Raw genomic sequence first — 144,179 nt, forward strand, 5'->3', positions numbered from 1 at the left:
AACTCGTACGCACTGGACGACCACGTAAGCTCTTCATTGAAACGTGGAGTGCTTCAGAGTAAGCGATGTATTTTCGAAACTAGGCTCTCCGTGTGGTTCTCACTTCGAGAAAAATGACATTTAAAAAACCACTCCGCGTAGGCACGCTCAACGTCAGGGGGCTAGGAGAGAGGCGAAAGCAATGCCAACTGAAACGGTTGCTAAATGAAAATGAAATCGACGTGCTAGCAATACAAGAAACGAAAATTGAAAGTGAGAACCGCACTGACAGCTTTGGTAAACAGTTTGGAAATATTTACAGTGTCTGCGTCAGCCATGCAGTAGGGGCTTCTGCGGGGTGTTGTGTTTTGTTGAAAAATTCAACGGATCTGAGTGTAGAAAACGTGATTTCCTGTGAGTCAGGAAGGCTTGTCTTGTGTGATTTTACGTTTGTAGATGTAGCGTTTCGTTTAATATGCGTTTATGCACCAAATAGAGTACGGGGCAGACTTGAATTTTTCCAATCAATCAGGGGGTACTTGGGGTGTGATAAAAACGTGTTGCTACTAGGAGATTTTAACTGCGTCTGCGCGAGTGAAGACAGAAGTGGTGGCACACCGTTAATAGACGAAAGTACGAAAGTGTTGGTAGAGCTCATTGAGGAATACGAGCTTATGGACGTCGGTCAGTTCGCCCCACCTTCTAAATGTCTACGTTTCACGCACTTTCAGGGATCAAGTCATGCGCGCCTCGACCGGGCATATGTGTCGTTGGAAGTGGCCGAGGAATGTAACTCGTATTCGGTAGAAAATGTTTCTTTCAGTGATCATTGCTTGGTTTCGTTCACGATTGGGAAGCGAAAAGAGAAAGCGAACAAGTTTAACTGGGATTTGTGGAAATTAAACGCAAGACTACTGAATGACCCTGTATTTTGCGATAAAGTGGATGTTAGTTCGATTGAACACTTGGAAGATTACGACACTGACTGGGGCACTAAGTGGGAGCTTTTTAAGCAAGAAGTTAAAATAGAAGCAGTAGAAAGAGCAAGCGTGCTAAAAAAGTTCGAAAGAAGAACAGTGGAAAAACTGCGCTGTAACTTGACACAGTTGCTGAAACTGGAAAGCGACTTGCCAGGTTTGTTTAAGGAAGATATCGCGGAGATAAAAAGTAAGCTGGAAGCAATAGACAAGATCAGGTTTGAAGGGGCGATTGTACGCGCACGTGCAGGAAGGTTTCTGGCCGGAGAGCAGCCAACAAGGCGGGCGTTTTGCGACGAAACGCGGTATGCCAGAAAGAGCGATATTGAGAGCTTAATGTATCGTGGTCGATTGACTGAAGATAAAACGTGCATACAAAATGCGTTTGTCGAGCATTACACCCAGCTGTTTGGTCCCAGCTCGCCCAGAATGGACGAGTTCGAAGAAACGTTTCTACCCCTGTTTCCACGGCTCGGTTCGGAAGTTATACGTACTTTAGAAGAACCGATATCATTTGCGGAAATAGAGAACGCAATAGCTGAATTACAAACTAGCAAAACACCGGGGCCAGACGGGCTAATAGCTGAGTTTTACAAGAAACACTGCGGGAAAATTTGCCCCTTTTTGTATGCTATATTTAAAGAGGCGTATGAGAGGCAATCCCTTCCGCCGTCATTTTCAAGGACACATACGGTGTTAATACCGAAATCCGAGGACATCGTAAAGCTGCAGTCAGTGTCAGGTTACACGCCAATAACACTGGCTAATGTTGATTACAAAATTTTAATCAAATTACTTGCGAAACGTTTGCGTTTGCAAACAGTAATCAACACCATAGTGGGGCCGCACCAGACGTGTGGTATCCGCGGGAGGAGCATTGTGACAAATGCTCACGTGGCGCGGAGCGTTTTACAGTGTTGCGAAGTGTTAGTCAGAAAAGTAGCAGTATTGCAAGTCGACTTCGAAAAGGCCTTTGTCCGGGTTTGTCACAAGATTCTATTCTGTGTTCTTAAACATGTAAACCTTGGTGAGGTGGTGATAAAAGGAGTTTCCATGGCCTATAGCAACTGCTTTACGCAGTTAATTATTAACAAAAGCGTCACTGAGCGAATTCCTGTTTTGTCTTCTGTTAGGCAGGGCTGTCCAATTAGCCCCCTTCTTTTTTCAATATTTCTTGAACCTTTCTGTCTGAAGATTCTGCATAGTCAGGACATTCATGGCTTTCAGTTGCACTCAAGTGAGGTGCGTCTTCTTGCATACGCAGATGATGTTGCTTTGTTTTGTGTTGACAAGAGAAGTGTGAGTAGTGCAGTAGCAGTCACCAAAGAATTCTGCTCCGTCACTGGCAGCTCGGTGAACTGGGAAAAGTGCACGGGTTTTTGGCACGGGGAATAGAGCTCGACGCCAGACGTATTTGAAAACGTATCGTGGACGGTCATACCATCGCGCTATCTCGGTGTGCCGCTGGACTGCTATGAGGACACCAATGCATACTGGCAGGAGGAGACAAAAAAATTCCGGGAAAAGCCAATAAAATGGGGAGGCAGGGCTTTGTCTATTTTTGCACGGGAAAGTGTATGCAATCTGTTCTTTCTCGCGAAACTATGGTACGTGATGCAGGTGCTGCACTGTTCACGATTGCACGTGCAAAAGATACATCGAGTGTGCGCTGTATTTGTGTGGGGATCCACGTGGGAGCGAATGAGCAGGATTTATCTTTTTCGTAGAGTTAAGGAAGGAGGGCTAGGTCTGTCACACATTTTTTTGCGGCAAATTGTGAATAGGTTTCTGTTTTTGAGGGACACCACAGACCCATTTCTCCGTACTTTCCTACAAGTGGCACTGGTGAAAGAGCTTCCCGAATACATTGTATCGTCAAGTGATGATGTTTGTTGTGTGGTAAAAGGATACCTGAAAGAAGTGGTGCTTGCTGTCAGATTTCTGGGTGCACGTTTTTCGTTTGAATATCTGTCAGCGGTTGAAAGGAAACCTTTAATCATGCACCTGAAAGAGATGCTGTTCCCTGTGCCGTTGTATCGGGCATTGTACAATCTGGGCTTTGGCCAGGATGTTCTTTGCCGTGTTAAGAAGATGGTTGTCCCGGCCTCAGTGAAGACATTCTTTTTTAAATTACATACAGAAACCCTCCCAGTAAAAACATGGATGGAAGGAAAAGGATTGTTTGTACCTTGGCCAATTAATTGCCTCCTCTGTCAGAAACCAGAGACAATAGAGCACGTCTTCATTGAGTGTTGGGACACCAACTTTTTTTGGGACGTCCTGCAGAGGACGTTAAAGAAAGACTTCCCACTCACAGCGCATGGTATCCGGTTTCTTTCAGTAGAAGCCCTAAATGGCTTACCATGTGACCTTGTCATGCTGTTAGGCCTGTACGCAATATGGCGAAGTCGAATGGCTGTAAGGCACTCCGATGTAGATGCGAAGACTGTGTCTCAGTATTTTGCAGAGAACGTTAAGTTACTCCACAAAGTGTACGAGATGCAATGTATAGAAACCGAGTGGCTGCATGATTTTGGGAACCTTGCAAGTTTTGGCGTTTTTAGCAGTTTTCCCCAGCCAAAGTTTGGCCGGTGGGTTTTAAACCGATAATAGTGTGTAAACCTAGAAAATGCAGGAAATAAAGAAAAAAAAAAGCTGTGGGGATAGCGTAATGGCGAACGCACCGCACCGGTTATGCGGAGATGTGGGTTCGAGTCCTGCTCCCGGAAAAACGGCGGATTTTTTTTCTCGACGTATATTTTCGCTTATTTATCAAAGAATCAAAGAAACATGACAAGCACACGTCATTCGGCCCTATTAAATATTTCGAAAAAAGCCGAATAGCACTGGCAATGATGACTGCAACCTTGATATGTATCTTTACCGAGTCCCTCGTCCCGTATCTCTCTGTTCTGCTATATATATATATATATATATATATATATATATATATATATATATATATATATATATATATGTGTGTGTGTGTGTGTGTGTGTGTGTGTGTGTGTGTGTGTGTGTGTGTGTGTGTGTGTGTGCAGGAAAACATTCAGCTCAGGCAACTTGTCCATAATCGGGGACTTCAACATCGCCTTGCTGCGAAGCGAGCGGTCAGCGGTTGAACAACACTTGAACGCCCTTTCCGAATTCGGTATTGAGCCTCTTATCTGGAACTCACAAGGGACGAGTTCCTAAAAGATATTCTCACGCGTACATGTATTTATTATGTCAACGGGCGAGCATCCGACCTTTCTTGTACGGCCGGGGCTGTAATTATGCAGAAATTAGCAGCTCACTACTGTGGGTCAAATTAGCAGCTCACTGTTGTGGGTCACTTAACCAAATCCAACTCTTTACAATCGGATCATACTCATACTCTCGCCATCTTAGATAAAAACGTTTGAGAAACAAATTGCTAGCTTTGACTGCAATTCTGTTATTCTAGATAATAACAATGCTACTGCATATGACAATTTCGTTCGCACGTTAGGCCAGATGAAGGAGGTGTGTAAGAAAACGGTAGTAATAAAAAACAACGCAGTACTGAACATCAAAGCCTGAGCTGAGCATCAGTGCCAAAACACATCTGGCGTTTTGGAACTGATGAAAGAAAAAATATACTTTGGGCAAGATTTCGCCGAGCCCCTGACAACATAGCGCTGCGCCACGAGTCCCGTAGGGTTACAAGTAGGGTGACCGCGCAGATTCGATTGTCAAAGACGCAATTCTTTAGGAACAGTTCAAAGCGTCTAGTCACAATATGACTAAAACTTGGTCCTTAGTAAATCAATTACGAAGTAACGAACGCCTGTCCACGAAAAGCACAATAAAACGCAACTTTGGTTCGCTACTTTCGACCTGGCCAACAAATTCAATGGATTGTTTTTATTGGAACAAAACGATCCAGTTCAGTGTGCAAAAAAACTAACAATATACTACCAAATCTTGTGTCATCGTCCGCATTTATCCCATTTTTGAGAGAGCCTGATCTCCTTTGCATAGTCAGCAATTTAAGCCCCAATAAATCATTAGGGCTTGATAACATACACATAGGTGATCTCTGCAGAAATATTGGGTATTTAAAATGGGTTATTTTGTTTATACTGAACAACATAATTGAACATTGCTCTTGTCCAGACAGTCTAAAGTGCGCACGCGTGGTTCCCCTCTATAAAAGCGGCAAAAAAGGACCTTTTAAACTACCGCCCTATTCAGTTGTATCTTGTTTTTCTCAAATTCTTGAAAAGCACATATTGGGTGCCATGACTTCCTTTGTAACAAAACATGAGTTACTGAGCGAACATCAATACGGGTTCATCTCCGCTGCGGGCATGCAGGTGTTGCTTAAAAAATTGTCTGATACCCGTCATAATAGCATAGATCAGAATGAGGTCTCGTTTGGGTTATTTTGTGATGTTAAGAAAGCGTTCAATACTGTGAACTATTGTATACGCTGTACTAAATTATACTGTTATGGGTTCCGCAGATCATTTCTATCTCTGCTGCAAAATTACCTTCGGGATCGTTCTTAAGTGGTGTCACTTGGATCGGCGCTGAGTGATAGTATCAGACTTAAGAGGGTTGTCCCGTGACGGTCTATCTTGTCACCTCTTTATTTTATTTGTATGTTAATGACTAAGCTACTGTTGTTAAAACTTCGAACATTTATCAATACGCTGATATCACCGTGCTGGTATCTGGCAACTCTGGTTATTCTCTCGCTCTCTGAAATCTTCAAAGCGAATGCCACAAGGGTAGCGGATTGATTCGAAGCAAATTTAATAACAATCAACCCTGTAAAAAGTCGGCTAGTTTGTTTCCGAAATCGACAGAAAGTGGTGCCGAACGACTGCTTCATTACAATAGACTCATCAAATTGTGCATCTTGTTCCTGTGCTCGTATTTTCTGTGTCGAGTCTGTTAAATACCTAGGTGTATATTTTGATGGGGATCTTTCGTGGAACACACACATGGCTCACATATGTAAAAAGCTTACAAATATTGCCTGTATGCTGTACAACTTAAAACTGTTTCTGCCTTTCTCCGATCAAAAAATACGGGCTCAAACTATGGGTTATAGTGTTCCTCGTTATGGCATGTGCTGTTTTTTAAACTGCTCCGCTAACTGGAGAAAGAGAGTTAACAGTATTTTAAAAACATAGTCAAGAGTAATTGTTTGCGTATCCCACTTCCCACTTCCCACTTCCCACTTCCCACTTCCCACTTTTACTCTAGTCAAGAGTAATTGTTTGCGTATCTTTTTTTTACCTTCCTATTCAGTTACCACTGTCAATGAGCGTTTTTTACAGAAGTGAAGGCCGTTGCTGCCGGGCGTAGACGCACAAGCCCACCTGTAGGCTTTCGTGGCCCCATTTTGCTTCTTTATGTACTCCTGGATAATAAACAATGATTGATATATATATATATATATATATATATATATATATATATATATATATATATGTAAGATCGACGCCACGTTGCAGACACATTCTAATTGGCTATACGCAGTATAATCGCGATTGTAGCCCAGATAAGGACCTTCTTAGGGCAGTTTCCCAAGAGCTACGTGCCATGAGGCTTACTGACCCTGAAGCAAAGGAAGCAAGGATGATTATGCTCGTCTTTGGACACAGTTAGGCTCTTCAGAACATTTGCAGAGCTACATAGCATAATCCGTTTACCGACTGCCCTGTCCATCAAAGCCGTTAAATTTTGCCGTTGGGCTCACCCTTTGATAGCGTACTCCCGTCATAAACATATTGTTTGATGGTGGGCTAACATGCTGTTGTTGCGTTGAAGACGCGCTTCAGAGCGAATATTTTGCTTACGCTGCTGAGGCGGCCTTTCAGTGTTTTCTTGGTTCCTTCTCTTGCTCCATTGCAGGCTATCAGAAGTCCTAGGCGACGTAATGTGTGTGCTAAGGCATAATTATACACTTGTATTGAAGTAGTCAGTCCTAAATAAAAGCCCAAGAAGGTAGCAGTTGCAGAAATTTGGCTTGGTGTGGGAAAGCCACAAGCACAGATTGTTGTAGATGTTATTATTTATTGGAGAATGGGACTTTCGATTGATTATGTTTATTTTCATTAACTAGCATTGTCAGTTACCCATGTTGCGGAGGGTCTTTCTACGGAGACATTTATGGTCGACACCAAGTTCTCTGGGTGTAGTTGCCCCTCATGATGTAAGTTAAAGTTTTTCCTCTTCCATGTAGTCCTTTGTCAGGGTTATCTAAACGTCCGACAGGAACTGCATTGCGTCCGGGTGTATCCCCTCTTCCCCTCTTCAGATCGTGTGCGAAAAAACCGTCGAAAATAACAGTTGCACTGAAGTTACAGAACTGCAAAACAAAAATGTATATGACAATCTTGAAACCATTATCCACTACTGAGGAGTATTTTGACTGCCCAAAAATATAGCATTTTACAGTAAAAGTCACAAAAAGTCACGTTGCGTAAAACACTGGTATAATTACGTCGTTAAAATACTATGAAAGACTTACGAAGAAACTAGGCGGAAACACTGATCATTTTATAGACTATATTGATAAAAACAACCGTAAGGTGCACCTCAAAGCACAATGCCGTTAGTGTTGCGTAGCCGGAAGAACAAGAAATAACAAATATTTATAGGTGCATTACGCAAGGTCTTCTAAAAAGCACTCATGGCTCAATAAAAAGTTTCATGCATTCCCTCTCAGGACTTCTACAATTCACCACAGGTGGTGTGGATGCTAGCCTCTGCTGCATATGTGACTACGAAAAAATATTGCCGCGAACCATGTACGCGTTTGTTGATTTATTGTTTGTTTTTACTGTTCGGCCGCACCAGGTTCTTTTATCTGTGTCCCACGGGAAGCGCCTGTTCCATTCTTTATTTTTATGCCGCACGGGCTATCTCATTCAGATAAGGAGACTGTTTCGCCCTAATGTCACTAGCGTACAATATTCTTCCTTGATCTACCATGTTCTCGATGTGAATCGACGGTTCAAGAACCACGCGTGCCTAAAGGTAAAAAATTACGCCCACCTTCCCTCGCGGGAACCCTGGTGTGATGCAACGCATCTCATGGGGGTTTCCATTGGAGTTTTCCATCGTGTTGATTACGCTTATAGCAGGGATTCTCACGTGAAGGGGAGGTGGGCGAACGGCCGTCGACTGAGACCGCCGGAGCGCGGCATGCCACTTTATATTCACAGCGCCCGAAGGAGAGGAGAGTGCGGAGAGAGAGAGTACTGCACATGCGCAGCGCGCGCAGCGCCAAGCGCAGCACCACCCACCGGCGCCTAGCAACGGAGTGAGAGCGCGCTGCGCCAATCCGCAGCAGTTTGGGAGAGAGCGTTCGCTATCGGAGAGAGGAGAGGAGGGGAGGCGCAGCTGTGCGGACAACGCCGGACAGACGCAGGAAGGACAGAGGGGCGATCATGAGATGCGTTGAATCTAAAAGCCTGCAGAGCAGACGCTGCGGTATTAGACTCACCAACGCTCGTTGGCGTACGTCACTTTGTTGACTCCTGCTTCGCCACCTGTATATTCTTTGAGTTTTTAGGGGAGCACAAGTTCGCTCCAATTAACCTATTTTCCCTGAGAGAACTGCGTCGTATTTGGCTTCGTGACAATATTTACATGACCTACAAAGATTGGCTGTAGTAATCATTACTAGGGCTTGCGCACTTATTTATTAAACTGCTGAGTGGCTAAAATGGTTACGTGGATTATCCGCTTAATAAAGCGTTCATACAAGCCTTGACTGGCATGTGCCTCAGTAAATGCTAGTTGATGAGTTTCGGGCAAATTCCCAATGTGATCTCTATTCACTTTTTATATTTATTTTTAAGAACGGCCTGGTGGCGTCACAGTGCAGAAGCCAAGAGGGCAGAGTCTCTAGCTGCCCGTGCTGGGTAAGAATCTCACACAGCGCATGTGGCATTGCGAAGGAACTAGCCGAGGGTTATGGTCAGAAAAGTATCAGCGACGCAGCCGAAACGCCCCAAGACCGATGCGGGCTCCAGCCGAGTTTTAGAGCGCAAGCTAAGCGCTTGTTTAATAGCCGCTTAAGCGTGAAAACTTGTAAGCGCCGCGTAGTAACCGAGCGAACGGCGGGGATACCGAAAACATGAGATACGGCGAGCAGAAAACAATAGGATGAATGTAGGCCCAAAGTGTAAGAGGTAGCCGTGTCAGGGCGGGATATTCTCGGCGGAGGCAGCACGATGCGAGATAACAATAGAGTAGCGTGTGGAGTCCTGCGTTCAACGATGACCTAATCTCTCCCCGGGACGAAGGAACTGCTGCGTCGTCCACTGCAGCTAAACGAGCTGCCACAGCCATAGTAATACCACCAAATCTAAAGAAAAAACTGCCGGGCAAGCCCGTGTGTTGAGCCAGATAAAACATGGGCGCCGACATGATGTCAGCTTACAGCGTTGCATACTGTTTTTATTCCTGCTAAATTTGCCGTCAGTACTGGGTATTCAACTGGCACCTTAGGAATGCCGTCATGGCAACCTCCATTCACTTCCATGGGTTAAAAGGTGGCGCAAATTTTCCTGAAGTAGGTAGCCAACTTTCTGCCAAGTTAACGCGTTAGATGCAGTGTTGGATTCTCTGATGGGTAGCTCAACGTAGAAGCTCGCGTACATCGTACACCCGGAAGTTCTTTTTCCGGATGCGTCAGCTGACAGTCTGTTCGCGCTCCGGTGGAGAGGTTTTGTGGCGAATATTATTTTGGACTGGACAATACTACCAAAAAATGCTTTGCAAGCTTTATACCTCGACTTTGTGGTTCTTATTGAATTTTTCTAAAGCAAAGCCTTCTACCTCTACCAGCCAACGGTTTGTTCGTGTCGTGCACGTCAAGAAACTCCAAACGCGGCTTGAGAGAGAAGGGCGGTTTCCACTCAGGGAGCACAGTCTAGATAGCGCGGCGAACGGGCGCTACTACCCAGCGTTCCCGCGCACACCGCCCGGCGCGTCGGCGGGACTGCTTTGTCGTCTGCTTGTGCGACGGTTGGTTTTGGCCATTTTTGGCGCACCATCACGTCCATTGCGCGGTTCTTCACACGGCTTGATTAACTTGTTTGACAGCACCTGCTGGGTAACCCTCACCCGGCAAACGTAAGCGGTCGCACGGCAAATGTACGCTAGGATTAGTTTGCAAGGCCGGGTAAACAAACTTTAAGGACCACATACAGACACTTGGCAGCTAGAGAAACGCTGCCTTTTGCGCACTGCTTGCCACGAATAGGACTCCGTTTTTTAAATTGCCGAATGCTAATACAGATTTGTTTTAAGATGTATTAAAAAGTCGAAAGGAGTAACTGAGTTTGATAAATAACGGATATAAAAGATCCCTCACTTTCTCAAAATTTGTTCAAACTTACTGAACTAACCAGTTTAAATTGGTATAAATGGCAATCAATAGGCTCTCTTGCCTAATTGGTAAGTTGTCCGGGCTTGTATCCCGTGGTAGGGTGGCCCCGAGCTAGCACATCAGGATGGCTAGGATCCGCTGTCTCACCCTTCGATAGACGCTAATCCCCGTTTTATTTCCGCCAGCTCACGGCAAGGCTACAGCGGCAGCATCCGCCGCTCCAGCCCAGACGTAGCTGACGCTGCGGCGTTTGGTACGCTGCCCCGCGAATTTCAGGTAACGACAGGCAGAATCTCTGGTTGCTTTCTTTGTAAAGCCACGTGTGTGAATTCAAGTGACGTTGCATGGGGTAATGCGGGTGTCATTTAAAGGTTAGCTTTACAACCACCTTCACAGCGTGCATTGGAAAAAATGTTTTCTTGATTTATGGTTTGCAAAGCTGAAAACCCGCCAATGACGAAAGAAAGCGTTGTTGTTCCAAACATTCTGATTCAGCAAACGCACATCGAGCATTACGCGTAAGCCTGTGCAATGCTACGATTCTAATGTGCTGGAAAGGAGTGCAACCGCTTATATTTTAAGCACCACTTCAAAATAGGTCTTGCATTAATTTCAAACAAGTACATCAGTCTGTTGGGGAAAGGCTTTCTTAAGATTAGGCCCAATACCTTTTCAGTATGCGTCTTCGAAATATAAATCCAAAATCTATGCACTGCATGCATGAATAACGCAGGTTTTTATGCTCGTTTTCAAACTAAAATCGGACCTGACAAACAGTTTTGAACAAAACAAGTAAGAATTTTTTGCGAAATGTAAGCTTAGCCTAGATGGTGCAACTTTGCATTTTTTTGCCGATAATAAAAGAAAAAACAAAAGAACACAACTCGTTGTTTTACACTGTTTTTATCGAGGTTAGGCAATGAAAGTTTGTGAGTAATGCAGTAAACGCTATTGCGCTTTATGCTAAACAAACTTGATTTTTTAGATAATATCAACGCCATTTCAGATCACAGCATTTGCAAAGTTTGCTTGTAGATGTGTCATATTCTGTAAGCTGACGAAATAGGAGGCGTCACGTCTCACAAGAAAGCGATACAATTTAGAAAGAAAGCAATATGACTGTGACAGACATAGATTTTGTACATACTACCTTAAATTATATATGTGGAAATTAACTATACAAATCCAACTCAGTGCCTGATTTCGAACTTACTAAGAGGTTTTAAAATCCCAGTTCGTGTTAATATATTGCAAAAGCCAATGGTTTCATTTTGTAGTGCTAGAAACACAACGGCACTTCAGTCCATAATTGAACTCGAATAAGGAAATCACTCATGCAGACTGTTTTGTTCGGGTCCAAAAAAGTATATACATTTTCAGAAATTTACAATATCTGCTTATTCAAGGATGGATGAGTGAACCCCGAAGCCAAATCGCCGGTGCTTTCTTCGTTTTCGATTCCGCTATGTTTAGGGAAGCCAACTACAGAGTTTTCTGGTGACCTCCCTGCCTTTCGCCTACTGTTTCTTCTTTTTTTTCAACTCTCACATTAAGTGGTTTAAGACTGCCTGTAAGCCCCACAAACGTCCCTAATGTTCTGATATAATTACTGGGGGCGAAATAAATTTGTTTCATAAGCATTGCCAAAAGGTATTCTGCTTTTTCCTCTACTGTGTTTTTTTGGTGTGCTTGTTCTCGCCACCAAAGAGTACTGCCCTGTTTCTGCTCTGTGTTTGAATAGTAATTAGTAATGCATACATGTTGGATTGTCCTTATGGGGCTCAGGTTGCAGAAATAACCTCTCATGGCTGGAACTAATCTGGTGGTATGATGAGAGGGCAATGCTTTCAATGCTAAATTTGTTTTTTTTTTCATTGTCGGAATTGCAATGCGCAATAAGTTGTGCGGAGTGAGGTACGGGGTACATAGGGGGTGATGGTATAATGATGCGTTATTGTTTATGATGAAAATAATAACACAGGAGAATTTCTCCTGAAAAGCCATCATCGGAGCCTTCTGTAATCACCCACAGCATTATCGGCAGTCCGCTCTGTTGATGAGCTTCATCACCCTTGTTGCTGTCTGCACGCTGTAATGGAGGCGTGGATATGTTGTAAAGGCATGGCATAATATATTTGTGGCCATCGGTTTGACGTTGGTTTGAATAAGAATGCCGTTATACACATATCAAACTGCGTGGCGGATGTGCTATTATTCTGTACTTCTGTCCGACGTATACACCTGAGGAGCATCTCCAAGAGATTTTTGTTGAAACTATACGTGCAGCTGCAGCTTTTGCAAATAGGAAATAAGATCTCAATGTATTGTTGGCTTTCTTATTGACTGACATGTGCAATTAATATTCACTCATTGAATACTGTACGTTAGTGAGTGATGATTGTCCCGTACAAAGCAACTCGATTCACTGCCTCTTTTTGTACCCCCTTCATGTAACTTCCTCCGCCTGCTATATTATGAGGATGAAAACATTAGCATGCTTAATTTCATATTTGAATACAGCAGCTACTGTATTAGCGAAATATTTTTCTATGCGATTCTACTTTTCAGTGCCCCTGTGTCCCTATTTTACAACCACGACTTTATCGTCTAAAACGATGTTGTACAAGTTTGTGTTCAAAAATAAATGAATCGGCCGGAAGGCTTTCTTCCGTTGAACCATCCTGCTGTATCATGCACTGCTTACTGTTAAGCCATTCTTTACAAGATGGCCGTTGTGGGTCGCAGATATTAAATTGACACACAAATTTACGTGCGAGGAGCCTATGCGCAATGTCTGCAGAAAAACCAGTATTCTTTTTTTTAAAATGCATATTAGGCATTAAGAAAAAAATTATTGAAAGCAAAGAGGCCTACAATGAAAAATTTTAATCTTCTGGTTGGCTCCTTTAATAACAAACTATACAATGCCCGGTAATTGTTTCATCATTCTATTGATGTAAAGTGCGTCTTCCTTCGGCTTCCGCAATAAAAGTTTTCGTTTTTGCATTGTGGCGCATGACATCAACCTAATTCTTTACACTATCACTGAGTTCAGGGGACCAAACTAGCCTTTGTTATGCTGGTTGTAGGTACGTGGGTGCAGCTTCCTTTGCTTATTGCCTGGTGTGGCTATTTTATTCTGGACAGAACGCACCGTATCTGTTCTCTAAAACATGTGTTCAGTCGAATACTGAGCTTACAAATTAAGGTAAAATTGTTGACAGAGCGTCACTTTGTAGCTTTGGCGGATATATTTCTTTGTTTAAAGCACGTTTGTTCCTATCCAAACAAGAAATATAACGAGCAGTAATGCGATGTTATAGACATACATCAACTACGACGTAACATAAACTCCATCTCATATCCCTTTTGGTGTTTTCGCCAGCTGATAATAATAATGAAGTTGGTCTTAAAAACAATTCTTACTTCAAGTGGCCAGCAGCTGAGATCGGTATAGGTAAAAAACCTAATGAATAGAGGTATGCTAATGTTATCGGGTTGCTTGTTTAATGCCCCAAGGAAGAAAACGTTGATAAGGCAACCGGGTTTTCCAAACTTTTCGCGTGCTGGTTCTTGATTTTTGGACTGGGAAAGGCTTGGAAAGCTTATTCACCACGGCAAATATGGCGTGTCCAGTAAGTTTGCCATCTTTACCCATACTTAGCTTTTTAACTTCGGTAGGAAGATAATGACAAGATCAAATTACTCACTTGATTACAAAGCCTAAGTCGCTGGAGTTTTGCAAGTTCGAACCTGTGACCGCAGTTGAGCGAGGGAATAAATAGAGATTATATATAGGTTAGTTAAGACAGCCTTTGCTCTAGTTATAATTGATCTAGAGAAGGTTGTGATTGCCTCAAAATAAAGTGAACGTATATTCTTCTGGTCCCATGATAGGTCTGCGGGCAAGTGCTGAATTGTTTCGTATTAAAAGGAATTCATGGTGATTCCTACAAATTCCAGCATTGAACCATTGTGGGAACACGTCTAACGAAAAGTTTTGTTTTAAGTGCACATCACTTTAGGGGCCCGCACTGTCGTCGTAGCTCGTTCGCTGTCGCATTCTCAAACCACTGCTCGGATCAGGCGGCACAGCGAAATAAAGGACCCAAGTAGAGCCCCATGGCATTACGCTGTAACGGACCTAGAGGTTTCTAAAAACAAGCAGTTTATATATTCATAACTATTAGAAACTGCTGGACCACTGGCGCTTGTCATACCCATCCTTGTCGTTTCGCCCAGAGAAAACTTCATGTACATTTGAGGCAAAATCTGTGTGTATAACCGACAGCTTCCGCGACAGTTTAGTTAGGAAGGCCCATTGTGTTAGTTTTTATAATAGCAAGCGATAAACATCGCCGCCAAAAACTACGCGTTCCAAACTGCGTTGTAAGGAACCGGTATGTGTTGGATCCCGCTTCCGCAGTGTTTCAGGCACAGGGCGCGGGGGAACTGCAAATGCGGTAAATTTGAATTGCATTGGACACACGTTCATTCGATTTACCAAAAGAGGAGTGAGACAGGCAGGCCGAGAGGACAATGGGTAGAAGCAGTGAGAGGACAACGGCGCCGCAGCCCAATATGGCGAATCACTGCTCGCACTTCCTACAGCTTTCACGTTTTGTGGATATTTTTTTGTTATATTACCTCGCACCCTTGATTTTTCTCCTTCTGGTACCGCAATCCCAGACGATGCGAATAGAAAAGCCAGTTTGGTGTGGGCCTTTTGAAACCACTACAAAGCGCTTTATTTTTTAAATGTGCCGCGATATTGGGGAAATATATGGTTTGACGCAGATTCATGGTCTTCAGGTGGCGTGAATTAACCACCTTTTATTGTCCTCCAGAACGGCACGCCATGATTGCCGACATCCAGCTTAAGCGCGTAAATTGTATTAGGAAAAACGTGAAAAAAAGTGTTCGAATTTATGAACTGCACTATGCCTAAGGATTGCTTTATGGAGCCTTCCCACAATAGTGTGGGGCTCGCGCAAGCCGCGAAACCAATTCTGGCCAGCACTGTGGCACTGTAGGACGAACTGGATGCGCACCGTGGAAGGACGTGCAATTAAATATTGCCGCCAACCATGTATGGGTTTGTTTATTTAGTTATTGTTTTTACTGCCGGCCCCCGCCCGGCTGTGTTATCTGCGTTCCAAGCAAAGCGCGTCTTCCATTCTTTATTTTTATGCCATACGGACTATCACATTCAGATAAGCAGACTGTTTCACCGTAACGTCGCTAGCCCAGAATGATCTTCTGTGATATACAATGTTCTGGATGTGAATCGACGGTTCCAGAAACACTTGCGCCGAAAGATAAAAGCCTGCAGAGCGGACGACGCAGAATTCGATTCGACGACAGTAGCCTGCGCAAGTCACTCTGTTGGCCGTTGCTTCGCCGCCTCTGTATTCTTTTGAGTTGTTAGGGGAACACTATTTCCCTCAAATAAACGTATTTTCCTTGAAGGCTACCGCGTCGTCTTTGGCCACGTGACATCTGGTGGAGGTGCGGGATACATGCACCCTACGCCCTCGTCAAGCCGACATCAAGTCCCACTCGTGCCAGCCGCCGACTGCAAGGTCTTGAGCCGGAGCTCGGACTGCTTCCGGATAAAGTGAAATAAGAAGATGTCGTCATCACCACCAGGATCAACGCAGGCACCATGACCAGCACTACCAATTGTGCTCTCGTTCTTCAACAGCCCCGGGAACCACCATCGTTCCGTGGATCCCCCGGAGAAGACCCAGAGGACTGGTTGGAGAAAGTGGAGCGCGTCCGCATCTTTAACAGGTGGAATGACGAAGAGACTTTCCGCCATGTTTTCTTTTATTTAGAAGATACGGCCCGAACGTGGTTTGAAAACCATAAAAGCTCCGTAACCGACTGGACGATCTTTAAGGGGGAGTTCCTCAAAACATTCGCCACCGTCGTGCGGAAAGAGGGAGCCGTCCTTTTGTTGAAAACTCGCACACAACACCCCAACAAAGGGCCCGTGATCTTTGTTGAGGAGATGAAGCAACTATTTCGCCGCGCGGACCCCGAAATGATGGAAGAAAAGAAGTTACGTTTCTTGATGCGTGGTGTCAAGGAGGATTTGTTTGCTGTACTTGTCCGCAACCCGCCGAAAACCATCGCAGAATTCGTGGCCGAAGCCAGCACGATTGAGAAGGCTCTCGAAAAGCATGCTAGGCAGTATGACCGGAACTTTGTTGGTGCGGACAATGGAAACTACGTCGACAACATGCGGATTCCGGCTGATAGCCTACGCGAGACCATCCGTGCAGTAGAGAGAGAGATGAGCTGCGGAAACCTTTCCCGACGACGCCGCAACCCCAAGTCGCTTGCCTAACTGACGTGATTCGGGAAGAAGTTCAAAACGCTTTGGGAACTTCTGTGCCATCCGAAGTACACTGCCAGCCCCAAGCTATGACGTACTCCGCGGCTGTTGATCGACCCTTCCCTGCTCCAACACGTCGTGAAGCCCTACCGCCGCCCACTGTCGCCCGCCCGACCCCCTGTAGTACGAAACCAGACGCTGAGAAAGACTGACGTATGGCGAACACCGGATAATCGTCCTCTTTGCTACCACTGTGGAGAGGCCGACCACATCTACCGTCACTGCCCATACAAGGGACTCGGACTTCGTGGTTTCTCCGTCAACGCACCACGCCCCCGACCCGGCCACCGCCCATCTGCGATTGAAGAATACCTGTCGAACACCAGCCGTGGGCCAGCCCGTTTTAACCGTTCACCGTCGCCCTACCCGTACCAGTCGCCGGACCACCGTAGTAGTGCTGACTTCGCACGTGGAAGGTCCCGCAGCCCACGCGGGGGAAACTAAAGGTAGCAACTTCCGGAGGTGAAGTTGCACAACGGCGGGACAACGAAAACCCTCCAACGACGCAACGATTCGCCGAAGACGGTGACTCACGACATACCCTAATCCCGACGACCCGACCTAACCCTGACGTGACTCCTGAACACGGAAATAGCCACAAGGCGCTATGCGTACCCGACCTGACCGAGCCTGCCCCTGAGAAGATGATGATAACGACGACGCACAGTGCTTGACCGTCAACACGCACAAGCCGAGATGCGACGCTCGACTAACCCGGAACTCAAGGAGGGTGGCGTCCGACGTCAAGGTGTCCATCGACGGCTTTGATGTAGTCACCCTTATAGACACTGGAGTCGACTACTCCGTAATGAGCGGATCATTCGCGTCTAAGCTGAAGAAAGTTACGACCATATGGGATGGTCTGCATATACGCACAGCAGGAGGCCATCCCGTAACACCAAGTGGAACGTGCACATCGCGCATCACCATTGATGGCACCACGTACCCTGCTGCGTTCGTAATTTTGCCTAACTGCTCCCGCGACGTAATTCTCGGAATGGATTTTTTGACGGACAACGGCGCAATAATTGATCTTTTGACCAAGTGGATAACTTTTTCCTCCCCGACGCCGCAGCCGAACCCCCAAGACCGTGCTGCTGTAAGGTTCGCCGACGATCACGTCACCCTGCCACCCCGCGCAAGCTTGATGATCGCCGTCTACTGTGAAGGTGCGGCTCCTGAAGTCGACGCTATCGTGGAGAGTGATCAAAGGTTCCTTATCGAAGGCGGTGTGTCTGCCACAAGAGGAACTGCGCGGTTTAAGAAACGCAAAACCGCCGTTTCGGTCACCCATTTCACCGAGGAGTACCAGCATTTAAACAAGGACGCGGCAATTGCGTTCCTAGTAGAAACGCAAGCAGGAAGAGACGTGATCGCAGTGGCCGACTTTGAACGCGCACCCCAGATACCTTCAGGCTTCCGCATCCCTTCGACGTGAATCCGGCACTACCGCAAGAAGAAAGAAACAAGTTATCGGCTTTGCTACGTCGCTACAGCGAGTGTTTTTCGTCGAACTCAAAGTGACGTCAGACACCTCTGGCGAAGCACCGGATAATAACCGAACATTGAGCCCGACCTACCCAACAGTCACCGTACCGCGTCTCTTCACACGAGCGCGAAGCCATCCGGACTCAAGTCGACGACATGCTCAGCGACAAAATTATACAGCCATTGAAAAGTCCGTAGGGTGCACCGGTCGTACTCGCTAAAAAAAAGACGGCACTTTAAGGTTCTGCTTTGACCAACGGTGACTGAACAAAATCACAAAAAGGGCGTGTACCCCCGCCACGAATCGAGGACGCCCTCGAACACCTCTGCCACGCGAAGAACTTCTCATCGATGGATCTGAATACCGGCTACTGGCAAATTGAAGTGGACGACAGAGGCTGAGAGAAGACTGCATTTATAACCCCGGACGGTCTATATGAGTTCAAGGTGATGCCTTTTGGGCTGTGCACGGCGCCAGAAACGTTTAAACTAGTCATGGACACTGTGCTAGCTAGCCTGAAGTGGCCCACCTGTGTCGTGTACCTTGACGACGTTGTGGTATTCGCCCGAAATTTCGACGATAACCTTACAAGATTGGAGTCTGTGCTCGAGGCTATTTGCACGTCGGGGTTAACGCTAAAGCCTGAAAAGTGCCGCTTCGCTTACGAGGAACTCAAGTTTTTGGGACACGTCGTGAACGCCGCGGGAGTCCTGCCTGACCCGGCGAAAACATCAGCCATAGCGAACTTCCGAAGACCGAAAGACAAAAAGGACGTGCGAAGATTTCTAGGACTATGGGCATACTACCCGCGCTTCGTCGCAAACTTCGCACGCATTGCAGAGCCACGCACGCGCCTGACAAAAGATAGCACCCCAATAGCATGGGAAAACGCTCAAGAAAGAGCATTTTGCAAGCTGCAACAACGCCTCCAAACCCGCCCGTGCTCGCTCATTTCGACGAAAACACCGAAACGGAAATGCACACCGATGCCAGCGATATAGCCGGGGGTGTCGTTCCCGTCCAAAAGCAAAGCGCTTGCGAAAAAGTAATCGCCTTTGCTAGCCGTGGTCTGTCGAAGGAGGAGAAAAATTACTCAGCCTCCAAGAAAGAGTGCCTCCCCACACAAAAATGCCTTATGGGCATCTATGAAAAAATGTATGGTGAGCTATGGCCGCCTATGGGTCCCTATGGTCACCCATAAAAGTGCATAAATTAGGCTATAGCCAGCTATTGAAGTTTTTATGCATCCTGCACTAAAGAATGTAAACCATACAATTCGCTTTAGACGACTATAGAACATCCTAGTGTGTTTAGTCTATAGAGTCACAACCATTCAGGCTACTGTAGCCAGCTAAAGAAAAATGTATGGCTTTAGTTCTATAGACCAGCAGCGACAACGCTCTTTTGGCTGGCTATAGACCATTCTTTAGCTTGAAGTCTACAGACTTGAAACCATTCAGCTGTCTTTTGCCAGCTATTGAAACGAGTTCGTGCTAAAGCTAAAGAGAGAAAGCCATAAAAGCTCATTTGGCTGGCTATAGGCCGTTGTTTAGCTCTAACTCTACAGACTCAAAACCATTCAGCTGTCTTTTGCCAGCTATTGAAAAGAATTCGTCCTAAAGCTAAAGAGAGAACGCCATAAAAGCTCATTTGGCTGGCTATAAGCTCTAATTCTACAGACTCAAAACCATTCAGCTGTATTTTGCCAGCTATTGAAAATAATTCGTCCTAAAGCTAAAGAGAGAAAGCCATAAAAGCTCATTTACCTGGATATAGGCCGTTGTCTAGCTCTACGTCTACATACTTGGAACCATTCAGCTGTCTTCTGCCAGCTATTGTAGACAATCTGCCCTAAACCTAAAGAGAGGCACCCATAAAATCTTCTGCAGCTGGCTACAGCGCAATATACAGTGTGTCCCAGCTATCATGCACCAAGATTTAAAAAAACAGCAATTGTGTTACTGGAAGAAAACCTAGTGCATAATGTTTACAGCACTGTGGAGAAGTGGACAGTATTTTTTCGCGCATGATACTTAACTAATTAATTGTAATAATTATCTAGCTCGAGAAGTGCTGTCCTAATCCCTGAAGTGTCAGTGAGGCACTTGTCGGTACCCACGAGGGGCATCTGACTGCGGTATTTTCAGCGACGAACTAACTGCGTACTCAATTATTCTGACCGACTAAAGAAAACCCGCGAAATATGAAAGAAACCACGTGAAGGCGCTTCCGCGCGCATTGTATAAAGCAGCGTGCCCAAATAAGCTGGTTGAAAGCAACTGCTTCCCCTGTCACCCGCCCGAAGACACAGCGCATCACCTTGATAATGGCATGCAAGGAAGGAGCAGCAACAGCAAGATTCTCGGGGTGCGCCTGGAGATAAAGCATAAACTGGGCCGTTTCTTTCTTGTGTTTATTTCGTTCTGGCTAACTCAGAGGCAGCCTGTTTGAGGGCATTGCTTTACTACGCGCGCTAATGCGAGCCGAGGCGCCGTTAGTCTTTTTTTTAATCTTGGTGCAAGATAGCTGGGACACCCTGTATAACTGTAAACCTTTAGACGTGTGACAATTAAGCAACATTTAGCCGGAATTAGGAAAGCGTTTGGCGCAGAATTTACAGGCCTGCATACATAAAAGCTTCCTTAGCTAACTACATAGTGACATAAGTCTCCAAGTCTCCAGCCGCTAATAAAAAAGTGTTAGCCTATAAAGGTATAATTCGAGCAACCATTAGATCCTATTCCGCTGGTTTCAATATGGCTTATGACGCGCAATTTATACACTCACGATTTACCTAGCTACATCTACAACACAGACTGAATAACGATGATGAGGTGCATCGGCCGGTTATATGAAAGTTTTTGTTCAATAACGTTAGGTACTTATTATACCAACAATACGGGAAAGTACAATTAAAGGCAGCTTCAGGCAGATTAATGCTCAACACGCTCAAATTCAGGTTGCAACTTTGGATACTGTGCGTCGGCAAAGCGTGCAAATGAACGTCGACTGAAAGATGTATAAGTTCACAGAATTCTTCCCCTGCGGCCCTTCGCTGCCGCGGTGAAGTAAAAAAGCGGGCTTCTATGAAAACGGCCTTCTTAGCCTTGAAGAAAATTGGAGACCTTTCGCGGCCCCCGGTACGGTACGTGCGGGCGCAGTCAGAAATATGGTGGCATCTGCGAACAACCGCATTCCTTCTCCTGGGGAGCCCACTTTGAAATTAGTTATTGAGAAAGGGGGAGAGCCACCCAAGCCGGACCGAAGGAGGCAGATAAAGGAAATTCTGGGTAGCGTTGAATAGGTAAAGGGGACCACGACCGGCTAGCCGGTCGTGGAAGGGGCACCCCTGCTTCCGGTTTTATTTTTGGTTGTTTGTTTAGCACACTGGTTTTGGCAATGGGTACCGATTGACACGGCTGAGGAGGGGCGCGTCGACGCTGTAGCGCGCGTCGACGCTGTAGCCTGGCCATGCGAAAAGAGGGTCAGGCGTTCCGTGCTGTGTTAGTATTCGTGCGCCCCGCAATTACAGTGACAGACAATTATCCCTGAGTACTGAGAACAATATAGTTTTTTAGGATGAAGAAAACAAAACGTTAAGCCATGTTGTATTTACCAAATAAAATAATTACTAGAAAACAAGTTAGAAAAAGGCCAAAAGATGGGCACGTATCTCCGCACTATTTGCTGGCGCGATGGACCTACATTTACCAGGATGTACTCCGTCAGCCACATCTCGTCTACTTGCTCATGTGCGCGGGCATGGCACGTGTTGCCTAATGCTGGAAATTTACGACTCGACGGCAATGTGTTTGTGTTGATGGTTTGACGCCAAGCAAATGTGCCGCTTTTCGCTGCCCGAAATTTCGGTGTTTACGGTGACAGTGTTACGATGAATTCAACATCAACTTGTCATGCGAAGTCATGCGAAAATGGATACCTGCGATACCGCGACAGGAATTTCATCGTACGCAAAACACCAGGGTGAGTGATCTTACGAACTGAAGAGGCTGCATTGTGCGAGAAATGCAGGACTTTTTTTGGTGTTCAAGAATACGTTTCCAAGCTACCCTGCACCACATGGCATTGCATGCAACGTACACAGACGTGAAGATTTCGCCGCGGTGATGAGACAAAGATATTATTTTTTCGCGAACCGAGAAAAGTTACAAGGCATTTATTGAACGGACTTGGAAAACGTTTTTTATTATGGCATTATGTGCGACCGTCTTCATTGTTTAGTTAAGACTGCATTTCCATTTTAGCCATCATACTTGCAACTTTGTGCATTGAGTACTGAGTGAAATGAACGACTTCTGAGTGTTCTCTTTTCTGTGGACTACCCAGCACCTGTAGGTATATGTGTCTCGTTGGGCGTTCGCGGAAAATGTGCCGCGTACTGTGGCTATCGCGCGAATGACGTAAGCGTGAGCCAGAGTGTTGGAATGCGTGTGCTGTGTGTTTCGATCGGCGTATGTGTACAACTGTTTACTGGCGGCGAAGTAGCGTAGATAGTAGCCCTTTATGTATTGAATGGGATGAATAAACCCGTTGGTTTTGCTTTCCTTGTTTGCCTGTGTTTAAGCCTTTTGTGAATGAAAACTGGCGACGTGTTTGCAATCGCAACCTTGCACTCCCCCTATATCGCAGAAATATTCACGGAGCATACATTACACAATGCAGATAGGCACACAACCTAAGTGCCACAGGAGAAGTTCTAGAGATCCGCAAGGCTATACGCCGGCATGGCAGCGTGTTACAATTTCTCAGCGGCTGCTGCTGTCGCTGTGTTTCAAGTAGTGGTGATTCTCTTCTGGCTGCAGCCCATGCAAAAATATCGTATGGTCGGCTATTGAAAACCCTTCTTATGGTTGTCTTTAGCTATTTGGCCCAATTACCTTTACACTTTTCTATGGCTGTCTTTAGCCATTGCTATGGGCATTCCTATGGGTGTCTTTAGATTCTTCTACGGCCCGAGCGATATCGAAAGAAGACCTAAAGAAAGCCATAGAACCGGCTATAGAAGAATCTAAAGACATCCATAGAAATGTCGATACGAGTAGCTAAAGACAACCATAGAACCGGCTATAGAAGAAGCTAAAAACAGCCATAGGAATGTCGATACGAATATCTAAAGACACCCATAGGAATGGCGATACGAATCGCTAAAGACAACCATAGAACCGGCTATAGAAGGAGCTTAAGACACCCATAGGAATGTCGATACGAATATCTAAAGACACCCATACGAATGACGATACGATTCGCTAAAGACACCCATAGAAACGTCTAAAGATTATTGGGCAAAATAGCTAAAGCCGACCATAAAAAGGATTTTCTATAGCCGACCATACAATATTTTTGTATGGGTCGCAATTATATGGGCCATTTCAAATTTTCGTCCATACCTGTATGGTAGACCGTTCAAGGTTGTGACAGACCACCATGCGCTGTGTTGGCTAACCGATTTCCCAGGCGGCACAGAAAATGTGCCCCAAGACCGGCCTGTCTATGGCCGCTTTCTGGCATGTCCGGCCAGCAACCAGGTTCTGGCAGCCACTGATCATGCGTTGAACGGCCACCATTCGGCAACCAGCGCTTCGGTATTTTTCCGTCCGCCCGTGTCCGGACGCACAACGGCAGCTAACCGGCTGCCAGATATTCAGTTCTCTTACGGCTGCCGATGTTGTGAAAGAGAACGGCCGAAGTACGGCCTTAGGGCATCCGTTTTTTCTTTGGGAAGTGGTAATCGGCCGAAGCACGGCAAGCGACCGGCCACAGAATATGCGCATTCTTACGGCAGTTGGTGTTCGAAAGGAGACCGGCCGGAGCGCGGCTGCCGTGCATTCGTTGTTTCAACGGTGAACCGCGCGTACGGCGGTAGAATATTCGTTTTCTTCGGGCAACCAGTGTTATGAAGGAAACCGTCCGACGTACGGCCCCAGAATATACGTTTTTCATTCGGTTAGCTGTCCTCGGCCGAATTACGGCAAGAGCATGGCCACAGAATATTTGGTAAGGTGTTCAAGAGGAGACCGGCCTACGTAAGGTATCTAATTATACGTCATTTTTTCGGCAGACGGCATACAGCCGAACAACGGCACGCGCCTGGGCGCCGAGAATTCATGCACAGACGTGTTTGGAAGGAGACCGACCGGTTTTTTCCTGCGGGGAGAAAAAGCCATTAGGGAGGCGAGCGACGGGGACGCGTCTTTCATCCGCTCCGTGTTTCTATGTTTTAAATGAACCAACATCGTTTGTCAAACAGTAATGAGTGTTCTCGCTGAACGGGCAAGGTGCAAGGGCTCACTAGACATTAGCAGGGAACCTTTTAGGCCATCGAAATGTCATTTATTGCCACAAGAAGACTGTGCCACACCGACGGGTGAGCTAAGCCTCGCCAGTCATCGCCGCTACCACGCCTATGCCGCCGGCTTCGTCGACGCACAAGCTCGAGGCTATTCGCCGCCTCAAGAAATGGAGAGCATTGGAGACATCGACCCGGAACAGATGTCCGCTCTGAGATGGAGATGGTTCACCAAAATAACTGGCCTTCAAGGGTGTCGAGCAAGCGGCCACCACGCAGGAGCTAAACCGCCACCATGTCAAGGACTCCCCACCAAAGAAAGGCAAGTGCGAGCAAAAGCGCAAGTTATTCTTCTTACAATTAAACTGCGACAAGCAATGTTGCACTATGTTGTTGGATATAAACGTAGAAGAGACTCGCTCGTGCATTAGTAGGATCAACTTCATGCCCTGCACTATGTTACTTCATGAGATTTTACGACTGCCTATTTAGAAAAAAAATTATTTTAAATTTGCGATAACAACAGAGCCTTGTCACCGACGAAGCCCAGCTGTTAATTTAGTTCCGATGTTTGAAAGTGAGCTTAGGTACTCTTGGGATCTGACTCATTTCGTTAAACATAATCGCCAGCATCCTAGAAAACACGGACTTTGTCAGGATTTTCTTGCTCAACGCAGATTGTTGAGTTCACGCACGATTTGGCTCTTGCAATAGATAAGATTAAAGTGGTTGACTGTATATTCTTGTACTGCAAAAAAGCAAATGATGGTGTTCCATATCACCTTCTGCGTAGTACATTTCATCCTATAAACTGAATGAATCGGTTTTTGCATTGTTATTACTATTGGCCCTATAGCTTTGTTGAAAAGTACTGCGGAGGTTACCGGACTATAGCGAATGAACGTGATTCCGTATACCTGCAGCTCTATTTGAACTTAATAACATTCTGGTGTGCTGATTCAGAAAAGTTTTTGGATGTTAAACAGTGTGTTAACTGTACCTTTACAAGAAAACCTCCATTCCAATTGAATACGCATACCGTAAATTATGCTGCTGTGACAAGGGCCGAGGAATATAAATACCTAGGAGTTAATTTAGGGAGCGGTTAGAGAATAAATAAGCAGGTTCACACCATAAAAGTTACGGCTGCATATGTTTTTGGCTTTCTGAGACGAAATTTCAGTGAACCTCCATCTAACTGAAAAGAACAACCGTATTTCACTCATGTGCGCTCAATCTTGGAGTACGCATGTGTTTTCGTGGATCCCTACACCAAAGAGGTGGTTGATACGCTCGAAAACATAGAGAATATGTCAGTGCGATTCGTATTAGGTAATTAGCACGCTCAACTTATCATGAGAGAAAGTAAAAGTAAACTGAAATGGCAGGACGTGAAAGATCGCAGACGAAACGATAGGTTGAACCTTTTTCGTAATATTTAACATTCCAAAACTGTAGTAGAAGGGGAGAAGTATGTCCAAGCGCCTTTCTACATATCGCAAAGTTGGACCGCTAGCTTAAAGCAAATGATTAACTTTCCTTTAAAGGTGACGCCTTGCGCGATTCATTTTATTTTACATAAATACTTCAGTCTAATTATCTTCCACGTATGATTGCATTAACTGTTTATATTGACGATTTTCAGCGCGCTTTGTAGAATTATTTTATTTTGTCTCATATTTAATGCTTAGTGTTATGTATCTCCCTTCTGTAATGCTTGCAAAGGCAAGCAGGCATCAAATAAATAAATAAATAAATAAATAACACAATGAATATTTAAATGAATAAAAATTAATAAATAAAAAAATAAATAAATAAATAAATAAATAAATAAATAATAAACAAACTTCCAGACGCGCAAGTTTGCCTCCGACGGGTTGAGAGCCCTACGCATTCAACCTTGACCAATAAAATATTTATTGCCCTATTCGTTGCAGTATGCAAGGTTTCCTGTATGCATGCTACCATTGATATGTTATTGTTTTGAAACAAATTATGTAACTCTAATTTTACGCCTTTCCTTGCGTGAACACAGATGGATACAACTGCAGCCACCTGAAGCAGGGCGTCATTCGCAACGCGTCTAGAAAGTTTTGAACGTAGTATGACATTAGAAGAAAATTAAGTACTTTTGGACTATTAAGTGGTGTGGACGTATACTCATGAAAACAAAAAAAAGATTGAAAGTGAAAGTACCTGTTCGCTCCTTCTTAGGATCAGCCTTGTGCAATATCACCAGAAAAGTTGATCGAGTAGAAAATGTCTTTGCAAGAAAAATGGGCAAAAACTGGATATACGTTTTTGTGAAGGAGTTATATTAAATGCTCCTGAGTGTTTTGTTGAGAACCAAAACGCTTCGTAAAGACATTCATGCCGGTTTTATATACATCAAAATTGGTCAAGCAACTGTTATAAAAATCGTTTATGCAGTCATAGCATGAAAGAGGTCCGGAATATTGCCCTAAAAGAAATTGGCTAAAAGCGGCGCAATTTATCTCTCTGAAATTCAACCACTAAAGTATGCGACCTCCGCCGGCCCCCCCCCCCACCCCCTCACCTTTCCCCGTTTATTACAGGTAAGCCGCCCCACAGAGGATATCACGACCTGGACAATACATATTCAAGCTCTACAAAGAACTGAATATTTTTTGTGTTCGGCAGTAAAAGAGGCACAGCTATTAAAGGAACGACAATTTGTGTGCACTGTTTAATAAATGAATTTTGCTGTCAACTGAGGCTGGTAATTAAGCAAGGCTGCGCTGAAAGCTTGACGGCTGGTGGTTGCGCGCGAGCTCATTTTGATGTTTCTGCATTTGACCAAAAAGGCTGGGTTTGTTCTGCTTCTGCACTGCGCGAATGAGTCATCTGCTTGCGCGACATGCAGTGACCGGCCTCAGTACAGTTAACGCGCTGTGGCTGAACTCCAATGCCCGTAGCACGGCCGTATTTCCGGTAGCTTTAGTCCGGCTGGAGTCCGACGACCGCATCTCGGCTGTCCTCCGGCGGCCGTACTTCGGCCGTACATGGGTGGCTTTCGAATGGCAGGAGCCCTACGGCTGGAATCTGGCCGTATGACCGTAAGCCGGTCGACTGGCCGACGGACACTGGCCGTTGGACAGCCATGGGAGTACGGCCGTATACGGCCAAAAGGCCCACATTTGGACATGGGCCGAACATGGCTGCCGGAAAACGGCTGGACAAAAAATCACCGGCCAAAGTACACCGGCCTGTTTTAAACCGAACAGTCCTGTGCTGCCTGCCGTCTTGGGTGGTGGAGCTTGCGAAGAACTGGGCGACGACCTAAAACCCGTTACAATCGTCTTCAAATCCGGCAGGAAACACTCCGACGCCGACTGCCTCTCCCGCGCCCCCGTCGACCCACCACCACAAGACTCCAATGAAGACAGCGCGTTCTTCGAAGTCGTTACGTAGGGCGACCTAGCCGCCTAGCAGCGTGCCTACCCCGACTTGCTGGTCAAGATCGACTACCTCGAAGGACGCAATGTCGCCGTGCCTAGGGCATTAACGAGGTACTTACAAGCATTCAGCCTCAAAACCTCCGTCCTCGTGAAGAATGTCAGCCCCGGAACGCAAAAGAATTATCTACTGATCATCCCCGCAGAGCTCCCTGACGAAATTTTGGAAGCGTGCCACGACGACCCGTCTTTCGGACATCTCGGCACAGCTCGCACCATTGCAAAAATCAAGGCGAAGTACATCTGGCCCCGCCTTACATCCCACGTCAACCGCTACGTTCGGAGTTGCCGTGACTGCCAGCGAAGGAAAACGCCGCCGACAAGACCCGCCGGCTTTCTGCACGAGATCGCCGTCCCGTCGAGGCCCTTTTAACAGATTGTAATGGACCTTGTAGGCCCGTTCCCTACGTCACAATCACAGAACAAGTTGATTGTTGTAGCGACAGACTATTAGACGCGCTACGCAGAGACCAACGCTCTTTCGAGGGGGACTGCACAAGAAGCCGGCCAGTTCTTTATAAACCAAGTTGTTCTGCGACATGGAGCCCCTGAAGTCCTACATGAACCGCGGAGCGGCCTTCACTGCGGAGCTTATGCAAGGAATCTTGCGCTACAGCAACACGGATCACCGAAGAACGACGGCATACCACCCCCAAACGAACGGACTAACGGAACGGCTGAACAAGACGATCGCGGATATGCTGTCAATGTACGTCGACGTTGAACATAAGACTTGGGACGAAGTGCTCCCGTATGTCACGTTTCGGTACAATACGGCTATCCAGGAAACTACCGAAATGACTCCGTTCGAGCTTGTCTGTAGAAGACTGCCAACTACGATGCTTGACGCCACGCTTCCGCATGTAGAAGACGACGACCTAAAACCCGACGTCGAAGGATACCTTCAGCGTGCGGAGGAGGCCCGCCAGCTCGCTCGAGTTCGTACAACGGACCAGCAGCTGGTGGATGCCGGGCGCTACAACCTCCGACGCCGAGACTTCGAATACCACCCAAGCGACCGTGTTTGGGATTGGACTCCCATCTGACGACGCGGACTCAGTTAGATGCTTCTGCGACGGTATTTGGGACCCTACCAGCTTCCAGGACGTGTCGGCCAACTTACCTACGAGGTGATCTCCGATGGTCATTCGGGAACATCACGACGACGCAGGCGGCCCGAAGTCGTCCACGTGGTTCGCTTGAAATGTTACTTTGCAAGATGACTGACTTTTTTTGTTGTTTGTTCCGACTGTGTTTTATTTTAGCATCGGGTCGATGCACTCTTACAGGGGGGTAATGCCACGAACCATGTATAAGTTTGTTTATTTATTGTTTGGTTTTACTGCCGCGCCACGCCCGGCTGGGTTATCTGCGTTCCAAGCAAATCGCACCTTCCATTCTATATTTTTATGTTGCACGGTCTATCATATTCATATAAGCAGACTGTTTCGCCCGTACGTCGCGAGCCCAGAATAATCTTCTGTGATCTACAATGTTCTGGATGTAAATCGACGGTTCCAGAAACACTTGCGCCGAAAGATAAAAGCCTGCAGAGCAGAAGCCGAGGCATTCGATTCAACGACACTCGCCTGCGCAAGTCACTCTGTTGACCGCTGCCTCGACGCCTCTGTGTTCTTTTGAATTGTTTGGGGAGCACAAGTTCGCTCCAATAAACTTATTTTCCTTGAAGGCAACCCCATCTTCTTTGGCCACGTGACAATAAGACGCGTGTGGTCCATCGCCAAGTCAGCAGTCGCGTAATCAATAAGCGCGTCGATTTACACGCACGAAAGTTCTTTCAGCACGAGACAGTCAAGATGCGGAGGCGAGTGCTCGTCTTTACTCCTAGTGCCGTCTGCGGAGGTTGTTTACTAATCTACTCCTCAAAACAACACCGGCAAAATGAATCTTTGCAGTTGCAACTCTTAATTTGCTCCGTAGATCCGGTGTCGAGGAGCTGTAAGGCGAGCGGGACCTATGTTCCAAAATTTACCTTCCTACAATAATGTGGGGTTCGCGCCCCCAAAATGTACATGATTTTTTATAGTTCGATTTTTGGCAGGTACCCCACGGCCTGCATTTGCAAGAAAATGCTTAATCGGCTGAGGTAACACGTTGAATCGTCATAGTAGCACAAATGGAGGTAATGAATGGCAGAGATTTTTTAGGCAGCCAAAACTACAAAAAAATACAAAAACTAGAAGAGTGAACTAAGCCGGAAATACGCATATTGTACATTCCCCACTGAAAACGAAGGCGAAAATATTAAAAAAATCCGGCTTGACAAGAATGCCGTAAACACGAATAAAAGAATTACTCGCCACTGCGGCGCGGCGCGAATCCATGACAAGCGATCGTTTCTAGCATACGACATATAAGTGCCATTTTAAGGTGAAAAGTAGAAGGAAATGTTTGTTGAGCGTTGAGGGCTGTCATTTCTGATAAAGAGGAACACATACATGCACGCGCATTTATTAAGTGCGAATGCACTTTATAAGCGACCCTGAATTCCGTTGACCGCCGTCCGTCCACATAGCAACAGCTGCGGGTGCGCGCGCTCCTCGTCTTCCTTGGCAACGGGAGAAGATGGCACATACCCACGTGGGGGATTGGCCAGGAATCTCCTCGTCTTCCTTGGCAACGGGGGGAGATGGGCGCGCGCTTCCAGGCCGCTGACATGGCACATACCCACGTGGGGGATTGGCCAGGAATCGGGCGTGAGAAGGGCTAATGCACCCGCTTAAAGAAGTACTGACACGAAATTTCAAAGCTGAGATCCGCTCTAGCAATCAAGTACAACGACAACACAAATAGGTGTCTGTTCATGGCACATACCCACGTGGGGGATTGGCCAGGAATCGGGCGTGAAAAGGGCTAATGCACCCGCTTAAAGGAGTACTGACACGAAATTTCAAAGCTGAGATCCGCTCTAGCAATCAAGTACAACGACAACACAAATAGGTGTCTGTGAATAAATGCATCTTTCTTTCTTTGTAGTTGTGTGTGTGTGTGTGATCTCTCTTTCGCGAACATTACCGAACCGCGCAAATTCAACTCGTGCATTCGCACTTTTACATTCTTCCCCTCGGGGAAATGCTTAGAAATTTTTTTCCCTCCTCTTTCGTGAAAGCGGATGCTATTGATGAAAACTAATCCACTCAAATACATGTCCGCGTGATCAGATGCGAGCGCTTGAGGTTGAAATCATTGTTTCCACGGGTGCCTAACGTTTGCGGGGACCATATTCGAAATGGATTCGCACTAGAGGTTTGTTTTGTACTTCCGAGCGCTTGGTGCTTTTATTAGGCGCGCACTACGTCACGCACTGCCTCATACATTGCAGACACCGACGTCCCCTGTATAACATAGCCGATTGTGTCTGCTGAAAATGGCGTAACAGCCACTTTTCAGTTGCGATCTCCGGACCTGTCCAACTGGCCAGTGTTTCGCGTGCTGACGCCTAAATACTATCCGGCGCAAGCGCCAATTCACCGGAACTATACGAAACAATTTACAGGGATTGTGCAGCCTTCGAACGTGATGGTCCTACGCCCCCCAGTATGGGGCCTCTAGGACGCGTAGTTTCTGCGAGGGATTGTGGTGTGGCGTGCGCTGCAATCACGGCTCACGCTTTACTGCTCCCATTTGAAAGCAACTGACCCGGCAGGGAATGTTATACAGGCGGTGTTGCACAGACACATATCTTGGCGTGAACGGTGGTATGCTTTTGCTTTGTTGTTGTCTCTTTCACTCTCAGTTTTTCGCAGTAAAGTGTCAGCTCATACGCCAGCAGCACTATGAGGTGGCTGTGGCGATAAGCTTGGTCTTTGTGAGCTGGCCTTCCCACACGGCCTTCTACCGCATGCGCCGAGGGTTTACACTAACGCATTCAAGTGCTAAAAGGTTTGGTAAAATAGTAGTTATAACAGACAAACTACGCAACGTCCTCCTTTTGGCAAAAAAAGGCGTTTAAGGCGGCCTTAAAATGGGAATAGTTATATTGGTGTCAACGGAGATTATTAATCAAACATAATTTTTAAACAGAAACAAAGTTTAACAATCAACAAATTGTGCAAGAAAACGAATGAATACAAAAACAGGTACATACCACCTAGTGTAGAATGTATTTTTAAGCGTATAGAGGTACACAAGTGTAGAAGTATACGACTATCAATTATGAATACAAAACAAAGATGACAATAAAAAGCATCGCCAAACAGGCGCAAACACGAATAAACGAGTGCGAGAAAATACCTACGGTGCAACCCCTTCATTTGACCTATTACATAATCCCTGAGTTGACCTAATTAACCGTTATAATTTCATTAAAACAGACAGTTAGTTGATGATGTCGTAAAAAAACAAAAAGTAAAAAAAAGAACAACAAGAGAACATGTTCAAAAACATCAAAATACGCCTGTCAAGTAAACGGATGGTGAGGTTGTCTTTACTAGCATAAAGATAGACTGCCGCAGGAATGCTGTTGACGTGTTTAACAAAACATACATATAATGCACACTTGGAAAAATACTAAAATATTAAAGCGAAACCCCTAAGAAATGAGTTGCACACAACCAATAACCAATCCACCCTATAACTGAACATCCCGACACACATAATCAAACTCAATAGTCGCTACAATGAAGTTCCCACACACTCTACTCCCAGGAACCCTATCCACAAGTTAGTAATTGTTCATATGATCTGAAATGCTGTCGCTACACCAACTAGTCCCTAGTTGTGTCCTATATGACGGGTCCCTACTGGACTGGCCTACCCCGGTCTTCGGCGCTGACGTGTCGCACCCTTGCGTGTCCGGGACTCGGCGGTAGCCGTCGCCTTCTCTAGTTGATGCCGGCGTTCGATGCGCGCGGCTGAGACTTGGGCGGCGTGGTTTCCGCGCGCGCCGACGTGTTTCCTTCGTTTCTACCCCCTGGTAGCCACTGCCGCTGGAGGTCCGAGGTACGTCTCGGCACGAACGTAGCCCTTCGGAGCCGTCGAAGCGATGGAGCGTGGTCGTTGGCCACAGGCACTCGACCGCCTCCGCTGCGGCCACGAAGACACAGGTTCGTGGTGCGCCTAGGATGACGCAGCTGATGCAAAGTCGCCCCGCTCCCGCCCAGGCGAGGTGCGCATAGTCGGTGGCCTGGCAGTGTCCCCCTGGCTCGTTCCTTAAAGCTCACGTGCTCCTTCCGCCTCCTGGTTTCTAAGGCTCCCCTTCTGCTTGTGCGCCATGCTTTTAGCCCATGTGGGCTTCATCGCGGCGCACTCTGACTGGTTCAGTGCCGTTCCGTTTCCATATATGGTCATCACGCCACTTGTATCCTGCGCGGCGTTATCTCATTGGCTGAACTGTGAGTTACCGAACTTGTCAATTATGCCTCGGTGTTTAGGTGCGGCGTTGGTTCATTGGGGCGTTCATGGCCGTACTTAAAATTTCCGTTCCTTTGTTCTCTTTTTTCTCTTTGCCGATTGCGATGCAACCCCTCTCAGGGGATGACCTTGACACATGACAACGATAAACTCCGAATCGCAAGAACAATGGAAAAAGTACCCGCCGCGGTGGCTCAGTGGCTAAGGCGTTGCGCTGCTGAGCACGAGGTCGCGGGTTCGCTTCCCGGCCGCGGCGGCCGCTTTTCTGATGGAGGCGAAAAGCAAAAACACCACTGTGTACGAGGTTTCGGCGCACGATAAAGATCCCAAGGTGGTCAAAATTAATCAGGAGCCCTCCACTACGGCGCGCCTCATCGCCTGCGTTGCATCGGCGCGTTGAACCCCACAATCAATCAATCAACAATGCAAAAGGTTCTTCAAACAATGACTCAAAAGTAAATTTAATGAAAGACTGAGTAGCCCTGTAAGGTTATGACGTGGAAAAGCTATGTATAGGGGATGTAATTGTGCCGTTTAATTGTTCTATAAGCTCAAACCTGGCTATTTCACCGAAGGTAATTTCGAACAGCAAAAACAACGGCAGAAATTCAAGACAATTGTCTACTAATAAGCATTCTTCTGCCGCTTGTCTTGAGTATAAGTTCTTCACAGCCAATGTTCTTATTTTTCAAAATTTCGTTTGACCACTTATCTCCATTCACGCCATTATAAGGATTGCAGGGGCAACTTCCGCGATATCTGCATTGCGGAAATGCGGGGCATTATATGGTTCGCCATTTTTCTTAATCTCTTCATATTTTCCGTATTTTTCACCTTTTCAATATTTCATTCGACCAATCGCCGCCATTTGTTCTGTTGTAACCATTACATGGTGAACTGTCACGACATCTGCAATATTAGTGACTGGGAGGACGTAACCCGGTTCGAAATTTCCGTATTTTTATATTTTTATTTTTCAGTTTTTCAAAAATTTTGTTCCACCAGCTATTTCCATTTGTGCTATAATTACGGTTACAGGTGGAACTTCCGCGAAATCTGCATTATTGTCGAAATAGCGGGTGCTACACAGTTCGCCATTTTCCTATTTTTTGGATATTTTGATATTTTATTGTTTCAACATTTCATTCTACCATGACCTCCCCCCCTCATTTATAGTATTTAAAGTAATACAGACGGAAATGTTACTAAATATTCATAATTGGCGAAATGATAGGTGATACAATGGTCGTTATTTTCCTTTTTTTTAATACTTCTCTTTTTTTAAGTTTTCAAAATTTTGTTCTACTTATTATCTCCATGTACACTATTAAAATGATTACGGGGGGGAACCCCCCCAAAATCCGCGTTGTTTAAATGGAGGGCATTATACGATTCGTCAGTCTCCGTAATTGTGCTATATTTTTACCATTTAGAATACTTCATTCAATGAAATGCCTTTATTTGCGCCATTATAACGATCACAGGGGCAACTCTCAGAAAGTCTGCATTATTTTTGAAATGCAGGGCGTTACACGGTTCGCATTTTTCGTATTTTTGCTTTTTTTACGTTTTTGGTATTTAAAATTTTGTTCCAGCAACTGTATCGAATCCGGCTATTTTTACGATTACAGGTGGAACTCCCGCGACATCTGCATTCTTGTCGAAATGCTGGGCGTAATACGGTTCGCCATTTTCCGTATTCTTTTTCTCGTTTTTTTTCGAAACTTCGTCCCACAAATTATCTCCATTTGCGCTACGAAGCGAATACAAGCAGAACGTTTGTGAAATCTGCCTTATTGATAAATGCAGTGCGTTATGCGGTTCGCCCTTTTTCCTATTTTTTAACTTTTCAGTTCTTGGAGAAGGAGGAATGGCTTTATTATCAGAAGTGGCATGAATGCGCTGTTGGGGAAGGAGAGGGAATAATTGAAAAAAGAACACTGTTCAAGGTTCATTCACCTGAAATTGTGGATAGCATTTTAAAGCGCCTGAACATATAGTTTGCAAAAATCGTGAAGAGACAGGTGCGACGATTTTTGGTAGGTATCAGTACAGGTTATTACACCAACTTGTAGAGACCACTGCTTAGTGCGCATTCAATAACTTTCTCAACCACTGAGGGGTCCTTTCTAACCCGTTGCAGATGCGCTTCTTCATCTCTGGGTGAAGAACCCAGGTCCAAGAGGTCCAATAGTGGCTCGCGACCGGTCTTGAAGTGCGCACAGTGCCATATCAAACGATACAGGTTAGGGATGCACTTCCCATCACAATACGGGCAGCGTTGGATGTGCGAGCTGGCTCCGTGGGTCCATTTATGTAGTATATGAGGGGTTAGGGCCATGTTAGCATAAATCTGAATAGCTACCACCTCCCCCAAGCGTGTGAACGTCGTGAGCGGGCCCAGTACACCCACCGGTGTGGTATCTTGGCCTCTTGCGACTCCCTGCCTTGAATTTGCGCAGGTAAAGTTGCCAGTCTCATCGTGGTAGGTGTTACAATGGGACTCTGGAAACCACTGGAGGTGTGTCAAGTCTCTCCCGGGCGGCGGTGCGAGCCGCGTGGTTGCCATGTGCCCCAGGCGTGTGTCCCGGGGACCAGACGATGCGGATGGGGATGCCTTCTAGTCGAAGGGCTCGGATGACACGTAGTATATTCATGGCCGTATAATTAGGTGAAAATGTTCGGTTAAATTCTTTAAGGGTGGCGTAAGAATCCGTAATGATGCAAAATTTCCAGGATGACAGTGAGTCACAATGGTCGCGGATAGAGTGGACAGACCCAGGACTCCCATAAGTTCAGATTCTTCAGCAAGGCATTATGTATTGGAGATCTTCCGGGAACCGTTTTAGCAAGGGGGCGTTCGAAGATGTCCATGCAATCGCAGCCTCTTTGCGCGCATGGCTGCGTCCGTGAAGATGTCGACTTCTTTCTTTATCTTGTCGTTCTGGATGGTGCGAACGTATAAGTCGCGTGCTGTCACCTGCCGCCGAGGTATAGGGCTACGCCGAGGGATGCCAATCGCAGGGCTTTCCCAGGGCGGAAGGTACAATGGGTAATAAGTGGGGTCGCATTTACTGTTCATATAGACCCATGAGCCGATAGCCTTGCCTTGGGGGGACTGTTCAAAATGTTCCTTAAGACGTAGCTTGGTCTCTTCGCCCAATGTAGCAAGGGAGGAAATGGGAACAATTTTTTGAAGAATGTCTACCTGCGTGAATTGAGGAAGACCACTAATTGTGCGGAGAAGATGCCGATTTAATATGTGGAGATCCTTTACGTGAGCTGGGCGAAGAACACACACCGGAAAGCCGTAAGTGAAGCGCCCGTGTGCTATTGCACAGCCAAGCATTGTACAAGCCTGCTGACGGGCTCCACCAAACTTATTGGATAGGCGGAGGATGGCATGCAAGGTGATACGCCAAGTGGCTGTCAGAGTAAGGATCCATTTACGGGGGCTATTGCGACCGCTAATGGGAAGTCCGAGGAGACGAATGGTGCCGTTACGAGAGTCCAGCTGCGTTTCCCCGATCTGAATGAAAATAATCTCATCTGAATTTGTGCCATTTTTGCCGTCAACGCTGAGTAGCTCTTTCTGAGTGGATGATAGCGGAAATTCAAACTGGGAAAGGGAGCGTTCAAGCCTCAATACGGCAGCCTGCAGTTCCGTTTTCAGGGGATCTTTAGAGGTATAGCCTTTAGCTTCTGTCCAGATCACTGCGTCGTCAGCATAAAAGGCAAACCGAGCAGCAGTGTCTTGTTCAAGTGTTCGTGCTACCCGATTCATGGCTAGGTTAAGCAAAATTGGAGCTAACATGGAGCCTTGTAGAACACCGCGATCTAAATAGTAAGCAGTCGGCTGGTGTATGGAAGCATTTAGTCGAATGGGTCGATGCTGAGGGAAATTTCGTACGAAAATTTTGTTCGACCAGTTGTCTCTGTTTTCGCTATTGTAGCGATTAGAGGTAACAACGTTCGCGAAATCTGCGTTATTGTGGAAATCCAGGGCGTTACACGGTCCTGTCAGTGGGTGTGCTCGACAAAGAAAGCTACGCATTAAAAAAAACATTTGAAAAGCTTAAAAATTGTATTAGAGTACCTAACGAGTAAACTAATGTATATTATATCATCCTCACAAAGCGAAGACAAGAATAAGAGACCCTTAACACAACGACGGAAGCAGGAAGAAAATTTGCGATAAAAGCACCAAGCCAGCGCTACAGCTTCCATTGGCAGGAAAAGTCATAATGGGTGATTTTGCGTTTCTTAATTGCTATAATGGTGCAAACGCACATCATTTGCACGCAGACACAAAAGAATACTCTCAAACATTTATTCTATCCAATTGGCTGCGAATAGGAACATCTGGCCATAAAAACTTACAATGAAACATGCAGCGTAAAAATGCTGCTCTTAGCAGAGCATTTTCCGGATTTCTGCACTGCAGAAGAAAATCTTACAAATATATATTTGCAGTGAGTTAGGGACATTCACACGCAGTCTTCGATGTTAAGGAAAATGCTCCGTGATATGTGCCACCCCATTATCGCTACATATAGACAGAGGATTCCGCCGTTGATACACCCAGCGCAACCTTGAGACTGTTGATTTTTACTGCGAAGCAGTGTACGTCTACCTAGCCAAACACATTTTTGTGTCCGCGTCAGCAGAAAGCTCCCAGACTACCAATGGAAACACGAGCAAACATCGAAGGCTACTACTGGCTATTGGCTAGACCCCTAGCTACACAAACAGACTACTGGCACCGCAGGGACCGAACCTGGGCCCGCATAGAGAAGAGAAGAGAGAGCCTGCTTTCTTGCCGACTAAGCTGCGGCCTACATGGAGAGGGACGATTCAGACAGTGGTTTGGATTCGGTGTTTGGGGAGGTGGAGGGCGCTTTTTGGCCCAGACGCATTTACCATTTCTGAGGGGGAAGCAGCGGGAGAGATGACGCCAAAGCAGCGCATGTCGCCTTCCACCTCACTCTTCCAAAGATGCTATAAGTTGCCACGAGTCACACCTGGTTCCAAACTGCGCAGTAAGCCGCCGGCACGTGCGACATGAAAGCAAAGAAAAAAAAGTAACAGAACTCCCGCTCGCGGTGTTCAGGGTGTTGACGCGCGGTAACTGCGAAGGCGGGGATTTGAATTGCCCCCTAAAAACCTCCGTTCAATTCATCACCCATACAAAAATGCCTTATGGGTATCTATGGAAAAATGTATGGGGAGCTATGGCTGCCGATGGGTCCCTATGGTGACGCACTAAAGGGCATAAATTAGGCTATAGCCAGCTATTGAAGTTTTATGCACCTGCACTAAAGAATGTAAACCATACAATTTCTTTAGACGACTATAGAACATCCTAGTTGTTTAGTCTATAGAGTAACAGCTGTTCAGGTTACTGTACCCAGATAAAGAAAAATGTATGGCTTTAGTTCAATAGACCAGCCTCGCATGCATGCAAAGCTTCGGAGCGGAGTGCAAAGCTTCGCATGCACTCCGTCATTTTTCACTGATTTCACTGGTTAATTGACCCGCAGCTTTATGAAAGGGCATCGACTAGATGTATGAAGTTGCATGGAGCACCGAGGTAGGGGGACCATTTTTTCGGAAATTTGAGGACTTTTTTGTGCCCGCGAGCCGCTAGGCCTAACGACAACTTCGGCCCCGGCCGAGGGAAGCGGTAGGCCTAGGCCGAGCCCCGGCGACGCCGAAAGCCGATCACCGATTCATCGGTTGCTGCGCAAGCGCGCAACGACCCAAGATGTCTACCGCTATGCGAGTAGAAGTGGATGGCGTAGAAATTTCGCCGGATCAGTTCACCAGAGCGCAGGGGTGGAAAACCGCTGGCGAAAAAGTGAAGCAAGGCGGCGTAGGATTGCTAAGCCTAACGCCCGTACTCCAAGTGAGCCAAGATGGCGGCAAGGCCCCGACTGACGTCAACGGTCGGGGCAGCGACCTCGGTGGCGCCACCGGCAACAATCTACGTCAGCAGAGGACGATGAAACGAATAAACAAGGGCCAGCTGCTGAAGGGCGCGCGCCTGCCAGACCTGCCACGCGCAGATATGAAGATTGTCATGTGGCCACGAGGCGGGCTCCGCGTAAGCGAGGTGGCCCGCGTGGAAATAAGCCGAGCTGTAACGGCGGCGGCGCAAGTAGACGCAATTGCTGCTAGATAAGATGTGATATGCCTAAACCACCAACAGAACATCATAGTCGTGAGTACCTCGAAGAGGAAGCACGCCGACAGATACGCCATGGTGGAGCGAATCGACATTCGGGGAACGTCCCACGAAGTCAGCGCGTACGAGTCGGCTCCTTACGGAACAGTGAAAGGAATAATACGGGGCATCCCACTGGAGGACACCGCCCAAGAAATACAAGATTTAGTCGTGCACAAGCACAATCCCACGGCGTTGCAGGCGAACCGCATCGGCAAGACCAGGTCGGTGGTGATCGCCTTCGAGGGACACAAAGTGCCCAACTACTTCCGGTATGGGAACCTGCTAATTGAGTGCACCCTGCACAGGAAGCAGATTGACGTGTGCTACGCATGCGGCCGAGTGGGGCACAGGATGGACGTGTGCCCAAATCCTCAAGACAAGATTTACCGGGGCTGCGGTGTCGCCAACCCCGGAGAAGACCACAAGTGCGTACCCAAGTGTGGCCTGTGCGGGGGGAAACATCTCACCGCCGACAAGGCTTGCAAGGCAAGATTCAAAACGCCTTACGTCGTCCGTCGACGGCGCTGGGAACGGTGCCGGGCGGAAGAAGACAACGAGGACAAAAAGCAAGGCAAAAGAGGTCCTACAGGACGACCTCAACGTAGCGCCTCTTCGCAACGGGGCCGGTCCCAGACGCCGGTCCGCAACAGCAACGGCGGCGGCGGCAACCGCCGCCGGGAAACGGCGGGTCGAGGTTCGAGCGGAAGATCCAGGTCCCGGAACAAGTCCCGTTCGAGATCCAGGGCCGGATCAAGACTCCGGGCCGAGTCTACCGGACGACGAGGGACAACCGCCGAGAAAAAGGTGGGCTGGACCGGCAGGTCTTCTGTCGCTCGGGTTAGCGAAACCGAATTCCCGCCCCTCACCCCCTCCCAACCCCTTAACCTAAGAGCTAGCCCGCAACGGGATTGCAATGAAGTAAAAGAGCTCAAGAAAATCATAGAGCGGCAGAACGCTCAGATACAAGAGCAGAACGCCCAAATTAGGGCCTTAATGAGCAAAATTGATGCGCTAGCTAGCGGCAGCTCAGCAAACGCGAGACCCCAAGGCGATAACAACACGGTGGAGAACGCCGGAGGAATGCGCAAGGTGCCGCGGAGGGACCCCCCGTCGCCCCGCTTAGGGCGGGATGCGGGGGTGGCACGGCCGGCGCAGCAAGCGCCAAGCAACCAAGAAGCAATGGACTCCGAAGAAAGCACCGTCAACCGCGAGACGGCGACAGCGGCGGCGCAGATTCCAAAGGGAGGAGAGCTTACAGCGATCCTAACAGCCATCACCCAAATCAACGAGAAACTGAGCGCGATAGACGCCAGATTCGAGGCCCTCGAAGGCCAAGTGGGGACGCTGTCGATCAAACACGAACGGCTAGCGACCAAAGTAGCAACCCTTACCGCAAGGAACCGCTTCGCGTCCCTGAAGAAAGAACGGGCGGAAAAAATCAAGGCATCGATCGCGTGTAGGCGCGGCCGCCTAGAAACATCCGAAGAAGATGAAGCAGGGACCAAATAAGAAAAAGAAGACCAAGGGGGGGGGACGTTACAGTAATTTATCAATGGAACTGCCGTGGGATCCACAACAAGGAGGCGGAACTGTTACTCCACATTGACGGGCTCGAACACAAGCCCGATGTAATGGCACTACATGAAACGAACAGCAAGCCGAGACTCCCGGGATACGTGACGTACACGGACCCGACGGAGGAAGGGACAGCGGTGCTCGTCCGCAGCAACGTGGCGGCTACTCAACACGTCACGGCGCAGGGCGGATGCGAGCACACGCTCGTCGAGATTCACGCAAGAACAATTGGCAACACGGGAAATCTATACATCATGAGCGCGTACTGCCGCCCGTCACAGAGGCAGTACGACTTTGATCGAGTAGTGAGCCAGGCGAAAAGGTTGGCGGGGAGCAGGCTGCTCCTGATCCTCGGCGACTTTAACGCCCCTCACACAACGTGGGGGTACAAGTACCAATCGAAGAGGGGAAAAGCTCTAGCCAACACCATGGAAGACCATGAGATGGCCCTGTTAAACGAGCCAGACGTGGCCACCAGAAGGGGCAACAGTGCCTATAGGGACACAACTCCGGATCTGTCATGGCTATCGGGGGCACTGGACGTGTCGTGGAGAAACGAAGACGTGGACCTTGGCTCCGACCACAGCGTAATCGGCATTACCATCAAGGGACCCCAATACCGCGCCATGCTGGGGACGGCACGCGTAACGGACTGGGACAAGATGCGGAAATACACTCACGAAATCGAAGAGGCTTCGGAGAACGATAAAAAAGCCGACCGAAAGCAAACGTACGCCGAATGGGCGAGGGATCAGAAAACGGCCCTCGAGAAATTCACGCAAGAAATAACGACGACGGCGCAGACACCTTTCGTGGACGCCAGGCTGGGCTCACATGTGGGCTGCCCGGCACTCGCTAACGCGAAGGTGGAAGCGCCAGCGTCACAACAAGAAGCTGGTCAAACGTATGGCGGTCCTTAACAAACAGATCGCCGAATACGCAGCCAAGCTATGCCAAGAGAACTGGCTGAGCACTTGCGATGGCTTGCAGGGTAAGCTATCGGCACGGAAGACGTGGTGCTTACTCAGGCACCTAATCGACCCGATGAGCAGCAAGACCGCAACCAACCGCAACCTCACCAAGATCCTCAACACGTACAAGGGAGACGGCCGCAGGCTACTGGAAGACCTGAAGGCAAAATACCTCAAGACCGAGCGAGGCCAGTACCCGACGCCCGAGAGGTACGGAGGCCCTGAAAACGAGGAGATGGACAGACCGTTCACCATGACGGAACTCTGGTCGGCCATTGACGACAGCAACAGAAAGAGCGCCCCCGGCAGGGACGCGATCACGTACAAGTTGCTTGGAAACATGAGTGAAGCGGCGGCCCGCGGCCTCCTGGGGCACATCAACGAAACCTGGCAGAGCTCGCAGCTGCCGAAAGAATGGAAAGAGGCAGAGGTTCGATTCATCCCGAAACCCGAAAAAGCGCTGACGATTGACAACATGCGGCCCATCTCCCTTACGTCGTGCGTGGGGAAGGTGATGGAACGTATGGTCCTTCGCAGACTTCAAAAACACTTGGAAGAAACAAACCAAATGCCCGAGACCATGTATGGGTTCAGACAACACCTTGGCACCCAGGACGTCCTGATACAACTGCAAGAACTCGTCGTCAAGAAGGCGACGGGAAACGCGGCGCGGGGGATACTCGCCCTAGATCTAAAAGGGGCCTTCGACAACGTGTCTCACGCGAGCGTGCTCCAAAATCTAAACGAAACGGGATGCGGTCGGAAGACCTTCGGCTACATCAAGGACTTCTTAACGAGAAGAACCGCGACCATCAGGATAGGGGAAGAGAAGTCGGAACCCGTCGAGCTCGGCGAGAGAGGCACCCCTCAGGGGTCAGTCTTGTCGCCCCTCCTCTTTAATCTGGCCCTCCTGCCCCTGCCCAGTCTACTCAAACAAATCGAAGGCGTGGACCACGCGCTGTACGCCGACGATATTACGGTGTGGACGAACCGAGCCGGGTCCGATGCCTGGGCGGAGGAAGCCTTGCAGAGGGCGGCAACTACCGTGCACGAATATGCAAAGACCTGCGGGCTGAGCTGCGCTCCCCAGAAATCGGAGCTGCTCATGGTTCAGCCGAGACGACTCAAGAAGGAACTGCCGCCGAACGTGACCATCACCATAGACGGCACAGCCATTAAACCGGCGCAACAGATCAGAATCCTGGGTCTGCTGCTGCAAAGCGACGGACGAGCGTCCGCGGCCGTCACGAAGATCAAGAACACCTCGGAGCAGATATTAAGCATGATCCGAAGGGTCTCTAACCGTAACAGAGGCCTGAAGGAAGACGACGCAATGCGCCTAGTGCGGGCATTCGTCGTGTCGAGGGTGACCTACTCTGCCCCGTACCTCCAGCTAACGAAGGCAAACGGAGACACCCTGAACACGATGCTGCGTAAAGCAACCAAGCAGGCAATGGGCCTGCCGATCTACTCGTCCACGCAGAAACTGCTCGACATGGGGGCCCACAACACGGTGGAGGAGCTGATCGAGGCTCACCTGTCCAACCAAAGGGTACGGCTAAGCCAAACGGAGCACGGCCGGGTCGTCCTGCGGAAAATAGGATGGCAGATAGAACCACTTCCAACCAAGGCAGCCCTTCCCGAGCAGTGGAAAGAGGCCATTCAAACTAAGCCACTCCCCAGGAACATGCAACCGGGGAAGAACGAAGGGAGGCGGACCGCGCGAGCCAACGCCCTGGCTCGACAGCTGGAGGAGAACCCTAGGGTACTCTACGCGGACGCCTCGCTCAGAAAACACGGCGACCGAGCAACGGCGGTAGCCACGTCCATCGACAAGCTGATCGTCAGCGCGTCGCTGAGGACGACAGACCCAGCCGTTGCGGAGGAAGCAGCCGTGGCACTCGCACTCGTGCAACCGAGCGTGGACACCGTGGTCACAGATTCAAAGTCAGCCTACGGAAGCTTCCGAAGGGGAGTGATCTCTACCGCGGCGCGAGCCATTCTCTCCAAGCACAAGCCTCCGGGACGAGCCATCGAGCTCGTGTGGGTGCCGGCTCACTCGGAGGTGGAAGGCAACGCCCTCGCCGACCACCACGCCCGAGAACTGTCCATCCGGGCCGAGGACGAGCCGGCTGAGCTATCGCATCCCGTGACCAGCTTTAAAGAGATTACTCAGATGTATAGAAACACGAGGTGGAAACTTCCCGGACCGCACCCACAGTTAATCAGGCAACAACAAACGATCCTGCGGCGCATGCAGGCGGGATCGCTAGCGCATCCCGTTCTGTTACACCGAATGTACCCGGCGCAGCACGACACACTCTGCCCTTTCTGCAAAACGGAAAGAGGCACTCTGGCACACATCATAGCCGAGTGCAAAGAACTCAAGAACCCCCCACCGCCCTTTCCCCCCAACACCCCCAATCCCCAACCCCCCGAGCGATGGGAGACCTTGTTGTCCAGCCCCGCCCTGCCAACTCAGCTAGCACTGACGGCCAGGGGAAAGGAGTTGCTGGATACATATGGGTCCCGTGAATAGAGAACCACCCCGTCTGGTGCCTGCGCGCACCATCGAATTTTCGAGCTCAGTAAAGTTGATTCTCTCTCCTCTCTACAGACGCAAAACCATTCAGCTGTCTTTTTCCAGCTATTGAAAAGAATTCGTCCTAAAGCTAAAGAGAGAAAGCCACAAAAGCCCATTTGGCTGGATATGGGCCGTTGTTTAGCTCTAAGTCTACATACTTGGAACCATTAAGCTGTTTTCTGCCAGCTACTGGAGAGAATCTGCCCTAAATCTAAAGAGAGGCGCTAAAGTGACATTCCTGTCAATGCCACTTTTGTTTGGTTTTGTTTCATTTTGTCAAGCAGTTCTGTTGTCCACGCAATGAACTCACTTTCCGGTTTTCTCTACATGTCCTATGGATATGGTCGCACCCCAGCCCAACCAATAGCGCAGGGAATAGAAACCCGACGTTTCGAGGCCGGCACGGCCTCGAGGCTTCCTGTATGTCGGCGCCCCCACACTAGCGCCATCTTGCATTCTTTCAGCGCGGTTGACCTCTCTCGGAGATCTTCGCTGAGGAACGTAGCCGTTGTTACCACACGGATGGGCGCTGTCCGCAGGGCTAAGACGAATGATTCAGGCCCGGTGGGGCAACAAAGGGAGGGGCTGCTTCCCCCAGTTCGTTCCCCTTTCGAGGACGGCTGTTCCGGCAAAATCAACTTTCTGCTATCCCGTCCCGCATTGTTCGGCGACGGCGCTGCGTCCTTTCTTCTGTCCGCCGACTTCGTTTCTGCGTTCCGGGCGCGCTCTCCCTTGTCGCGTGGTCTTTGGGGGCGAGGATCGGGTAGCCCGTCGTCATTGGTGGTTATGGACGATTTGCACCCCTCTTTTCAGAATAAGCCGTCTGGCGCTTCGCTGGCTCATGGCACACCGGGCACCGGCTTCGGCGTTCCAGGGCTCCGACGGTCGATGCCCTATCACAGTTATCCGCCCTCTTTTGCTTAGGGCGGCCGACACGGAAAAGATAAGGCTTTAGAGTGGTTCTTTTTTCTTATTTCTTTTTGTTGTGTCCGCAATTATTCGATTCTGCTCTCTTTGCGTGCATATTCCTGGAGACAAGCAGTCGCCCCTCTGGAAATAGGAACGACACAGCAGAGGCCTTCGGTCGAGGGGGGGAGCCGAACTAAACTGAGGGTGGCGACCGGTGTGCGTCGTCTTCCTGTGAGCGGGGAGCTCCTGCTTCTACTCGTCACTTGGACATCAAAGAAGGAAGGGGGGGTGGGAAGGGAGCCGTCGCGTTCGCTTTGAAGCGTGAACTGGATTTCGGGGTGAACGGAATTTGATGCTTTTCCGAAACTAAACTGCGGTGGTCTACAATACGCAAAGACTTTGTATGTCTGTCTTTACATTGTTTACATGTCTGTACGTCTGTATTGTTGTCTGCATTCTTGTGTCTACACCATTGTTGTGTCTATACCGTTGTTTTGACCTTCCCCTTATGTAACACCCCGCAAGGGCTCCCTGAGGGAAACCTCAACGATGACGATGCTCAAGAACTCAACGGTTCTGCACGTGAAGTGAAAGTGTGTGGTACCCTTTTATTGTACAGTTTATTGTGTTTTTGCTTGTTGGCCAATGTTAGACCCATCGCTGTTGTTCCTGCTGAAATTGTATGAATGCCCACCTTCTATGGTCTCGCCCGAGCCTGGCAGTATTGAAAATAAATAAATAAATAAAATAAAAGCTTCTCCGGCTGGCTACAGCGCAATATATAACTGTAAGCCTTTATACGTTTGACAATTAAGCAACATTTAGCCAGAATTAGGAAGGCGTTTGGCGTAGAATTTACGGGCCTGCATCAATAAAAGCTTCCTTAGCTAACTGCATAGTGACATAAGACTCCAATTCTTCAGCCGTTAATAAAAAAGTGTTAGCCTATAAAGGTATAAATCGAGCAACCATTATATCCCATTCCAAAGGTTTCAATATGGCTCATGACGCGTTATTCATATGCTCATGATTTACCTAGCTACATCTACAACATATTGAATAACGATGATGAGGTTCATCGGCCGGTTATATTAAAGTTTTTGTTCAATAACGTTAGGTACTTATTATACAAACAATACAGGAAAAGTACAATAAAGGCCGCTACAGTTAATGATCAGGTTGCAACTTTGTTGCAGGTTGCAAATTCAGGTTGCAACTTTGGATTCTGCGCGTCGGCAAAGCTTGCAAGTTAACTTTGACCGAAATACGTATAAGTTCGGAGAATTCTTCCTCTGCGGCCCTTCGCTTCCGCGGTCAAGTAAAAAACGGGCTTGTGTGAAAACAGCCCTCTCACCGTCGAAGCTAATTGGAAAGAACTTTGGCGGCCCATGGTACCTGCGGGCACAGTCAGAAATATGGTGGCATCCGCGAACAGCCGCATTCCTTCTCCTGCAGAACCAACTTTCAAATTAGTCATTGAGAAAGGGGGAGAGCGACCCACGCCCGACCGAAGGACGCACGGAAAGGAAATTCTGGGAAGCGATTAAAAAGTAGAGGGGACCACGACCGGCTAGCCGGCCGTGGAGGGGACACCCCTGCTTCCTGTTTTATTTTCGGTTGTTTGTTTGGCACTCTGGTTGTGGCGATGGGTACCGAATGACACGGCCTGGGAGGGGCTGCGTGGGTGCAGCGCGCGTCGACGCTGTAGACCCGCCGCGCAAAGGGTAGTTTTCGTTGTAAAGAGGGTGAGAGGTTCCGCGCTGTGTTAGTATTCGTGCGCAGAGCAAGGATAGTGACAGACAATTTTTCCTGAGTACTGAGAACAGATATAGTTTTTTCGTATGAAGAAAGCAAAACGTTAAGCGATGTTGTAGTTACCGAATAAAATAATTACCAGCGAACAAGTCAGAAAAAGGTCCAAAGATGGGCAGTATCTACGCACTATTTGCTCGCGCGATGGACCTGCTTATACCAGGATGTACTCTGTCACCCACATCTCGTCTCCTTCCTCATGTGCGCGGGCATGGCACGTGTTGTCTGGTGCTGGGAATTTACAGTTCAACTGCAATGTGTTTGTGTAGATGGTGTGATGCCAAGAAAATGTGCCGCTTTTCGCTTCCGGAAATTTCGGTGTTTACGGTGACAGTGTTACGATTAATTCAACATCAGCTTGAATTCATGAAAAAATGAATACCTGCGACACCACGACAAGAATTTCATGGTACGCAAAACTCCAGGGTGAGTGATCTTAGGAGCTGAAGGGGCTGTATACTGCGAGAAATGCAGGACTTTTTCGCTGTTGAAGAATACGTTTCTAAACTACCCTGCACCACATGGGCATTGCAACATACACAGAAGTAAAGATTTGGCCGCGGTGATGCGACAAAGATAATTATTTTTTCGCGAACTGAGAAAACTTACATGCAACTAATTGAACGGACTTGGAAAACGTTTTTTATTGTTGCATTGTGTGCGACCGTCTTCATTGTTTTTATGAAGAGTGCATTTCCATTTTAGCCACCGTACTTGCAGTTTTGTGCATTAAGTACTGAGTGAAATGAACGACTTCTGAGTGCTCTCTTTTCTGTGGACTACCCAGCACCTGTAGGTATTTGTGTCTCGACGGGCGTTCGCAGAAAATGTGCCGCGTAGTGTGGCTGTCGAGCGAATAACGGAAGTGTGAGCCAGAGCGTTGGAATGATGAGTGTGCTGTGTGTTTCCATCGGCGTATGTGAACAACTGTTTACTGGTGGCGAAGTAGCGTAGGTAGAATCGCTTTATGTAATGAATGGGATGAATAAACCCCTTGGTTTTTCTTTCCCTGTTTCCTGTGTTTAAGCCTTTTGTGAATGAAAACTGGCGAAGTGTTTGGAATCGCAACCTTGCACTCCCCCTATATCGCTGAAGTGTTCACGAAACATATACATATTACAGAATGCAGATAGGCACACAACCTGAGTGCCACAGGAGAAGTTCTAGAGATCTGCATGGCTATATGCCGGCATGGCAGTGTGTTAATAATTTCCCAGCGGGTGCTGCTGTCACTGTGTTTCAAGTAGTGGGGATTCTCTTCTGTCTGCAGCCCATTCAAAAACATCGTATGGGTGGCTATTGAAAACCCTTCTTATGGTTGTCTTTAGCTATTTGGCCAAATTATCTTTAGACATTTCTATGGCTCTCTTAAGCCATTTCTATGGATATTCCTATGGGTGTCTTTAGCTTCTTGTATAGCCATAGCGATATCGAAAGAAGATCTAAAGACAGCCATATCACCGGCTATAGAAGAAGCTAAAGACACCCATACGAATGTCGATATGAATAGCTAAAGACAACCACAGAACCGGCTATAGAAGAAGCTAAAGACACCCATAGGAATGCCGATACGAATGTCTAAAGAGAATCACAGAACCAGCTATAGAGCACAAGATGGCGAGTTCGATTCCCGGCCACGGCGGCCACTTTCTGATGGAGGCGAAAAGCAGAAACGCCCGTGTGTACGAGATTGCAGCCCACGTTAAAGATCCCCAGGTGGTCAAAATTAATCCGGAGCCGTCCACTATGGCGCGCCTCATCGCCTGCGTTGCGTCGGCGTGTTAAACCGTATAATCAATTAGAACCAGCTATAGAAGGCGCTAAAGACACCCATAAGACTGTCGATACGAATAGCTAAAGACAGCCATAGAACCGGCTATAGAACAAGCTAATGACACCCATAGGAATGCCGATACAAATAGCTAAATACAATCATATAACTAGCTATAACAGAAGCTAAAGGCACCCATAGGAATGTCGATACGAATAGCTAAAGACAGCCGTAGAACCGGTTATAGAAGAAGCTAAAGACACCCATAGAAACATCTAAAGATTATTGGGCCAAATAGCTAAAGACCACCATAAAAGGATTTTCTATAGCCGACCATACAATATTTTTGTATGGGCAAGAGAGGAGTTAGACAGGGAGGCGAAGAGTGTGATGGGTGGTATACAGTGAGCGGATTACATGTGTGTGAATTCAAGTGACGCCGCATGGGTAATCATTGCGGGCGTCGTTTAAAGCTTCGAGTCCAACCACCTTCACAGCGTGGATTGGAGCCATTTTTTTCTTTACGAAGCCGTTTACCTCAATTCACTCTATGCCACACAGGCGTGCGTTGCCCCGGGAGAAGGCAGGAGTTACCCGATCCTGCAAAGTCTGCAGCGAGTAGGAATCGAGGTAGTGAAGTTGGATGAGGAATGGCACAGCCATGCGTCACGCCTCTGAACCAACAAGCACTCTTCAAGCACACCTTACGCAGCTGCTTGCGTGTCATTCTGATCGTCTTCGGCATGTTCCCTTTAAATTCAGTGAGTGTCTGCTCATAAATAGAATTTAGAACTTCCCTGTTGAACCACCATATCGGTGCGGGAGGATCTTAAATTGTTTTTATTAGCCTTCGTTTTTATGACACCTTGCGGTCGATTTTCACAAAACCCGGTGTGGCATTTTTTTATCGTATATATACTTCCCGTCACATATTTTATTGCAATGATAATGCTTCTCTTTGCTAGGTATTCACGTGTTTTTAGTCACCTTATTTTGCTCACTTCCAATCACTCGCATAACCCGAGTCCATACGGTGATTTGTTATTTAGGGCCGTACGTTACACGTAGTTAGATCTTCGAACAAGTTAGCGATGAAACAGCGTTTTTTGGCAGCGAGATGGAATTTTGTGCATCACTTATATTATCACCTAAGAGTTACAATTCTGAAAAATATTATTGCTACGCAAAGCTTAAGCGACATATTTTCGGCGGTGCGTCCGTGATATTTCAGCGGGTAATCATCTCAGCAGGCTCAAAGGAAGAAGATACGCGATTGTTCTTCGGTTTGGCACCACCATCCACGGTTCGCTCTACCGTCTACGCTCGTCATATACCTTCCAGCCACACTGCAAATAAATCCATCTCGTAAGAGTTTGGTAAAGTGTTGGGTACTCCGCGCTGGACCTTCATAATATTTCCGTCCCTACAATTGTGGTTTTGAGGGCCAAATTTCTCGCTACTGCCACTGTTGCCCCCAAGGGCTGCTATACGAGGCACCTCCCATGTGGAACCACCCGAACGCTGGAAATGCCCGCTACGACACTCACCTGCCGCCAGCTCTGTTTTCCAAGGCACCACCGCGCCGTGAGTGGCCAGCTTCTTGCCGCACCTTAATACCACCCGCCCCAGAACACCGGCGTTCACCATCACCCCGGCGACAGTCGCCGACGCCGGAAAACCAGCCAGCGCGACGAATGGAGCTGAGGCCGCGGCACAACTGCGGTGTGAAATGTCATGGACGCATCGGAAAATATACGGCGTTTAAGGTTTGCGTAAAAAAATGCTTACCATACCTGTGACCTTGCAAAAAATATCAGTCAAAGTGTGTTTTTGGCAGCACTTGCCTGTATGCTACAAACAAAAAGAAGCCTGAAAAGAATGGTTTACCTCGCTTATTTTTTCCCCGTAGGTGTCGTTGTACTTTGGTGTATGATTTGCTGCAATAAATGCCCATACTGCTTTTTCGTTAGTAAAATTCAACTCAACCCTATCGCGTTTATAGTCTCCAATCATGGGCAGATCAACGTAAGTTTTTAAGTCAAATGGGCTTTCCAAGCCGTCAGAAACGTCCCAAGTGAGAAGTTTGTCACAATACGTCCTTCGACGATCATCGTGGCTCATGAGTTCTTGTGGTTTGCCAACACAGCTCAAGTTCACCAGACTTGCTTTTATTGGGTACCTGAGAATGGATAAAATAAAAAATTCACATGTAGCACAAAAGCATTATTTTTTTTATTGGAGGTGTGTAGGTGGAGTATTGTTTACATACTTAGCAGGGTAATTAGTGATTGAGTAGTGTGGTTTTATGCACTCTAGTTACCGGTATATACGTTCAAAAAATAAATTTAGGTATTGTAATTTCCGGGGTTATATATATTTGTTAAATTTTGTAGGCTTCCCAATTCCTGTGAGGTGCGTAGAAGGACCCATGCTGACTTGTCAAGAACTTCTGTGAATGTAAAAATTTCCCTACCTGGCATACCGAGTTTGTGGTTTGTAATAAAAATACTTTACACTGTGGGCCACCTGGGCCACCTGCATTGGTGAAAAATCAGCTTTAAAGAATTTGCAAAGCAACCCATACTGTGTACTAAAACCACAGCAAGGATATTGCCTACGTTCTCTGGCGTCCACGAGGATTAACTACTTTTCGAAATTAGGACAAACTGGAACAAACAAAATAGACGATCGCCTACACCACAGCATTCAAATTACCAATTAGCTGATTTCGGTAATAGAAGTTGTGATATAAAGTAGGTAAAAGGCCAGACCCTCACACTAAGTGTGGGCAGAGCACAGTTTGGGGACGCGGCATGGGACGCGGCACACAACACTTGACATTTCGTAAGTGGAGGACCATTACTCTGAACTGTAATCGGGTAGCAAATTTGGCGAGTTGGATAGCATTCTTGGTGGTCAGTGCGAACGGAAACAACACACGAAGAAGTGCCGTTTATTCTCTTCTTCGTGTGCTGTTTCCATTCGCGCTGACCACTATGAATCATTACTCTAAACGACATAATGTATTCTCGACAACTTTTCAGATTGCGAGCCGGTGCTGCTATGACGGTAGCACACCACGTGGGGAGGATTCCAGATACAAACAGGAACTGCGCTGTCACTGCACGAACGCGACACAAGAGGTCACACATAACAGTTTTAAAGTAATCACGCAAAATAACATGGCGTACACTTAGCCTACTGGTCCCACTCCAAACGTGCATTGATGCCAGTCTTATCCGTTGTATCGCCAACACTTAGATAATGCTCTCCAACTGCCTAATTTTCATACTGCACTTTCCAGATCATCCCCTGGAATTCTTAATGTCGTTGGTGACTGTGCGCCTTTGGAATTAACGGTCGCTTTTTCGGCTTGCACAAGCTCTTTAAGACCTGACAATAAAAGCACACATGAACAAAACTTAGGACGTGCTTTTGAAATACTTACTCTCCGTATGACGAGCGGCTTGTGTCCCAGTAGCTGTAGTTTGATGCCAGTCCCCAAGAAATTATGTTATTATTGTCCCCTGCGAGGTCTCTGATGTAATTTTCTGCTTCTTGTGTTAAGTTTACCCACAAAGAATCACCTGGAGAAAACCAATTGTGTATGCATTAATAACATGCCACTAAATCCCTCCGAGTATGTACTCTAATTGATGTCTCCGCCAATGGAAAGCATCGAGTGCAGGTTAACTTCAGTCAGCAAGCCACAAAATTGTTCTCGACGGAATTGCCACAGACTGATTTTCCACAAACACAGAAGAAAGGCAGGCACATTGATATGCCCCCGGTGAACGAAAGCGAGGAGTAAACGTTTGCCAAAGCTGCTATTTCAGTTTTTTAGTTTGTCACGCCGGAAATGTAGACGTCGACGAGGATCGGGAACTATAAGCAGTGATGTACATTGCTACTGTGTCATTGCTCTTGCTGCTGAATACTTCCTTCCTCTCAGAATGTTGCCATCATATAGTCAGTCTACAACGCCTGAATTACTGGCATGACATATGTACGCTGTAGCACTTTCAACACATTTGTGAGTCAACCAGTTAGCATACATTGTTCTGAAGCCAAAGAATAAATATAATGCAGTTATTCCCAAATAAGTGCTAAATTCGGATTTCTGTGGAGGCACGTTGTTGCTGTGGTCTCAATTTTTATTAAATGTCCCGACAAAGCTTCATAGGTACGATTATTGCTCTGGTTAGCTAGAAAACATGTACAGTTAGTGAATAACGTACTAAAGCTTGGAGCGGCCATTCTTATGCAAAACTATAAATTTTCCTTTCGGCCACGTGTACCGGACACAGGTTAGGTGACCTGTACAATAGATTTGTTTCGTTTGATGTTTTTAGGCCATGCTCAGCTGTTCAAAGAAGTGGTAGTTGGAATACGCATCCGCCCTCCTCATAGCTCCAAGCACGCTGGCGGAAAGAGGACCATGGTTTGCCTAAATGGGGCTTCCGAACACCTCGGGGTGTCGCAGCCGTTCTTGCAAGTGAGGCGCCCGATTAGCGTCCCCGCGCGCCCTTGCATCGAATTTGTTGATTTTATGGTGGCTCGATCCAGGTACACTGCGTTTACAACGGCAGCCTATGGTTCATGTTAGTTTGTACAGAAAGCCGCGAAACCAATTCTGGCCATCACTGTGGCACTGTAGGAAGTACTGGATGCACACCGTGGGAGGACGTGCGATGAAACATGACGCGTGGTGTGCATCGCCAAGTCACCACTCGCGTAATCAATGAGCGCGTCGATTTACACGCACGAACGTTCTCTCAGCACGAGACAATCAACCTGCCTCCGGAGGCGAGTACTCGGCTTTAGTGCGAGTACAGCCAACGGAGGTTGTTTACTACTCTACGCCCTATAACTGACGCAGGTAAATGAATATTTGCAGTTGCAACTCTTGGTTTGCTCAATAGATGCGGTATCGAGGACCTGTACGGCGAGCGGGACCTATGTTGCAAAATATTGGTTACGTGGCGGCACGATAGAGATCAGGCTACCGATGTCATTAGGTGAAGCGATCTATTTACATGATGTACATAACGGCCATCACACAGCTCGCGCAAGGTTGCGCGTTAGCCACTTCGTCGTCTTCGTAGTCGTATTTGGGTTAAGGCGCTCTGCGGCATTGCCCAATTGTGTCCCCCCAAAATACTTTAAATGTTATCAGAAACTTCCGCTACATGCCCAGGACCTTGTTAAAAGAAGGGAGCAGCATTGGGTTGTTTTTTTGTCAACACCATGTCAGATACGCGACACGACCTTGGCAAGAATGGCATCAGTACAGGCCACACATCACATATTGCTGCGTAACGTAGAGTGGAACTTACGGTTATGGAGAACGTGTGTTTGTATTCGCACAGCCCCGAATTCATTGCCAGATTTCACCTATGTATTATCTGCTACGTAGAAATGTTTCGTATCGCGTATGTCAGGATGGATACTGAATTTACTTACGTTCCGAAATGTAATTATTAACTGCTGCAATATTCCATAACCAGCTGCCGATTGTGCTTGCCTTAACGCGCCACAGTTTCTCAAGCGGTAGAAATATTTAACCCCGTTGTTTTGTTTTGTGTCACGTTGCTTTCGATAAATGTCCTATATTATTCTACCTACAATGAAATAAGGAGAACGTAAGTTAAAAGTGACTGAATTTAGTATCAAATGGGTGATTGTTATGTTCAGAAGATAAATTTATCAACTGTGATCACTACTGAAAAGCAGCACAAAAAAATTGTCACAGGCAAGGTACATAAAATTCATTTGAGCTTAGGAATTTCTGCTTGTGAGATCATTTTAGATTACTCGTTGAACAATTATTATCTTTGTACGTAGTGTTTTCTTGTGCACAGTCTGCAGTCGAACCGTCTGAATCTCTATTACTTCCAGTCTATGTATGACGCGTGTACACAGCCGTCGGCATCAGGTATTGATGAACGGGTAAAAAGGCGCCCTACTGCATATTCCAGCTAACGAGCAGGCCCAGTCATGATGTGGCAGTTAATGGACCACGTGTGCGCAGGCTGCAGAGAAAAGAAAAGAATAAAAGAAGACAACTACACCAAAGAAGCTAGTACCATATTATTACACCACTTATTAATAATCGTGGAGCACGTAGCACAGAGATAGACGGCGATATGCCATTTAAATGTGTTTATGAATGCGCTGAAATAGTTGCTAGGCTGTACGCAAAGTAAAGCACCACAGAACGGGCTCGAATTGGAAACTGAAAATAATAATACCAATCAAAACCCTTTGATCAGGTGTGCAATCAGCAATGGTTGATTGAAACATTTATCCCCTTTGGTACTGCATTTAGTGCATCTCCAATGATGGACTTAGTCTCGAGTCCGAACAAATATAGGTACCGCGTGGGATCACGAAACAAATGTTTAATGGTTTAAGTGTCAATGAACAGGGCGGGTGTGGTTAGTTGCGCGAAATAGAATAAACTTGTTCGGGTCTTACTCCTTTTCTTCTTACGGGGAATTAGTCCAGGGGGCGTGTTTCCAAACGCTTCGCTGCACAGAGCGCCAACCTGTCATGTGCCATGTCACTGAGCGCGTTATTCTTTAGATCACCTACGAAAGCGAGCCCACCATTTGGACTCTGTGGCCTCGATGTATAATATTGAGTACTGATGTTGACGGCGTGGGTTGGATCCCCAGCAGGTCTGTCTCTTGGTTTCTTTTTTCATTGCCTACTTTTTCTCTAAATTTTATTTCCTTTTCTAGACACAATTTTACGCGTTGTTTTCTGTTAATAATGTAGTTTGGTATGTTTTAGGTTGGTTTGGGTTTGGGGCGCAGGAAATGACGACGTTGAATTACCGTTCTCCGCGAACAGATATGTCACGTGCGAACAGATATGTCATCGTGTGAACAGATATGTCCCGTGGGTGCTCTGTGCAGCCACGCCTTTTGAAATACACATCCAGGGGAGCACCAATAAAAATGATCCTGGCAGCACTACTGGATGATAATACTCGCAATCAGACAGCACCATTCCCTCAGACATATGTGGCCGCTCGCTGAGTGAAATGGCGCTGCTCTCAGAGCTAAATTAACGTCACGTTTTTCAAAATACGGCGCCAAAACGACGACCACAATCTTGAAAATGCATTATACGCTAGCGCGTCCGTGTTTTACTGAGTCAGCGCGCCCTGCCCAATTATCCCATTCGGAGGAGCATGCCATTTCGCCACGGACAACAGCAAAGAGACGGCAGGGCGGCCCGCGATAGTGCATTCGCGGGGCCATTCGCGATAATTTACCGCCGCATCAAATGAAAAAAAATGCTTTTATGTAAACGAGTCACAGTCAGAAGTGAATGCGACAAGAGGACAACAGAGAAGTTGACAACGTTCAACGCACCTACCCGACACCCGTAGTACCTTGCAGCACTGGACACCATAGAGTTTCATACTAATGAAACTAGAGGGGACACTGGCGCTGCAATCGTTCAACCCCCGTGGAGCTGCTTCTTGACGGAGACTCGTGATTTTCAAACTTGGCTTGACTTGATGCTTGACGGTTGTTATACGTACTAGGCTTCGTACTTTTCCACGCCTACAGTTTCGGTTTCGGCGTCAAAAGCGTCGTAGGCTCGTTCCGGGGCAGACTTGGTGTTGGCGTCTGATTGCAGCGGCTGCGATGAAAAAATACTGCACGCCTGGAATGGATAAATACGCGAAGCAGTGGAATCGCCGTGTATCTTCTACTCTAGAACCCTTAATGTGATACGCCATTTAAAATGGATGCAAATAGGATTCCTCACCGGGTAGTACGAGCACACGTCCCGTTCATCAAGACGCTTACGATGACAACACGAGTGCTGTAGCGCCGAAGTCATATAAATATCTTTTATAAGCAGTAAGTGTCGGTTTGCAGCGAGTGTTTTTTAATATTTCGGGAGCGTCTACCAGCGGCTGGGGCAGCACCTTATCACGGTAGAAAGCCCCGAAACAGGGGAGGGTAGGTCGCATGCGCAGGACGATCCCGCTAGTGCAACTGTCGTCTGCTAGGCTTTTCCCGCAAGCACAACGCAGCCCGTTTTCGTTGCTAATCAGCTGCGTGTATTCAGCGGCGTGAACAAGGCACACGCACAATCACTGCGACCGCCTGTAACCATGCAAACTTGTGGAATACTTTCAGTGCCTGACGCATGGTGTTTGAAGCTAAAGGTAAAAAATGTAGTGAAATGACTACTCTGTAATGCGCTGCAGTAGGATCTCGTTAAGCCGAATCAGACAGGGAAAGACAAATGTACATATGCAACGGTATAATGGCTTTACCTATTGAAACAGAACCTCTTAATGATTGCTTGGGGACCTACCAGTACTTTTGGGCCATGAGCTATGGCTTACATACCTATGTACTGATGAAGCTACATATCTGTAAGAGGCGATCACCGGCTTGCATGCTTGCTATAAAATGAAGCTGTTGAAAATGAAAAAGAAAGTTCACGTTATCCCGTACTGGCACAAGATCTCGCATAACCTTAAAAAAATTGCTCAAAGGCACGATGCAAAAAGGGTGTTTAGCGCGCCGTGCAAATTGGTGAACGTTTGCCCTATGTTAACGCAAAGGCAGCGGCAATCGTGCCCTAAGACGCGCGGGGAACTATACACTGAATGCACCGTCGGAGTTGTCTACGAAATTTCCATGAGTTGTAACAAGTGTTATATTGGCCAAACAGGCAGATGTTTCAACGACAGAGTGCGCGAGCACTGCTGGGCAGTCAAAAACAACGCTGGAGGCCACATGGCTGAGCACGGCAAAAGGTGCACTCTGCAGACTACAAAATGCACTCCTCTTTTCAAACAGGCCACTTTCCTAAAATGGGTCAGATATAGGCAAGGCGGGAAACAAGTGCATCAGTACACCGTCGGTCGCATTATCACCTAAAGATGTCGAGTTCTTAGACGGACACGTGTAGGTTTTGTACACGTTGTTGGAGTCAGGTTTTCATGACGTCACAACAGTGTATTTAACCTATGGTTTTCCAGTAATAAAGTTTAGTTGCAAGTGTCGCCTTGTCTGTGTCTACGTATTTCTTCTGGCCGTCGTTGCTTAGCGCCTCAAATTATTCAGCATGTTCAACCAACTAGCCCTGGTCAGGCTTTTGTTGCCTCGACAGGTTTTCCTACCTGACGATTGACCTCTTGTGTAGTCTTCTGGGCTTCCTAGCTCCCTTGACATTAAAATGCTATACAGACATTATACGCACTTGTTTTGCAGTGTTTTTTATGTAATAGGGGCTTGGCCTTCATAAAGACAAATGGTATGAGGCGGTTGCATCCGGCGAGATAGTATACGCATGTCAGAGGAAATTATCGCAACCTTAGGTAATGCAAGTGGATTTCTATGAACCTGACGTAATTTGTGTGTTTTTACTTCACAAGAATCAGGGTCGTCCAGGCAATGGACATAGAACTGCTGACCAGGGGAGAACAAGATGAGATCATCCTTCCAGGTAGGGGACTTAACTGCTCAGGAGGACTTTGAAATGCGACCAAAAGAGCCTGGCTCTCGGAAAATGGAAGCCTGGGCTTCCGTAAGCGCGGCAGGTGGTTTATGGCATTGCATTAAAAATCCGAAATGCTGCGCAACGTAAAAACTATGTTGGATGATCCCAAGAAAAAATGTCAACATGATTGTGTAGAGCGTACATATCGCATTGAAGGAAGTAACGTACTTCTCTGGCCTTCAAGTAGGGAGGGGGGTTAAACTCTAAAACATTGAGATATCTGGGAGCCTTGCATACACGTGTTACAAGTTGCTAGTATGGTCACTTCTTAGCACATGAGTTAAGCATTTCCTGTTACAGCTGCCTCATTTTCAAAAATGACGCAGTAATCGTGGGCAAGCAAACGTGCTTTATTATCGAAGCCTCAACGCATTTGTTGCATAACAGTACTCATTTCTTTGTTAAAAGCAGCGTGCGCCAAAATTGCACTACTACCACCATACGGTTTAGTTTACAGAGGTTGTAGAGATAGATAGAGTCAGAGTGCACAGAAACAATGTCACTTTGACATGCTTTTGCACGTTTTCCTGTGTCAGTCTTTTGAAGGATACGTAAAAAATATACGGGCGAGTAAAGTTTTTTGGATGATATTGTTGCGATGATGGGGTAAGGAGGATGGTGTATTTACAGGTATATACAATTTGGGCACAGTTCATGGAGGAAGAGTCACGATAAGTCAAGCAAGCCGGTGGTGGCAATAGCGAGACCAATTCCTCGTCTTCTTCTTCGTTTGCTGCAAGCGCGAGGAACATGGCTGGCAAGGCCCAGGCACATAGCCCTCTGGCTTTTATGCATTGAGCTTCTGGTGTGGCCTTACCTTCCTTTTCGTTTCTCTAGAATCACCTCGGCACAATATCCTACACTCTCGGCTACGCAAACGTTTTCTAACTTGTCGCTAGCTTGTAAGTAAATACACACGGCTGTTGATTATCTTGCCTCCCAGGTAAATTAAATGCACCCATACCTGATGTAACAAAACGAGAATCAATTTATTCCATTGAAATAACAGATTCGTTCGTACAACTTCCAAAGAAAACTTAATTCCACCGATTCCGTTAGTGTTTGTTACAGGTGAAGTTACTGACATGAATTTTTGCCGTAAGCCTGCTGCGCAGATGCACATAAAAAGGGCTCAGAAGCTGAAAGGTTGATTGGTAGTTTTTCCTCTTATGAGATTTTAAACAACACGCTTTCCTGACAAATAAATAATTGCATCACTGCATTTGCCAAAACTAATCGAACTCACTACTACATTACAGCAGCTTAACAAGCATTGTCGCTGAAATAGTTCCCACAGGTCAACTAGCAAACTTTCATTGAGGCATCGTTTGATGGAACATAAATGCTCAGCTGCTACTGTATGTTTCATGCTTGCATATTCCGGTGTGCTTTGTATTCGGATGTTTGTTCTTATACAGTCCACATTAAGCCATGCCTTACCAATACACCCAGTTAGTACAGCTGCAGTGAGTCATTGCCTCACTAGTACTTCAGTTTTACTTCTCCAAAAAGGGAAATATAGGTTGAACGATACACTGTTTAACCTAAACATCATACGTTTTGTAGCTCACTCGGATTTTTTTCGACGAGCAACAATGGGTTTTTTGCTAAGAAATCAGAAAACAAACCTAGTGTGTCTCTAACCCGCTTCCCTTTCATTTTTTTCTGGACGTAGCCATTGCGTCACAAAATATAGGAGCAAAGCACCGGCACCGCCGTTGCGCTCTAGACGTAAGCACTGGCAACGGCAGCTTTTATGCCTCTGAGCCATGGCCGACTACGCTTACGTTTCTCTGGCCGGGGACGCTGGCTTGGAAGTTTGATTTCTCACAGTCGAAATGAAAACAAAACAGTTTAACATGCTCGAGCGGCCAGTGTGGAAGCCTTCTACTGATTCCCACATCCCATCCAGCCAGCTGAGAGTGAGGCCTCTTTAGAAGCAACAAGCGTCGTTCAGATATCAAACGCCGCGTGCCGGGCTCACTGCTGGCACCGTTCAGGAGACGTCTTTTTTCATCTCATCTAGCGATAACAGCCACGTCGTATTATCTGTGTCATTGCCCGCGCTTCAACTGACTCAAACGTAACAAGGGCCGATCGACACACGCATTACGGATTAACAAAGATGGCTCAAAGCGAATTGAAAAGCACAAGGGCGTATCGGTAAGCTAACAACTCGAAGTAAGTTCATTTTACTGGCGGTTATGTTCGAACCAGGTGCGGCCACGCTTTACCGTTAGCAATATCCACGCACGGAGAACGGGGGAGATTGGAAGGTCGGGCGGGTCACTTAATGTTATCATGAAGGGACCTTACCTGCTTTGTGCCTGGCATAATGCTCGCAGAAGGCCGGGCTCTGACTGTCATTGGTTATTTACTTCGCTACCTGCCCACCAGTGCTCTCGGAGAACGAAACTGAAAGCATGATGGCTGACTGAATACTGGAGAATCAGCCTACGTCGCAGCGTATAAAAGATGTAGCCTGTGTTTTTCATCTACGCTTAGTTCACAGAAAGCTTTGATTTACATTTATTTCAGATTTTCAGCCACTTGGGAACTGTTTATTTAAGGAAACTGCCTATAGATGCTCCTCCAATAAGCTCTCGTCGTGCAAAACGTTTGTGACATAACAACCCTTAGTACCCAGAAGCATACGGGGCGTCCTGACAGGTTTTGAAGTTTGCGGCGTTGGCTGCCTTATTAGACGACTGCTAGTCGCAAGAGTGGTGTATTTAACTTCTTGGCAGTCAAATGTACAAGAAAACTTGTTGTCTCCTTTTATTTTTTATGGATCACTTTCGTGACCGTGGAAAAATCGGCTGTTTTGGGTGTTCCAGGACATATTTTTTACGAACAATGAGTGATGCTGAAGTGCAAGATGCTAAATTATAGAGAAAAAAATGGGGCTTTCTAACAGCCAAAGTTGCAAACAACAGATTTATTACAAATTGTACAAAAAATTAACAGAGCAAGAAAGTAACAAAAAAAAAGACTGATGAAAACCTGAATGCTACTTTGCACACTCTACACATAACAAAATTGAAATATACAATTTACACATAATTGCCTTACAAATTATAACTGAAAAAATAAGCTCTGTAATTAAAAAAGGTATTTACAGTAATAAAATTATTTGAACGCTAGTTCATTTAGGTTTTCTTGCATAGTCCAGAAATTTCTTTTCTTTTCACAGAAAATGATGAAGGCTAAAGTCTAGATTATGATATGACAGTGGAAGCATGAGGCTTTCCAACAGTAATAATTTCAAACACAGATACATTCAGAATTTTATCAAAAAATGTGAAAACAACATGTAAGAAAAAAAATTGATAATATCCTCAATGCTATTTTGCACATGGTAGTCATAAATACAATGTGACATATATTCTTTGAACATAAATGCTTATAGAATAAAACTGCAAATACGAGCGGTGTAAGTGCAAACGTTATTTACAGGCAAAATATAAATATAAACAAGATCGGCGGCATGCTGCTCCGGAGCGCTACTCCAAAGTAAACTCCGGGCCGTCCTTGGGCAGAAAATTCGACTTTTTCGCAGTCGGCGCGAAATGGTCTCTCCCAAACGAAGTCGACACCCTGCAGATGACAGCTGTGGCCTTTAGAGCAGGGCCGGATCTGTTTACAACAATGCGTGCCCGCGATAGAGCAACCGGAGAAGAAAGCGCAACTCAAGGTCGCACGCCTGGTGACGGTCTGAGGTGACTTGACGCTCTTTCGCTGACCATAGGAAAGTCTGACGAATCGAAGTCGTCTTCCGTGTCTGTGCTGCTACCATCGTGCACAGATTTCAGCTCATTTACACCGGAATCCGTCTAAATTCGCCACTCCCACGCGATGCTTAACTAAAACCTCGCAGTGTCGTCTCCCCGGCGGCAAAGGACATCTAAAAATCCCCCACGCGGTGGAAAAACGAAACCTTCAAGCGAAACTGATGAAATACTTCCTCCGTTACCATTTGGTTGGCGTGAGCAGTCCAGAAGTGCTCGCATAATTCCACAATTTGAATTTATATTCATCGATAGCATACTACCTATGGGAATAGGAAGCGGTCGCGAAAGTGGTAACTACGCTATTGAACGATAATATCGCTTAAATGTCGTTTAATACCACTGTAAATAATTGTTGTACCATACAGTGTATTTTGTGCAGGGCTTACAACAACGCTATTATCGCATATTGCATATTATAATCAATTTTATTATTGTACATATTTCCATAGCTAATCTGACGGTTTAGCAGAGAGCAATAAACTCTGTTCATCACGTGGCAGATTGAAAATACTTTTGTTCTTGTTGCATTTGCAACAGGAACCGGCGTTTATCATTCTAAATTATGTTTTCTTGTTTTCTTTCGTGACAAAAATTATTCAGCAAAGTTTATTCTGTAGTTTATTATTAGTTCACATTATTGCCTGTTTCCTCAAGCGACATGAGAAGTCATCGCTTTTCTCGCACGGTGTGACTGGATTAAACATTTCTTGTTTTGATTATGAAGGAAGGAATTATGTTTAATAAAATATTTAAAACAATAAACTCAGCTGCAGATTGTTGTCTGACAGCCTATGGGCTGCTTAATTGGCAGATATTTATATTTTCGCGTATGCTGGATTGATACGTAAGAGCAGGAGAGCATTTGCGCCCTGAAAAGAGCAGTTAAGGTTTTTTAGAGGGACGACAAAGTTCCCGCGTTGACCCGTTGATGTAGCCCGAGCAGTTGCGGAGCGGCGCTGCTTGAGAAATCACAGCACGCGAATAAGCGTTTCACACCTGAGAACCAGCACACATAGCCGAGTAAGCTATACATACGGAGGAAAAACTTGGGCAGCAGTGAACTCCAACCAGAAGTGACTATTGAAATGTGAGAGAAGGTTGCCCGAAGGGCTGTTAATGTATGCAAGCAGTGCATTGGCGGATGCTGAAAACATTCGATAGTGTCGTAAGTAGAGGGGCTTTAGTTCCTGCAGCCGGTTCGAACATGCCAGCTGCCGTAGTCTTAGGCAGAGACTCTCAACTACTGGAATTTGCACACTGTATCATTTGTAGCATCTCTGAGAGTCATAGTGCACGCTTCAACCTTCGCGCATAATTTTTAATCAGAGAACATATGTGCGGAATCGATCAATCTCCACGTCATGATTTTCGTGTAGCCGTATAGGGAGAGCGGATCTCAGTGCGTGATGTGTACACATCGCGGCATATAAATATTATATTTGGAACCACTTAAAGTTGACAGCACAAAGGGGCCCTCGAGAACACTTCTCAGCTACATCAGAAGGGTGCGAGTGCGAATTACGTTTGTGATATTTCCTGAATCTATCTTCGTGAAAAGTATTGCTAAACAAACAGAACCGCACAGAAGAAACGCTGCGATGACTTCAAGATTGTAATAGATCTGCAACACGTGTGGGTAGACTTTGAGCAGTTATACCCATTTGACACTGTTTTTTCTCAAGAAAGGGACCACTACGGACTAAGATCGCAAGTGTTGCTAGTGAAAAAATGAATAACCTATTCTTTTTTTTGTTTTACATGAATCAGGTGGCTAAATGATTGCATAGTTTGTTTTGTTACACTGAATGTGGACGCAGAACATTGCAAGTCCGAAAGGTACGCTTCGATGAGCAAAGATCATAAAAAGCGTGAGCCGTATCGACGTAGCTAAGCGGGGCAGCGGGGAGGATACCACTCGTAAAGACGCTCCGCTAAGACAATGTAATTCAGCAATATTGCGGATTTTGTAACCCGTAAATATCTGCTTACTTTTGGGGGAGGGGGTAATTTGACCATCGTGTGGTCTAAAAAGGAGAGGGAATCGAAAGAGGGAACCCGATGGTTCTTTGGAATATTTGGGATGCACGAGTTTGAAAGGGAGATTGGAGAAAATTTAAATAGCACGGATCGAAACGATCTATATGAGAGTCGATTGGTTTTGATTGGAGTCGATAAGATAGGTTGACTTACTGAAGTGTAGTAGTGTGAGCATAAGGCAGATGACACACGAAATGCTGGGCACCACACCTGAACGCTACTGCAGGAATTTGGTGACTCATAATTGAAGTGACACAGGACATGTAACAGGCGCAGGCACACCACCCTTCAGGTCTCCTTCACAGCACTTGCCGACGAAAAGCACAGCCAATCAAAATGTTGTGGCGAAATAAATGATCCTCTAGAGATGATAGAAAACCATGTTGGCAAAACAAACACATAATAAAAATGTTTCTTTTTTTGAAATTGCGCTTTGAATAAAAGTTATTATTTCGAAGATCGCCAGCAATTGAGAGGTCTTGTCAGGTGCTGTGAATAGCTGGTTAGTTAAGAAAAACATTATAGTAATATGGCGGTGTATTGTTCACGTAGGCCAATGTGGAAATAATAACCCTAAATTTAAAAGGACAGGTTTCCTACGTATTATCCGCTATATTCTGTTGAGGCTGAGATCTGTTGGTCTTGAATACGTTTTTTTACAGTTATTACAGAAAAATGTTAATCACACCCTCTAATATACACCTGTCCGTAACGTAGTTAGTACATACGTCTGTGTGCCACATTTTGTATAGACAATGTCCACGATTGCACCGTTCTGCAGATCACTTTGTCTTTAACGCGATATCTGTATCCATTCCTCTGAAGCGGGTTCAATTAGGAGTTTTACAAGTACTTCTTAGAGCACGTAGCTTAACCACAGGCGGAAAAATAGCCCTATATTGTTGTTGTGTATGACCGTCGCCAGACAAATTTTGATCCAATCACTGCGACGCAAATAAAGTTCTCGGCCACCATGCACCAACGCAAAATGTAAGCTGAATCGGCGTAGCAGATAAGAAATGAATAAATAAATTTGCACAGATACTACAAAATGATTACATATCCTTGGAAGTGTACTTACCGAGCTCAAGCAACACCTGAAAGACAAAAACAATGCCATGAATTTTAAGGCTGACCTTTTTGAACCATTTTGAGAAATTGACTGCAGATTTAGTTTTCAATAAATATTTTAAATTCAGTAGCTCAGCTTCCGCGCTTTAGGTCCTTCCGTGATGTACACTTGGTATGATTTACACGCAATGAATGCCTTTGGGCCAGGCTTTGTATCTGTATTTGTCAGAAATTGCTTTCCTACAAAAACAGACTTTCGTCTCCTTTCCCTGGATTACTTAACCTTGACGAGTGGCTAGGTAGCAGGTTTACCTTGCGTTTAATAGCCGTAACTTCATATTTGAAATTGATAATCCCACAAGGAATTCGACTGTGCGAGAATGTATGAAGCGAAGCATAGAAGGCGTACTTGCTTCACGCATGGAAATGAAAAGAAACGAACACAAGTGAAAGTGCTTAGCTTGCGTCGAACCAAGTAAATATATTTCTTTTCTGTCACCCGCAATATAACAATGCGAAGGTCGTATCGTAGCCAAAAAAAACCCGAACGTTTGTCGATATTCGCGCAGAATAATATAACACTTGAAGAATTGGTCATCTTGTGTCTCTACGTAAACATACCGCCCCCGAAATCTAATAACTTTTTTCTAACTGCTCTTCTGAAATATCCAAAAAGTGTATAGGCTAACAAGATGAACTGCACTAAGCGGAGCGTAGACGCGATGTTCAGACGTGAAAGCAACGGCTTTGTGCAATATGCTCCGCGCTATCGAAACTTATTTCGCCTCAAAACATTGCCCTCATTCCCGGAACACAGCAGTAACGAGTGAAGACTGTAGGAAAGTACAAAAGTCAAACAACTTGGTGTAATAGGTTCATTGTAAGTGCAGAAATGTAAGTTCCGGGTGCTTAGATTTTGAGGGCACACTTTTAAAAAGGCTGCGCCTAAAAAAACCAAGATAGACGGAACACAAACAATAACATGACAATATCACCATTTTACAATTGCATAGATGTGGTTTCGAGTGTCTAAAATGCCATAAGTTTATTTATGCGTAGAAGTTGTGTTTTTTGTCATCTGTCCATGATTCAGTTTACTTAAATGAAGCAAGGGTGCACCGAGCGTTTATGGAAAAAAGGATCTTGCATATTTCCGAACATCCAAGTGTCCAATAAGGGCGATGTTAGTCTCAGCTTACTGTGTAAGATACCCCACTAAACCAAGTGTGCTTCGCATAAAATAGAATTATATGTACACGATTCAGCGGTGCGAAACGGTCTAAGTAAGTTTGAAAATTATCAAGACCATGTATATTGGTGGCAAAGGCTAAGCTGTGTAGGTATCGGAAACTACGCGAGATAAAAAAAACAACCTGCGAGATCTCAAAAGCAGTCAGGTATATTGTAACGTGTTTATCTGGCAGCAGGCCTGCCTTGCAGTTAGTGCACTGGATTTGATGCAGTGTGTACACAAGAACATCAAAATATCTCTCTTACTTTTGCTGTACAATAGCTAAGTTTGTGAGGTATAACAAGAGAAAATAGTGAAGAAGGCTTTGGTTTTACCTACCACTTCTTTTTCTGTTAAACCCTCTATTCCAAACCGCACACAACACGAGTAATTTCCTGAGCTTTGTGTTATTACATTGTTCAAGCTTCTCCTTTGCTTGTAGACGTGCTATAATGCAATCCTTTCCGAACTAATGAAATTTAAATGTAGAAAGTTAAGGTTGCGATGTGATCTGGATTTGGAAAGAGTCGTTACAATTGGTTTAAATGGGGAATATAGAGATCGCAAATTACGTGGAAAAAGCGTTGAATAAGCTTTTGAATTTGAAAAAAATCCCCACAGCTTGCATTAGTGGTGCAAGACTTGAGAAATAGGAGATCTAGCGGCCCTTCTACATTCTTTGGAGGCCCGGCTGTTGCACCTCAAAAGGATTTTCGAACTTGCCGCTGAACGTTCTCCATGAATGACACGCCGGATTGTGTTGTCCTCAGGTAGTCACTCTCTTCCATAGTAGGCCGCGTTAGATCGCACTAGAACCTGCGGCAACGGGCTTCACGAACTCGGCGTCCGTAACCCGTACTCAACGTTTGTGATCCCCACTTCAGGTGCCGAGGAACGCGAACTGGCGAAGAGAACAGCTCGCGAGAGATCACTCCACGAATGCTGGGCAGAGTGTTCTTGAAGGCCGAATTGGACGACGCCAGGCGCTGCATATGAGGCCGAGGCCAATTGCGCTCAGTATTTTTCTAGGTATTTTTTGGGAGCTTCTCACGTGGAAAAAACCCACGCGCAAGCCTGGATGGCGCCGGGCGTTTTTAACGAGCCGCATGCTCAAATGCTGGGATGGGCTGATTTTTCTGGTAATGCTTCACTGCGGAACTAAAAACAGTTCTGCTGTTGAAACAATCCATCAAGCAAACGCTCGTAGCTGGTTAGTTTTCCCGCTGCAACTTCATTCAAAAGAGCAGTTTGACTAAAAAAAATTGCAGCTGTGATAGCTGTTTCAGGACTGCCGTCTGCACTATTAACACACTCAATACTTTTCTGCAGGGACTAGCGCGTCGCTCAAGCGAACTTTGCGAACGCAATCTGCTTCTCTTTGGAATAATTTTGTTTTGTTTTTATGCCATGCTATTGCTATCCATGTTACACCTTCACTCACACCTAACAACCTGATATGATAACAAAAATAGCCGTGATCATAAGTAGCTTGTTGTCTGCAGTAATTAGCCGAAAGAGTCATTAGACAGGAGGAAATTCCCTCTGAGAAGAAACAGCCCTCGGCTTCAAAGCTGTACGTGACAGGCTTTATTTTGAAGGCGCGTATCTAGACCGCACACTACGCGTTGAGAAGACCAGAGGTCACAATTACCAACTGTCTCCTGCAGAACGCATTAGTGGTGGTGACCTGCGTGGATATGCTCAGACTCTATAAACTTGTTTAGTTTATATACTGATGATTGTTACAACATGGGAGCGTGTTCCAATAGATTCAGCGTGTCGCTACTGGTCAGTCAAGCATGGGCGTGCGTGCTGTGCGCAAGAAAAACAAGTGTCTTGGCCGTAAAGTCTTAGGTTTAGTTGGTCGGAACTTTTAAATTATTTTCTTATCTACTATGATTGATGTCCTTGATTTTGGGGTTTAACGCACCGACGCAACGCAGGTGATGAGGCGCGCCGTAGTGGAGGGCCTTAGATTAATTGTGACCACCTGCGGATCTTTAACGTGCGCCGAAATTCGCGCACGTGTGGTGCACGTGATAGCGTCACGTGCGCCAATGCCACGTGACGCTATCCCGTGGCATTGACCGAGAGTGCAAAGGGTAAACCGGCAGATGTGCTGGGTAAGTACATCGTCTATATCCCCCGTATACACGTGTACTCCCAGTTAAATTGGTAAGACAATAGGCTCTCGCTCCAGTTGTCGATTCGTTCTAGATTCGATTCCAGGAAGTTCCAGTAATTTATTTTATTTTTTCCTGGGTCGTTGTCGTGGAAGCCGACGATTGCGACAGGATCCTTGGCTGGTAAAGGTATAAAGCTTCGCTTTAAAATTGCATTGCCAGGTGCACCGTCGACTTTAACGTCAATTACCCAGCATACCTAGGCAAGTCCACAAGCGGATTAGAATTCCGTGTTGGTTATGTAGCCAAGCCTCTTGGCGCTTCCGAATTCGGTTTTCCGGAGTCAACGCAGTTTTCAGAATTGCTGGAAATAAATGGCGTCAGCACTGGGCCAAATATAAGGCCATCAATAAATGTGAAATATCAGCTGGGTGCGTTACGCTGTGGCTCCTCCGGAGGCGAACTCAAAACTATCGGCGTATCAACGGGGTAAACGTCCCTAGAAAAAAATATTTGATAGAACAAGGTTCAAGTACTTCATATAGTAGCGGAGAAGTCCTAAACGCCCTTTCGTGAAACATAGGTTTTCGTTAGTTGTTATTCAATTGGGCGAGTTCTGGCAGCGTGGTGGACCAGGGCTGTGCCAAAACACAGCAGGGACGAACGATATGCCGAGTGACGGTGTGGACCAGTACAATTCATTTGGTAGATTCCTGTAGGTGCCCACTTGAATTGCATTATAGTTGAAGAGCTCGGGTCGGGTGCATTTGCTGGAACCGTATGTGGGGCTATAGCTTCTAGTTTGCCCTGGGCTATTTGTAGAAGGCTCTCGGGAACGACCTCTACCTTGGTGGTGTTGGGAGCACATTGTTGTGGTACGACGCACGGCGAAGTGGCTGCGGTATTTTGAAACCGCGTGATTTAAGTGCGAATGCACTTCTTAAGCGAGCCTGAATCGTCCGCCGCCGTCGTCCGCATAGCAACAGCTGCGGGTGCGCGCGCTCCTCGTCTTCCTCCTCGTCTTCCCTAGCAACGGGGGGAGATGGGCGCGCGCTACTCTCCTCCTCTTCTCTCCGCTCAGTGACTGCGGGTGTTGGGCGCCTCCTCTCCACTTCGGGCGGGAGATCTCTCGCTCGCGTAGCGGGCGCTCCGCATTCCGACGCGTGAGGGCGCTCGTGTAGCCCTCGCCGTAACGGCGGGCGCTACTCTCCTCCTCCTCTCTCCGCTCAGTGACTGCGGGTGTTGGGCGCCTCCTCTTCACTCCAAGATCACGATATCCACCGTAATCGCGCAATCAACAACCGTGCATTCGCACTTACACACTCTCCCCCTCGGGGAAGTGCGAGGGAATTTTTTCTTCTCTAATCCCTTGGCTCCGGGCTTGCACCTAAGTCGGACATTCCTGATTTCTTCACTCGACAGTGCTGTAGTTCTTTCTTGCAGGTAATAACCCGAAGATGGCTTGGCAAGCAAGACCGACTTCGTTTTCTTCGGTAATAGGGATGTGTACTCGACGGTCACAATTAACACATCAATTATTGGCGTTATCGGGCTGCCTGATGTCTGAGCACACTACGCGAGTCGGGGAAAGCTCAACACTCTCCTTTGGTAACAACTACATGAGCGTTCGCTTGCGAGGCGTCCTATCTGAGAAGTTTAGGAATTTAAACAAAAAGCGGCCGCTGCACAAAAACATAGCAAGCAGTGCATGAGCAGTGAACGAAAACAAGCCGTGCACGAAACACATAGCGCTGCCGAATCATCATCCTTAGTTCACGGAGGCTCTCAGCAGTTACGCGTTTGTGCGGATTGATCGCTTCTTCGACACCACACTTATGGTACACTGAAATCAGCCGGCTTCGCGGGAGTGGAAATAACGACGCTGGAGCAGCCGGTACGAGGCATGCTCGCGTGAGAATGGGGTGACCACTTGAGCGTTTTTAAATGCAGAGCACAGGTCCGCAACAGCTCAGCGCGCAGGCGCGCCCTCTCCCCCACTCATCCTCTCCCGCATCACGCTACCCTCCTCGCTCTCAACAACAGGTCCGCACCCCTTCCCCTACACTATATAAAAAAATAATACTTATCGGCGCCTGGTTTCGATCCCACGACCCTGCGGGTGGAACGCAAGGTACATGGTGCTCTACCCACTGCGCCACAAAGCCGACACAGAATGGAAGGCTACGAACGCGCCTTATATCCTTGACTCATTCAAACTACGCCAAGAAGCTGCTGATACAACGCATTCACTACGTGTGGGCGGAACGCGAGCTACATGGTGCTCTTCCCACTGCGCCACAAAACCGACACAGAATGAAAGGCTACGAACGCGCCTTATATCCTTGACTCATTCAAACTACGTCAAGAAGCTGCTGATACAACGCATTCACTACCACCAACTCCCCAAACACTAAACGTTAACGCAATACACCCACCACCTATGCGACGCATTTACTCGAGTCCCCCTCGCGGGGAGATGGGCCCTTTTTTGAGTAAGTGTCCCACGGCCTGCGGCCACATCAAATGTCGGCGCGAGGAGAGGGAAGGTTTCATCACACATGATACTATTGTAGCGTGGACGAGAAGGTGAAAGTAAACATAAGGCAGTGGGAGGAAAACACATAGGCAAACAAAACAGACGACAGGTTCGCGGTGATACTCGCAAAATATATTTACGAAGACATGACTTCGTTGATAACGGGGGGCAAGTTGGATACTTTTTTATTCTGGTTTTCTCTAATTGTACCAGTGTGCTAAGACCATTTTTTTATTTTCCGCGGCACGTCTCCACTAGGCTCCGAACTGGTAACGCTCTTAATTTGTGAATGAGACATTGTAGAACCAGATAAGCATTAAACGCCAAGACTTCAGCCTTATCGACTAACTGACCAGTGGCAATACCTGAATGACCAGAGGCTGTATGGACGGCCAGCTACTCCTGCCATACAAAGGGAAGGGTTTTTGCTCATTTCATTGCTAACATGATAACTGAACTACTGTCACTTCAGCGGCTCGAATGTACGTTTTTTAGCTACCTGCAAACCCATGCACGTAACTGCTCAAAAGTGTATCCGAAAAATTCTTTGTCAACCGCAGATAGTTACGTACATATGCAGCACACCATGTGAGTGAGAGCGCCACCAGGACCTTCTAGTTGAAATAAAGATACTCAAACTAAAAAAAAAATTTCAGCGCTAAGGGAAATTCTGCTCCATTGAGCGCATATCGGGAGCAGGATGTGGTGAGCCATCCTCGCGTGTGGTGCTTTGCGGTCTTTACCATTGAACACTCACTTTATTTTAGGCCATGGTAGAATAAATGGTGCCCCGCTTTTATTGGCCGCAATGTGGTCGAAATGTTTTTTAGTAAGAAGTTTTATTTTCCTCGTCCATCTTTGCTTTGCCTGTTAAATTTGTGTGACCCGGGAAATGTAATGTTATCCATAGCATGACGTTTGGGGCTTAAATGTTTCTTAAATAAGAAGTATACCTAATTGTTCATACAATGCTCATCAGCTAAGCTGCAAGGTGTCAGTAAACTTCCGCTTGCGCAAAAGGACAAAGAAATTTCTTAAAGATTTGACATCAAAAGGTGATTGTAATCATATAAATCTTACCAGCAACCAAACAAAACCAGTTCCTGCCTTCGTACGCACCACGCTTGTGACGACCATCTGAAATGAAATAAAACAAAAAAGTAACACCCATTCGAGAAACCACCTCGCTATACTACTGGCGAACTCTGACAGGACACTTACTTTATTGAAAAGAGGCTTGTGTACTTTTTTTACAGAACTAACATACAAGCGCTGAAAACATACTGCAAACGGTCTAATGTGCGTTAAGTTGAGCCCTTAAAGCAGCTTCTCAGATCGAATGAAATTAAGGCATCTCAAACCATGAAATTCTCTGAGTGTTGTCGTCCATCTAACGGAGAGGACGGATAACGCTTTCGCAATGAGCATGCTGCGGTTAAGCTTAACATCATACAGGTTTGAGTTTCTGGCGTGGCCCGCATGCCGGCAACCATGAGTGTGCCGCCATGTCGGCGGCTGCGCGTCCACCTTGCGAAGGCGGTGACGTATGCATGGGTCCTGCGCAGCGCAGCCGGCCTCAAGTCCTTGATATCTTCCGGGTTGCCCGCGACGCAGTTCATGTTTTTCTTGTAGGTGGCTGGTTCGAGTGATTATATACATTCAGTGGGCCACGTTGGTTACGCGAAGAGTGTGGCTGTTCATTCATTGGTATGGCTTCCTTGCGCTGCCAGCGAGTAGGAGTTGGTCGTGGCTCAAAGGCTGCAAAGTGAGCGCCATAATGCTCCTGCGCTTCCCTGGTGGCGTGGCGCAAACGACGTCCGGGTTTACTTCCGGGTAGTACAAAGCTTAGTGCTGCATACGCAGGATTGTTTTGCGACATGATCTCTAACCCATCTCCGACGCGTCCGATCTCTTCAGGCGATCAACTTAGCTTTAGAAAATAAAAAATTACACCATCTTCCCGTGAGAGAACCCTGATTGGTATGCGAAGCAGCCATGGGGTCGACTAAAGCTCCCATTAGTTTTCAGTTCGTCGTTTCCGTTGACGTTCAGCTCCGCGTACCTTCGTTGCATCAGTAGCTTCGTGACGAAGTTTGAATGAATGAAGGACATAAGGCGCGTTCGTAGCACATGCTCCCGTCTCGGTGTGCAGCGCAGTAGGAAGAGCACCACGTACCTCCCGTTGCTTCCAGAGAGTCGTAGAATCGAAACCGGGCGCCGCCTAACTATTTCTTTTTATAATGCACTGCGCTGACGTTAGCTCAAACACTGACGGGGCTGAAGAGACGTGACTGCGCAGTAGAGTGCGGACGGCGGACAAGGGAGGGAGGGACAGAGCACCGAGCATGAGATGCTCCGCATCTAAAAAAGCTTTGCAGCGTTAAGTACGTTTGAGCGTCGAGAAAAATGCTGGGACGGTGACGGTGCTCTGCCACTTTGAAGTGAAGTAAAATTTGAAGTGAGAGCTTCTTCTTTAAACTACTACACTTGGTGACAGGGACGTTTCAACAGCACGAATTAAAAAAAGAAGTAAGGCAATCGGCGATGATCATGCTTAACCGTCAGCGAGTCCGGCGGACCGCAGGCTCGTCTGCTGCGGTGCGCCGCGCTTTTGAGTACCTCCGCACTATGCGTGCCCTTTCATGAAATACTGCTTGTTTGCGCCGCCGTTACAAATACATGGTGCAGCGCTAGCTTGCCGTTTTATTGCGTGGTTCGGTGATAAAATGGAGTGAGCGTCAGAAGCGTGAAATCTGCTTCGTGATTCCGAAAGCAGTGGCCGTAAAACAAAGTGGTCGGGCGAACAGAGTGACTGTTCTGTTTCCTTGTTTGCTCTCAATTTATTTGATTACGCATTTGCACCATATGTCCCCAGTTTTCAATTATTACACCAGAACAAGGGTCGGAAACGTTTTGACGTGCAGTGCCGAGTTGAATGAAGTCGACATGGCGGCGGCCTTGACGGCAAATCGACTGGTAGGGCGAGGGGCTATGAGGGCAAAGGGAAAAAATTCAGCGAATTGCCTATAATATTTGACAATAATCTGATAAAGTGTTAAGATGGGGAAGATGCAACTGGTAGCGATCTTTGTCCCGGTCCTTCTCCCGTTGTGTAACCCCATTTGAGGTCAAAGCTGTCGTGTCGTCATTCAGATTCTTAGTGACCGAGCGGGGGCGTTCTGACGAGGGGCTGGGAGCCTCATAATGCAGCCCCGTGGGCCACATTTGGGCCGCTGTCTGTAGGTTACTGAGACCTGCAGTCTACGACAATCAACACAGTCAGTGACGATCATATGTAAATATTGGGGCGCGCACCGAGTATGCGGCTGTGTTATGTTATGTAAATATATAGAAGTGCACATCTCTGCAGGTAGCGGACGTGAGATTGGGCGCTTGTTTTGCGTCCTGTAAATGCGCTTAATTTATTTGACTCCGTTGCCCAAATTACTCAATAATAAACATGTACCCTGCTGTTCGTGAATCGTGCGGCTTGAAAAGTTAAGCAAGAATCATTTTGTTTGCGCAAATACGAAAGAAAATTTCAACTCGTTTTCAAGGCGGACCTAGGCCAGTAGTGTCAGGTGTGTAGGCTGCGCATTCTCGCGTCCGTTTGCATGCTCCCGCTGAAGCGACGATTTACAGTTACCTGAGGGTATATTGCCGCGAACCATACATTGGGTTTGTTTATTTGTGTTTTGCTTTTACCGCCCGGCTGCGCCCGTCTGTGTTATCTCTGCGCCAAGGGAAGCGCGTGTTCCATTCTTTCTTTCTGTGCCGCATGTGTTATCTGTTGTGATAGGGAGAGCATTCCGATCTAACGTGAACAGCCCAGAATAATCTTCTTGGATCTACTATGTTCTCGATGTGAATCGACGTTTCGAGAACCACGCGCGCCGAAAGATAAAAAGCCAGCAGTGCGGACGCGTGGCCGGGACATTCGATTCTGCGACGCTCGCCGACGCAAGTCACTTTGTTGACCGCTGCTTCGCCGCCTCTGTATTCTTTTGAGTTGTTAGGGGAGCACAAGTTAGCTCCAATAAACTTGTTTCTCCTTCAAGACAACTGCGTCGTCCTTGGCTTCGTGACATCTGGTGGAGGTGCGGGGTACTCACCCTTTATGCTCTCTAGGACATCTGGAAGCCGCCAAGCCAGCCCAACCAGAGAAAGCCGCCGACTGCCAGGATTTCTACCCTAGTTCGGTTTGATGCCAGAAGGGCCCAAGAAAAGGAACGCTGCAACCAACACAATGGTGCAAGAAACAACGTCGCCAATCGTCCTGCAGCAGCCCCGGGAACCGCCATCGTTCCGGGGGGCCCCCGCTGAAGACCCCGAAGAATGGTTGGAGAAGCTGGAGCGCGTCCGCACATTCAACAGGTGGGACGACGAAGAAACTTTCCGGCATGTCTTCTTTTACTTAGAAGATGCTGCTAGAACTTGGTTCGAGAACCATGAGAGTTCTTTGACCGACTGGACTCAATTCGAAAGGGAGTTCCTTAAGACCTTCACTACCGTTGTGAGAAAAGAGCGAGCTGCGCTTTTGCTTGAAACTCGAACGCAGCACCCCAACGAAGATGTCGTGATCTTCGTTGAGGCGGACCCCGAAATGACCGAATAAAAGAAGCTCCGGTTTCTAATGCGAGGAGTGAAGCAAGAGCTTTTTGCTTGTCTAGTCCGCAACCCGCCGAAGACGGTGGCTGAATTCGCGTCTGAGGCAGCTGCGATGGAGAAGATGCTAGAAATTCGAACGCGGCAATACGACCGCCCTGTCAACGCGCTGTTCTCGGAGACCATCGGTGCTGCAAATGGAAGCTCCGATACATTGCGAGAGACCATCCGAGCAGTGGTCAGGGAGGAGCTTCGGAAGTTTTTTCCAACGACGCCGCAACCTCAAGTGGCATCCCTGACCGACGTAATCCGAGAAGAAGTCCGAAACGCACTGGGAACTTCTACGCCGTCGGAAGCACCCCGCGAACCACAAGCCATGACCTACTCCTCGGCTGTTCGTCAACCCCGCCCCGCTCCAACCCGTCGTCAAGAGGCCGAGCCATACCGCCGTCCAACGCCGCCCGCCCGACGTCCTGTAGACCAATACCAGACGCCAAGGAAGACCGACGTGTGGCGAACGGCCGATAATCGCCCGCTCTCCGGAGGCGGAAGGTCCTCCAGTCCCGTTTCACCAACAAACTCGAGCTCAGCAGAGGCGCGAACAATCGAGTTTGATATCGCCTCCACCTGTCAGGGGTGCCGACCGATTGAAGCATCTCTTTCTCTGTGACCTCAATTTTCGCAAGCCGTTCTTGCGGGTGTAAATTTGTGATTTTAATTTCTGTCATCTCTTTAAGTGCTTCTTGCTCTAGGGCTCTTTCCGCGCGCGCGATTTCTCGCTGAGCGAGCACCCACTCCGACAGCTTTTCGCCGCTTTCACACTAAGCACTCCCAAAGTTCTGTCAACCTTAGTCTGAGCTATAACTGCAAATTCCTTTTTCACGTTTCTTCTAACTGGGGATGCACTCGCGCAGCCTCGTGCTATGCAGCATTCTCTTCTCGCGCCTTCGCGAGAGCATTGTCCACCCACCCCCGAAAATGTGCATCACGGAACCCGAGAAGCTCGATTGCCGAAATTAAATCCTGCACGTTCATTGTGGTCTCACGTTTATTGTTAGAATACGGAAGTGGGAAAAAGCCCAATGGCTGTTCGCCTTAAGGTTCCAGAAACAGAAATGTTGTCAAGCACGCACGATGCCGACACACTGGCAGTGGGTCTCCACCATCCTGTATGGCTTGTGATGTAAAGAGAAGGGTTAATAACTACTGGGCTAGACCTGTCTACAAGAGGACGCAGAAAGTGGCACCGCAGTCACTGTCGAAAAAAAGAAAAACTACCTGCCGGATTGCCTGTTGGTTGACTTCTGGCTCGTGTATTCTCGTGCATTCCGCATTTAAATATAGTCATTAGGTTGATGTCTTGGCTTGGTAGTGTAGCGCAGTTTATGTGAACTAATGTTTTCGGGGAAGGGGGGGGAGGGTTCAAGCACGATTACGTTAACTATTTATTGCGTGACTGTTCACTCCCAGAACTACGCGACGGCCTGTGTTGTTTCCAGAGTGCGTGTGACGAGGGTTCGCACTGCGTACACCTCTTTGTGCAGTCTTTTTTAAAATTTTCTACGGAATGAATGTGTGAGTTGAGGTTCCTGTTGTGACGATGAACGCGACGACAACCTCAAGGGAAAATACCCACACAGTACTCGTGCGGGGATTGCCCTTAGAGCGGTTGTGCCGAGAAGAAGTGGCGAGCCACAGAAGGGGTGACGTTAGCCAATGGGAAGTGGTCACACGCTAAAAGATGGGGAGGCCAGCCTGGAATGAGAGACAACGCCGGGACGAGTGGACGGAGCAGGTTGAAGAATCGCGACGTCCAGGATGAACACTTCAAGCTCACCGGGTTTCCGGGACCCGTGCTCGAGACTTGTCTACCTGGTGCCATGGCATCCTGTAGCCGATGCGCGACTCCTGACTCGTGGAGGCATGCACCGATGGCGTGCGGCGCCCTTGGACGACTCGCCCCCTGCTGCCCGTCGGCGACCTGCAGTGCGCAGCTGCATCTGCCCGCTTCTAGAATGTGCCATATCGTGAGCGGTTGCTGACCAGACCGTTGTATACGAGAAGAGCGGTGCGTCTTCCTCGTCGGTGTTTGGGCGTACGACGCCGTCGTCGTAGCCCCGCAACGCAACACCGCGCATCGTCACCAGCAGCCACGACCCCCTGCGGACAATGCCTCATGGCCCAGAACAGTTAATGGGGACTTTTCTGCGTGCTTTCTGTAGGTTTGGTATTTCTTAGAGTTCTGTACAGGTTGTTGAGATTTGAGTTAAAATTGCCTGCCGTGTGTTGGGTGAATAATATGTTTTTGTGCCGTTGTCCAGCACCCTCGTCAAATTATTGGCACTGTGGCAGGTCCCAGTCACCACAGAATAGCTGAAAAGAACCAGCGCGAGAGTTTCCCCTTACCACAGAGAAGCAATTTTGTTCAAGCATCAGTCAGACGATTTTGTGTAACTCTCCTTTCTAGCTTATTCGCGAGGTTCAGCTCTGAGAGCTCCTCAAAAATTATTCGATATATCTGGGCTTCTCTACAGTATCCTTGAGATGAAGCGGCTGTATTTTATTTCGATCGGTTTTGTTGACTTGTATCAGATGAATGTTTCTTTTTCCGTGCCTAACGCAATGATATTTCTGCACGGTCGCAAACGTCATATTTTAGGTTTGGAGACTTTTGGGAGGCTCACAAAGGTTGTGTGGATATTTTTTTCAAGCTGTACGGCATTCATTCCCTTCTTCACAAACTGGCTTTCGTTATGGGTGCGTGCAAGAGGGTGCATATCCGCAGCATGCGTTGTTTATTCACATGCAAATACAATGGGAAGATTTGTGCTACGCCACTGCGATCGCGCCCCCACACAACGTTATCCATACGAAGGCTGATTTTGTGCTCCGAATTTCTATCATAACCATCGTTTTATCATAATGAACTGACTCTGAACCTGAGCAATTAGGACATAATAACAGTGTTGAAAGCTTGATACAGTCGCTAACAAACGCAATAGTATACATGCACATATTACAAGAATTGAACCCGATGAATATTTCCAAGCATCTGTTTATTGTTTCCCAACCCTTCCAGGCGCAAAGACCAAATTATGGTCCGCTCGGAATGGCGTTCTATGAATTGAATAAAATAAATCTTACTCTCTGGCCCTGAGGAGGAGGAGGAATAAACGTGTATCTGAAGGTGTCAGCCCTGGGTAAGAGTCCTAATTCCAGGACCCCTTGAGTCCGTCCGGCTTCTTGGGCTCGCTGCACCAGCCAAAGCTTGTCGTCAGGGTCCGAGCTGGACAGTGCTCTCTCCCAGTGCTCAGGGGAGGGGAAAGGCAGGGGGGTAGGTGGGGGTTCTTATCACAGCCCCACATGATATGGTAGAGGGTGCCCGGAGCATCGCAGAAGCGGCATTGCGAGGAGTACAGGGTGGGGGCCAGAATGTGGGCTCTAGTGGGGTGGGGAAATGTGTTTGTCTGAATGCCTGAATGCCTCGGAGGTGGCGCTCTTGTTCTTTGGTGAGGCTTTTGTGCGCAGGAGGATATAGCATTCTTTCCAGACGGTAATGCTGAGTGACTTCGTGGAACGACAAGAGAGGGGAGACCTGCCACTGCTCGCCGAACTCCTGGCTTGCCCGGTGGGTCAACTCTCGGGCACGCTGATGGGCAGCTTCGTTGCCAGACACGGCGGAGTGGGCTGGAGCCCAAATAATCCGTACGGGATGTCGAGGAGGATGCTCGAGTAGAATTTTTCGGGCAGGTCGGGATATGCACCCGCTGGAGAAGGTTCTACAGGTTTGTTGGCTGTCTGTGATTATTAATTCTGCCGAAGTTTGTGCAATCGCTAGGGAGATGGCCGCTTCATCCGCCTGCAGAGAGTGGATGGTGGGAATTGATACGCATGTAACGAGGTTTTCGGTAGTAGAAACCACAGCGGTCATAGCTCTTCGCCCGGGATATGAAGCGGCGTCTGTATAGACTGTGGCAGAGTTTCGGCCGTATTGATTAAGAATAGCTTTCGCCCTGGCTTCCCTACGAGCCTCGTGATGTGTCGGATGCATGTTGCGTGGTAGTGGGGCCACATCAATGAACTTGCGAACCTCATCGGGAAGCTGAGTCGCATCCGCCTGCGGGTGTTGCAGAGGAGAGCGCAGGTGTAGTTGAGATAGAATGGCTCTGCCGGTAGGGGTAGAGCTCAGGCGTAAGAGTTGGCTCAAATTCTGGGCGTCCAATAATTCATCTAAGGTATTGTGGACTCCCAACCGCAAAAGTTTCTCCGTTGAGGTGATAACAGGCAGTCCTAATGCTAGTTTGTACGCGATAAACTGCGTATCTCTGGCCCTGAACTATTGATCGGACCCACGAATTGGCTCAATTTTACTGTTAAATAAAATTTTCTCCTCTTCTTCCTGTTGTGTGCAGTTTTTAATAAAGCATACCTGGATATTTGGAAGATATGGCTGTGTGAAATGTACATAAATATCTCTTCAGGTCTTAACTAACATAGCGTTACTGTATCTTTACCGCAGACGTGACTCGCTCTGCTCCATAAACATCCATTCTGGATAGAAGCCTGATATAAAGCTAGCACGCACCTGAAGACACAGGAGGCTGTTTGGAACTCAACCTACAGTTTTTGTGCCCGTAGTCATGTCGGCGCAATTTCATGCAAATTCAAAGTAAAGAAACGGGATACAATACTTTCGTGTGTTCGGCAAGGTTGCCAAAACTGCTTTACCTTACACGCGATTACGGGGAATCTCAACGCCTTCTGCCAAAGCCGACAGCTGCGAAGGCCTGGAATTTGATTTGGCCTTTTCGCTGCCGACGCATAGTAGCAACTGGCTATTCCCTTTGTTTGAAAGATTGCGTAATACAGAAGCTGACGTCTAGCTTTGACTCTCGCGCTCCGCACAGGACGGGCTTCCCAGGGAATGGGAAGAAGCGGGAGTGTTTCTTCCGTAGCGGCATCCAAACCTATACTTTTAAGACAAGCATTGATCTAGTGTATGCGAGTTAAGTCTATTATTATGATAAAAAGTTATTCACACGAGAAATCTGGCACAGACAAGCATCAAATGCCAACCGAGTGCAAAGAAACAGCAGCGAGAGCGAGCCCGAGTGATGCAGACGACAAATGCGAGGATCCCTCGGCCGACGTCACGGAGGCGGGCTTCAAAGCGCCGCCTGTAGTCGTGCTCACCCCAAATAGTAGAGCTGGTTTTGGAAGCGTATCTGTGGGCGGCATCAGCAGGAGCATTGGGTCCAACCAAGATTAAAACGGCGTGAAGTACTGTTTCGCGGAGAGGTCTACAGCCTACCTGTCATAAGACATCAGTGAAGTCGTCGGCCCAGATCAGGTAATTCCAATCGGTCGCTTTACTAACGGCCACAGATTGCAGATAGATGTCGCGAGTCCCGCATCCAACAATGCACTCAGTGCTACGATACCATCGTATCTCAATCGTCGTGGGTGTGATGACTCACAATTTGCTCGGAAGCATTATTTGGCTTTTGTAATGGACGATTCTTTCGTCGGAAAGTTGCTGGAGCACTCGTGTAGATATCCGTCTGCTAAGGCAAGTGCGCCACAGCGTAGGGAATTATTTTGTCGTGGCGCGTTAGTTCGCACGAGCGGCTCCATCCTCCGGTGCTGATGGGGAGTTCTCAACGGCAAGTAGAGTATCACCACCCAATGACACGGCGATGATTCATATCTGCTGGCTCCACGGCCGAGAATCTGGTGGTACCGGCGCAGACTATGGACGCCGGGGCCATTTTTTTGCGAGATGCGGACGCATGCGCCGACACGGCGGGTGCTGTGATGACCGTTTTCAGTCCTGCGAAGAGAAGAAATCTCCCACTCATCTATACCTGGTATAGCATCTATACTGGTATAGTATCTATACCTGGTATATGGGTGGGGTCGCTACAAATTTCCGTTTAATTAGGCAAAGCGGAAAAGCTGGTTCTCTGTCAATAAAACGCTTAGATTCGTAATTTTATACCGTAAAATAATCAGGAGCCTCCCACAAGAGTTTGTCAGAAACATGATACGTTAACTCGGATCATAAAAAAGGGACTGCACTGCGACACCTCCAGCTAAGAAGACATTTAGCAGATTTCCGTGTTCCATCGTTTTCTTTATCTATGCGGTTTATTTCAAGCACCTCATGAAGCGATTTACTGGGCTTACAAAGGCACGACGCCCGTAAGGCTGTGTTCAGGCTACTGACGTAACAGCCGTATCGTGTGCTATGAATGTAAAAAAACGGCGTTTCATGCAGTTCGGTTGGCTGAGATGTCAAATGACTAAATATTTATAGATATTATGACAGTGTCAACGTAAGTCTAAATCCGGCCTGATTGACCGTGTGGACTACATCAATCGGGTGTTCGAACTCGGATGTTGCGGAACGTGACACTCCATGAATGATGCATGCAGATACACTGTGGGATTAGTAAAACAGTCCCAGCCTGCTCCCCCAGGCAGTGAACAGGAACGGGGGCACACTGTAAATTACTACAAACAATCATGTTTAAAAAATACACAGATAAAACTGCTTGGGATTTGATGGCGCATTTTGTATCTGAATTGGAGATGAAACAATGTTCGTCATTTGCAATCGATGTTACAATGAATGTTTAAATAAAAAAAAAGGGTTTTATGAATTGAATCAAACTACCTGCCAATAGAAATTTTGGGAGGGTTTGAGGTGTGCAGTGTCTGGAAATATGCGCACCGGAGCGACACGACAGCGTGCAAACAGATTGCAATTATAACGACACATTTAGAGGCAGAATGACAAAATCATTTGTGAATGCATTACTTTATGTCATTGGGAAGCAATATAAACCACGTGAAGATTTTGCGTGGGAATTTTGTGGATTTTATATATAGAATATATATTGCCTCTGTGCCTTACAATATATGCCTTACAATATAATGCCTTACAATGCCCCTGTTGCTAATATGTGGGACTTTGTTGTAGTACAGAATTGGTAGTACAGAATTGGTTTGAAGATAAATATTTTACTGTAGGACTTTCATCATACAACAGCTATAATGTACATCGAGACGCACGTTTTAAGCTCCAAATGCAAAGCGCCGGTAAAATACAGTGAAAAATTCCTAATCATCACGTTATATATTTTACGCCGCTATTTGCTTACTGGTTTCCAATAGGCTTCAACGTTTTTTTAGCTTAGTGAACCCGACTAACCGGCGCAGTTTTATTTCTCTATTGGTGTGATATGTTTTGGGGCTTTTATCATAGGCGTTTGCAGAAACCTGCCCTCAATTGAAGTGATTTCAACTGCACTGCTTCACTTCCACTCCCCCCGCCCCTCCACCCCAGAAGTCCGTGGATAGAAAAAACGGTTATGAAACACCTATTTTAATGAGAAGGAAGGCGAACATCGATAGAATTTTATTTGCAATACCTTCCATTATCAGAGGAAGTTAGGCCTGTGCCGCTTAGATTTGAGCGTCTCAAGGCGCGTCAAAACAAATTTCCGTTCTCTCGAAACCACGGAAATACACGACACATCTGCCTTTTGGTAACCGTACTACAGAGCTGCAAGAATATGTTGGTAACTGTGCATCTATAAAGAATGATACGAGCCTCCTGCTCACACATCACTGACCTTAGACTCAGAACTGTTGGTTGTTGGCTAGTTGTTAGTTGGTAGAGGACTGCCCAAAAGACAAATACTGTGCGAAGAAACGAGGCCGAAACAGGGTGGTATCCCGACAAGCGCGCAATGTCCGAACCCATTCTTCCAAGGAGCAACAAAAATATATCTTCTTTTGGTATTAGCACGTCCACATTTAATAGATATAACATCCCCATGAACAACCATAATCACACTGTTAAACGACGCAACCACACAAAAAAAAAACATCAAAACATGCTTAACGAAGCCACATGGAGCAGGCAAACATTCATGTATAAAATTGAGCGCATCTGATAAACTCAAAGCATGTCAAAACTAATGCAAAAATGGCTCAGGTACAACGATTCTAAACCGAGTTGTCATGAGCGAGAGCAACGACCATACACACAGTGTTTTGCGAAAGGTTTTCTTAACCAGGGGCGGTCTAGATATCCATACGAAAGTACCTAGCGTCGTTAGTATAAGTATTAGACGAGAGGACGCAGCCAGTAAACAGTTGCTTAGTCTCGTAGTACAATTGACAATGCTCCTAGGAAGCAGAGCGATAAGAAAGGCATTTGTTGTGCGCCGGACTCTGAAGGCAATCGTCACACGATGAATGACATTGAAAGATACTAGAGAAAAGAGAATTTCCTATAAATCTAATGTCACCCAAGGCCCAAAACAACGTGAAATAATGGCAAGTATGGAAAACAGCGCCACACATGGTGCAATATTACAAGTGCGCGCTGAGATATATACTAAAAGAAGCGAACGAAGCGAACGCCGCGTTTAGGAAGTGTGAGAAAGCTGAAGTGGTCTCATGACGACACTCTAGTCTAAAGAGGACTCCGTGAAAATTTTGTTTCCAGGTTTTGCAGCCACAGAAAAAGTGTTGAATCAATCCTTACCACCATATGTTGTCTTACAAGGTTCGAGTCTTTGCCTTTCATATTTTCCTTTTGCAAGTACCAGGAATTATATTTTGGCCAGCTCCTACCTGATATTTGGACATGCTGATGGTACCCTGGGTATGCGTTGAAAAACCGGCGGCTGCGCACCAAAAATTGCTTAGAAAGATTTTCTGGCACATGGAAAGCGTGAATAAGGGAGCGCAAACAACCCTATGGAAAAGATTGTATTGAATTCCTTCTCTAAGCCTCCTACCCAAAGACATAATATTTCGGAGGGTTATATCTAAACGAACACTTTTGCATTTTACGGCTTGTGCATGGACTCAGCAGCAAGGGTTTTAATGTGTGGTTTCAACTGATCCGATCCCATGCTGGCGTCAAGGGCAAAGAGACCACTGATCAGATAGCACGCTGTCATTTGAACCGACTGGTAGTTTCCCCCGGTCACTGGAACGACTTCAAACGAGCAGTCGTCGAACATTTCAAGTCCTTTGGAGATTGCAATCATCAGCCTTCATCACTAAGGGACTTAAGAGATCGCAGGCAACTGTGCTATACCACATCCGAACGAGCTCAGCCAAGACGGAAGCATGCCTATTCCAAATAGGCCTCGTGTGGTCGCCTGTGTGTTTGTCATGTGCACGGTGGGAAATGTACACCATTATTTAATGTGTTGCCCACATCATGATGCCGAGCGAACTGCAATGCTCTCAACGATTCGAATGTTGGCACCTTCACACAACACCCTATACAACATCTTCCCAAGAAGACATTGGATGTTTCGCCGAGACGTGTCGCACCATTTACTAAGCTTTCTTCCGGAGACGTAACTGGCAAACTCGTAGTAAAAGAACCCGAACATTGATTTATTAGGAGGAGCGTGGGCAGAGCAATTGCAGGCATATCCAGCCAGACTGACTACGCCTGGTCCCACACAACCACCACCACCACCACACGATAGCCTATAGATGAAGAATTTGGTTACACTTTCCTTAATACAACGTATCTTTAGGGAATGTTTTTAGATTTGGCTGGTAAACGACAACGCAGCGCGGATCGCTACAATCAAAGCTATTGGTTGCTCGCTACAGGGCCCACCGCTCGGGCAGTCGGTTGGCTGGCACCACGAAAGCGGGATGCCTCGTCCACTCGTCCTTTTCCAAGTAACGTCTTGTGCCGAATCACGTAACTCTCCTGTTATGCGCACTGTTACGAATCGGCCAGCGCCGCAGTACTTCCCCGCATCACTCCTCGTCTGTGCGGCGAATCCACTCGTGCGCCTCTCTGCCGTCAGGCGCCACCATGTCAGTGACAAGTTGCGACAAGCCGCGTCAGACGCTTTGCTCTCGGCGCATTTCAAAACTTCGGCGGCTGGCGGCGAGGCTCGTCTCCACGCTCTTCAAGGACACAGAGGCCCCGTCGATCGCAACAGAGTCCTCCTCTCTCCCCTCTCTCGGACTCAACGTGCGCGGAGGCTACCAACGGCTTACGAACTCTGGAAAGAGCGTTGTGTGTGTCTGTGACGTTCGCGGCGTGTTGCCGCTTGTTGCGTTTTGACCGTTACCGCTTTTGGGTATAAATAGACCCCCGAAAGCGTTGTAAACCATTCCACTTTGAGCAGCGAATCGACGTTGTCGCTCTGCTCGAGTCCTGTATTGTAACCTCGCCCGTAGGGGCATTGTTCTTTGGCTTCGGCTCACCTCTCGCTATGAAGTAAACAGTTACGTTAGCCTACGGCTTCTGGACTTCTTCACGGCTGCAACAGTGGCTGGCCGCTCGCATCACACACGCTACCACTCGTATGTCGGAGGCCACGGAGCTCGGATCGGGTGGCCCCACTCGGTCGCAACAACTGCTTGGCAGCGGTTGGATGGCAACTTCGTAACACCTGAAGCCAGCGGTGCGAGACCCAACACCACGGACATCAAGGCGGCTTCGGACTTCGCAGAATTCACGGCGGTCAAGGGTGAGTGCGGGACTTTTCTTCACTGAGTTTTACCAGGCTTCTGAGGATAGCTGGTAGGGCGTGTGTTTTTGTCGCGTGCGTTATTCGCGCAAAACATTTTTGGAGCAGTGGGAAAGCAGCACTCTAGACCGGCCATGAATTTGAAAGCGTTGAAAAAACCGCAGTTGTTGGAGCTTGCAAAAGAGTTGCGCTTGGATGTTACGGACGCGCTGAGAAAGCCAGAGCTGATACAGGCTATCCTGGCTGTTGGCGCTGACGATGACGAGCTGTCTGAGTGCATTGAGACGATCAATGGCAGGGAGACCGCTAAACGTCAGGCTGCAGAGGCAGAGGCTGTGCGCAGCGTGAGGAACGCGAGGAGAAGAAACAGGAACGAGAACGGGAGCGACAGCATGAGCTGGAAATGAAACGTCTTGACATCGAGGCATCTCGATCTAGGCGTGAGAGTGACAGCAGCGCGCCAAGCGTGCAGTCTGCGGCGACTGAGCGACCTACGTTGCGAATGTGTGACCTAATGCGACCCTACAAGGTAGGAGAAGACATCGGTCTTTTTTTGGTCAACTTCGAGCGTACGTGTGAGAGGGCCCAGTTTAGCCGAGTCTCATGGCCGCAAAAGCTCCTTACGCTTTTGCCAGGTGAGGCATCCGACGTGATGGCCGGCTTGCCAAAGGAGCAGGTGGAGGACTATGAGAAAGTCAAGTCAAGCCTCCTGCGTAAGTACAGGCTGTCAGCAGAGGCGTTTCGCCAGAAGTTCCGTGAAGCCGAGAAAGCCAGGGGCGAGTCGTACTCTGAGTTCGCCTACATGCTGAGGGCAAACATGGAAGAGTGGCTCAAAGAGGGAAAGGCTTTCGGAGAGCACGACTAGGTAGTAGAGTGCTTCGGTCTTGAGCAGTTTTACCGCCGTCTACCTGAAAACCTGAGACTCTGGGTGCAAGATAGGCCAGGGGTAAATACTGTGGATAAGGGAGCTCAACTAGCCGACGAGTTCATCGCACGTCGAGGTGCGCAGGGGCCGAAAGAGGGCCAAAAAGAGTTCAGGCCGAGGCGTGATAAGTTAGGGCCGAAAGGCAGAGCTCCCTACGAAAAGAGCGGAGCAAAAGTGACCGAAACCGCGAATAATGAAACGTGCTCGGAAAACGAAAAGAGCGCAAACGCAGAGGCACAGCGCCGAAAAAAAGGCTTTCGAAGCGCGCAAGCAGTCCGCGTGCTACAATTGTGGCGAGACAGGGCATTTCGCAGCTAGTTGCAAAAAGGGCAAGCTTGTCTTTCACATAGTAGACCAGGATGAGGAGAGCAGACAACTTTTAGAGCCCTACTTACGCGAGCGTGCAGTTAACGGCAAACCGTGCCGAGTTCTTCGCGATTCCGCAGCAACAATGGACGTTGTCCACCCGTCCTACGTCGAACCGCACCAATTCACGGGCGATTGCGCGTGGATAAAGCAGGCCGTAGAAGCGCAAAGCGTGTGTCTTCCGATCGCCAGGATAATCATCGATGGTCCCTTCGGAAAGCTCGAAACCGAGGCCGCTGTCTCTCCCAGCCTTCCGGCGCAGTATCCGTATCTTTTCTCGAACAGGTCCGATCAGCTGCTGCGCGAAAGGGGACTCGTTTTCGGGGAAGGGATAGTGTTCGCGCTGAAGCGCTTGAAGGCTCGCGAACTCGGAGCGAAAGCGGCGGTTGAAAGCAGGAACGATTCGCGAAGAGAGGAGGTGGGGAAGCTTGCTGCGACTAGCGCCGACGTTGCTTCCGAACACGGCCAGTCGGCCTCCTTGCAGGTTCAGATCGCGGGTGTCGAGCAGCAGCAGCAGCCCGCCGAAACAGATGATTCTCTGGCAGAGCTTTTTGTAGCACCTACGTAGGAAACTTTAGAGCGGTTGCTGCACGTCGGTAGTACGGCACTGAGCGCGGAGCAAAGAAAAGATCACACGCTGGAAAAGTTACTGGATAATGTAACTGAAGGGGTTGCGAAAAAGAACGTAAGGTTCCAGGCGAGGGAGGAGATACTTTACCGCAAGTATCGAGACCGGAGAGGGGTGGAGTATGACCAATTAGTTGTCCCGCAGGTCTCTCGTCAGGATTTGTTGCGTCTCGCACACGGCAACTCGTGGTCAGGGCACCTAGGCATACTAAAAACAAAAGACCGCCTATTGCAGGAGTACTACTAAGCAGGATGCTTTCGCGACGTCGAAAACTTTGTGCGCACTTGCGATGTGTGCCAGAGAGTGGGCAAGCCAGGAGACAAAACCAAGCGCCCATGAAACTTGTGCCGGTTATTACGGAGCCTTTTCCCCTTCTCGTGACCGACACGGTTGGCCCAGTGCCCGTGATGACCTCTGGCTACCGTCACATCTTGACAGTGCTCTGTCCTGCTACTAAGTTCCCCGAGGCCGTGCCCTTGAAGGAGTTGAGCTCAGTGGAAATTGTGAACGCCCTACTGTCAGTGTTCGCCAGGGCTGGCTTCCCAGCGGAAATACAGTCAGACCAGGGTACAGTTTTTACGAGCGCACTAACGACTACGTTTCTCGAGAAGTGCGGAGTAAAACTCATTGATAGTTCCGCGTAACATCCTCAGTCGAACTCTGTCGAGAAGCTTCACTCAGTAATGAAGCGCGTTCTCAGAGCCATGTGCTACGAACGAAAGAATGACTGGGAGGTGTGTTTGCCGGCCGCTATGTTTGTTTTGAGAACGGCTCCTCACGAGACGATCGGGTTCACGCCAGCGGAACTTGTTTACGGGCGCTCGTTACGTTCCCCCCTCCGCATCCTCCGGGAATCGTGGGAAGGTAGGGGCGAAGACCCGATGGTTGTAGAATACGTACTCTCGCTGATGGACCGCTTGCATAGGGCACAGCAGCTAGCGGGCACCGCAATGAGCACAGCCCAGAAAAAGTCAAAACCCTACTAAGAAAAGGGAGCCAGGGCACGTCAGTTTGAGGTGGGAGACCAGGTAATGATTTTGCGGCCGTCTCAACGCCACAAACTAGAAGTTCAGTGGGAGGGCCCGGCAAAGATCCTTCAAACATTGTCTGAAACCAACTACGTTGTGAGCGTCCCTGGAAAGCGCAAGCTCCAGGAAGTATACCACAGCAACCTACTAAACCCTACAGGCAGCGGGAAGCGGTGGTGCAGATGCTAGTTAACGTACCCGAGGAGATTCCCCCCGAGATTCCGGAATTGGGTCTGCTTACCCATGACGGAACGAGTAGACTCGTTAACGACCTAGTAACGAAGGCGGAGCTGGAGCCTGACCAAAAACGTGAGTTGGAGGCACTGTTGGAAGAGTTCTCGGACCGGTTTTCGGATAAGCCCGGCAGAACTTCCCTCTTAACGCATGACATCGAGCTTACGTCTTCCCAGCCCGTGCGTTCAAAGGCGCATCGAGTGTCGCCGCAACATCGCGAAATTCTGGAAACTGAAATCCAGAAAATGTTGGCTCTGGATGTGATAGAGGCTTGCGAGAGCGACTATACTTCACGCCTGACCCTGGTTGAAGTTCCTGGCAAGGATCCGCGACCATGTGTAGACTATACGAAGTTAAACCTTATCACCAGAGACAAAACCTACCCGATACCGAACATAGAGGAACGTATCGAGAAAGTAAGCAGCGCTTGCTTCATTTCCACTTTTGACTTAGTGCGGGGATACTGGCAGGTTCCGCTGACGAAGGAAGCTAGTCGTTACGCGGCGTTTATTTCACCCATGGGGACCTTCCGACCAAAGGTTTTGAGTTTTGGGCTGAAAAACGCGCCATACTGTTTTTCAAGTGTTATGGACAAAGTGTTACGGGGGTTCGACGACTTTGCGTTGCCCTATTTAGACGACGTGGCTATCTATTCCGCCTCGTGGCCGAAGCATCTGGAACACCTGCGCTCCGTGCTTTCACGTTTGCGTGAAGCTGGCTTAACGATCAAGGCACCTAAATGTCAAATGGCCCGCGCGGAAATCACTTACCTTGGTCACGTTATAGGTAGGGGTCATCTTCGACCTTCTGAAGTTAAGGTAGCGGGAATCCGAGACTTCCCGCAGCCCCGAACCAAGACAGACATTAGGTCGTTCTTGGGAATCGCAGGTTACTATCAGAGGTACATTCCGAGGTACTCTGAGCTGGCTAGCCCTCTAACCGACGCGCTTCGTAAAAACGAACCGCTAACAGTCGCGTGGGACGAAACAAAAGAGCAGGCGTTCGCCGACCTGAAAAATGCTCTAACTAGCCACCCTGTACTGAACTCGCCAGACTACACAAAGCCCGTCGTGGTCCAGAGTGATGCTAGTGACCGTAGGATGGACGTAGTTTTGTGTCAGAAAGCTGACGACAATGAGGAGCACCCAGTATTGTACGCAAGTCGTAAGCTGACTATTCGTGAAGAAGCGTACAGCGTCTCCGAAAAGGAGTGTGCGTGTCTCGTCTGGGTGGTGCAAAAACTGGCCTGCTACCTCGCCGGCTCGAAGTTTATAGTAGAGACCGACCACTGTCCTCTCACGTGACTGCACACGATGTCCTCAAAGAACGGTCGCCTCCTACGGTGGAGTCTGGCTCTGCAGCAGTATACGTTTGAAGTGCGGTACAAAAAGGGGAAACTGAATGGCAATGCTGATCGCTTAAGTCGGAGTCCTTAAGGCAAGAAATGGCCTGTAGACGCCTGACTTTTTTAATTTCATTATTTTTCCTGACGCAGGTTTCGCCCTTTACGATTACATTTTTAAATGCAGAGCATTTCAGTAACTCACGATGTCACCCGCGTTGACGTCCGTGGTCCGCATCGCTCCCCCTACACTATATAAAAAAATAATACTTACCGGCGCCAGGTTTCGATCCCACGACTCTGCGGGCGGAACGCAAGGTACATGATGCTCTACCCACTGCGCCACAAAGCCGACACACAATGGAAGCTTATGAACGCGCCTTATATCCTTGACTCATTCAACCGTCGGCCACAGGTGCGCCCTCTCCCCCGCGTCCTCCTCGCCTTCTCTCCGCTCGCAACACCCTCTCTCGCCGCGTTCGGTTCGGGCGCACAACAGGTGGGGACGTGCGCAACACCCTCTCTCGCCGCGTTGGGTTCGCGCTGAGCAACAGTCGGTTCGTGCGCAAGAACAGGTGGGGGCGCTCGCATCGCGCTCTCTCGCCGCGGTCGGTTCGCGCTTAAACCGTGTCGTTCGCGCGCGCTCCGGTCGATAACATCTGTGGCGTGATCGTGACGTCAACATCACGCGTTCGTGTGGTGGCGCGATGTCGGCGCTATAACACTCTCTCGCGAGGGGCATTGGATTGGATTCGATTGGATTGGCTTGGATTGGCTTGGCTTGGCTTGGCTTGGATTGGTTTGGATTTGGATTGGATTAAAGTGGATTGTGTTGGATTGTGTTGCGTCATAGCCGCGCCACGTTGCGTCATAGCCGCTCCGCGTTGCGTCATAGCCGCGGCGGGGGGTTCACGGCACGTTTCACGTTTCACCATCGACTTCATCGACAATGTCTACGCTGGAAGACAACAATTACAACAACAACAACCAATACGTAATCCATACGACTTGCAGGCGCGCCCCCCGCGGAAATGCTCTGCATTTGATCGTGCCCCTCGCGAGGGGGATGTTTCGGTCACCGTACCCTTAGTGAGTTCTAATGCGTCAAGACGCGATTGAAGAGCTGACATAACTGATTTTTGGCTCCTCTTAGGCGGCACAGCGTCTGCCGAGCACTTCACTTCGACAGCATCCCTCCGTTCAACGGTTGAAGACCCTTATCCATCGGGATCTCGGACCCCCGGCGGAGAAGCTGTTACGAATCGGCCAGCGCCGCAGTACTTCCCCGCATCACTCCTCGGCTGTGCGGCGAATCCACTCGTGCGCCTCTCTGCCGTCAGGCGCCACCATGTCAGTGACAAGTTGCGACAAGCCGCGTCAGACGCTTTGCTCTCGGCGCATTTCAAAACTTCAGCGGCTGGCGGCGAGGCTCGTCTCCACGCTCTTCAAGGACACAGAGGCCCCGTCGATCGCAACGGAGTCCTCCTCTCTCCCCTCTCTCGGACTCAACGTGCGCGGAGGCTACCAACGGCTTACGAACTCTGGAAAGAGCGTTGTGTGTGTCTGTGACGTTCGCGGCGTGGTGCCGCTTGTTGAGTTTTGACCGTTACCGCTTTTGGGTATAAATAGACACCCGCAAGCGCTGTAAACCATTCCTGTTTGAGCAGCGAATCGATGTTGTCGCTCTGCTCGAGTCCTGTATTGTAACCTCGCCCGTCGGGGCATTGTTCTTTGGCTTCGGCTCACCTCTCGCTATGAAGTAAACAGTTATGTTAGCCTACGGCTTCTGGACTTCTTCACGGCTGCAACAGCGGCTGGCCGCTCGCATCATACACGCTACCACTCCTATGTCGGAGGCCACGGAGCCCGGATCGGGTGGCCCCACTCGGTCGCAACAGCACTCACTACTAAGACATGCTGTGTCGCCGCCACCGGCGTCACGTGCCTCTGACACTCGTGGTTTCGTGTGTTTGTCAAGCCCTTGACCCGATGTAGCATATCAACCTTACCTTAGACAAGTCCATCGCCTTACACTACCTCGACGGGCACTTGATATGAACCTCACAAAAGACAAACTGGACGCACACGATCTTTCCTGGGGCGGTATTCTCGTAACTGTCCATTTTGAAAACGTCCCTTTTGAGTCCCTTTCGTCGTGAAGTACTTCCGGTTAAGCAGTCAGCGTTGACAATAGGTTTGTTTCGCTTGCGTTATGTCACTTCCGGTTGTTTGCTTTTAGCCAATCAGGGCTCGCCAAAAGGGACACTTTTGAAAGGGACGCGAAAGGGACAAAACTGGAGAATACCGCCTTTGTATATAAGACTACTAGCGCATCTGCGCCATGTGAAATTGCGTGCGGTGAATCAGAGTCGGAGCTCTTTGTACCAGTGCGGTGGCACCCTAGTCCGATGAGCCATCTCGGAAAAAAATTGGGCCCATCTCCCCACGAGGGGGGACTCGAGTAAATGCGTCGCGTAGGGGGTGAGTGTATTGTGTTAACGTTAGTGTTTGGGGGGTGGTGGGGTGGTAGTGAATGTGTTAACTATTATTGCTTATTACTATTAATTATTATTATTTCTTTCATATATTAATTATTAATTTCGTGATTTTGCGACTCGAGTCCCCCCTCGTGGAGAGATGGGCCCAATTTTTTTTTTGTGTGTGACGCAAGAAGTGAAGGCATAGAGTAGGTCGTTGTAAGTCGTTATTTATGTATTTGTTGCTGTTGTCGTTGTATTAGACGCTGAGAACGAGGGCTTTGTTTACGCTGCTGAGCACGAGGTCGCGGGTTCGATTCCCGGCCGCGGCGGCCGCTTTTCAGATGGAGGGGGAAAGTAAAAACGCCCGTGTGTACGAGATTTCGGCGCATGTTAAAGATCCCCTGGTGGTAATAATTAATCCGGAGCCCTCCACTACGGTGCGCCTCATCGCCTGCGTTGCGTCGGCGCGTTAAACCCTACAATCAATCAACGACGGCTTTGTGGTCGCTAAAGTGTACTGTTAAGGGGTCTTTAAGCAGTGGTCGTGCGTTACAGCAACTGGTGAGGACGAGATCGATGCAACTGCTGCCGTGTATCAGCAGCTTCTTGACGTAGTTTGAATGAGTGAAGGCGCGTTCGTAGCCTTTGATTCTGTGTCGCTTTTGTGGCGCAGTGGGAAGAGCACCATGTACCTCGCGTTCCGCCCACAGGGTCGTGGGATCGAAACCAGGCGCCGATAACCATTATTTTTTAAGTGCAATGCACTTCTTAAGCGACCCTGAACCTGCGTCCACCGGCGATGTCCGCATCACATACCCACGTGGGGGATTGGCCAGGAATCTCCTCGTCTTCCTTGGCAACGGGGGGAGATGGGCGCGCGCTGCCTGGCCGCTGACAGGGCACATACCCACGTGGGGGATTGGCCAGGAATCGGGCGTGAGAAGGGCTAATGCACCCGCTTAAAGGAGTACTGACACGAAATTTCAAAGCTGAGATCCGCTCTAGCAATTAAGTACAACGACAACACAAATAGGTGTCTGTGAATAAATGCATCTTTCTTTCTTTGTAGTTGTGTGTGTGTGTGTGTGATCTCTCTTTCGCGAACATTACCGAACCGCGCAAATTCAACTCGTGCATTCGCACTTTCACATTCTACCCCTCGGGGAAATGCGGGAAATTTTTATAGTGTAGGGGGAGGAGTGCGGACGGACAACAACGCTGCACCTGTTGTTGAGAGCGAGGAGGGTACGGGGGAGAGACGCGCACCTGCGCCTCGCCGCGACGCGCATGCGCAGTGAGCGTGTGGACGCCGCCGCCGACGGTCGAGGGACATCGTGCGACTAAGAAACGCTCCGCGTTTAAAATCAGAAACCTTTCACCGGGCATACCTGGGCAACGGCCACTCACTTCTCCGCATTCCCGAAGCTCCGTACAGCGACATTTTGTTGCTTCCAATGTGACTGGCATATGTTCTTGGAACAGTACGACGGGAACATTCCCTCTCACGATTCCTGTCCACGCGGCAAAACATCCAAGTGTTATTGCGCCTTACGTGTGCAGCCAAGAACGGGAATGATGGGGCTAAATGGCCGATAGCAATATGACTGCGCCATCAAGGACATCACCAACCAAATTTTGCACAGAGTGTTTTGTCGAAAATTACGTTGATGAAATGCTTGCGCTACAGCGGGTGCATAGCTCGCTCGGCCCACGTCCAAACGTTCTGGGTGTTACACGCACCCTCTCCTTTTGCATAACCGCTTTAGTGGGCCTGGGAATGTCCCCGGACCTGTAATTCGTAGTTTTCCTGGGGAACTTGTTACGTATCTTGCCATGTGATATGACACAATTGATATCTGCGCGCCCTCTTACTCCAGTTTTTAAGAGGCCAACGGTATTGTAGAATCCCCCGACTCCACGTAGACATTTCAGAGAACAGTCGGAAGGGTCACATGCGTCACTTACTTCTAGCGGACCCCATTCTTCACCACCACACAGGGGTTCCCGAAGGGCGATGACTCTCAAAGCTATATCTTATGTTAGACAAGCACCTGGTGCCTATATATGTGGGCGTCCATTTTTAGATGGGATGCATGTCTTTAACTCGCCTTGTCCCTCCGGCGTCTTCCGTCGTCCGTAGTCCGCATCCCTCCCCCATTCTCCTCGCCGCGCCAGCTGCGCGCTAACGCCGCTCTCCCCGCAGTGCCATCTGCGTGTTAGCGCTCGCTCTCGTCGCCGTGGCAGCTGTGCGTCAGCGCGCGTTAGCGCTCGGTTAAACATCTAACACATGCGCATGCGCTGCTCTCTCTCATTCCCCTCACCGTTAACGCGCGGTAGATATAAACGCGGTAACTGCGCCGCTCCGCTCAGTCGTTCCGCCGCTCCGATGACATCCGATGACCACCGATGATTTGAATGGAGACTAACAGGCCTGCTATCGCGATGGTCGGCGCAACCGTACGTAATATAATGGAAACAACAAGACATTGACACGCTAAATGGAAACAGCATAACAGAAACGCAACGGAAACCCCACGATGCGTCGCCTCTACCCATAGTTCCCCTCGCGGGAAGATGGTGTAAATTTTTTTACCCTTGCTATTCTTGTGACCATGTCCTCCGCGCTGCAGAGCAGCCGTGTCGCGGGAGAAGAGAAGGCACATTAGAGAAAAAAGTGCAGTTTCAGGTGTTGAGAATAGAACGACGTCTCTCAGGACTACACATCAGAGTCTTGACTGCAGCCACTGTCACTGTTGCCGTCTACCCCTGACGTCTCTCTGCAGCATTCACCGCCTTCCGGAAGGGTTCCAGTCAGCAGTCGATAGTCAGAGAGAAGTCACAACAAAACGGCCACTGTCAACAAAGCGAACGCTGTGGCATTGGAATCCACCAAATGGGCAGAGCCCATGGCAGCGCTTTTTAAACAGGACGTGGTTCGATCTGTTGATGGTGCCAATTGTCTCACTATTTCTACAGTAGAAGGCATTTACTTCGGGATAGCTGTTACATGCAAGTTCAGCTTTGTGGCGCTGGATGGTCGGAGCGATGGCAAGCATGTCCGAATTGAGGCCCTTGAGGTACCAGACTTTTATACCGTCTCACGCCCGCCCGAGAGCTGGAATACTGTTAAATCAGAGGCTAATAAGGGTGACCTCACTCCTAAAATCAAAACCCGTCGCTTAACAGAGCGGTCTTGAAAGACCCGAAGTTACATCCAGAATTGCTACAATTGCTTTCTTGAGTTCACTGGCTGGCTACTCGTGTAGCTTAGACACACTAAAATGTTCCAAGAAATTGGTATCCAAGACGGCGATCGCAACACGTTCAAAATATTCTTAATGGAAAACTTTCCTGATAAATGATACTTTTTTTAGTGAACTGGAGCATTCAAAAGTGTTAATCGAAGTCAACACCAGCCCATGGGTACCGGCTAGAGTGCGCGGTCTCAGTCACAAAAAATTTCAAGGCGTTTCCAGAAGCAGTACCTGTACTGCTGGAGGCGTTTTACACCAGCAACCTCTTCCTCGCACTCGACAAGGCAGAGAAGGCCTAACCAATCCACGCCCAATTCCGAGTCGTCATGGTGGGCGCCGGTATGGAACTAATGAAATAGGCTTCCAGTATTTCGTTCTCTCGGGACCGTGCGAACCAAGAGCTCTTTTTTAGAAGAAAGCGGTTATTAGTGTATCAAGAATAACAAACGCCTCTAAAGATCAGCCAAATAAAATAAACCACTAGCCTGGGACCGTTACCAGACATGTGCGACTCAATACGTAAAAGAAATAGCCGATGCCCAAGAAAAATTCCTTTCAACGGACCTACTATCCATACTGAAAACTAATCCCAACACGTTCGGGCGCTTACTGTCCCCTAAGTCGAAGACTAATCAACTTGAACTCACAAACACGGATGGTCAACCCATAGACAGTGTGAAATGTGATACATTCCTGAGTGACCACTTTACGTCTGTGTTCAATCCCGCTAACAACGCATCACAGCTCAACCATACACACCATCCATTGCACAGCCCGACATTCAATTTAGTCTTAAAGGTATAGCCAAATTAATTAGTACACTGAAGTTAGCATCTTTCTGTCGGTTGCGACGATGGTTACTAAAAAATCCTATTCTCGTCTCAAGTGAAAACCTATGTCTAATATTTGATCAATCCTTACGCAAAGGCCAGGTTCTAGACGTCTGGATAAAAGCAAAAATAACCACCGTCTTTAAATCAGGCTATCGCTCTTCACCAGCTAATCACTGCCCTATTTCTTTTACGGGCAGATCGTCCACGCTTCTCGAACACGTAATAGCATCTCATGTCATGAATAATTTCGGAAATTTTACTCGTGCGAAACACAACTCGCTGAGTTGGCACACGACATTCTAGTTAACATAGATAACAACCTTCAAACGGACGCCATTTTTATAGACTTCGGAAAGGCATTTGATCGCGTTCCACTTAACCAACTACTCTGAAAATTAACTTTCCTCGGTTTACCTACACGTATAATAAATTGGATTCAGGACTTCCTTACAGGCCGCATGCAATTCACGCTTGCCAATAACAACCAATCACCGCTCACAGCTCACAGCTGTTACACTTTTATTTTTAGGTTACGTAAACGTTCTCCCAACTAATATAAAAAGTAAACTAAGGCTTTTTGCCAACGATTGTGTCCTCTAATCTGCAAACAAAAGCACCGACGATAACAGCACCCTACAAGACGACCTTAACACTATCGCATTATGGTGCAATAATTGGCTTATGCCCGTTATCTTTTCGAAATACAAACTAATCTCATTTTCTTGTAAACGCTCCATCACCCACCACACTTACAATATGAATGGTGTTCCCATATGTTCTGTAGCATCGTATAAATACTTGGGTGTTAACATGACACCTTCATTATCGTGGGAATTACACACCGACAAAATCTGTTCCGAAGCATTAAGGACACTTGGTTACCTCCGGAGAAATCTGAAATCCGGGGCCATATAAATAAAAAAACGTGCTTATCTAACATTCGTGAGACCAAAATTTGAGTACGCTTCATAAATATGGCATCCATCACAAGTATATTTTAGCACTAACCTAGAATCCATACAAAATCGTCCAGCTGGCTTTATCACCTCCCAATACACCTCCGGTACAAGCGTCACATATTTAAAACAGTTCATTTACCTTCCGTAACGTGTATCGCACCGGCATATCGCACGTTTGTGCCACCTGCATGGGGCCTGCTATCATCCAAAATCCAGGAACGACTTATTAAAACCATCCCCACCCTACGTCAGCGCGCCTACATCACACCCATGCAATAGCACAAACACCCGGTCGAACATCCGCATTCACAAGTTCATTCTTTCCCAATGCAATAACCCTTTGGAATTCGATACCCGACAATATAATATCATGCACCGACCGCACATCTTTTCGAAAAAAAATTGGAAGACCATTATCACCACTCCGAACGTCAATGCTGATTCATACTCCTTACTAGTTCGAACCTGTGCGATCGCTCTTGCTTGTCTTTTCTTTTTCTGTGTTTTTTAGTCTTAAAACCGAACCTGTATTCGGTATTAGTTTTCACTTATCTGCCTTTTTTGTCGTTGTTAGTTGTGCTGACTGATGCATGTCAGTCAATTTTTCTCTTTTTTATTATCTTTTTTTCTGCTTTTGACGCCCAGTTGTACTTCATTGTCTTCCCTATATTTATTTGTCCCCCCCCCATGATGTAATGCATTCGGGCCCATAAATAACTAATAAATCAAATTAAGTGAAGACTGTGCACGGCATCCATTCGGGCCCCTTTACGGAAGTGTTATCTGGACTGCGGGTGCGGAAAATGTTTGCATCATTGCATCTACCGCGTAGTTCCAGTATCTAAGTGACCACTGGTCCAGTCATTTGCACCTTCTAAAAATCCCCCTAAATTTTGTTCCTTTCACCCTCCACGCCAAAATAATCTTCCAATGCTTAGAAATGTTAAGGAATGTTCTGAATCTACCTTTTTAACAGCGTAAATGAATGTGTGGAACATGCTACTTTACGGCGTTTAAGTAATAGATGAACTCATGCACTATTCGGTTCGCTTTTTAGAGGATTCTTTGCTCAACACTGCAATCCATCGGTCCCTCATTCTGACAATGCCTCGGCCTTATACCAAGCGTACGCTGTCTACAGTTGATTTCTCAACTCACCTTTTTCATTTTAATGTGAAAACTTCGGATTTCAAGTCAAGTTAATGTTTATTTATGAAAAGTAAACGGTTAGAAAGAAAGTTTGCAGACAAGGATCCCGAATTCAGCAACTGCACTTGGACCCTCGCTGGTGAAGTACACGAAAAAAGTTACAGAAGCAGCAGTGGAAGCAAAAAAAGTACAATAAAACCTTAGTGAAGGAAACAAATAAGCAAAAACATGTAGTGCATGGTTTTCATATAGAGTTTACTAAATTATTAGGCTATGTAGATAAGAAAGGCACTCAAAAAGCAAATTATTATTATACGCGTTTAAATACTGACGGTTTACAAAAGAACACAAAAAACTACTGCGCAAGCAAATGACGAAAGTCAAACCAGCAAAACCAAGAAATCCAGAAACATATTAGGTTAGAAGAAGATCTTTCAGAGATGTTAAAAGCTGTGATAAAATTTGATGACTTTATATTAAGTGGTAGGTGGTTGCACAGATTAATGGCGGCAAAGTAAGATGTTTGCTGGGCATAATTATTATTTACCTTAGGTAACAACAAGTTGTTATTCAGGGCAAATCTGGTATTGTTATGATTCACTGAAGTACCCACGTCAAGAAATTCAGAACATAATTTGTTGTTGAGTAGTTTGAAAAAACAATACCTAAGTTATAATCGAACAATGCTGCGACAGATCAAAGGGAATTATCGGGAAGTAGAGGTGATGCGCTTGAATGGCGAGAGCTGCTAGAAATGATACGACTAGCTTGATTTTGAATGTGCTGAATGGATGATAGGTGGGTGTGATATGTGTTACCTCAAGCAGTGATTTCATAGTTGATATGACTGTGCATGAAAGCGAAGTGATAAGAAAGCCTTGGTTGGAAATAACCGTCGTGCCTTGCGCAAAGCCCGGATGACAAATGTCATTTTTTCTGATATAATTGATTGGAGGTTAGTGTCAAGATTTCTTCCAAGAAATTCAACGCAGTCGCCTGATACGATAAGGTTAGAGCCAAGTTTTAATTCTGGTAACATACCTAAACTTCTTGGCGGCTTCTAAATATCATATGTTTAGGCTTAGTAGGAATAATGATAAAATATTTCGGCAGCACCACCCAGGCACATCCATTAAAGCACCGTTTAATTGATCAGATTTAGTTGTTTAAAGCCAGGTTTGTGCTTACAGTACAAGTACTACGACGCATGTTTCATAGCGTAAGCTTGCAATTCACGCTAAAGAAACACTGGCTAGGGTAGAAGAGTTTCATGACTCAGCGTCTGAAAAAGAAATCGCTCATCACGGTATACTGATTTTTCTCTTGCACAGCTATTCAACGTAAGGTGGTGGTAGCTCTTTAAATGAATCTGAGCCACACCAAATTAGTGTCCTCGTGAACAATGAATGAATGCATGAATGAATGAATGAATGAATGAATGAATGAATGAATGAAGGAATGAATGAATTATTGCATGAATGAATTATTGAATGAATGAAACTAGAGATGGCGACTCGGCCAAAGTTGGGGCGGGTGGAGAGGGTGGTGTCAAATAAGAACACAGAATATTCTATTTCCCTTTAAATGGCCCCAAATAAAGGGCGGAATTCGATAACGACAAACACAGAAGCGCACTAGCAAACTTGAGCACAACAGATCATGGACAGAAAGTCTTGTCGTATGTGAGAGATTTCTTCTCCAGACGACAGCACTCCCAAGAATTGAGAATAAAGAGCACTGTCATATAATGTGAGTACAACAGGCACTCTTCCAGGAGTGGTCTTGTCGCCGCTACTGCTTAACATCACTATCATAAAGTTGCTGCACCAATTACGTCGAATATAGGGTACACGTCAGGCCTTTTAGGCCGATGACCTAACAATGTGGACAAAGAAGACAGCCTTTGAGAAATGAAGTAGTGCATTCCAAAGGCGTGTCTCTTTATGTTGAAAGTTAAGCTTGCAAATGCGGCCCCAAATGTGCTCTCACAAAACCACAGCATCCGGATGAAAATACAAATATTACATATCTTATAAAAATACTCATCTCAAACACATGGTGGAATCTCATGTCTGCGTACTGGCAACAAGGGCAGCCTACGGACTGCCGCTGCCAAACGAAACCGTTAAGGCGAACAGGTTGTACAGATTATACACCGCGTTTCCAAAAAGCGCGGTTGGTTACGACGCAGCAACGGTCTTCGCCTCGCTGAAGGGCTCCTAACCAGTAAATATCTACCCCCTCCTCTGTTCTTTTCTTTTCTATTCTTCATGGAGGATTGGCACTTTAACTTGAGGATTGTCTCTAAATCTGGTCCATTTGCACCTGTCCATCACTTTTATTGTTGGTGGATTTGCTCCCGCGCTAGAAACGACTAGCCTCCTGGTTAGCTCAGTAGGTAGAGTGACTGCTACGGTTAAGCGGTGGTCCCGGGTTGGAATCCTGGACGAGGACGTAATTTTTGTCAACTCCGGAGTTTCTGAGAAAGCTGTATAGCTTCCCTTTGTAACCGTTTGGCTGCATTGAGGGGGATGTCAAACTTACCTTCGCTGAAAATAGGAGCTATTACAATTTAACGGTTCCGTAGTCGTACTATGTAGACTATCTGAGCGCTACCCGCTAGGTAAATATTCTTGTTTCCTGTAGCTAGACCGTATAAATGAATCTCAAACAAACCAGAAATTACCAACAACCCAATTATTATTTCCAAGAACCAGCAATACTTACTTTCTTTACTCGCCGCTTCCGCTGCAGCCCCACCGTGCAATGCGGACATTTTATCTTATATTTCAGCTGAGACCAAATGCGACGATTTTCGTGTTTTGCGGCCTTTATTTCACACTTTCACGTTTGAATAAAAACTTAACTGAAGAAATGTTTTATGCGGAGGAATTCAAAGATTTTAAAACTCTCAGCGAAGGCGAATTCTCATTCGCGACGAAAGGCTAACCCAGTTTTTTAGCGGTTCAGTGCTCTTTATTTATAATTTTCAAAATGTTGCAGCAGGCGTCAGTGAGCTAGGTACACAAACTTTGTAGTGCCCCCTTACCCTCGCGTTGGTATCAGGAGCAAGATGCGATTCTAATGGCGGTAAATATCAACAATACACTCAAATCTCCCAAAACGAAACCATTTGGGCCTTTCAACCCTCCGTAATTTTTGCTTTCGCCCCAGCAACGACAGTGTAAGTAAGGAAGGATTTGAAAGAAATGCAAGGGGACAAACCACCTAGCCAAGATCACTTAACAGCAGATCTCTTAAAGGATGGTGGGCAATGTGTACTAGTAAAACTGGCAAACCTGTACACTTAATACATCATGACCGCGAGTGTACCGGAAGCCTGGAAGAACGCAAACATTATCTGAATCCATAAGAAAGGTGACATGAGGGATTTGAAAAATTACAGGCCGACTAGCTTACTGTCAGTCGTCTACAAGGTACTTACAACGGTAATCGCCAACAGAATTTTTGCCACCTTAGATTTCAGTCAACCTAAAGAACACCGCCGTTTCGTAACAGCTATTCAAGAATGGCCATATTCATATGATCAACCAGGTGATACAGAAGTGCGCGGAGTATACTCAACCCCTATATCTAGCCTTCATAGATTATGAGAATGCATTTGACTCGGCCCAAATCTCAACCGACATTCAAGGATTACGGAACCAGCGTGTAGGGGAACATTGTGTAAGAATACTGGAGAATATCTACAATGGGTCCACAGCAACCATCATCCTCCATAAGGAGACCAGTAAAATACCTATAAAGAAGGGCGACAGAAATAAGGGTTGGCAGTCAAGAAAACCTCGGAAAGCAAAGGGGAGGACGTGGTAGGTAATTGAAACAGATAAAGAATTTGGAAAGAAAAAAAGTGGACAAAAAATTCCCGCCAGGCAGGATCCGAACCCACGACCTCCAGAAGGGCGTCACACAAGGCGACACAATCTATCCCATGTTATTCAGAGCATGTTCACGGGAAGTATAGAGAACGGTGGATTGGGAACAGGTGGGACTAAGAGTTTTTGGAGAATACCTCAGTAACCTCACATTTGCTGATGACGGTGCCTTGCTAACTAAATTGGAGGACGAATTGCAAAGCACGCTTACTGCACTGGACAAACCGAGTAGAACCGTGGGCCGTAAGTATAATATGAAGAAAACTAAAGAAATGATCAATAACCACGGGAGAGCACAGCGGTTTCAGATAGGTGGCGAGGCAGTGGAAGTGGTAAGCGAATATATATACTTAGGTCAAGTTGTGACCCAGAATCCCAACCATGGGGCAGAGATAATTAGAAGGATAAGAATGGGGTGGACTCCATTCGGCAGGTATTCTCAGAAAATGAATGACATACTACCACTGTCCCTGAAGTAGCAAGTACGACAGCTGCATCTTACCACTACTCCCCTACGGGACTGAAACTTTGTGGCTCACGAAGAGGGTTCAACTTACATTGAGGACGACTGAGCGAGCAATTCAACGGAAGATGATAGGTGTAACATTAGGGGACAAGAAGACAGCGGAGTGGGTCACGGAACAAACACTTGTTAAGGACGTATTACAAGAATTAAGAAGAACAAGAAATGGATGTGGGGAGGGCATGTATTGCGAAGGCAAGGTAACCTTTGGTCAATAAGGGTCACAGAGTGGATGCCTAGAGAATGCAAACGTGCAGGGGGCGGCAGAAAGTTACATGGGCCGACGAGATCAAGAAGTTTTCAGGGATAAATTGGTCGCAGTTAGCACAGGACCGGTATAGTTAGAGAGTAATAGAGAGAGCCTTTGCCCTGCAGTGCGCCTAGATAGGAGATGATGATGATAATGCTTATATTATTATTATTGTAATTTTTTTTTAAAGCCACGGTCAACTTCAGCAAGGAAACCATGCGGTGCGCTGGGCGCAACTTGAGGTGTTTTCAGTGGATTCTTTTTTTTCTGCTGTGGCATTGATAGGTCTAATTTTAGAGGCCATGGAGCTAGCAATAGGACCATCTTGCCAGTAGGATTTAAAGAAAGCTTCTTTATATAATTACTTTCTGTTCATGTCCCTACCGCATACCTGAAACATTTTGTGTAAAAAAATACATGACTTCGGAAGAAAACTCAATAGCAGAGAACACTCAAGGATAAGAAGGGGTGTAAAAAATTGACGCGTGAGAACACGATCAACCACGCTACCAAGCCTTTTATTACTTAGGTTTGAATCATTCAGCAGGGGTCCCCACCGGAGTAGGTTCTATCCTTATTCGCTGCCTTCAGTCATCGTACAAGAATGAAATTAAGTGGTATATTGCTCTCTGGACGTCAATTGCTAGCCCGACCGTCCACATAATTAAACTTGCCATCACTACGATGGCAGCGAGGGCTGCGGTGCCTCGTCAAATCTTTCGTTGAACACGACGTGAAGAGCGGAAAAGTTCGTACCAGCCATGTGCCTTCCTACGTTGACGTCAGAACTTTGTCACAAATCACTACAGCCACTAAGACCACGCGTCGTCTTTGTAGCTACCAACCTTTACATATTGTAACGTGTACAAGAAGTTTCAACAGGACAACTACGAAGGGAACGACTCCAGCCACCTCACTTCAGCGCGTGCCGACGCATTGTCGACGACGACGAGTAGGAGGAGAGTGTCTCGGGGAGTTGTGCGCGAGAGCATGTGGAGCGAGGTGGGCGAGCCAGAACGGTTGTCTAGCGCGTGGAGTGCGGGAGACAACATTGGCGATTCGGCAAAAAAAAAAAAAAACTGAAAGATGGCGTTTTTTATATTGGTTAGAAAATTACAGCAAAATGTCTGACTTACATGCAATGCACAGCTTTTTTTCAATAAAGCATTCAGTGTGCATAAACTACGATTGGTACAAAGAATGGAAAATTATGGGTGAATAATGTTAAAAAATTTACCTCCCCAGCTTTTCAAGGAGCAGAAAAATTTGACCTCATATTTTGTCTGTTTATGAAGATGAGGAATGCTTACTAATTTAATTCTGAACAGTTCCTTTTCGAAGTCAAAAATAAATAGGTTAACACCTTTAAAGGTATGCATATTCTCTGGAGAAAAGTGCTGCGGCGATAGCTGCAATTGTTTTTTTTATAGATTAAAAAAAATTAAAATTTGGAGCCATCCGTCCAACGTGCATGCGACCCAAAGCCATTTTTGGGATTTTCTTAGAAAGGGAAGGCTCTCTCCTACAAACGTGACTACAGATTTATTATAAGTATTGTCGAAGAGCTATGTATAAGTTCTTTGTCCAAATTGAAAATGTCGAGCAGACACACTTGTTTCATCTCGCTAGAAAATACTCCAAACTATGGTCCCTATTACGACACAAGGGCTGGGCGAAAAAAGCGCATGTGAATCGCCATTGTTTCATCGGATTTACCTGATAGCTGGCCCAATCATATAAAGCTACTCTTTGAGAAGGCACCACTGTTCTTTAAAAAAAGCAGTATTTTGATTTTTTTGTATTTGGTGTTTATGGTAGCTTTACACTAGTGAACATTTTTTCACCTCGCTGAGAACTCAACGCGCCGAACCAGTTCGCGAGGTTTCGCCTCATGATCCACAGCTAGGAAAAGCTAACTTGGACTTCCTTCTCCTCTCTCCACCAGTGAGCACATACCCTTTACAAGAAAGAGCCCCGTTAGCCGGTTGGGGATTGCGCCCACAATAATAAAGTCGCGGCATTGCTCCCCCATCCTAGTTGGCATCGGAGCGATGCCAGGGAAGCAAAACAAAAAACAGGCACGTAGATGTTCAGTGATGGGCGAGTGTCAGGGCACGTAAGCTGGCATAGCACCATGCTTCGGATTCGCAAGACCGGGTGTAGTACGGCTTGATGCATACCACATAGAAAACTTCTGGGTTGGACCTCCGTCGTGAAGAACGGGCGGTTGCGTCCTCGGGTACCACCTCGTAGGTAACGTCTGACGGACCGCGAAGAACACGGAAAGGCCCAAAGTATCGCCGAAGCAGCTTCTCCGAACGTCCACGGCGGCGAATCAGCGCCCACACCCACACAAGGTCGCCTGGTCGATACTCGACGTTATGGCGTGCCTTGTTGTATTTCTCGGCGTTAATTTCTTGTTGATGTTGAATGCGGACGCGTGCTAGCTGGCGTGCTCCTTCGCCCTTTGGGTAAAAGCCTCGGAATCAGTGCGGATCACGTCGTTCGCATCGACAGGCAACATTGCATGTAAGGTTGTCGTTGCAGAGCGTCCGTAAACACGTTCAAACGGTGCGCATTGAGTTCTTTCTGGCATAGCAGTGTTGTAGACAAACGTTGCCTAGGGAATAATTTCGTCCCAGTTTTTGTGCTCCAGGTCCACCTACATGGATAGCATGTCAGGCCGTTGGTTTGAGGGTGGTAGGCGGTGCATTTCCGGTGAGTGCTATGCGTTAGCTTGAAGACGTACTGTAGGAAGGTGGCGGTAAAAGCGCTGCCCCTGTCTGTTATAATAATCGTCCGCGCGCCGTGGTGTAGAACAATGTGTTCAACGAAGAATTTGGCGACTTCGGAAGCGCTGTAGTTGGGAAGGGCCTTGGTCTGGGCATAACGTGTGAAGTAATCGGTGGCTACTACGATCCACTTGTTCCCTTACGCCGATGTTGGAAAAGGCCGAAGGAGATCCATCCCAACCTGTCGGAGCGCCACGTCGGGAGGATCAACTGTATGAAGGAATCCCGGTGGCCTGACGGGAGGTTTCTTGCGCCGTTGGCAATCACGGCAAGTCCTCTCGTACACTCTAAGAACTCGAGGAGTGCTGGGCACTCTGTCTAGGAGTAAAAACTTTTGTTCCATATCTCACTCCCTTTGGAAGCATTGGGCGACTCTTCCGAGGAGTAGCGCGTGGCGGCCGAACGAGAGGCGAAACAGTCCCCGTGGGATTTACTTAGTGCTTTCGAAGCGGAGTACTTGAATCCTGTGAGGGAATTGCAATGCCATCTCCAAGGCAGCGTTCGGTCACTCCCTTTAGGCGTGAATAAGCTCTATTGGCGGCGTTCCCGGATACTGCAGACGGGTACTACTACTCTCTCTTGGAGAAAGCATCACGTTACGCCTCAAGAGCGTTCTGCTATTCCCCGCGAGGCAGCGTGTTTTCGCTCCGCCTGCTACTAGACCCCCCCCCTTCCCCACGATGGTACTATAGGCAGTTACAAGCAAACAAAACAGGACAAGCTATTTTGAAACATGGAAAAGAAGAAAAAACAAGCTCAGACTTTATTTTTCAAAATACCACAACAATCGGTTCATTCTGCAATTTCACACAAAATGCAATTTATTGGGAATTAAAATATCAGGGCATAAAAACGGTTCCTACTCCACATGCACACAGGAGACGTAGCGCCTATTTAGGATACATCCAAGAAAAATTCACAAATAAAATGCAGCAAAGAAATTGAAAACACTGAAATACAAACATTCAACTATGACAATAAAAATGACATTAACATCCAGAAATAAAAAGGTACTGGCATTAGCCCGAAAAGCGTCAGTAGAAATACAGCAGTGGGAGAATAGCTTACAGTATTAACATAAAACAAAATGGCCTTAGTACATCAGTGAGCGCTTCACATGGACTGGAAAAGCCAGCTCTTATTTAGCACACATACAAAATATTTAAAAATAAATTTTGCGAAAGAAAAATCTGGGACTAAAACAATTCAGCGTGGATTACTATTAACGCATTACAAGGTGCAATCAACACAAAGATACAAAGCCATTGACACGGCACTTTGCAACAGATATATTTTGGTGGGACAATAGGAAACCGCAGGAAACATTGCCACTGGTTTTTTTAGGCGGGTGGTTCTCAAATAAGGATGCGCTAGTAAGATTTAAAAAGGCATAACTTGGTATTAAAAACAAACACGTTCGAGCTGACTGCTTTATAATGTTGGTGGCGGCCTCCAGAACAGTACCGACCAGGGCACCGTGCTTGAGCCAAAGTAACGTCTACAGAAGCAAGAAGGTGCGCTTCGCCTTTGAAGCGTATTGCACAATGAACGGCCAAAACACAGACAGCAGCAATGGGAACCCATCCACGATGTCCAAGGGTGTGAGGAGAAGTGTCTTGAATGCGACGGCCACTGCTGGTGACGCCTCGGGGATCTCTCCCTCTCCCCCCCCAAAAAAAAAATCTTCGGGCAAGTAGCGTCTTCCCGTGGTTCCTACATAGACAGAAAGAGGGGGACAGCAAAGATAAGTTGTACAATGAAAAAAATATTAAGGAGTTTGACAACATTAAATAAAGTTTATTGGGTGATAGATTAGTTTTTGCGCAGAGAGCACGCACTGAACCCGTATTGGAATGACATACTGCTTGGCGCCGTAACCAGTCTAGATGCGAATGTGTGGTGACCTTGGATGCCACCACGCTCATTGTACCACTTGGCCAATGTCATGTCAGACAGCGCGCCCTACAGCTGTCTGCCTACGCACTGCGCCCCAACCCATTAGTGCTTACGTGTCCGTAGCTTCAATTGTTTACCGCGCTATCGTTCCCGGTATAAAAACATTGCACAAAATTTAAGAAAACATAACTCTTTTTGTTAAGGCTATAATCCCTGAATAATTTGCATTGGATTTTGTCCTCAGCCGACTGCAACGTAGGGCCAATTATAGGTTCACAAGACCAGCGTGGAAAAGTTGCTAATGGGTCATATAGCTACTGTTTTCTTCATTCTCGAGTACGCTTCGTTGCATGCACGCTGCAGATCGCAACATTTGATGAGAACCAATAGGCTCGTTATTGAACGAGCAGAACGCTCGAACGCTCGAGCGACGGCGACAACCGACGCGAAAAAAGTAATGTAATGGGTACAACAAACAGTGTGGGCGACAGCGACAAACGAAAAAAAGTAATGCATTGCTGCCAATGCCCTTCGTCGTCGTTGCTGCCGCTCGCTTGTGGGCTGCTTCTGTCCGGGAATAAACCCGCGACGGCAACGGCCCGTCGCCTGCCGCAGTCGCCGCCGTCAGCGGCCTGTGTAAAAAATTTTCGCTTGTCTGTGTCACACACAATACCTGTTTGCCGTACACACTGAGTGAGGTTTCTCGCGTCGCTCATCGCCTTAGACGCATGTAATTACCCCTTAACAGTGCGGGGCGTACGCCCCGAAAAGTCCCATTTCCGTCCATCCTGCCCTCAATCCAAACGTAAAAAACCTGTCTGAACAGCATTTCAGTCAGCTGCTGTACGCGCGGCGGTCACTAAAATTATTGTAATTTAGTGACTACCACGCGCTACACGCGCTCCTATCACTCAGCCTACTGTACGCAATTCTTTGGAGCCGCGCAGGTAGCCACAGCTACTGCACGGCCGCCACTCTAACCCTAGCCGCCGAGCTAAGAGTACAGCGTAGCGCTGCGACTACTCGCGTGACGATGCTTCCTACTTGCGAAAACATTCCGCAAGGATACCAACACTTCACGAATCAAAGGGATTGGAACGGTGCAACAATCCACGCTGTTTGCGCACGGGTACAAAAGCCGCCCTTCAAATTAGGCAACGGTCAAAATCAGTCACGAAAACGTTAGGACTAACCGCTTCCGCGGACCGAAGTAACGAGAGCAACTCTGCTTCGTTAAATACACAAGACAAGAATACGAGGTTAACGAATGGCTTACCTTTACTTCCCGACAGCGTTTCTTCGTCCGGTATATAATTCAAGGTCGTAATAGCTGCGAAAGATCCCAAGCTCAAGGCGCGAAGCCTGCGACGGCCGCGGATACAGTCCGGCCATAGCGCGCGCATCCTTACACAGTGCGCATAGTTCCGAAATCGGCCTCAGCGCTGTCGCCGCTGTGATGTTCGTCCGAAAGAAAAACTAGTTCCACGCACGCACGCACGAATGAACGAATACACGACTTGCTGGCGTGTGCATGATGTCACGCTGATGCACAAGCGGCCAGCAGTTAGCCAACACGCGTCGTACACTGTGTCGAAGCAAGTATGACGATAAGGGCAGGTCCAACTTCCCATGTTGCACGAAGCCACAGAACAGGGTGACGAAGCGTCTGCTTGAAAGCCCACTTCGTTCGTAGCACATTGACATCACGGTCTGGCGCGGTCTGTCGTGCACCCGCCAAGTCCCCCGTCCGGCCTTGGCGGGTGCACCGCCTGTGTAGGTTTTTGCAGAACACGCGCACTTCGTGGCTCGCTGAAGGTGCCTTTCTCACGCTTGCTCGGGCGGTTCGCGTTACCTGATCCCCCGGATGTATGACGCGTTACATATCGTGATCCACGCCTGCGCCGCCGCGGGGGGGGGGGGGGGGGGGGTGTGTCATCATTTCTCTTTGCTTAACAAAGGCGCTTGAGTTCCAGCAACCGATCGGTGTGTACGCTTTTATCGTCGCTCGTCAGCCGACGAGATAGTTTTCACCGTAGAGGGTGTATTTGAGATGCCCTCGCAGTGATATCGCCTGTTCCTCACACTCCGATCTTGCAGACAGGCCCTATATTGCTGTTAATACCAGTTATGTATACGGATTTCCTTTATTTAACCTAATAAAAGCTATCGTATGTACGTGCCTATCTCGGCGACACTAGCCACGGTTGTTGCGTCGGGTTCGTGTCGCGCTTGCAGCTTGAGCTATCAGAAGAGCGCGGACTTCACTTCTTGCAACACCATTTTTCTCAATCGATCTCAGATTTACAATTCGTTTTTTTTAACTCGACTAGGCGCGGGACAAGCGTACGTCTATCAAACTCTTCCAAAGCGACCGTCTGCAGCGGTCCGTAGATTAGTTCCTTCGGTTTGCCGCCTGCCGCCACTGAACGCTGCGAGCAATCGTTACACGAATTCATATTCTTGCACGTTTAGAATGCACGGCAGAAGTAATCGGGCGCTTTTTACACAACCGCTTTATATAATATATTCGTATGCAAATAAAACATCGCTGATGAGTTGGTGTGCGCAGATGGCAGGAGTGCATCTCCATGCTTACTCCCGCACTGGACAAGAATGAAATTGCAATTCTACTCTTCGTACTGGAGATGGGAGACGATGCGCAGGTTTACTCTTCACTGGTGCGGGAGCAGAACTGGGGCTGCACTCCGCTGCGCACGAGAAGAGTACGCGGTCAGTTTTGCTCTCCTCCTCATGGGGAGCGAGCATTGCATCCAACTCCCCGCAGCTTTCGAGGGGAGTCCGCCAACGCTTGCAAGAGTACAATGACTGTTGGACTCTTCAACTACTCCCCCAATTTCTTAGAGTGTAGTGTCGTACTGATCTAAGATGGTTGGGCCAGTAATACATTTCATGACTCCTAGCGAAGGTACAACCAACGCCAAGGTGCCCTGCGGAAGGCTCGTGACGACAGGCTCGTAACATTTCGCTTCTCAGAGAAGATGGCGCGACCAGAAGAAATTTCTTCTTGCTGCTGTAGCTTCGTTTGTAGAGCACATTGTTTCGCAGGGAATACGAAGCCAAACCACGAAGAAAGAAGCGTGGTGGCGTAGTGTTTTCGCCTCGAAGGTGTTCGATCAATGGCCGTAGGTCTACGTCCTGCTGCTGGTAAAGGGCAGTATGGACGACCCCGCGGAACGGAAAATCCTCTTCTGTTTCATGTGCGACATTCGGAATCGGCGCCCGCGACAAAAAATCGGCATCAGTGTGCTGCTTTCCAGATTTATTCACGACCGTTACGTCATACTCTTACAGCCGTAGGCTCCATCGAGGAAGTCTTCCGGAGGGGTCTTTGAGGTTGGCAAGCCAACAGAACGAATGGTGCTTGCTTACGGCTCTGCAGGGCCTTCCGTACAAATATCGCCGAAATTTAGTTATAGCCCATATCACGGCAGGACACTCTTTTTCTGTCGCCGAATAGTTGCGTTCAGCTATAGACAGTGTGGGACTTGCATAGGCTATAAATTTCTCGGCACCCTGCTGAAACTGAACCAAGATAGCACCGATGGCGGCGTTACTGGCGTCAGTTCTTATTTCGGTGTCGCTATCGTCATCGAAGTGTGCCAAGACGGGGGCCATTTGCAGGCGGCTCCGCAGTTCATCAAATGCCACTTTCTGCTCTTCTGTTCAAACAAACGGTACGTATTCTCTTGCAAGGCGAGTGAGTGGCTCCGCAATTCCGGAAAACCCTTTGACAAAGCGTCTGTAATAGGCCTAGAGACCTAGGAAGCGTCGGACAGCTTTTTTGTCGGTTGATACTGTAAAACAGCACACGGCTGCCGTTTTTTTTCGGATCTGGGCGGACGCCTTGAGCACTAACCATGTGTCGGAGAAATTGCAGCTCCTGGAACCCAAGGTGGCATTTTTGAGGCATAATATTCAGCTTTGTGTTCGTGTAATGTTCTTTGAGAGAACTAGAAAACACGACTACATCGTCCAAGTAAGCAAGGCAAGTCTGTCACTTCAGTCCAGCGAGTGCGGTATCCATCATACGCTGAAACGTTTCGGGGGCAGAGCAGAGGCCAAATGGGAGGACTTTAAATTCGTATAGGCCACCGGGTGTAACGAATGCTGTTTTCTCTTGGTCTCTTTCATCAACTTTGATTTGCCAATAACCAGATTTTACGTCCAGGGACAAGAAGAATTTAGCATTACGCAAATGGTCCAACATATCATCGATTTGGGGAAGTGGATAAACATCGCGTTTAGTGACACTGTTCAGTTTTAGATGGTTCGATAACGTCGTCGGCGAGGATCTCTTTGAACTGTCTCTTGATGGCCTCTCTCTCTTTAGGGGACAGGCTGGCAGGGTTGTTGATGCATAGGTGTGGTGAATTCATCAGTCACCACGCGATGCTTGGCGATGGGAGTACGACGCAATTTGGAAGACGTGGCGAAACATGGAGCAAAGTCGTGCACTTCACGTTTTAGGGCTCTTTCTGAGTGGTCGGGAGGTCGTTGTTTATTTCGACTGGTATGTCGGTGTCACCTGTCAGCAAATCAAGAGGCAGTGTCCTGAGCGCGCCCACGTACGTAACGTCAGCGACCTCCTCAATGAATGCGATTGTTAAGCCTTTCGTAAGATGTCGACGTTCGTTGGAAATATTGGTGACCAAAACTTCCTTGCAACCATTGTGCAAGTTAACAAATCCTCTAGCTAAAGAGATACCCCTATCCAACAATCACTGAATGTTGCCTTCAGCGATGCCTTCACAATCCGCGAATGTGTCATTTTTGAAAGTTCATTAATGTTTCGGCTTGGGGCAAGCGTTCGACAGAAGCCTAGGCCCAAACGGAAATATTATAAACTTTCATTCATTACCCGTTAGTCTTCTCGTTTACAGTACATTTTTACCGGTCCAATCATACCTTATTCCTACGCATATATTCCTACCAGTCCGGTATTCTGGAGGTCGTGGGTTCGGATCCCACCTGGCGGGCATTTTTTCTCCACTTTCTTTCTTTCTTTCCAAATTCTTTATCTGTTTCTATTACCTACCACGTCCTCCCCTTTGCTTTCCGAGATTTTTTTGACTGCCAGCGCATATTTCTGTGTTATTTTCAATGAGCCCCTCATTTCCTATTCTGGTTCGCTACACACACACTCACGCACACACACACACACATATATATATAAATATATATTAATATATATATATATATATATATATATATATATATATATATATATATATATCAAAGTTGCAGTCCTTATTGCCAGTGCTGTTTGGCGTTTTAACAGTGTTTTATAGTGCCGAATGAGATATGATTGCCTTTTTTTTATGCGGGCATAAATAATTGAAAATTCAAGTAAAGAAAAAATGCGCGGTTTTTTTCCGGAATCGGGAATCGAACCCACAACCTCCGCATAACGCGCGCTGTGCTCTACCATTGAGCTAGTTCCGCGGCGACTCCTCTCTCGACTATACCGCGGGGTTTTGTATTTACGACTGCTCCGAGCCCGGTCAACTAGCGCCGCCCCTCGAACACCGCGGGAAGACTTAGAACGTCTTTTTCCCAGCGGCCGCACGTAAGACGTGGTCGGAAGTCGGGGATAGCCAAAGGCATTTCAGACGGCTGAAGCCAGAACCCTCGTAATGCATTTTGTAGAACAGAGACGTACGGGACGAGGGATTCCGTGAGGACACATATCAAAGTTGCAGTCCTTATTGCCAGTGCTGTTTGGCGTTTTAACAGTGTTTTATAGTGCCGAATGAGATATCATTGCTTTTTTTTTCTGCAGGAATAAATAATTGAAAATTCAAGTCGAGAAAAATGCGCCGTTTTTTCCGGAAGCGGGAATCGAACCCACAACCTCCGCATAACGCATGCGGTGCTCTACCATTGAGCTAGTTCCGCGGCGACTCCTCTCTCGACTATACCGCGGGGTTTTGTATTTACGACTGCTCCGAGCCCGGTCAACTAGCGCCGCCCCTCGAACACCGCGGGAAGACTTAGAACGTCTTTTTCCCAGCGGCCGCACGTAAGACGTGGTCGGAAGTCGGGGATAGCCAAAGGCATTTCAGACGGCTGAAGCCAGAACCCTCGTAATGCATTTTGTAGAACAGAGACGTACGGGACGAGGGATTCCGTGAGGACACATATCAAAGTTGCAGTCCTTATTGCCAGTGCTGTTTGGCGTTTCAACAGTGTTTTATACTGCCGAATGAGATATGATTGCCTTTTTTTATGCAGGAATAAATAATTGAAAATTCAAGTCGAGAAAAAATGCGCCGTTTTTTCCGGAAGCGGGAATCGAACCCACAACCTCCGCATAACGCGTGCGGTGCTGTACCATTGAGATAGTTCCGCGGCGACTCATCTATCGACTATACCGCGGGGTTTTGTATTTACGACTGCTCAGAGCCCGGTCAACTAGCGCCGCCCCTCGACCACCGCGGGAAGACGTAGAACGTCTTTTTCCCAGCGGCCGCACGTAAGACGTGGTCGGAAGTCGGGGATAGCCAAAGGCATTTAAGAGTGCTGAAGCCAGAACCCTCGTAATGCAATTTGTAGAACAGAGACGTACGGGACGAGGGATTCCGTAAGGACACATATCAAAGTTGCAGTCCTTATTGCCAGTGCTGTTTGGGGTTTTAACAGTGTTTTATAGTGCCGAATGAGATATGATTGCCAATTTTCAATTATTTATTCCTGCATAAAAAAAGGCAATCATATCACATTCGGCACTATAAAACACTGTTAAAACGCCAAACAGCACTGGCAATAAGGACTGCAACTTTGATATGTGTCCTTACGGAATCCCTCGTCCCGTACGTCTCTGTTCTACAAATTGCATTACGAGGGTTCTGGCTTCAGATCTCTTAAATGCCTTTGGCTATCCCCGACTTCCGACCACGTCTTACGTGCGGCCGCTGGGAAAAAGACGTTCTACGTCTTCCCGCGGTGGTCGAGGGGCGGCGCTAGTTGACCGGGCTCTGAGCAGTCGTAAATACAAAACCCCGCGGTATAGTCGATAGATGAGTCGCCGCGGAACTATCTCAATGGTACAGCACCGCACGCGTTATGCGGAGGTTGTGGGTTCGATTCCCGCTTCCGGAAAAAACGGCGCATTTTTTCTCGACTTGAATTTTCAATTATTTATTCCTGCATAAAAAAAGGCAATCATATCTCATTCGGCAGTATAAAACACTGTTGAAACGCCAAACAGCACTGGCAATAAGGACTGCAACTTTGATATGTGTCCTTACGGAATCCCTCGTCCCGTACGTCTCTGTTCTACAAAATATATATATATATATATATATTTATATATATATAGATATATTGAAACATTTATTTTCCTCAGAAGTACGAGGAAGTAGGCTGGGACTAGACGCTACAAAGCGTGAGTCCCAAGCCCCTATATTAGAGTACAACGATAGAGCAAACTCGACAAGCCAGAAAGTGAAATGTTTTAGAAATAAAAAATACAAGCAACATGCAGTGCACCAGAATATAGATTAGAATAATGGAAAAATACAATAAAGTACATTAGAGTACGTAAGAATAAAGTAATACACCTTACGCAAAAACTGGCGCCCTCTTGCGGGAACCGTGTGCGATTCCGCCATGTTGGGGGATTCCAGGATCTACTGATACCTCTGTGTACATGATAGCTCGGTCTTATCGACGCGCACGTTGGCATTTATCGTTGTCCAAGATCCCCAAATACTGCCGTGTAACTTGCTGTGCACAAAGATGGTACGAGGAAGACCACGGAAATAGCGTACACATGTTTCTTTTTTTTTCATTTCTCAACGGAAGCATGACTCGAGCCCTGCGTGAAGTCGCATGCGGGTGTCGACTTCCCTTCGCGCAGTAATATTATAGCTAGATCGCATGCATAGTTACGAAACGAATAATATGTGCACGAAAAAGGCCCAAAAGTGCGCTATTTTCTAGCCCTGTATTTGCCGCGGAGCACTCCTCCCTGCTGTGAGTTAAGGCGCACTGCATCGGTCAGCTCGTACTTTATCGTGAGGGTAGAGTTTTTAGTGTGCTGTTTGTGCTTTGCGCGCCCGCGTTTTTTATTCTGGACGTGCAGTAGCCTTTTATGTAAGTATTAAGCATTCTTTTGTTTGCCAAACGTTACAGGAAATAAGGAATCCGCGAGAGTTGCAACCTTCACGTAGCGCCATAAGTAGATCAAGTAACGTACGTAGTAATTCCGTCTATCGGTCATTTACCTCTCGTCGCCAGCCGCTGTTCGACAGTAGCCTATTTTCCCAAGATCAAATTCTTCACGCGTAGTTTTCTAAGCGGTAGTGTGCACCCAGTTTTGTTCTCCACGGCGTGAAGCACGCGCTCATCAGCGCTCGGCAATTTATTAGTAATTTAATTATTCATTGGCAATTTATTCCTAATTTATTGGCAATGTTTAAAATTACACGCCACACACGTTACGCGCTACAGATTACGGCCAGCTACAAATGCCAGGTATGCAATTTATTTTGTTAGGTATTTTTTTTCTTTTGCAGGTTTCCTCTGCGTCCCAGAGGATCCTTAGCGCATAGCTATATCGCGTGTGCCCCCCCCCCCCCCCCCCTTCGTCCATTTCATCCTCAGGACAGCCCGCAAGTTTCGAAGCGTTTCAGGAATGACCTCGTAAGAAACCCGCAGGATCCGAACCACCACGGATGAACGTTCAATGTTTGCGTTCTCAAAGCCCCCCAAAAAAGGAGAAGAAACGCGACAACCTCCCGCAGCTTCCCTGCCGGTGCCTTCCTGACTGCTTTTTGGAAGCATAATGCGAATTTACGAAGTCGCCCGCAAATGTGGGCAACAGAGAAAGGTCCACAGATCACTCGCCAGTCATTTTGCTGCGCCTAAATCTGAATATAAAAGGATCGCCAAGCCGACAAAGCCCCTCACACGCTCCGTACCAAGCAATCCCGCGACCGCCATCCCTCAACAAAGCGTCGCATGCTCATTTCGTTTTTCTTCCGGTTGATGGCGGCACTTTTGCATAAGGTCTATATAAAGTAGAATTGGACAATCGGTGTCGAACCATGATTGGGTTTAAAGATGGACGCCACTACAACGGCAGTGAATTAAATGACAAGCCTAAACAACATGTAGAGCACGAAATCATAAAGAACAATTGGTGATAGGTACAATGAAGTGCATTAGAACACAAGAGAATAAAATAAAAAAAGTACAAGTGGAGAATCTGATTAGAACTATGATTGTGTTTTAAAGATGGAAGCACCTAGAAACCAGCCCGTTAAATGACAAGTCTAAACAATATCCAGAGTTCTAGCCATTGAAGGACAATTCCTTATTTGAGGTATTCTTTCGCCCGTCTTTTAAATTTGTTTCTACTGTATTTGAAATCTGTCTGGTCTCCAGCTTTAATCAGTGTGTCAGTGCGTCCAAACAGAAAAGACTGCCTGCAGTAGGTTTTTCATAATTTGGGTGCACGTACATTGGTCCATTTGAAAGGGTATGTACTGCTAATGTTGTGATATGTGCGATGGAGATTTTCCTTGCGTATAACTTGTAAAAGCTTCACATAATATATTTTACCAGCTTTAAGCATACTGTACTGAAGAAATATTAGACCCGTTCTCAAGTCGTCATAGTGTCCAAAAATTGGCAAACATTCCGAAATCTTTTTTGTAGCACGATCAGCCGTTTGTAATTTGTATTATTTGTTTTCCCCACTCTAATATTTTGTAGCAAAGCCTAGCATTGACAAGCTGTTTTTTTTTTTCATCCACAGCGGTTTTGAACCCTTGAATCTATAGAGAACGCCAATATGTTTGGAAATTTTTTCGCCTAGGTTTTCGATATGAGGATGCCAATATAATTCTTTATGAAACCATATCCCTGAAAACTTATATTTGTTGACTGCGCTGATCATATTGGCCGGATGTTTTATATGAGTTCCTTGATATATCTTCTTTTGAATTGAAATAAAAATGATATAGGTAGCCTTCGGATATGTTTAGCTGTAAGACATTATTGTGCAACCAGTATGACATTCCTAGACATCTCTTTTCTTCACACTAAAGTTCGGTTATACTGCTACCGGAGAAAAATATATTCGTGTCATCTGGAGACATGGCTATTTCGGCGTATATGGTAAGTTTGGAATAGCATTCCAATATAATAAAAATATAAACGGTGTCCTGCTTGATCCTTGCGGAACACCCTATTCTATTTCCAATAACTCCGATGAAGCATCATCAAATTCAGAGAATTTCTCCCTATCACTTTAATAGCTCCTTAATTGGTCAGCCGCAACTCTGCGTATTCCTAACCTTTTTAGCTTTCGTAGGAATGTTGCATAACTCATAGAGTGATGCTTTTTGTAGATCCAAGAAAAGCCGAGTTTAAATTGTTGCCTCTATATTGTCTGTTATACTGTCCCTCATATTAAGTAGAGGTGGCTGTTTTGACTTGTTTTTTTTTTTTGAAAGCCGTAGTGATATGGCCTTGTGTGTGTTGAGGAAGTTTATTAGACTATCATGCGTTATATCTTCAAATGTTCTAAAACTGCAGTCAACACAGAGATTAGCTGCAGTGGGACAACTGATAATCACCACCACCTTTGTAAATTGATTTAACTCGCGTGGCTTTCAATTTTTGAGGACAAACTCTGGTCGATAAGTCCAATTATAATAAAAATTAAAACTTCAGTAATTTCAGGGGCGATGTATGTAAATAAAGCGGAAGCGGTGCAATACCATAGATGCCAGATGCGACCCTGTTTTTATCTTGAGGAATAGAAGTTTGCACCCACCTTGTGTTTGTCGGAGTTAAAAAAATGGAGTTTGGAAGTTGTGACGGATCCAATAAAGCGCTACTTTTACCTTTATCGATCTCCGCAATGTAAGACCCTGCTTTGATGAGAAGCCTAATCAATGCGATTGCCATTACCGAGGATTCTACAGTATACCGTTCAGGCGAGCAACATGCCACTACGTGTTCTTCTTGCGGCGCGTTATCACGTTCACTGTTTCCCAGAGATTCTTCGAATTATTACCAATATGCTGGAAAAGGCGTTCGTAGTAAATGAGCTTGGCATTTCTCATGTAGCTCTGCAGTTCAATTGCATATTTTTCGATTTCTAGAAGCGGGCTAGGGCTGCGGGTTAGCACAAAAGAGTCATACTTTGAGTTTTTACATTTTAAATGCGGAGCGTCTCTTGCTCGGGGGTCTGTCCTACGGCGTCGGCTTCCGCACTCACACTAGGCATGCGGAACTCTCCTCCTCCGCGCTCTCCAACAGCTGCCCGTTACTCTCTCCACTTCTCTCCTACCACCTGCTTCCGCTTCTCCTGCGTTCTCGCTTCTGCTCTCGCGGCGCATGCGCTACTCTCCTCCTATACGCCTCGAGCGCTGCCTGTAGGGGCGCCACTGAAATCCCCCTAGCGGCCCGTTTCGAAAGCAGTCGCGGGAGTCGCCGGCTCGCTCACTCCTGTCGCCGTTGCTTTTGCGGCACGTTCGCGACTGATATTTTCCGTTTGTATGCGTTGGAAATACATATTTATGTGGAGCAGTCACTCTGTTCGCAAATGTGGTGTATTTACGAGAGTGTAAATGTTTCTGACGCGATCTTAACGTGGTACATTCGGTCCGCATAAGCGCCAGGTGTGTGTCACAAACCGGCGTCACGAAACCGGCATATATGCATAGAGATGATTGCAATTCCACTGCCTTGAAATTTACTAACGGAACCCCCGTAAGCAGCGTTCGTTCAGATGCTCATGCTACGGCTATGCATTGCGATGTAAATCGGTTTCGTGTGATTTCATTATCTAGCGGAGCACTCATTACTGACAGCCCGTCAGTTACGCTTCATATCTCGGATATTGATCACTACCCTGAACAAGCCAATGTGGCATAAATTTCATGGATATTCTACGCAATAAGTACGATGATTAATGCAAAATTACATGCGGGAGTCAGCCCAAAGAATTTACGGCTGGGTCGTCTTGTCGCGAGGTGAGCGTGAGCTTTTCCAAACAGTCATCGGTTACATATATCCTCCGCTTATATCCGCGGTCGTGACTAAACGCTTCTTCGAAACATCATCATATGACACGGGGAGCCTGCAGAATTTAGCACAAAGGTGAAATCAGAGGGCCTTATCAGATACCACACTCTTCCAACGACACCTTTTATCGCTTGTGAACTGCATGCTTCCTTACTGTTGCTTCAAAAAAATGTGTCCGCTGAGTGATCAGCTGTCAAAGTCGAAAAACAAAATAAAGGTGAACGCGCAGCCTGTGAGTGATTACTAAAACGGTCATTCCTTGATTTCGCTCCGCATTTGTACACAGCGATAGTTATGCGGCTTCCTCCTCCCCCTCCCTGCCTTGGAAAATATCAGTGCATTTCGCATCTAGTTGGTCTAGTGAGTTCAACCTTGCTCGTAAGACGAACGTTTCCAGGATTTCCGAAACTGCACTGTTTTTTTTTTTTTTTTTTCCCCATTCCCGCACGAGCTATTACATTGCTTCCGGACTTGGCAGACCATTTATTTTTCCGTGGTTTCCTTACTCTCCTTGGTCCATGCTATCAGGCGGGAGTGGGCACATATTTAACAACCCACAGACTTGGAATATACTTAACATGTTCGCGTGGTCTCTATTTCTCTAAAAGGCACAAGTTATGGTCAGGTATTAGATAATCACATCCCCGAATTATATTTTTCTACGACGTATACATTCAAAACAAGGCCGAATTCGTTGTCCGCTTTGCAAAACGAAACCAACCTCTCACTGTGCCAATATTAGGCCTAAACGAGGCGTCAATAGAATTCGTTTGCGCCTGGGATATTCGGAGGTGACAGTGGGGATATGCCGCTGCCGTCGCCGACGCCCGCAAGAGCGGCGAAGTAGCGCGCAGTACCGCCTCCCCGGTTAGCTTTCGTTGGCGTTCGAGCACTCTAATCAGGACGCAGCTGTTTTTTGAAGTGCCCCGAACGTACTATTTGCTTACAAACATCACCATAACAAGATGTTTAGGGCGCGGAAAGGCAAAAAGAAGCGAAAGAGAACCAAAATATTGCATGAGCCGCTATCTGCTTCGCAGCGGACATCCCGTAAGCGCCGCGGAGAAGCGGCGGAAGGCGGCGCAGCGATCGCGAAGCTCGAGGCGTATAACGCCTCGAGCGCTGCCTGTAGGGGCGCCACTGAAATCCCCCTAGCGGCCCGTTTCGAAAGCAGTCGCGGGAGTCGCCGGCTCGCTCACTCCTGTCGCCGTTGCTTTTGCGGCACGTTCGCGACTGATATTTTCCGTTTGTATGCGTTGGAAATACATATTTATGTGGAGCAGTCACTCTGTTCGCAAATGTGATGTATTTACGAGAGTGTAAATGTTTCTGACGCGATCTTAACGTGGTACATTCGGTCCGCATAAGCGCCAGGTGTGTGTCACAAACCGGCGTCACGAAACCGGCATATATGCATAGAGATGATTGCAATTCCACTGCCTTGAAATTTACTAACGGTACCCCCGTAAGCAGCGTTCGTTCAGATGCTCATGCTACGGCTATGCATTGCGATGTAAATCGGTTTCGTGTGATTTCATTATCTAGCGGAGCACTCATTACTGACAGCCCGCCAGTTACGCTTCATATCTCGGATATTGATCACTACCCTGAACAAGCCAATGTGGCATAAATTTCATGGATATTCTACGCAATAAGTACGATGATTAATGCAAAATTACATGCGGGAGTCAGCCCAAAGAATTTACGGCTGGGTCGTCTTGTCGCGAGGTGAGCGTGAGCTTTTCCAAACAGTCATCGGTTACATATATCCTCCGCTTATATCCGCGGTCGTGACTAAACGCTTCTTCGAAACATCATCATATGACACGGGGAGCCTGCAGAATTTAGCACAAAGGTGAAATCAGAGGGCCTTATCAGATACCACACTCTTCCAACGACACCTTTTATCGCTTGTGAACTGCATGCTTCCTTACTGTTGCTTCAAAAAAATGTGTCCGCTGAGTGATCAGCTGTCAAAGTCGAAAAACAAAATAAAGGTGAACGCGCAGCCTGTGAGTGATTACTAAAACGGTCATTCCTTGATTTCGCTCCGCATTTGTACACAGCGATAGTTATGCGGCTTCCTCCTCCCCCTCCCTGCCTTGGAAAATATCAGTGCATTTCGCATCTAGTTGGTCTAGTGAGTTCAACCTTGCTCGTAAGACGAACGTTTCCAGGATTTCCGAAACTGCACTGTTTTTTTTTTTTTTTCCCATTCCCGCACGAGCTATTACATTGCTTCCGGACTTGGCAGACCATTTATTTTTCCGTGGTTTCCTTACTCTCCTTGGTCCATGCTATCAGGCGGGAGTGGGCACATATTTAACAACCCACAGACTTGGAATATACTTAACATGTTCGCGTGGTCTCTATTTCTCTAAAAGGCACAAGTTATGGTCAGGTATTAGATAATCACATCCCCGAATTATATTTTTCTACGACGTATACATTCAAAACAAGGCCGAATTCGTTGTCCGCTTTGCAAAACGAAACCAACCTCTCACTGTGCCAATATTAGGCCTAAACGAGGCGTCAATAGAATTCGTTTGCGCCTGGGATATTCGGAGGTGACAGTGGGGATATGCCGCTGCCGTCGCCGACGCCCGCAAGAGCGGCGAAGTAGCGCGCAGTACCGCCTCCCCGGTTAGCTTTCGTTGGCGTTCGAGCACTCTAATCAGGACGCAGCTGTTTTTTGAAGTGCCCCGAACGTACTATTTGCTTACAAACATCACCATAACAAGATGTTTAGGGCGCGGAAAGGCAAAAAGAAGCGAAAGAGAACCAAAATATTGCATGAGCCGCTATCTGCTTCGCAGCGGACATCCCGTAAGCGCCGCGGAGAAGCGGCGGCAGGCGGCGCAGCGATCGCGAAGCTCGAGGCGTATAGTCTCCTCTCCTTCATGTGTGCATATAAAGCGGGTAGAGCGCAGCGCGCGTTCAGTGCAGCGCTTGCTTCGGTTGACTCCGTTGATGCTTCCGATGAAGTGTGATGGAAGCAACAGTCCCGTCAGTGAGTGGGCTGACGCAAGCACGCGTCAGCATCAGCCCAAACACTAATACCAACGTTACGACCACTCAAGACAAAGCTGCGAAGTGAAGGGCACGCGACGCTTAATGCAAACGCTTGAAGCGAGCGGCGGACCCTGAACTTCGTCAGCGCGAAGCAGCTTCGCAGCGTCAACGTCGAGCAGGGAATCCTGAGCTTCGGCAACGTCAAGCAGCGTCGGTTCGAGAACGTCGAGTGGCGGTACCGGAACTTCGACAAAACCCCCAAACCCAACTACTAACACAACGGAACGCAACGGAACTCCCCGATGCTCTGCATCCTACTTAGGGTTCCCCTCGGGAAGATGGCGTAATTTTTTTTTTTAATAGGTTGTTGATTTTCCAGGATTTCGACCCCTTTTGAGAGATTCTGTTCAGCCGATGGTTGAAATGCTCAGTCGTAGCACGTTGCTATGCACCATGAAGTAGGACATAAGCATTGTTTGAGTCGTTATGAGCGAAAACGTCCTTGCAGTCAAAAACTCTGGCAAGTCTAAAAACCTGCTCCAATTCACTGGTTATTCTAAACCTAGAACTTCTCTCACAACTATTGCCACATCCAGTAATTTTCATGCTACCAAAATAAAACACTGGTAAGTGATGAGTAAGATCAATGGAAAGCACGCCAGCTCAAGTCTTATCGATGTTCATCTTGGAAACACAAATCTAGCAAAGTAGCGCTAACACTAATCAGTAGTTCGACGAGATCTGTGTATGCACTGCCGGCCAATGCGTTTTTTTTTCAGTGACCACTTATCCGCTGAACGCATGTATAATATTGATAAACCCATAATAAAGGAGTTGTTATTACTGCTACTAAACTGAAGCAGTCGTTCAAAAAAATACGAAAGTTCTACCTGACACTATTTCAGGGTCTATAAACCGCTGGCGCTGTGGTATTTCCCAAACGAATCGTTGAGCACTCCATCTCGTTACTTCTCTCACACAAGTCGTCAATGAACGTATGCGCATTTAATTTTACAGGTAAGTTGCAAATCCTGACCTCTCTGAAAAGGTGAATCAATCGGTATCCATAATTTACGGCAAAAATTCAATACATAAGTGATGTCTGCAGTATTCCTTTATTTCGAAATTTATGGGGCTTGGTTTTTGCGATAACAAATGAGATACTACATCAATTGCAGAAAACCGTCTCTTGCTGTTGGCTGCGCTATTTTAGCTCCTGGCGGCATTTATGACATCAAACGGACAGCAACGACATGTTCCAGTATATAGGTTCCACGTCCCGCTTGAAGCGCTCGTGGAGTAGAGCAATGTGGTTCTACAAGCGTTGTAGGAGGGTCCCTGGAATAACGCGAGCCTCCGCCGTACGGCAGCGCTGGCATGGAGGCACGCGACTTGGAGCAGTGGAACGCGGTAAATTTAAATTGACTTGATCAAAACTCTAGCGTGTTATCTTGGGAGGAGTCAGACGGGAGAGGATCAGCATGATAGGTAAACAGATAGAGAAGGGAGGCATTTAGTTGGCAGGAGCGCAAGTCAATTATCGTCTCTCTCCGATATTTGCAACAAAAGGAGTACATACGGGGCCATTTTTGAACCAAGCCTAATTCTAACGTGCCTGCTGTATTCAAGGCCGCCATCCTTACGACTAGGGTGCGATTACGTCACACGCGCATTGAAAAGCCAAATTACATGGCACCGTAACTCTAGTTATTCATAAAACTTCGCGAATAAAGTTAGCTATTAGAAAAGTAAGTACCTGGCTCATTGACTTTCTCATTCACCAACGCCTATCCAAAATTGCTTGAAATAGAGGCACGTCATGACATAGGGGCTCAATCAGCGGGTATTTGGAACGCGCCGACGCTACACAAGAGATGACGCGAGCCGTAGTTTAGGGGCTCCGGAATAATTCTGACAGCCTGCGGATCTTCAAACTGCGCTCATAACTCCAACCCACAGGCGTTTTGGGTTTTCGCCTCCATCAGAAAAGGGGCCGCCGTGGCCGGGAGTCTGACCCGCGTCCCTCGGCACAGCAGCACAACGTCATAGCCACTGAGCCACCGCGGCGGGTGATGTTGAGAAGTTGTTCCCGTGACAAAGTAGAAATGAAAAAAGGGTGTTTTATAGAAAGTAGTGATGATGGCCGAAGAAATATCTAAGGAGTAAGTTTACGTTTTGCTCTATCCAAAGCCAATTATGCTAATGTGCATGAGGGAGCAAAGTGTGTGTTCCTCATCACTCGTTATCATACCTGTCAGTGTTCCATATATCCAATTAGTTTCGGGTAATAAACGCTACTCAAACAAAACAAAACAAAAACTAATGCTGAGGAATTTCGCCTCGGGATTTAACAGGAAAGGTCAAAGCATTCTTTTTAAATTAAGATATTTACTAGCCGAAAAGGCCCAGAAGTTGATATAATATTCCTCCAAAGTGCTGTCTGCAGGCTTCAAACGGAGTTTGTGCAGTCAATGACAAATGAAGTGCGAATACATAAACATCAACCAGAACAAGCAAATGAGAAAAACACTGAAAAACTGTTTCGATGTGGGAGCTCCATATGGCCGATTTTAGTTAATTACATCCATGAGGGAGTGAAGAGAGCTATAATAGGTTTTTAAAAATTTCGTTATTTATCGAAGGCCCATTGAGCTTTCGAACAAGTTTTTGTTGGTAAAAGAATCCTATGCATATCTGCGAAAATTCATTTACAACAATTTAGCATAACTGCCACGTAATAGGTTCAATCAAGATTTTGAGAAAATTACGTAGTTTTACGGATTTCTCCAGAACTATTTATTCATCTATACGAGCAATTCGTTTTTTCTCACAAGCACTACCCGTACCTGGCTGAAAAAAATAATTTGATGATTTTCTGAAATTGAGGGTTTTGTCCAGTTTTATATTTTGAGCAGAACAGACGAATTTTTAAAGTAATAAATTTTCACCTCTCAGGGAGCCGAAATAACTTGGAATTTCCCGCATTAGAATAGCGCGCGTCTAAAGATTTTTTTTCTGCAAACACGCCATCTGTAAGAGCCCACGCTGTTTATTATAAAACTGTGCCTAAGGGGTATTAACCCACCTACTGAGACAACACTACCCATGTGTAAGCAGTGGCTTGAGCATCGAGCCTTCGTATCATTTGTTTTAGGGCAGTTAAAATGAAATGCAAGTTCCAAGTGTTTCCTATAACCAAACGCCTCTGCCTGGGAAGATCCCGCGGGAGATCCAAATTGCGCACAAACTCGACATGAACCAACTATGACAAGTCAGACATTACTCAAGAGTTATTATACACACAGTCCCATTAGTACAGTGGCCCACCCGGGCAAACCCATGTACTACCGCCAGTCAGATATAAACAAAACGAGAATATGAATGCGCGAGAATCAAAGGTAGCATTAGGCCAAAGCTGCCTTAACGCACTTGAAAGGAATGTCTGTTCTAAGAAAAAGGGACACAGAAATTGCTTCTACGTGTGTTTACATGGAATCCACATTCTAACAAAACTGTACATCAAAAACGAAGGTGCAGGTCACAGGACGAGAGCATGACGGCACATACACACTATATGATTCGCGCGTTGGCCTAATGGTGCCGCGCCTTGGACTTCTTCTGCTTCGCATTTAGGAAAATTATGATTATTCTGTTAATAGGGCGCTACCACGTCCAACAGTACGAAATTTTGCGCAGTGAAAACCCGACCACGCGAAGCAACATGGGGAGACATGCCTCTTGTCTATGGACAGGACGCAATGAAGAAGCAAATATATATTCGATTAAACTAGGATTTCCAAGCGGCGACAGTGAAGCTACTCGCCAGCACAGAATAAGTTCGTGAACGGGATTAGAAACCGCTTTTTTCACGAATTAGGAATGCTTTCCTATTGCTGAAACGTGTGGACAGCCCAAGCCTAATTCCAGAAAAAAAAAAGAAAAAAATTAGTGGTGACGCTTAATAATGTTCATCTATAGAACTGCAAAACAGAACTTGTCCTTTCAAGCGCTGTGATGGTTTTCCGAATGACGTCGTATTCTTCTTTGTGCTCTGTTGTGTGATTTTGAGGCTTCGCCAATTGCCCATTTAGCAATGCACACACTCCGCTGGCGCATATATATCCTTGTCTACTTTGTAAGCAGCATTCTGAAGTTACTCCCGTAGGTTTCAGTAATACGATTGTGTGTTGCTGTTGTCACCCTTGTGATCCTTCCCTCCTTGCGATATTTACTTTTTTGCTCTGTTGCTATGTCACAAATGATTAGATTTAGGTACTCCCGCTGGTTATTTCTGCATATTCTCGTATAGCGCAAATAAAATTTTTACTTTCGGAACTACCTAGGTGAATACTTCTTTTGGCATTCAGGTATGTAATTGTTTGGCCCATCTCACTTTGCATCGTTTCGTTTCGTTTGCCGTTACTTTGTTCCTGTTGAACTGCTTTCAAGGACCTACGCTAGGGGGAATAGTATCTTATACATATGTTTTTATTCCTTCCGCCCTTGCAAGTCCTGCATATTGTCGCATGGAAATTACAGTAAATGGAACCAGTAAAGTATACAGTAAGTGACGGAGCTTAGCTACTCAAAACCTGGACTGCACTGTAATCACGTTTGCCGAACTTGCCTTCTTCATTCGCTCTGATTGTAGGCACTGTGCCACAAACCGAATGGTGAGATGGCAGAAGGACGGCAATGCGCCGATAGGTGCAAACGCTACAATCAATGTGGCATTGCCCCCTTCTCAGCAACGCATCGTCCCAATGCTTGGGAAGCTGGTAATAGACTTAAAGAGTGAAACAAATAGTGGGGAAGTATAACTAAACCAAACGTTTACACAGTGTCACAGTTGTCCACACCGCCTCCATCGACGCCATCACTACCGCAAAATATACCAACCGACATGATGTACTCAGATGAACGTGAAAATATTTCTGCCGACATTCTTGTGTTTGTCTACCATCCCCCTATAACCGTTCATCTCGACGCAGGAGTAGGATCAATCAGTTATGAATGTCTCGCTCATGGCACATCTAGCTTCGAAAGGGGACAACGTTTCCGTATGGGTCCCCTATCGACACAGCTAGCGGTCGTCTCGTGGGGCTGATTGGTGTATGCACAGCGTGGATTCAAATTCGTGAAGCGATCTTCTCGGTTGCTTCGTTGTAGTGCGGGACTGTTTGAGGCAACATACTCGGGCACAAATTTCTTCGGGAGTACGTGACCGTGATTAACTTGCGGGAGCTGGCCGTGACCTTGTACACCCCAGAGACGGTGGACCACGATAGCGACCAACGTTGACCGGTACTGCACCTTTACGAATACAACGTTAAGCTCCTGCCGCAAGCCTGCATGTTTGTTACCGTTGCATGACAGCAATCCTTATCCAGTTGATGCATCACGGAGTACATCTGGCTACTGCTGGCTTAGTAGGTCTGTGCCCCCTTAACCTGCTGCAACTCAGCAAAGGGGGAACCAAAACACTCCCAACAAATTTCAATGTGGTGCATTAGCATCACTCGCGTGAATGAGCAGTTGTCGACTTCCAAGAACATCGTGAAGGCACCAAACGACAAAGTTTAACCCAGTCGTTTGCCTCAGCGAAATCCGGAAAAAAACACGAAAGTCGACATAAACCCTAAGCTGGCAGCTGAAACACAGCAGGAGATCCCCAAAATCCTAGACGCTTTAACCGACTGTTTTTCTACGTCGTCAAAAATACGGCAGACCACGGGAGCTAATTACTGCATCAAAACAAACCCAAACAAGCAAACCATGATCAGTACTTTTACCGAGTTTTGGCGAAGGAGCGATATGTTATTCGTAGCAAAGTAAAGGAATTCCTCTCACTCGACGTCAAGAAACCATAAAGAAGCCTGTGGGCGTCACCTGTGGTACTCGTACAAACCAAAGATGGTAGCTTCGGTTCTGTATTGATTACAGGAACCAGAACTCTGATGAAGACGCTGACACATTATACCAAAGAGACGCAACCAATATTGGCTAGGGTACAGTGCTTGAAAGTAGTGAGGAGGCAAGATGGCGATAATACGCCAACCGGTTAAAGCGCCAGACTCGCAGTGGAAATGTTCGATATTTGCGGAAACACGCTTCACGATTCTTCAATCAGCATGTTCAAATTAGTCCTTTGGAACAAGGACATATCTCCTAAAAACGTTTCTAAGTTTAGGGTGACAACACCATGAGAAGGCTCTCCGTAGAAATTTTACTGACTCGCCAATCGCCAAGCGCGACCACTGGAAAGAACGCAGAAAGAAATAGGGGCCACTATCAAAGTAGCTTCATTTTTTCCTGAGTATTTATAAAGGAACAAAAATATGATGTGACACTTGTTTACATCCATGAGTTAAAATAAATGACAGCCACAGAACACTTGTCACCGATCCGATAAATAATCTATCTAGCTCGAAAGCATTGCTTATTCATGTGGATCCGGTTTTTTTTATAACTTAGGCCATGAAAATTTCTCGCTTTTTGTTTTGCTCCATACGACTTTAGTACTCGGGTCATATCAAACGCCAGCACACAGCCACCTGTCGACATGAACCGCTGCAGTGGAGTGCAAAATTTCTTCCGGTGCCGCCATTCCGCAGCCCGGCATCCTCCTAAAAGTAGTCGCTGAGGCAGCGCCCCGTCTGTCACACATGCACCACTGCGCACATGAACGCAATTTCTTAACATATATTTGTTTCACAGACTACGAATAAAGTGTCACGTTTTTGGTGCATACGATAAGCTGGGCCAGGACATTTATTATGCTGCGCTCGTCCCCAAGCCCGTTGTAAAGTCGATTACATGCACGCGCCGGTAGCCTTCGAGCAGTTCTTAGCGTCACCCTCAGCGCTGAACCGAAACTCCATCAATAAAGCGGCAAGTAGCGTACACAGACGCCTCAGTATAGGTACAACTTTTGTTCCTAAAGCAAAGCTCAGGGAATAGGCAGAGGATGCATCTTGAGCCATATCATGTACGACGCCTGTTTAAATCCCAAAGCTACAATTTTTTTGTTTCCGGCATTTTGTTTTCGTTGTCGGCTATGTTCTGGTCATATTTCGCTGACGTTGGGGCTGTACTTAATGATTTGTCTGAATGAGGCGTTTGAACGTGGTGTGACCACTGTAACTTTCCTCAAAAAGAGTAAAAGCTTTGAAGAATAATTTTAAGCGAAGCATTATTCTCCAGGTACCTTGCCTGATATAGGCTCGTTCCTCGCTGTACATTCTAGCCACTGTACTCTTGGCATCAATCTAACCCTCACGCTCAGCCAAGCTTAAGCTAGAGCAATTTGTGGTTCGGCAGAAGGATTGTCGAATCAATCGTTCGATTTGAAGGGAGTGGTACGGAGAGCGGTGCAGGACGAGAAGTAAGGGCCAGTGTCATCACCAATGATACGAGAAGACCCTGCCTGTAAGAAGTTACTGGGATTTTGCGCTCATTCTGGCGACTTCGTCGAGAAGCGTGTGCGTCTTGTCTTGTGTGCAATTGTGTGTACGTTTAGAGCACCCTCTCGAAATAAAACCGACTTATCGCTTGAGAGGCTTAGTTTAAACGCGTACAAGTGAGACAAAATTTAGGGTTTCGGTTTCATGTACACATCGCCTCTCATAGGCAACAGTATTTTGTATGATAACCGCCGCTAATGATCGACCGCAATAAAGTTTGCTGGTACGTTTCGCCTGAATTTTGTGGCACCTACATGTAGTGGGCTAAAAGGGTCCTATGGTCATTCACCCTCACAGAGTGGAGTGGCTCCTTTATTTATGCGACGGGTATTTTTCAACGACAAAGTCGAAGCAATTTTAGGCGTATTCCTTACAAACATTCATGGTCAAAGACATGCGACCGATGGGGAGAGGTGCTTTGATATTTTACAGGAAAGATTTGCCTCCTAATGGCAGTGGAAAGGCAAAAGCCCGGCAACATGCAGAAAAGGGCAGGCAGCCAAAAGCTGCAACGTGCCTAAAATTGTTTGTTTACCACTTTTAAATGTTACAAAAATGCAAACTGGAAGATCTTCATGGTAGCCTTGGGTGATAGGTCATTATCCTTTTCCGAAAAAAATCAGAAAAACTTTCTTTTCACGGAGGTGCTGAAATTCTCAAACGTATAGAAATGTTTAGTTTGCCTAAATACACTTTTGTTCATGATGCTGTTAGTGTTGACGATTGTGGTAATCATTATAATATTGATGGATTCTGTTTATTGGTACAAGGCCCAGAGTAGGTAAACATGCCAATAGTTCAAAAACTATTTCCTAATAAAGATGGCGAAAAGGTACTACTAACATCTGCCGTGAAAGTTACCCTGAAAACGGTTCGAATGTCTTCAGTTATGTCTTCGAAACCGGTTTAAGATCGAATGCGGAGAGGGCCAGGTTATTCCCGCTTTTAATGAGAGGGCATCGAAAGATAGAGGATGCCGGACGGCATTTGGTCTGATGCTTTGCAGCCGTTCCAAAACCGAACCAGTTTACGATGCTGGTGATGTTGATAAGAAGATTATGCGATAAAGTATCATGATGAATGTTATGAGAGCGAAGATGAAGCACATGAGAGGATTCATCAAGTACGTAGCGGTCGCTGTACATAATAATCGATGATCATAACAAGTGTGCAATAACCCCTCCCTAAGTGAGGGCGGGGGCGACCGCCTATTCAAGAACAGCAGTATTGGACTTGAAACATGATAGGCGCACTATTTTTGCTCATAAATTGCGACGGTCCACGGGCGCACTGAAAGAAGCAACGAGATAGTTTATGGGCGAAATTTCTGCTATCATGGTATACGAACCTGCCCAGAGATGGAGAAAGTTTCCACATAGCCCTGGCCTGGAAGAAGACGGCCGGAAGCCCCTACGAGTTTCTCGTCAGCTTTGCCCTGACCAAACGATAGTCGTGAAAAACTCAATATCTGTGCAATTTCTGCAGTGCCCCCGGATTCAACCACAGGAAAGGCACCCGGCGACGTTAAAATTACGCTCGTGAGCGTGACTTTCCTGAATCTAAGGGACAATACAAATTGTGCGGACTGAGCCTAACGCAGGTCCAGGATTACGCCCCTCTTGGGGCAGGCTACTGGGCCCCGCGTGCCTGGGGAAGATTACACCCTCTTCGCATGGGGAACCATAAGGAGGATGCGAAGCATTATGGGGGTTCTGTGTAGGCTCTATGGTGTTGCCGTTATGTTGTTTCATTTATCGGAGCACGAATGGGAACGTACTGTGAATCCCCGTGATGCTTCACATCCTCCTCATGGTTCCCCACGACTGTGGGGTCTATCCGAACTCATCCTACAGCAGCGGAGCAGGACCGGCGCAGGCTGGTGTCGGAGCAGACTGAACGGCGCGCAGCGCGCGCACCTGCTTTTATTCAGCTGGAGGAGAGGAGAATGGAGGGGAGACGTGCATGCGCAGTAGTATGCGAAGCAGTCACGGGGTCGACTGAAGTTCCCATTAGTTTTCAGTTCGTCGTTTCCGTTGACGTTCAGCTTCACGTGCCTTCGTTGTATCAGTCGCTTCTTGACGTAGCTTGAATGAGTGAAGGACATAAGGCGCGTTCGTAGCACATGCTCCAGTCCCGATTTGTAGCGAGTGGGAAGAGCACCCCGTACCTACCGTTGCGGCCAGACAGTCGTGGGATCGAAACCAAGCGCCGCCTAACTATTTCTTTTTATGGTGGACTGCGCTGACGTTAGCCCAAACGCTGAAGGGGCTGAAGAGACGTGCATACGCAGTATAGTGTAGACGGCGGACAACGACAACGACGGAGGGAGGGACACAACCCCGAGCATGAGACGCTTCGCATCTAATAACAATCAAGGCATGGCGAAAGAAAACAACCAACTCATACAGGATAGAAGACATAGAAGATAGCAAGGATTCACCGGCGGCAGGCGAGTGGACCATTAACGTCTCGAAGGCTCAACGCCGAGTAGGCCGACGACCGCCAAGTCAGATCAATCGGCAGTCGTGCCGATCTCACCCCATGAAGAATAGCCGACATCACCTAGGGCAAGGCGAGCACCCAGGCCAGTGCCTCTGCAACTTGACGATTAAGAATTAGTTATCCGGTCGCGAAAAAGACTCAACGTGGGCAAGCTCCCACCGTCTGAGTAGTCTGTTGCCCTGCTACAGGCCACTAACACAACGTGGCGGCAGGAAAACATCAGACTAAGGATCGACGAGAACCAAGACATAGCAACCGTCATCACACCGGCCAAAGAAGGGGCGGAGAAGTTGTTCCATGCGACCAAGATCACGATAAAAGGAACAGAAATCCTTTGGTATTGTACGGGCAAGCTACCGACGATGATGTGAAGGGAATGATTCAAGGCGCACCCAAGCGACTGACTATTGAAGAGATGAAGAACATACATGAAGACGGATTTGAAATCTACAAGGCGAGACGAATGGTAAAGTACTCGACACCAGTGCTTTTAACACGTTAGGGGCCAAAAGTACCGTACTGGGTCTGGCTGTATAGAGCGGAGCACCTTTCAAAAAATTATCGTGGCCGTCTGAAAGATATGCTACGAAGTCTGTCACCGTAGCACTGCCGGCCCACAGCCGGGACCACCAGCTAACCACGGGTGCAGCTTACGAGACCGGGTCCCAGACTGTTTGGGGGAGATAACGTATCTGGTGCGAGCGGTTGCCCAAAACGATACCTGACGATTTATGTCATCATGGAGAGACAGCTGCAGTAGCAGTAACGGGTGGAGTTCATTCGATACAAGACCTCAAGCCGTGGGAAGAGTTACCGGCCGGCAACGGTGTGAGAATCCGCTCGAGACATCCGACCATGGACTGTAGCGGCCAGAGGAGGTGACAGTCTAGGACAAGCTCAGACATCAACGCAGCCGAGAAAAATTGCAACGAATCTCGAAGCAAGGCTACAACCGGCTCCTGAGACAGAAACGACCCCAAACAAGTGAGCTGGGCCCAACGGGTCTCTACCGCAGCTCATTCCCAAACTGCCCCTCCACGACCCCTCTACTTACCGCGAAATCCCGCTTCTGGTGTGTAATGTATACATATGTCTGAACTACTACTGAAACAGAAAACATTAGAGTCAATCTGGGCTCGCTTAGATATACTTGAGCAAACACAGGCAAACCTCAATGAAAAAAATGACTCCAATCCACGATGTGAAGGTGGTTGGAAAGCAAAGCTTTAAATGACACCCACATTTTCTCATGCGACGTCACTTAAATTCACACACGTGGCTCTACAAGGAGGGAAACCAGAGGTTCTGCCTCCCGTTACCTGGAATTCGCGGTGGAGTTCCTCAAACACCGCAGTGTCGTACACGGCTGGGCTGGCGTGGCGGACGCTGCCGCTGTAGCCTTCCCGTGAGTTGGCGGAAAGTAAACGGAAAACAGCTTCTATCGAAAGGTGAAACACCGGAACCTTGCCATCCTGATGTGCTAGTTCGGGGCTACCCCATCGCGCGTTACAAGCGCGGACAGCGAAACAATTCAGCATCTGAGCTTAGTGATTCCCATTTATACCGATTTAAACCGAGTTGTTTATAACGTTTGAGAATTGCGAGAATGCTTAGACTAAAGGATGGTTGTGGTTCGTTGCCCCGAAGTCCGGTGTCAATAAGAAACGCCATCTCCCGGGCTCCAGTTGATTTTGCAGGAGGCTGGCAGGGCGATGGTGTTGAAGTTCTTAGAGACGGCGGTCGAATTGACGAACTCGAGGCGTTGAGGTTGATTAAGGGAAACGAAGAGTTTATATACAGCTATTTACAGTAGGAAAACTGGGTACAAGAGTAATGAAAAAAAAAATTCAAACTTCAGCTAGACGCTAGCTCCAAGTGCGCACAAATCACTTGAGCTTGTCAACTTCGTCTAACTCTCCTCCTTTCGAAGGGTACACAAACCGCTCGAGAAATGACGGCCGAGACTCTGTCTCGCCGTGAGATCCGTCTAGTTGCCCGGTACAGCGCTGTACCCTAAACCTCCGACGCAATCTTAACCTCTAGCCTAGGGAGCTCACAAATCCCAACCTAGCCTTAACGGTCGAGACTCCTTGTCCTGCCGGGAACTGCCCAGCTCAGCGCTCAGACAAGAACGATTTCTAACGGCCAAGTCGGCCTTATAACACCTCGAGATCACACTCTTTTGAGAACGACCCTGCAGCGTTCGTACACGCGTAAGGGAGTGCCAAAATTCACGTAGACAGCTGTCACTCAGCGCGCTACGGAATATTCAATGAGGCGCCGCCAACGGCACGCCCGCGGACGAGCAAGTGCACGCGACCCCGCGGGGTGAGAGCGAAAGGCGACGACAGTGCACCTTGCCGACCGGGGGCCGAATTCTCTAAAACGATGGGGCATCGCTTTAAAGTGACGGGGTAGCGCCATCCAAATGCATGTGTTCTGGGGTTGGGGCCGTCGCTTTGGGCTGTTCCGGGAGGGCACTCAGCCGCAGAAAGGCAGCGTGGCAAGGCGCGAAGCTACATGCAAAACGACGGGGGGCAGTGAGCGTCACTTCGCGCTTAATGCCACACTGCCTTTCTGCGGCTGAGTGCCCTCCCGGAACAGCCCAAAGCGACGGCCCCAACCAGAACCCATGCATCTGCATGGCGCTACCCCGTCACTTCAAAGCGACGCCCATGTTTTAGAGAATTCGGCCCCGGGGTGCGTTTACAGTGGTGTCTCGCGCGGCGCGCGCTTGGACGCCGGTAATTCCACCTACTCCGCGCGTCACGTCGACGGTTCTCGGAACCCTACGGCGCCGTCTGCGCTCTAAATGGGGAATTATCCCCGTGGTATTCGGTGGGCCTGACAATCCGTCTCCCGTGCGTGCCGTGACGAATTGGCGACGGCTGCGGTGCAGAGTCTACAGACAGTGCTGAGCTCCCAGACAGAGTGGCGGGTTCTCACGCGCAGCCCGGGCGCCCGGCCGCTGATCTCATAAGTGGACCTTACACTGAGGGAACTTTGATAATCGCTATTTATCAGATCCAGTTCCGCCTTTCCCCTTTCGTAATACTTGTCAAAACACAACGGAAAAGGTATTCGCCAATTCAGAAAACGGACTCCCATTTGTGAAAAGCAGTGCTCAAAAGGTAGCGTTTCTCTAGCAGCTGGATGTTTGTATGCGGTCTCTACAGATTGTTTTCCTGCTCTGCAAATCAGTCCTTAACGTGTCTTTGAAGTACGACCAATTCATTCTGTCGGGTCCGGGTTATCCGGGAAGTGCTGTCGAACAAGATTATCAAGCCGTGCAAAGGAAGCGCGAAAAAGCCGCGAAGGAGGCCAAAGACCAAAAATTAGCCCCATCTTCCCGAAGGGAACGCTTAGTAGATGCGGAGCGCCTCGGGATTCCGTTGTGTTCGTAGAACTTCATCGAAAGAACAGAGTGAAGTGGAGTCAACCGCAGCAAGCGCTGAACTGAACGCGCGCAGCGCGCTACCCGATTGACATTTAAGGTTGAAGGAGAGGAGACGAGAGGAGGATAGATGCGCAAGCGCCGAGCATGCGCAGCGAAAGCAGAAGCGAGAACGCGGGAGAAGCGAAAGCGAAGTGGACGCAGCTGGTACGAGAGAAGTGGCGGGAGTATCGCGCAGCTGTGGGAGAGAGGGAAGGAGGAGAGTTGCGAATGCGCAGTGTGAGTGCGGACGCCGACGCGGGACATGCCCTGACTATAAGATGCTCCGCATCTAAAACAACAGTCCCTAAAGCATACGACAAACGCGTCCCTCCACCGCGCCCGCCGGTGCGAGCAGGCAGCTGCGCGCGGGGAACGCTGGGTAATAGCGCCCTACCACCACGCCGTCTACACTGTCTTCCGGAAGTGAAAACCGCCCTGCCCTCCCCATCCGCGTTCGCAGTTTCTTGTCCCGCACGGCACGAAGGAATCGTTGGATGGTAGAGCTAGAAAGCCTAGCTTTGAAAAGCAAGAAACCGACTCCGACCACAGCAGAGGACCCTCCCTCTACTGCTATAACGAAAACAACCCCCCTTGCCCTCAGAACTGGGACATTTTTCCAATGCCTAGCAGTATTTGCCTACTTGGACCCCCGCCCCCCTCCCCCGTAGTACCGTGTAACGTCCTGCATTTCCAAAAAATGCAGATATTGCGGAAGTACCACCTGTAATTGCTATAATGGTGCAAATGGAGGCAACCGGTTGCACAAAATTTAGAAGAAAGAAATAACACAAATATAAAAATACTACTCAAAATTGTGAAATGTGTAAGGGCCGCCATTTCCAAAATAATGTAGATTTTACGAAATTTGCACCTGTAATCGTTCTAATAGCGTAAAAGGAGATAATTGCCGGACGAAATTTTGAAAAACCAAAAAATTACAAAAATATCAAAGAATTACGAAAAATGGCGAAGCGTGCAACGCCCTACGTTTCCACGATATTATAGATTTGGCGAAAGTTCCAAATTTAATCTCTATTACACCGTAGATGGAGACAATTGGTCGCATGAAATTTTGAAGAGCTACAGCTTTCTGGAAAGTTCCAACCGTAATCGTGGTAATGGTGTAACAGGACACAATTCGTCCAAATAAATTTTGAAGAAATAAAAAATAACGAAAACAAAGTATTTGCCATTAGCCACCACTACAACAGCGGAGCGGGAGGGTGCACTGAAAAATTCCGTCACGCCCTAGTCGAGCCGACATGGGGCGCACTTCCCTGGATTAGTTGCGTTACCTCAATATACAGCCAATAGCGTGAATCGCCTTTGTAAAGCATTTGAGGTAGCCCTCGCAATATTACCTTCATGTTATGTGGGTGTCGTCAGGGCTCATGTCTCCTGAGTTTCACTCGATCTCCGGCTTTCAGGAATAGCACACCGGGTAGTGTGTTTTTAGATTTTCCGGGCAGGTTTTTGGTGGAGCATACGCCGCGTCACAGCTGCTTTCCTTTAAAACATCGTCCCAGTTATTTTGATCGATGCATTCTTGAACTCTAATTAGATTACGAAAATTGACATCACGGAAAGAACGGGTTACGTGCGGAAGTGTTTTAGCATTGAGACGGCATTTCACAGACAAAAACACAGGAAGGTTGTCAGTGAGAACAAAGGTCTTACCCCATATCTTACTGCAAGTTTTATTGTGGTTTGTAAGGAAAATGTTGGGGAGGGTTTCTGAAGTACATATGTGACGTGTATCGGGTTTTATGGTGTTGTGACAGGAGTGAATATTGAGGAAAGTTTCCTATTCTCTCGTCATTGTAGTATCAACAAGAAAAATACTGTTAAATTCACCACCCATATTTAGCTTACATCACCATTGACTGAGAAATTCTAAAAGAGGAATTGAGAAAGGAAATAAAACAATGAATGAATAAATGAATGAATGAAGGAAGGAAATTTTATTGAACAACAGTTGCTGCTGTTACGGCACCCAGCCGATGGAGGAGTGCTCAGTCCGGCATCCCCTGGCAGTGGCTGGCTGCTCGGGCCCTGTTCACCAGGTCAAGCTCGGTGGCAGAGTCTGGGCTGGTTAACCGCGATTTCCAGTGTTGAATTGAGGACTTGGAGATGGGTTGTAGACGTGGTGTTTTCTGGCACTCCCATCCCTGATGGTATAGGGTACCGAGTGCTTGATATTCGGTGGGTAATATGGCATGGAGGAGGGTGTGGTGCGGATAGGTGTTGGTTTGGAGTCTTCTCAAGGTGGCAGCTTCGTTTTTTTTTAGTTGCTGGTGTGGATAGGGGAACACTCCCCGCTGGTGTCGATACCGGGCCAAGAAGCACGTGGAGCGCTGCAGAGGTTGTTGATTAGATGACAGTGGTGACGATTTTTCTATGCGGGAAACATCCCGGTGTGTATAGGCGCGGGCGGCCGCGTGAGACGCCCTGTTCTCCTCGTGGGATAGGTGAGCGGGAGCCTAGACTACGTAGCCCACGGGAGTGTTCAGGCTTGTTTGGAGAATATGGAGTGCCGTTTTGACGTGCGCCCTTGATAATCTGTGCAAGCCGTTTCTGATGCCCTAATTATGGTTGACTGTGTCGTGGGCAGTGGTTGTTGTATGGGCTATTGCGGCTTCTTCGGGAGCATCGATTGATGTGGTATTGACCATGGCGGACGTTATTTCCAGTCCCTGCCCATTCACTACACAGGCTACAAGTTCGGGATGCTGCGGATGAGGAGATACGTCCACAGAGAACGTGTTGCGCTCATTGTTGTATTTTGTGGACATAGTTCGCGCTCGGGTATTTCTTCGCGCGTTGTAAGTCGGGTGCATATTTCGCGCTATTGGAGCCACACCTATGCACTGGCGTATCATCAAAGCCATACTTGTTTTTAGATGCGAAGCATGGTCGGGGCTATGTCCCTCGATTGTTGTTGTTGCGCCATCCACACCTCCCACTGCACATGCTCGGCTTGCTGAACGCCAGGTGGTGTCTTACCCTTGAATGGCTCTTGGAGCGACAGTGTTGCCGGTGTCTACCTGGGCCGGCACGAGACGAGCACGCTTCCCCTTTAAGGGCTCCTGGAGCGACAGTGTTGCCGGTGTCTTCCTGGGCCGGCCCGAGACGAGCACGCTTCACGCGCCTTCGACGTTTCATCGTCATCGGCGGCGGCGTGCGTCGGAGGGCATCGGTGGGCTGTAATTATAAGCAGCCCACCACCATCCGGGGAACGTGCATCGACCTCAGCTTCAGCAAATTTAGGGTTCATCCACTACAACAGCCCCTGACTTTACATTTCACAAACCATAAGGCGGTCATAATCAAAGCAGAACGCCCACCACAGCTCGAAGTCACTTACGTTAAATATGATGATGATATTGCCTAAATAAAGACAAACTCATACCACGTACAACGACTCTCTCTCTCTCTCTCTCTCTCTCTCTCTCTCTCTCTCTCTCTCTCTATCTATCTATCTATCTATCTCTCTCTCTTTAATGCGTCTCCACTCTAGCAACCCCCCCTCCAATAAAATTACACCATCTTCCCGTAGGATGCTTATGGTCGAGGCTGTTCTCTCCCTTGTTGCGCCGTCCACACCTCCACTGCGCATGAGCGTCTCCTCCATTCTCCTCTTACAGCCGTATAAACCAGGTGTGCACACGCGCTCAGCGCTACTCCACTGCCCATGCGCGTCTCTCCTCCATTCTCCGCCTCAACCTACCCACGCGCCTCTTTGACACCACACACCAACTCTACTCACACTTCTTAACTTTACTTACACACCAACTAACCCCAACTGCTGCTTCGCATCCTGCACAGGGTTCCCCCAACGGGAAGATGGTGAAATTTTTTCTCGTTAATCAGTGCTATGTATTATAACCCAATCGTCGAACAGTCGCGCGTCTCGTAGGTGGTGTTATCTTCATGCGCTCTATTTGGGGAAAGTGGTGCGAATCCTGTAGTTCTTCCCAACTGTTATGCACACCTAATTGTAGTTAATTTGGTGCCCACATCTTGCAAGGAAACCCAACGGAGGATTTGTAGGACTGGCGGATAATTATATACAATCCTGCTTTTTCATTCGTTTTAAGTGTCAGGTGCGGTCAGGTGTTCCTGAGTGAATAATAGTGTCCGATTATTTGAGGACGTAGCGACGGTGCCTAACAGGCTGACTAATGTGCAAGAGGTGGTTAACTGACTTTTTTAGAGGGGCGATTGTGGTGATTCCGCAGCCATTTTTAGGGACAAGTCACAAAATTAGCCTATGTGGCATGGTTGGAACGGATTCGCCATTTACGAGTAGTGTCGGGTCTGCGATGATGGTCTTCCTTTGTTTCGCCGTACCAGCACAAAATTTTATAAGCGGTGATTTTTCTGGCATGAATTCTAGGCCCCGTGTTCTATGAGAGAGAGAGAGAGAGAAAAGACTTTATTGAAACACATCCTGCGTGTTAGGAGCCGGCTCGACCGCGCAGGGCTCGTAGCCGCTCCCTAGTCTAACTTATAGATTTCTATAAGTCCGGGTGTAGACCTCGAGGCTTCGTGCCCGCCTTGCTCGGACTACTTGAGCTCCCCGTCCACGTCCTCCCCTGTCTGGGGTCGGTCGTGTTTGGGTCACTCTTTCGCCTTTGCTTGGCTAAGGCCGCTTCGAGCCGCTGGATGACCCTTCTTTGCTGGTTGATGTCCGTCGAACACACACACTCGCGCACATCCAGTGGGTACGTGTCTCTCGAGCACTGCACATTGTCCCCCCCGTCGCGCACTTCACTTTCACACCCCCACATGAGATGGGATAGCGTCGCTGTCTCGCGTTTGCACACACTACATGTAGCTTCCTCGAACAGGTCCGGGTACATGTGGCGCGCCAGCGCCGGTGTCAGCACGGTTTCCGTCTGTAGTTGTCGAAACCTGACTGCCTCCACCCTGGATAGTTCCCTGTGCGGGGGCGGAAAGGCTTGCCTCTGGTCGCGGTACCATCGCAGGACCTCGCCGTAGTCGGTGATGGGTTCTGCGTCTTCTTCCTCGTTGTGGTCTTGTTCGCTGGGGTCCGACGGGGCTTCCGCCACGGCTCGGCACTTTGCGAGTTCGCGAGCCGCGGCATCCGCCTCTTCGTTGCGATTGCCGATGTTGGTTGCCAGCTCCCTGCCTGCGTGGGCCCGGAATCATTTCAGGGCTACGGTGGACCGGATGGGTGCCGTCCCTGTTTCTGCGATCTTGGCCGCTCTCTTCTACACCACGCCGCGGGCGAAGGTGCGGATGGCGGTCTTCGAGTGGCTGAGGATTGTGGTCGTTCCCGGGATGCGGAGGGCTGCTGAAATTGCAGCCTCCTCCGCTCGGCTTGCCGCCCGGGTGCGGACCGTGCTGGCGGTTAGCAGTTCCCCGGTGGATGCTCGAATGGCCACCGTCGTGAAGGCGTCTCGCTTTCCGCGACACTTGGCCGCGTCCACGAAGATCGCGTTGGCGTCTTCTTTGTACTGCCGGGCAAGCGCTAGAGCGCGCGCCGCCCTTCTGCCCAGGTCCCTTTCCGGGTCGGTGTTCTTGGGCAGGGGGTAGACGACGAGTCGCCTGACCACTTTGTCCCGTAGCGGCACGAGGTCGGCGTCTCCTGGTTCGTTGTGGATCGTGTTCGTAGGCTCCTGTGTTTCGCCAGGGGGTTTCAGGCCCGCTCTCTCGAGCAGCCTTCTGCCCACTACCGTGCTGCCCAGTCGCGTCAGTTGAGACGTTCGTTGCGCCTCGCTGATCTCTGAGAGCGTGTTGTGTGCTCCAAGAGCCAGCAAGGCCGTTGTTTTGGTGCCGTGCAGCAGCCCGAGGGCTCCCACATATGCCTTGAGGATGGCGGCGTCTATCTTCTGCCTCTCCGCATTTGTCCATCGGTGGAAAGCCCCCGCGTATGCTGCGTGGCTGATCACGAACGCCTGCAGCAGACGCAGGAGACTTCCTTCTTTCATTCCTCGTGTTCGGGAGAATATCCGCTTCCCGAGTCTCGTGGCGATGCCCATCTTTGTGACGATGTGCTTCGTTGCTGTACCGTTGGTTTGCACCCCGTCCACGAACATGCGGAGGACTCTCAGCCCCGGTACGTGCGGAATGGGTTTCCCGTCGCTTGTGTGGACGACGATGTTCTTGGCTGCTTCTTCCGCGGCCTTCTTTCGATGCCTCCCGGTTGGCGGCAGGATCAGGAGCTGGGATTTCTGCGGCGAACACCGGAGTCCCGTGCCCGAGAGCGCGGTCTCCACGGTGTCCACCGCTGCTTGGAGGCTGGCTTCGATGTTGCTGTCGCTTCCGCCCGTCACCCAAATGGTGATGTCGTCGGCGTAGATACAATGTTTGGTGTTGGAGTCGAGCTTCTCCAATCCTCTCGCAACCTCGATCATTACCAGGTTGAAGAGGAGTGGAGATATCACTGAGCCTTGCGGCGTGCCCACACTGCCCAGCGTGCGCTCCTCCAGCTTCTCGCCTCCGA

General features: G+C 47.5%; 1 long non-coding RNA gene across 1 annotated transcript; it reads right to left on the bottom strand.

Annotated features, from left to right (window-relative positions):
- Nucleotides 1–7,138: 7,138 nt before the first annotated feature.
- LOC144166533 (uncharacterized) lies at nt 7,139–72,688 on the bottom strand. Its single transcript, XR_013321694.1, has 5 exons — nt 72,632–72,688; nt 65,672–65,687; nt 52,674–52,812; nt 51,113–51,404; nt 7,139–7,299 (listed from the first exon to the last, which is right to left on the bottom strand). It is a non-coding gene; the product is annotated as an uncharacterized LOC144166533 (long non-coding RNA).
- Between the last annotated feature and the right edge of the window lie 71,491 nt (nt 72,689–144,179).

Source organism: Haemaphysalis longicornis, unplaced genomic scaffold (assembly GCF_048455015.1).
Source record: "Haemaphysalis longicornis isolate Haplotype H1 unplaced genomic scaffold, Haemaphysalis longicornis Haplotype H1 scaffold_18, whole genome shotgun sequence".
Lineage (NCBI taxonomy): Eukaryota > Metazoa > Arthropoda > Arachnida > Ixodida > Ixodidae > Haemaphysalis > Haemaphysalis longicornis.